At 39.4% G+C, this 140,594-nt stretch overlaps 14 protein-coding genes and 1 pseudogene across 20 annotated transcripts; 9 read left to right on the top strand and 6 right to left on the bottom strand.

Moving 5' to 3' along the window:
* Positions 1 to 14,136: 14,136 nt before the first annotated feature.
* Positions 14,137 to 19,012, bottom strand: LOC104440337 (annotated as a pseudogene).
* A 5,839-nt stretch (positions 19,013 to 24,851) lies between these two features.
* On the top strand, positions 24,852 to 33,792 carry LOC104438257 (nodulin homeobox). Its single transcript, XM_039310070.1, has 18 exons — positions 24,852 to 25,039; positions 25,932 to 25,984; positions 26,104 to 26,229; positions 26,310 to 26,462; positions 26,971 to 27,057; positions 27,196 to 27,324; positions 27,513 to 27,731; positions 28,112 to 28,243; positions 28,381 to 28,476; positions 29,005 to 29,166; positions 29,563 to 29,854; positions 29,935 to 30,066; positions 30,138 to 30,207; positions 31,331 to 31,394; positions 31,510 to 31,578; positions 31,973 to 32,518; positions 32,625 to 32,659; positions 33,114 to 33,792. Exons 2-18 carry the CDS (start codon positions 25,943 to 25,945, stop codon positions 33,634 to 33,636), a joined length of 2,877 nt encoding a protein of 958 aa, XP_039166004.1. The 5' UTR covers positions 24,852 to 25,039; positions 25,932 to 25,942; the 3' UTR covers positions 33,637 to 33,792.
* Positions 33,793 to 34,763: 971 nt separating this feature from the next.
* Positions 34,764 to 39,948, top strand: LOC104438256 (NADPH:adrenodoxin oxidoreductase, mitochondrial). The gene is made up of 13 exons (XM_010051357.3): positions 34,764 to 35,043; positions 35,382 to 35,486; positions 35,910 to 36,023; positions 36,109 to 36,162; positions 36,342 to 36,458; positions 36,655 to 36,764; positions 36,852 to 36,925; positions 37,078 to 37,139; positions 37,364 to 37,556; positions 37,952 to 38,012; positions 38,319 to 38,386; positions 38,732 to 38,874; positions 39,188 to 39,948. Exons 1-13 carry the CDS (start codon positions 34,930 to 34,932, stop codon positions 39,410 to 39,412), a joined length of 1,440 nt encoding a protein of 479 aa, XP_010049659.2. The 5' UTR covers positions 34,764 to 34,929; the 3' UTR covers positions 39,413 to 39,948.
* Positions 39,949 to 41,446: 1,498 nt separating this feature from the next.
* Positions 41,447 to 43,278, top strand: LOC104440336 (DNA-directed RNA polymerases II and IV subunit 5A-like). The gene is given in 3 exon segments (XM_039308200.1): positions 41,447 to 41,619; positions 42,528 to 42,641; positions 42,854 to 43,278. Coding segments are annotated over 3 exon segments (411 nt in total). The 5' UTR covers positions 41,447 to 41,481; the 3' UTR covers positions 43,013 to 43,278.
* Positions 43,279 to 45,379: 2,101 nt separating this feature from the next.
* On the top strand, positions 45,380 to 49,934 carry LOC104438255 (rRNA N6-adenosine-methyltransferase METTL5). Of its 2 annotated transcripts, XM_010051355.3 has the most exons (9): positions 45,384 to 45,610; positions 45,745 to 45,801; positions 45,915 to 46,012; positions 46,129 to 46,198; positions 46,488 to 46,536; positions 47,591 to 47,679; positions 47,755 to 47,802; positions 49,315 to 49,374; positions 49,550 to 49,902. In XM_010051355.3, exons 1-9 carry the CDS (start codon positions 45,551 to 45,553, stop codon positions 49,643 to 49,645), a joined length of 627 nt encoding a protein of 208 aa, XP_010049657.2. In that variant the 5' UTR covers positions 45,384 to 45,550; the 3' UTR covers positions 49,646 to 49,902. The 2 variants fall into 2 exon arrangements, with proteins under 2 accessions (XP_010049658.2, XP_010049657.2); XM_010051356.3 differs by lacking the exon at positions 47,755 to 47,802 and having other exon boundaries at positions 45,380 to 45,610; positions 49,550 to 49,934.
* Positions 49,935 to 52,858: 2,924 nt separating this feature from the next.
* LOC104440335 (aldehyde oxidase GLOX1) lies at positions 52,859 to 56,062 on the top strand. The gene is made up of 4 exons (XM_010053281.3): positions 52,859 to 53,383; positions 54,229 to 54,389; positions 54,644 to 55,221; positions 55,323 to 56,062. The coding sequence occupies exons 1-4, from the start codon at positions 52,859 to 52,861 to the stop codon at positions 55,922 to 55,924; spliced, it is 1,866 nt and encodes a 621-aa protein (XP_010051583.2). The 3' UTR covers positions 55,925 to 56,062.
* Positions 56,063 to 59,415: 3,353 nt separating this feature from the next.
* On the top strand, positions 59,416 to 61,028 carry LOC104438254 (probable xyloglucan endotransglucosylase/hydrolase protein 26). The gene is given in 5 exon segments (XM_010051354.3): positions 59,416 to 59,650; positions 59,923 to 60,003; positions 60,006 to 60,022; positions 60,120 to 60,313; positions 60,452 to 61,028. Coding segments are annotated over 5 exon segments (876 nt in total). The 5' UTR covers positions 59,416 to 59,475; the 3' UTR covers positions 60,861 to 61,028.
* Positions 61,029 to 62,072: 1,044 nt separating this feature from the next.
* On the top strand, positions 62,073 to 67,721 carry LOC104438253 (casein kinase 1-like protein 3). 4 transcript variants are annotated; one of them, XR_005549845.1, is made up of 16 exons: positions 62,076 to 62,355; positions 62,533 to 62,573; positions 62,842 to 62,911; positions 63,003 to 63,151; positions 63,282 to 63,377; positions 63,474 to 63,544; positions 63,763 to 63,824; positions 63,913 to 63,976; positions 64,148 to 64,232; positions 64,313 to 64,439; positions 65,033 to 65,115; positions 65,326 to 65,383; positions 65,900 to 66,036; positions 66,306 to 66,493; positions 66,738 to 66,967; positions 67,358 to 67,721. XR_005549845.1 is itself a non-coding variant. In XM_010051353.3 (15 exons), exons 1-14 carry the CDS (start codon positions 62,280 to 62,282, stop codon positions 66,483 to 66,485), a joined length of 1,299 nt encoding a protein of 432 aa, XP_010049655.2. In that variant the 5' UTR covers positions 62,073 to 62,279; the 3' UTR covers positions 66,486 to 66,493; positions 67,358 to 67,721. The 4 variants fall into 4 exon arrangements, 3 of the variants coding, with proteins under 3 accessions (XP_010049655.2, XP_010049653.2, XP_010049652.2); XM_010051353.3 differs by lacking the exon at positions 66,738 to 66,967 and having other exon boundaries at positions 62,073 to 62,355; XM_010051351.3 differs by lacking the exon at positions 67,358 to 67,721 and having other exon boundaries at positions 62,073 to 62,355; positions 66,721 to 67,203.
* A 2,622-nt stretch (positions 67,722 to 70,343) lies between these two features.
* LOC104438248 (probable RNA methyltransferase At5g51130) lies at positions 70,344 to 75,760 on the bottom strand. 2 transcript variants are annotated; one of them, XM_010051347.3, is made up of 8 exons: positions 75,497 to 75,760; positions 75,256 to 75,370; positions 74,449 to 74,496; positions 72,925 to 73,198; positions 72,174 to 72,261; positions 71,255 to 71,320; positions 71,004 to 71,072; positions 70,344 to 70,892 (listed from the first exon to the last, which is right to left on the bottom strand). In XM_010051347.3, the coding sequence occupies exons 1-8, from the start codon at positions 75,608 to 75,610 to the stop codon at positions 70,878 to 70,880; spliced, it is 789 nt and encodes a 262-aa protein (XP_010049649.1). In that variant the 5' UTR covers positions 75,611 to 75,760; the 3' UTR covers positions 70,344 to 70,877. The 2 variants fall into 2 exon arrangements, with proteins under 2 accessions (XP_010049649.1, XP_010049648.1); XM_010051346.3 differs by having other exon boundaries at positions 70,344 to 70,896; positions 75,497 to 75,759.
* Positions 75,761 to 77,475: 1,715 nt separating this feature from the next.
* LOC104440332 (zinc finger A20 and AN1 domain-containing stress-associated protein 9) lies at positions 77,476 to 77,949 on the top strand. The gene has a single exon (XM_010053278.2). The coding sequence runs from the start codon at positions 77,476 to 77,478 to the stop codon at positions 77,947 to 77,949; it is 474 nt and encodes a 157-aa protein (XP_010051580.2).
* A 6,184-nt stretch (positions 77,950 to 84,133) lies between these two features.
* Positions 84,134 to 88,696, bottom strand: LOC104438247 (probable lactoylglutathione lyase, chloroplastic). The gene is made up of 9 exons (XM_010051345.3): positions 88,358 to 88,696; positions 87,350 to 87,554; positions 87,116 to 87,240; positions 86,887 to 86,951; positions 85,945 to 86,157; positions 85,751 to 85,798; positions 85,330 to 85,437; positions 84,994 to 85,134; positions 84,134 to 84,512 (listed from the first exon to the last, which is right to left on the bottom strand). The coding sequence occupies exons 1-9, from the start codon at positions 88,497 to 88,499 to the stop codon at positions 84,471 to 84,473; spliced, it is 1,089 nt and encodes a 362-aa protein (XP_010049647.1). The 5' UTR covers positions 88,500 to 88,696; the 3' UTR covers positions 84,134 to 84,470.
* A 3,536-nt stretch (positions 88,697 to 92,232) lies between these two features.
* On the bottom strand, positions 92,233 to 93,817 carry LOC120286164 (E3 ubiquitin-protein ligase ATL42-like). Its single transcript, XM_039310408.1, has one exon. The coding sequence runs from the start codon at positions 93,690 to 93,692 to the stop codon at positions 92,400 to 92,402; it is 1,293 nt and encodes a 430-aa protein (XP_039166342.1). The 5' UTR covers positions 93,693 to 93,817; the 3' UTR covers positions 92,233 to 92,399.
* Positions 93,818 to 103,917: 10,100 nt separating this feature from the next.
* LOC120292063 lies at positions 103,918 to 104,535 on the top strand. Its single transcript, XM_039309927.1, has one exon. The coding sequence runs from the start codon at positions 103,918 to 103,920 to the stop codon at positions 104,533 to 104,535; it is 618 nt and encodes a 205-aa protein (XP_039165861.1).
* Positions 104,536 to 107,201: 2,666 nt separating this feature from the next.
* Positions 107,202 to 109,113, bottom strand: LOC104438245 (E3 ubiquitin-protein ligase ATL42). Its single transcript, XM_010051343.3, has one exon. The coding sequence runs from the start codon at positions 108,743 to 108,745 to the stop codon at positions 107,489 to 107,491; it is 1,257 nt and encodes a 418-aa protein (XP_010049645.2). The 5' UTR covers positions 108,746 to 109,113; the 3' UTR covers positions 107,202 to 107,488.
* A 2,864-nt stretch (positions 109,114 to 111,977) lies between these two features.
* Positions 111,978 to 115,641, bottom strand: LOC104438244 (ninja-family protein mc410). Of its 2 annotated transcripts, XM_010051342.3 has the most exons (4): positions 115,467 to 115,641; positions 113,316 to 114,377; positions 112,464 to 112,745; positions 111,978 to 112,370 (listed from the first exon to the last, which is right to left on the bottom strand). In XM_010051342.3, the coding sequence occupies exons 2-4, from the start codon at positions 114,268 to 114,270 to the stop codon at positions 112,288 to 112,290; spliced, it is 1,320 nt and encodes a 439-aa protein (XP_010049644.1). In that variant the 5' UTR covers positions 114,271 to 114,377; positions 115,467 to 115,641; the 3' UTR covers positions 111,978 to 112,287. The 2 variants fall into 2 exon arrangements, with proteins under 2 accessions (XP_010049644.1, XP_010049641.1); XM_010051339.3 differs by having other exon boundaries at positions 111,978 to 112,745; positions 115,467 to 115,640.
* Positions 115,642 to 140,594: the final 24,953 nt, after the last annotated feature.

Below are 140,594 nucleotides of genomic sequence, written 5' to 3'. Positions count from 1 at the left end.
TGCGTATTATAGAGTTGACATAAACTTGACCCTTAGTCGTGGTATTGATATTCATTGATGAGGAGAGTCTCAAAAGAACTCTAATAGCAATTATTCTAAACAGCATAGTGTCTGAGGAAAAATTGTCAAAAATTTTGTAACTTATTATACTTTTATCGATTCGGTTATAAATTTTTCAATTTTACCAATTAAGTCATATACATTTTCACATTTTGCTAATTTAAATCAAAAATTGATAATGTAGATACTGGTAATACCACGTAAAACGGTCGACACTGATGTAGACATTTTTTTATAATATTTTTAATAATTTTCTATTTTCTTTTCTTTTCTTTTTTTTTCTTTTGATCCTTTTTTTTTTCTATCAAGTCTAGCAAGATCTGGTGAGAGCCACCAACCCTCGTCGACCACATGAGGGTTGACAACCTTGGTCGACCATAGGGTGAGGGCTAGACACTTACCCATGATTGGCAAGGGCTTCATGACCAATGAGGATAACTAGCGACCCTCAACGGACTTGGTATAAAAAATATATAAAAATTAAATAATTATTTACAAATCATAAATTCAAAAAAATTATATAAATTGTTTACATTAGAGCCGTCCATACAACATAAGATAGCTCATGTCCAAGCCAGTAATTTCCAACCAATATTGACTGAATGTACTCATTGGCAAAACATGAAATTGCTAAAAACTTAATTGAAAAAATTGAAAGGTATTTAGCACTCTTTGGATCATTTTCCTGATTTCTTATGCATGATTTATGTCAATCCAATCTGCTCCCATTTAAGAAGAATCTTTCGGTTCTAACTCAACACCGCCTTCTATGTGAAAGATGCTTTCGACGTTTCCGGAATGTATCGATTAAATTCGGATTTCAAATGTTAATGATAAAAATTTGAGCCAAAAAAGCGAATGTCGCTCCCAACACGCAATTGATAAGTAAGATTTATCAAGTCAAATCACGAAATGCTTTTCATATTTGTAGCACCAAACATGGGAATAAAATAAAAGCCCCCCAACTCCTTTTCCCCCTTTCCTTTCCACTGACAATGCCACTAACCTTCATCTCCCTTTCATTATTCGACAAATCAAACCAAAAGGTCGAGAGAGGCTACGACCATTCTAGCTTTTCCCCAGTTTCCATGCGATAAAAAGTGAATTTGCATCAATGCAGAAAAGTCAAAGGGCATAGGATTATTTAATCGAGCCCCATTTTGCATTGGCCCCTTTTAATGTTTTAAAAGAGGGTATGATATATAAATAAGCATAGATTAGGATCTGTCTATTGCTAAAAGTTCATCACACTTGATTTAGCTTGCTTTTGTAACTAATCTTATTCGATTTGAGGAGATTACCACTTGACTAGATTGGTCCCCCTATACACATAAAAATAAAAAAATAAAAAACAATTTTGTGCACGAAACTTCCACAAATTGTTTATCACCTAACATTTACCACTAAATAGAAAGAAAAAAAAACCTTTCATTTTTTATTTTCTATGAGAAAAGGAGTCCTAGACGGAGCCGACCTGAGTGCAAGAGCCTATGATAGCTAGTTTATCATGTTAAATAATGAAGATAATGACAAACAAAATCATTCCTTTTTGTAATTTTGAATAGTGTCGAGATTGCGATTGTGGTTATTATTTATATTTATTGCGTAGCTGGAGAATTGCGGGTGTTTTGTTTGTGCAACTGTCACGTTCATTGCACCGTCCAGTGGGTGCGTGCACAATCGAATTGTGTATGCTCCATTTGTCTCATTTGACTAAAGTTTACAGAAAAATAAAATGATTATTATTGCTGGCTCTGATGGTGATTTGCAAGACCCTGAACACCTCACGTTTATTTCTTTGAATTTTTTAATTGATCATGGCACTGTGAGATAGCAGCCCGTGCCTGAACAAAAAATTATTTCTAGAAAATTAGATACTTGAGGTTTCCTTTTTCCACATGCTGTTAGCCTATTAAATTCCAACTATCATCTTTTGGTAATACCCAAGAAAATGCAAATAATTTGCAATTTTCACTAGACATTAGTGAATAAAAATTAAACTAATAAAGAATAAAATATGATGTATTGGTTTTGATTTGTGTTTTCAATACAATTTCTCAATTGTCGTAGAAGGAAAGATGAGATATTTGTAAAATACTTGATGATAATTTAAATTTTAAATTTTGAAGGTAAAAGAATTCATTGTTCCTTAGAATTCATTGTTACTTGTTAATTTTTTTTTTCTTATAATTTATGATATTGTCCATCTAAAGTTATTCGAAGTCATATGATATTTTGAAAATGCGAATGAGTTTATAATTTATTTATTTTTGTAAAAGTTTGTGATCGAAGTGATTATTGATTTTACTTAAGTAATAGTATAGATTATAAATGGCATGATTGTCGACAATTTCTATTTGTCAAGGCTTCTTCCCGTACCTATGAATTCCATTGGAGTAAAATTAATACACGTTTAGCTTTTCTAGAATGAATCTGAACATAACTAAATCGGTCCTAGTTACTCTTCAGGATAGAGTGGAGGAAAATAGTCATAAGCCCGTTAAATATTTACCAATTCAATCATAATTTTTTTTTAAATTTTGCTAATTGAGTCAATCCAATCAATTTTGGATGGAAAGCACTAACATGGCAATCCAACTAGCTGTCCTACATGATGCGGTTGATATTGATGTGAACAAATTTTCATAATTTTCAAATATTTTTTCTATTATTTAATTTTTCTATTTTTTCCCTTTATTGGTTTAAAGCGCCGGTAGGGTTGCCAACCAATGGTCGAGGATTAGTGACCCCCATCGGCCCTTGGGCGAAGGCCTTGAAACCCTTATCGTCCGAGGGCAAGGGTTGTGGCCCTTGTCGGATCTAGCCAGGTAAGGGTGTGGTAGTCCTTACCTAGGCCCTCACCAGCCACAACAAGGGTGGGCTAAGGCCGCGATGCCCAAGGGCTCGAAACGCCATTGCCCAAGGGATGACACAGTCGTCAGCCTTTGGTTGGTGGTGAATGGAGGTTGCTAGCCCTCAACTAGTGGCTAACGGCCTCATTAGTTATTTGAACTAAAAATAGAAAAGAAAAGAAAATATTTTAAAAATTTTGAATTTTTAAAAATATATATTAAAAATTATCAACATTAGTACCAATCATGCTATATAGGTTGACCAATGTCCATGTTAGCAATTTCTAACAAAATTGACCAAATGAATTGAATTGGCAATTTGTGAAAATGTTTATAACTCAATTGGCATAATTAAAATATTTAAAACTAAATTAGTAAAAATGCAATAGGTTTAGGATTTTTTGAATAACTTTCCCGCATGAATTTCAAAACCGTATCCAGAAGAAAGAACATATTCGAAAAAATTTATACTAAAAAAGTAGTGGATATTGAGCTGTATTTTCTAAAAAATAACCTCAGGACACTACAGTTAAGATCATTAAAAACAATAACATATTTTGGACTTTGAAGAAGAAAAATATTTGAAGAAACTTATCTCTTCTTAAAGTGATACTATTTTATTTAATAAAGTGTCTAAGTGGATCTTATAAAGTATATTAAGAGCTCTTTTTAACATTCTAAGTGAGTCTTATAAAGTATATTAAGAACTCTTTTTAACATTTTTATTTCTAACGAGACATAGAAATCCTCATTTCTCCCCGTGATTATCATCATTCGGACATATCCTCTTTTCCCCCGTGCCAGGCAATTTTTAAGAGTGAATGATGAATTTTCTTGCGATTTATTATTTTATAATTTACATCAGTCCTTTTGAAATTTCATCATCTGTCATGGAGAACTTGGGACACTCATTTGTCAGCTCGTCGGCAGAAAATTTTACATGTGAATTATTTTGATGACAGCTTTCGGTCCTAGTTAATTAACAAGTTTTGACAGGGGAATAATATGTACGTCAACTGCTCAGAAAAGGAATAGTAGGTGAACGATGTTGTACTTGCAACGGCACATGTCCCTTCACATGTCTTAACCACCAAATGGCAGACTTTTGATTTAGTTCGCAAGGAAAATTACTAAAAAAGAATAAAAAATTGTACTAGTATTAAGTTACTACTAAATCTTTCATTTTGATTAATTTAGTTTTGAACTTTTTGATAATTTGTCACTTCAGTTTTAAACATTTTAATTATACTAATTTAGTTTTAAAAATTTTAATGATTTATCAATTTATTCTTAAATTTTTAATAATTTACTAATTTAATCATTTTAACTAATTTTGGTCGAAAATCACTAACGTTGCGATATATTCAACACCAACCATTCTACACGATATATTCAACACCAACCATTCTACGTGATATAGCTAATGTTGACTTGAACAATTTTTCAGATTTTTCTGATTTTTTTTCTAATTCTTTTCTTTTTCTCTCTTTTTATCATAACCCTAAACCTTGCCGGCCAATTCTCACTAGCCACAAGCAAAGGTTGGTGACCCTCACCTGGTTGCGCCAGGGGCCTAACCGCCCTAGATGACCACAACTGAGGGAGTTGGCCCTTGCCCATATCTAGGCAAGGGCACCATTGACCTTGCCAACCAAGCTGCTTAGTTAGGCAAGGGCTGTGATGCCCTTACCTTGACTAGGTCAAGGTTACATGGCTCTTGCCTGTGGCTAGCAATCTCGCCGACCTAGGATTAAGGGAAAAAAAAGGAAGAAAAGAAGAAAAAAGAAAATAAATAAATTTATGACAAAAATTAAAATGTCCAGTAGTGTCAGCTATGTCATGTAGGATGATCGACATTGACTAGGTAGTCACGTAGACAATTTTTAGCCAAAATCAACGAAAATTACTATATTAGTAAACTGTTAAAAGATTTGGGATTAAATTGGCTAAATTGAAAATTTTGGGATTGAATTGGCATAAGTACAATAGGTTTGAGACTTTTTTTGTGATTTTTCGATAGTTCGCATCCACATGCAATTTGCAATCCGATGGTGAACCAAGTCTAATAATTTGAAGAAGAATTCATCTTGTATTGAATTTAAAGTCCGATAGTATAGAGCTTTTCAAATGAACTGAGTTAAGATCCAAACAATAAAGAGCAATAAGCTGCTAGTAGAGCCTAGCAGTTGTTCTTTCTATTAGTTATGGTGTGAACAAGTATTTACTTACAGGATTAGTTGAGTAGGTTTGCGTTATTTGTTTGCTAGTTGATGGCTACATGTGTAGAGAATTGACTACTTAGATGTCCAAGTCTATCATCAAGGCATGCGGCCCTATTTTGGTATAGTTTTCATGCAAATGATGAAATATCAAAAAATATCATTTTTTGAATTGAAAATCTCCGAACACCTTAATTAACTATGCCACAGAGTGTTAAAGTCACTACTTTCGGCAAAGTAAAACGTTATGCTATTCCAACCAATGATTTCAACTTGATGAAGTATGTTATCAAGGTCTCAATCAAAGCATTTGATCTCGCTTTGGATACTAATGTCGTTGCTACAAAGCGTTATGATTGATTCGAAGCTATTTGGAGGAGTTGTACCGGAGCAATGAGAATGTCAATTCCACGTTTGGGACACCATAAAAAGTGGAAGGTTGGAAAATGGGGCGGGAATTTTCTAAGTTTTCCTCCCTTTTATTCCCATCAAAGCATAAGCGGTGTTACTTGCAAATTTTGCAAAGTGATGTAGGGAACACTCGTCCACCCCAAGCATAGTCCATGGCTAGCATGTTGCTCCACTTAAAAGGCAAGCGTGAGGACAAAAGTTCTTATCGCTGCAAGTCTACAATCCACATTACAACTTACAAGCATGAGTGAAGTTAAAAAAAAAAAGCAAAGATTTCACGTGCAATATCCCAACACACACACACACACACACACGGGAATTTAAAAGGCAACTTTTTTTTTCTTTTTATCGTTTTGCTTTTTGAGGTTTAATCATATACATTGACTGGCTGAGAGATCATGTCAACTAGATGTCGTGCGGGTTCGATCAAGATTTTCATTGACTTGTCACTTGGTTGAGGAATTTAGTCAATCGCACTTTGGATTGCTCATGATTGCTCCAAAGATTCCATTCTTGTCTACAATTTATAAACTTAAAAAACAAAAAAAAAGTTGCACCGTCCGTCTTTCGATTAATTTAATCTCCTGATTATTTAGACCGATTGGGATTAAAATGGACCTTCACGAAGCTGAATTTGCAACCGGAAAAGCTGACGGGATTAAATGAGTAGGAATAAAACTTAAGTAATCGAAACTAATGTAAAAATGCATAAAATAATAGGCAAAAAGGGAAATTTCAGAAATTAAGAAAGCCACCAATGGCACATTCGCCACCATCCCGTGAGGCTGCCTCGAGCTCAAGCTAAAATTTTGCGGTCATTACGGCTGTGAGAACTCAAATCGAGAACCCATTACCACAATATTCCTAACCTAGCAACCATGGCCATGAGCTCAGGCGGCCCTGGCAGCCATGAACTCGAGCTCCATAGTCACGGTTGTCGTGAGACTTTGAATCGAGCGTCCATTGCCAACACACTCCAAATCTACCACCAATGGCCGATACCATGGCTGCTAGAATCGAAGTGCTGTGGCGAGCTCCTTAGCCAGGGCAGTTGTGCGGCTCCAGATCGAGCGACCATAACCACGAACCTCCGCATCCAGCAGCCATGGCCACGAGCTCGAAACTCAGGTGATCATGGTCGCGAGCCTGAGGCTAGAAGTAGAGGTGTCAAAATTGACCCATTTTTTAACCCATTTCTAGTTAAATGAGTCGTTAATTGGTCAAATCTCATTTCTCAAGGCACCCATAATGGGTTTTAAAAATAAAGAGGCTGAGATATATAGATCTTAAATGGGTCTCAAAGCAAACCCATTTAAGACTTCAAACCCACTTAAAACCCATTTATCATCCCATTAAAAATGAACACATTTATGAAGAGACTCTTTTTTTCTATTTAACTTTACAAAATATTTTTTTTATAAAAACCGAAATTATAATTATTATTATTATTTTTTATTATTTTTTTTTCTTTCTTCTTCCTCTAGTTGCTAGCACGGTGACCGGCCATGCGAGCCTTGAGCTCGCCGGCGTCGGGCGAGCTCGAGCTCGTCGGATCGCGAGGCGAAGGCCTCGCCGATGCTCGGCAAGGCTCAAGCCTCGCCGATCGACGAGGGCGAGCTCAAGCTCGCCTGACGTTGATGAGCCAAAGAAGAAGAAGAACAAAAAAAGAAAAAAAAAAAAAAAGAAAATGATATTTAAAAAATAAAAAAATAATTAAAATTCTTTTTTTAAAGTAGTTATTTTAAAAATTATTGTGTTGTATAAAACTATTTAGCAATACCATTTTTTTTAAACATATATATATATAAGAAATAAGCTTTTTAAGTTTAGTTAAATTGGTCGAGTATGAGTTGGGTCGGGTATAGGTCGAAAAATTTACATTATGCATAAATGTGTCATAAATGGGTTAATGTGTTAATTTGAATCGGATCATTAATGACCCGACCAAATCCGACTCGATCCACCCATTTAACACCTCTAGTTAGAAGTGAGAAGAGGCCGAGCTTGTGCAAGGATCGGCTAAGGGTTTTGAAATTTAAGATGTCTTTTTTGAAGAGATAAGGATAAACAACTCCATGGTTGTAGCCAAAAGGGGTGGAGTTTCTACGGACGTTGATGGAACATTAGAGACAGAGAGAGATAGACCATTTTGAAAAATGCCAAAAGAAAAGGTCCACATGTGCACTCCACGTAACCTATTTTTCTTGAAAAAAAAGTCCACATTAGCAAATATTTAATGTCGTCAAGTTCATGTCTATAAAATCCGTCATCGAAACGGCAGAAGGACGAATAATGACACATTATAATAATTGCAATGGCAACGTTAAACTAAATCAGTATGGGGACAGCTTTGAATTTCAAGTAAAAGTAGAGAGATTTACTAATGACATCATCCCTTTTGTTTTATCATATCGCAATCGTCTATAATCAGTTCTCTCTTCTACTTTTGTGTTTTGGCTTCGTCTTCCTTTTTCTCAAAGAGAGATGAGTATGGTTTTATTAATGAAAAATCTAGTTACTAAAAATAAATATTTCTTGGGTATTCCAAGGTAAATTCTGATGTACTTTATTATGCATTTCTTAATATTTAGCAAGGCGACTTGGAAGGAAAAAAAAAAGAACAAGACGATTAAGCATGTCAACCACATATGTTTATTATTATTAGATATTGTATGTGTAAATGTGTGTGTCTAATAGAGAAATTATCCGCATATTAATTGAGGATCCCAAAATTGTGGATTTTTTTTTCCGATTGGCCATATTGAATATTATTAAGACATTCCTCAATGCATTTCTGAATATTTGGTTGATGGTTTTGTCACGATGATATGAAGGTAGTCATCTTACGTGGCACACTGCTACATCGGTAATTTTTTACAAGAATTAATTGAAATGGATACATTGAAATTTTACAAAAAGGGTTATAACTAAATTAACAAAATTTAAAAATTTAAGATGAATTGGTATCCATACAAAAGGTTTAAGACTGGTCGGATAGATTTCTCTAGCACTCACTATGAAGAAATCATGATATGAGCAGATTATCTTTGATAATTTTCTTTGTTGGGTCAAACCATATGATTTGAGTTTATCATGCCCGACTTCCCTTTCACGTTTTCTCCCCCCTTTCTCGTCGGCTTAGTTTCCTAGAATGGCGATGTTGACGGCTCGGGATTTATCATGATGATGACAAGCTACGCGAACTGAGATTTGAAACGTAAAGGAGAAGAGAGTGTTTGACGGGTAACTAAGAGATGGAGACAACACCTTCCCCAAGAAAATGAAAGTTTTTTGAAATTGATGTTTGGTTTGCGTCAAAAACCAGGATACTAATCCAACAACCTTATTCCTCGATTGGAGTTTCATGATAAGGTTTTGTCAGGGTAAAAAAAAAAATCATTTCCACAAGCACCGTTAACCGAGCGGCACGGAGTACTTTCGATTGTAATCATCTCTGCTCTTGGATTGTACTTAGGAAAAAATTTCTACCATTGGTCTATGTACTTTCGCTGTCTTTCTAATCAAGTCCCCATACTTTCATTTTTCTAATCCGATCTTTCTATTCATGCAAAATACTTAATCGAGTCTCTTCGATGCAAAGTCTAATTGAATATAGTCGATATGAAAGTTTGATAACGTCATAATACGATGTGGATTGAATGCTGATTACTTGGCCACTGACAATGGAACGTGCATAGTGAATGGATTGATGTTTTTCTTGATCTTTTTATTCTCCCACCTAGTCACTAGCCATGGCGGGTGTCCACAGAGGTAATGTTTAATCCATATCACGCTGTGGCATCTTATGAGGGCCACGTCGGCTGGATTTGGCAAGATTTTGTGTCAAGGGTACTTGATTAGATAGGTTTGTAAGTAGGACTTGATTGAGAGAAAGCGCATGGGCTTGATTAGAAAATATAGTTAGAGTACCATGATGAAATATAGAACTTTCACATAATGTAATTTTCCAATGTCATAAGTAGTTGATGTTACTCGAATGACCAATATGAAGTTTTAATAATTAATAATTGCTTGAGCATTGGATGAAAGTTGTATTACTATTGTCATTCGTATTTCGTACTCTTTAGAAAATATGTCCCTTGTCTAGTATATGTAGTAGTGACATCATAACTTCTTTTCTATTTCCATCAGGGTGGTTTGTCTTGTGGTGAAGGGATTAATAGTCTACCGTGAGGTCACGAATTTATTCAATTCACATTGTGAACAAACCTTACAATTATTAATGCCATGTTGCCTTATTGTAGCGTATCTCTTGGAGGGAGAATCTTCTAACCATCAACATCTTGATAAAGTTGCCACAACAAGCTCAAGAACCTTGGACTTTCAAATCGAGAGTAGTGTGCGGTAGATATTATTCGGATTGTGCATTCCATAACAAGTATAAGATCCCTTCGGTAAACCCAAAGAGCTCGCTAGTGGTAGCCGCTTTCTCGCCCTTCAATTAAGGAAAAAAAAAAGGAAAAGCAAATCTACCCCGTAAAATGACCTTTGAAGTGTCTCCAAACACTTTTCCTCCACAAAAAAACCAACCCGGTCTATATGCAGTCTCCTATGACTTTCTCCCTCGTTCGATGTCCGATAGTGTTAGAAATTAGAATAGTCAACTCATGCTCATCGATGTCACAAGTCTCGGCTCAAAATTCTCGCCGGGTGTGGGGAGGAGGGGCCGACGTCACGAGTGTCGTCACGATGACGTCAAAATAGCAAACCCGAAACAAAACATTAAAGAGAAAAAAAAGAAGAAAAAAAAAGAGCCCGAACAAATTTGGCCCAATGAGAATCGCAGGATCTGGGAATGATTACAAGGCGGGGCCAGGCGTTGATCTTAGGCCTGACACAGCAATAACAGGAAAAAAATAAAAAGCAAAAAATAAAAATAATTTCGAGAAAGAAGAAAAAACGAAGAGCGAGGTACCCCCACCTCCAACTTTTGCAAGAGAGGGGAGACAGAGGAATTACGAACTGGACCACGGGGAGGGGCCCGGGCGGTCCCGGTCGCCATCATTCTCTCGCCCGGTCGGTCGGTCCAAAGGCCCGAGAAAAGAGAAGACGACGACGTTCGGCCCTCCACGGCTCTGCGTTCCGACAAGGGCGGTGGGGACCGCCCCCGTCAAACCCCCCTCCCCCTCCCTAATCTTCACCTTTGACCTGCCTCCCCTTTTCTTGAGAAAAAAAAAAAAAAAAAAAAAGTTCGGAAAACATGAGGTGGTCTCGAGGATGTCGTACGTCACGGACGATGGACATGGACGGCGACCGGCTGCCCGCTCCCCCCGCCCCACCGCGGCCTGTTTTCGTCCGTGGGATGAATCTCGCGGTGGAGGAGGAGGAGGAGGAGGAGCGCGACGCCGGTCGTGGCTCGGGTCTTTGTCCGTGGGCCACGGCACGAGGGGGATGCCCCCTTGTGTATTCTTTGACCTCTTCATTGCTTCCCCCAAAAAAGCCACCTCTCTCTCTCTCTCTCTGCGCAAATTTTTCTTATTGTGAACACTTGATACTTCTTTATTTTATTGATATCATTATATGTATTGTGTGTGAGCTGGCAATCAACTGATCGATTCACACTATGTCGATGCAGAAAAAAATGATCAGCCTCTAGTTATTATTGACAAGACTTACTGGATGAGAACAGAGTTTGGTCAATTCGGAATAATTGACGACACCATGAAAATTACGGACGATAGACTTTATTAAGACTTGAGAAATTGACAACGCAAAAATGTAATTATTGAGTGATTATGTTTGTTGCGGCTGTCTTAGTATTTTTTTTTTAAACTTCTCAATGGATAATTGTTGCCAAATAATAAGAGATCGTGTTACTTTGTATAATTACCGATAAGATTATGAAGCTATTCTTTATTCAAATTCAATAACTGTTCTATATAAAGGTCGGTAGAAGGTTACAAACACTCAAAGTATATTCATTGTAAACCCACTTATATCAATCACAAAACACAATGTCATCGTAAATTTGTCATTTACTTTTACTTTTAAGAAATTTACGTGATTAGACATGACAATCTCTAGTCTCCATACCTTTAAACTTTATTATCACTTACTTTTCCATCTAAAATCAATAAGGGGCTCTTTGCAATTTCAATCAATCCATATTGATCTATTTATTTTATATTCTTAAAAGACATTCATCATTTTCGACAAAACACATTGATTGCTACCGTTCTCGCCCTGAGCTCAGTGAATGATCATAGAGTGATGGAGCCTATGACTTTTAAGATAGCCTTAAGGAATTGGGGATGGTGGGGGTCAAATTTGTGACTTCTTATGTCCAAAGCCCAAACAAGTTCAACATCCTACCAACCTTCAAGGGTCGTTGCTACTTCTTTCATCGTTTCCTCTTTCGTTCGGTGGAGGTTTAGGTATTTCCATTTTGCTATTTTTATTTCTAGCTAACAACCCAAGTTATATGGCCCAATCTTCACGTTCTAAGACTATGAGATCGATTGGTACAGTTTTCCTGCAACCACTTTAGATGTTGCAGCCTTTAAGGTACTTGGCAAATGCCCCACCAGTTGCAATACTTCGCAGCACAATTAGAGTTCGAGCATAATCAGACTTGACGGACTCTAAAGCCATCAAAAATTGTCAAAGATTAATATCGATATGGTTTAATGCTCACATCCTGTTTTTCGATCTTGAATTTGCGATGGTCTTACTCAAAAAGCAAAGTTGGAAATATTGCTCAATCAATTTCGGATTGCAAGTTTTGTTGCCAAAAGGCCCATTTAGCACCTTTTACAACCGCTCCCCCCCCCCCAAAAAAGTTAGAGATTATGGACAAATTTAGAGTGACTTCAAATTAAATGTCTGCCCTTATATATTTATTTATAGTGGGTCTATTAGATATGAAACAAATTCAATTTGAAAAGCAAATATCTTCACCGGCCAAAAATCCCACTATATTAAAAAGAACATTCAAAGAAGATAAGATGTGATTAAAGATTGAAATGATAACACAACAGTCAGATCAAGCCACCGACTACCTCTCCGCCGTACAACAGTCAGATGATGATGCTCTCCTGATGAAGTTATAGTAGGCCAAAATCAATTGTAATATCAAAGTGATTTATGCATCACGCTCGAGGGACAAGATAGCTTAACTAAACTGGGCAATGGTACAATTCGGTTTAATGATTTGATTTATACATGTTGGTAACTTACCAAAATTTTTATGAAATTACCAAGATCTTCTATAGTTCACAAATTAATAATTTTTCTGCTAGCTTACCAAATTTTTTTTGCATATCTCACCAACACTTCAAATTTACTAAGACTTTCAAAGGGTTCAAGGGAGATAATACATCAAGCTATTCGCAAGGGCCAACTTGATCATCTTCCCTAGGGATCCCATTTATTTTACGGAAAATGAATAACTTAAAAAATATTTTCCTAAAAATGATTACTTATATCATTTATAAAAATGAAAGCACGAAAAGTATTTTCATCATTTACGCAAATATTTAAGTGTGAATTATTGTTGGTTATAAAAATATTTTTCATTGACTAACTTTTAAAGTGATATTAGTAATTATTTTCGGGAAGATATTCTTTAAATCGTTCATTTTCCGCGAATCAAATGGAGCCTATGTCTTATATGAAGTTACCAACCGAAAGTAGATTGCTTTATCAACTTATATCAGATTATACCGTCAATTAATTTTGGGTTATCAACTCTTCTTTGAGTTACATTGAAATTATTTTAATCTAAATCAACTTTTCTATTGAGTTACCCATTTTTATTTGCCTTGGCTAGTAACTACTCACGTTTACTAACTCTTTAAAGAGTTCACTAATCTTAAATAGTATGTCCCAATAACCGTTTTCCCATTAATTACCGCATAGTATTTTATTAGTAACTCTCATTTAAAACTTATCCACGCATATTTTACTATTTTAATTTACCAACTTTTTTTTAATTATTTACGATTTTTTATGGTCATTTCTTAGTGATACCTTAAATATATGAAATAGTTTTAGAAACGGCCAATCTTGATTAACATGACTTACCAACTTTTCTCCAATTAAGTTACCGATAAATTTTTTATTAGAAACTTTCATTTAAGATATTTAATAAGTTTGTTTTTTATTGAAAAGTTCTCTTATTTGATCTAGCTTTTATTTTCCTTTTTAAAATTATGCCTTAAATATACAAACTGATATATGACATTACTATTTTAATCAAATTAATTTATGAACTTTTCTCCAACTAAGTTATCAACTAATTGGCTTACCAACCCTCGTTTGAGTTAGTTATCAGCTTTTATTATTTTTCAATCTCCTGACTTTCCAGTTTAATTATTCAGTCAGGAATGCAGTTGATAAGTCACAAGACATTCGTAAGAAAGTTGATTAAAAATTGGTCAGTTAAGTTGGTGTATCACCAACTCATTTGGATCCTCGAATAGCTCTTATATGGAATGATGTACGCATCAAAAGTAGATACTTAAATCATTCTATGAATTTCATCACCATTTACAGATTGATAACACAACAATTCTTACATTCAACCGACATGAATATCCTAAGGACACATGAATGTGTGCGTTGGGGGGGGTTCATCATGATAAGAACAACAAAGCAATGAACCTAAGAAGAACATCCACTTCGTTCAGGGCCAACGGGGAGGCGAAGATGTTGACCTCGTCGGTGTAAGAAGACGCACCGGCGAGATCGGCAAGGGATCGGATCGCAATGAATGGTATCTTGTGTTGGCGACAGACCAGAGCAATGGAGGCAGTATCCACTTCCATGGCAGTGGCATTGAACTTTGAGTACAAGAACTCCCTATAAGCACTGTTGTCCAAAAACACGTTGGCGCTCACCCCTCCCTCCACTATCACCATCGTCGGTGCCCTTGGCAAGCATGTCGAGTTCACACATTGCCCCAGCTTCAAAGACCTAGTCGAGTCAGTAAACAAAGTATCAGCATAAAGAGAGAGTTTATATGTTCCTTAAAAACATATACATTCAAGCTCTTTCGGTGCCGATTCCCTTGACGTGCTAACTTTGAAAACTGTGATCGATTAGATGTTTTCGTGAAACGAGATAGGCTTTGAACTTCAAATGGTTGGCTCGGGACTTACCTCGATTTTCTTCGAGACGTCGGAATAGTGCTTGTCGACAGGACACAAAAGGCATGCTGTCGGACTTCAGGGACTCCATCGACCGGGTAGATTTCCTCGGGTTGGTACCAAACATTGTTGAGGAAATTCTGGTCAGCCTCGCCACTGGTGGCGTGATCGTTGAAACTGGCGAAGTTTAGATACCCATATTTCCTTGTATAGTCCCCATACGATTCAAATGCTAGCTCTGCGCCAGGCCCGTCTCCAAACCTCTGCTTTCATTCGGGAATAAGGAAAAAGATTTTAGGAGCATCTCTTTTTAGGGCTTGAAGCGATATGAACAGCTATCTCAATGTTGGGTATTACCAAGCCCATCTGAGAGCAGCCCATACATGGTCAGATCTGCTTTTAACTTTCAAGTTTATAAGACACGTCATGCTTTCTTTAATATAGCAATTGCAAAAGTGCTTGTCAAGGATTTGGACATCCTCTCAAATCAGAGGTAACTTTAGGGAGCCAATAATCTCCTGACATGATGACACATCACCTCAAAAAAAAAAAAAAAAAAAACACATTTAGTGATTGTCGTGACCGATGTTTAGTAGTTTTACGGAATATGTTGACCCTCTTAGTTTACCACCTATCGATTTACTCTTAAATTGTTGTAATTTGAATCTCGGTCCTCGATTTCATGTAAGACTATGTTTGTTTATTGAGAATGAGAAGAGCAAGATGAAAAAAGAGATTTAATTTTTATTCTTTGTAGCGTTTGGCAACTTGAAATAATAAAAAAATCGAAATGAATAATGGGAATGAAAAAGATTCTTCTTCTTTTCATGGGATCTGCTACACCTTCCCCTTCCAATCAGCACCATACTTCTAACAGTCACTCAATTTCATGTAAATAAGGACCCAAATGAAAAGAAGAAAAGTTTGAAATAGATCAATAGTTGGAGATTGACCTGCCAATTCCAAAGGCCTGTATGAGCCCAATTCTGTGGGATTGCCACGTCCCCAATTTGGAGATTTGGATTTGCATTCCCTGCAAGTCCAGAGTGAATCACACCTTTCACATTGAACAGAGTCAAGACTTCGACCCTTATTTCTTTCTTCATACTGTAAAGGGGAGCAAAGCCCCTTTTTTGCTCCTTCTATTGAGAAAACCTAACTAACTGGCATTTCCTTTCCGCTTTCATTGAAAAAAAGACGTCTGACTCTGCGGTTAGGCCTCCATTCGTCTTCATGCAGCAACAACTTCTCATCAGCACTCTCATTTTCCGATATTGAGACGAAAAAACAGGGGACATAAAGGACACATTAAGATCAAAATCTTGCGCGTACTACGCCCATCTCCATCATGGTGATTATCACTTTCTCATTTGCCAGCCGCCCTATCTGAAACCTTCTTTCCACGCCACCAACATTGAAAATATATGTAGAACATATGGCAAACCATGTGTCGCCCAAAGGAGACGACTATGGCAGTGTTCTTGGGATAAAGAAATCGTGAATAAGAGCCAGAGAACTAGCAAAGGAAAGAAATGACCGAATGTATGAATAATGGATGTGATATGAAGTGTTCTTGATGCTACTGAACAACAGCACCATCGTTGTTCGCTATGCACCGTCCGTCACCCCCCTCCACAAAGAAAAAGCTCAAACTACCACCAACCACGCATAGCCATCGTCAGCCCTCGCACAACCATCGTCAATCACCACGCCGCCTCAGCCATTCTCCCGAAGGCATCACTCAACGAAGCACGAGTGGAGACATGGTGGTCACTATTAACCCACACTGGTCGCCAATATCTCTGACCAACCATTGATCATCCCCACCTGCCATTCACCATCCTCAACTTCTCGCGGTGAAGCCGCGGTCAGTTCATGCTATATCTGCCCCATTTTCTAGCAAAAAGGATTGAATAGCTTGGGGTTAGCTCGAAGCTCATTCACTGGCACCAACCACCAGTGATGACTTTCCTCACCAATTTCATGCCGTCGAAGCCATTTAGACCGTTGTCATTCGTCATCCCAGAGCATTGAAGGAGCGACTTTGTTCTACCCTGTTTCTTGGCCAAGAAGCTTGAAGTTCTTCCAGCTCGTTCAATCCTCCTCTGCGCACTCCCAATTGTTAGTGATGATGCCACTAAGACCCTCCTTACCAACCAAACAATCAACAATCACAAACAAGTCGCCATATCTATCGATTCTCATCATAGTTGGCATTACTCTATTTCGACCTGCTTCTTGACCAAGAAAGCTTCAAGCGGCCCACGTTCATTTGAAGAACTATCCACGAGCGTTTCAATAAGAGGGAAGTTCAATAAAATCGGATAACTTATCCTATCCTATATTTGGTCCATTCCCGAAATAGGATAAAGTCGAACACAATATAGATAATAACCCAATCAAACTTATCCTATGGAAAGATATGATAAAAAGTAAGTAGGATTTCTAATATCCATAATATAAAAGTTATTTTTCTCGAATAACAAATATCTTAGATATATTATATATAATATTCTTATATCCATTCTAAAGAGCAAACCCTAACTTAAATAGTGTTAAATGACATTAAATGGCATCCTCCTCCCCTAGTACTCTTGTTCTCCTTTCTTTTTTATCCTTTTCTTCCTCATTTATCCTCTTCAATTTTTACTCGAAAGAAATAACTTTTCGCTCATGAGCAACCTTGCCTTGCTCACCGCGTGACATCATCCTGCTTGCCACTCACCACTTGCTCCACTCGTTACTCAACGCCCGTGCCATTAGCTACTCAACACTTGTGCCGGTCTCCTCTCTTTGCTATCCTTGCTCATTGCTGAGTAAATTAGAAGGAAACAAAGCCCTAATTAGAAACCTTCTTTGCTTGTGAGCAATGCTAGCCGTTCGCCACTCGCCTCTGCCTTTGTTCACTCGCCTCACGACTCACCCTCGTCTCGTGGCTCACCCCTATTGATAGATATGTAATTTAAAATAATAGGTTTGTCTTTTTAGGGAATACAAAAAATAAAACAAAAAATTTATCAGTTGGTCTTGAGTTGACTCTAGAATTGGACCAAGCTCATAGGATCAATTCGATCCTCGTCTTAGGCTCAACTAGATCAGTCCTTAGTCCCAAAATTTGGGACCAATATTGTGCAAGTTGATCCCTAGGTTAGGTGCTAGACCGGACCAACATAGACCATAATTAGTTCTAAAATATAGCGAAATCTCTAAATTTCAAAGTATATCCTATCTAACTAGAATTCCAAACGACCAAACATAGCCCAAGTGAACTCAAGAACTCAATGTTTTCGCAAATTTATCCTTTATAATTTTATTTTTTTTACAATTTACATAGCTGGACATGATTATCTCCAATCTCTATACTTTTAAATTTTCTTACCATTTACTTTCCTGTCCAAAATCAATAAAGGGCCGTTGACAACTTTATTGATTCATATTGATCCATCCATATTTTTCAAGGATATTTCATCATCTTTAGTGAATCACATGATTGCAATCGTTCTCGCATCTCGGCCATAACATCACGGAGCCTATGACTTTTTAGATGGCCCTATGGAATTGGGAATGGTGGGGTCAAACTAGGGACTTCTTAATTATGCCAACCTTCAAGGGTCATCGCTGCTTCTTTCACCTTTTCCTTTTTCGTGTGATGGAGGCTTAGTTTTCACGCAACGACTTTAGGGAATTGATGTTGTGGCTTTTAAGGTACTTGGCAAATACCTCACCAGCAACAGTACTTCGCAGCACAATTACAGTTCAAGCACAGTGGACTCTAAAGTCAGCATGACATGGTCAAAGATTATCGATATGATTTAGCGCTTACGTTCCATTTTTCAATTTTGAATTTGCGATTCTTACGTGATTTTACTCAAAAAGTAACGTTTTGGAAATATTGCCCGCTTAAGTTTTTCAAGAAAAGAATATGCTTAAGATAGGCTTTATTGTATATAGTAAAAGCATAGAAAAAAGGAAAGATGTATAAACCGCCAATTGTTCATTTCAAACTCGGTAGACGGATAATAGAAGTTCAAAATTTTTTGTACAATGCTTTTAGCATCAAAAGATTTTGTTGACTCACCTAGGCATCAAATCAGAAAAAAAAAAAAGATCACTTAAGTGTATTTGACAAGAAATTCTAACTAAAAATATTATGTGGCTTTATAGTTAAAATTTTAATATGAGTAGGCATTTATTTTTTTAAAAACCAGTCCATGTGACATCCATGTGGCTAGATTGTCTAAAAATGACATCACACCACTCCCAGGCTAAAAACGCGGTTGTTCAACGCTCGTCGTCGCCGCACCTCTGGTATACATTGGGTAGCTGTAGCACGCTTGCCGCCGAACACGACTACCATCGCCATTTGCTACGCGCCATTCGTCACCCCCATCCACAGGAAAAACTCAAACCGCCACCAAGCACACACGACCATGTGCGCCATGATCAATCACCTTGCCGCCTCAGCCGTTCTCCTGAAGGCATCACTCAACCAAGCACAAGAGGAGAAATGGGCAGCCACTATTAACCCACGTCGGTTGCCAATATCTCTACCCAACCATAGATCGTCCCTGCTTGCCGTTCATCGTCCTCACTGCTCGCGGCAAAGCTGCGGTCAGTTCGTGTTGTTTCTACTCTATTTTCCAACAAAGAAGGCTTGAAGTGTTTGGGGTTTGACTGAAGCTCATTCACTGGCGTCAACCACTAGTGACGGCTTTCCTCACCGTTTTCAAGCCGCCGGAGCCACTTCAGACCGGTGTCATTCGTCTTCCCAAAGTAACAGAGGAGCGGCTCTGTTCTACCTTGTTTTTCGGCCAAGATGCTAGAAGTTCTTCCAGCTCATTCAACCCTCCTCCGCCAGCTCTGAATCGTTAGCGGTGATGCCACTAAGACCCTCCTTACCAACTGACCAATCGATGATCGCAGAAAACCGCCATCTCCATCGATTCTCACCGTAGTCGTCATTACCCTGTTTTGACCTACTTCTCGACTAGGAAAGCTCGAAGTGGCCCACACTCACTTGAAGACTTGTCCTCGATAGTTTCAATAAGATGGAGGTTCAATGAAATCAGATAAATTATCATATCTTATATTTGGTTCCTTCCCAAAATAAGATAAAATCGGATATAAGACAAATATAACCTTGATAAAATTATCTCAAGGGGAGATAGGATAAAAGTAGGAAGGATTTTTGACATTCATAGTATAAAGTTATTTTACTTGAATAAAAAATTTCTTAAATTATTTAAATTAGACTACTACTTGAACATAAATAATATTTGAATTCTAATATAAAAATTCAAAATGACAAAAATAACAACAATTTCATTTTTATTTAGGGAAAGACCACAAAAAACCCAAAACTTTATCCAAAGTGACAAATTTATCCCAAACTTTTTTTTTGTGACACGAAAATTCCCAAACTTTGCAAATTGTGACACATTTACCCCATTAAGAGCATTTTCGTCTTATTCTTTCTATTTTTTTTTTTTTATTTTTTTCTTCTTCTCTTTGCCGGCCGGCGGAGGGAAGCCGGCGCCAGCAAGGGCTACCCTCGCCGGCGTCCCGCAAGGGTGGCCCTCGCTAAATGCGGGCGAGGCACCCCTCGCTAAATCGGCGAGGCACCCCTCTCCCGCAAGGGCTGCCCTCGCTCGACGTCGGCTTCCCTCCATCGGAGCCGACGGAGGGAAGAAAGAAGAAAAAAAAAAGTTTTTAAAAGTAAAAAGACGAAAATGTCCCTATGATTTAGGGTAAATGTGTCCCACAAATGAAAGTTCGGGGTAAATGTGTTACGATTAGCAAATTTCGGGATTTTTCATGTTACAAAAAAAGTTAGGGATAAATTTGTCACTTTAGGCAAAGTTTGGGGTTTTTGGTGGTTTATCCCTTTTATTTATTCCTAAACTTTAATTTGTATACTCAAATTTCTTTCTATCTTATAATATAAATTCATTATATATATTTAGTGTTTATATTTTTTGCATATATTAGGCATTTCAGTATTTTAGGTACATTAGTATAGTTTATTATTTAACAAAATCTTATCAAGGAATGATGGAAGGGGAAAAAGAAACAAAAATAGTGAGGGGAAAACTAATATAAAATAAGCAAATAAAGATGAAATACGCAAGAGTACCGTGAGATAGGGGTGTGCAACCGGACCAAGTATACCCGATTCTGGGACCGGCCCACCTGGAAAACGGGGTTGGGAATCGGTTCTCGTTGAAACCGGTCCGGGAATCAATTCCTAAAATTTGGAACTAGTTTAAATTGGTCTGGGAACAGGTTCCGAGTGATTACCCACCCAAAACCTGTTCCCGGATCGGTTTTGGAACTGGTTCCTGGACCGGTTCTGTAAGTAGAGGTCCAAAACATTTTTTCCCCCGATTTCTATTTTTACTCTCGGAATCACATAACTTTTTTCCTCTTAGCTCTCTCAAACACGCATGGCACTCCTCCTTTGTCATTCCTCTTCCTCACTTGCTTCTCTCCCTCACCGACTCCCTCTCACACCGTCCGATGGACGGATGGTGTTCGTCACTACCAAATTTTTGTGTATCACATGGATTTGCTCGCCTAATTTCTCTTTTTTAGGAGGAGTTATGCTTACATAAATAAATAGCTTCATGTAGTTGTGGGAATAAGACTAATATTAGACCCATATTTATTGCTAATTATTTATGATTTTATTTATTATAATTAGCCTTATGGATCCTTAATTTTCCGTTTAGTCAAAAAGCTTATATATTTATTTATTACAAGTGCTTAATGTTTCAATACAAATTAAGAGGATTACATTATTTTCTCGCGTATTAATATAAAATTCGAAGTCGTATAGGATATCGAGAGATTGCAAAACAGGTTCCAGTGGAAACAGGGTTGACTCTAGAATTGGATTGGAAAAACATGATGGATCGGATACATGGTCTAATACAAACATGAGGGTATATGATCCAAAAAAGGGGAACCGGTTATAATAGGATCGGGTATAGGGTCCAGGTCTAGACCCTACCCACCCTGGACTCGATAACCCCCTACCGTGAGAGATTCTTTCCATTTTTGTTGTAATTTTTAAGTTCATTTATATTGATATATTATTTATACCAAACAATTGACCTAATACAATTTAAAAAATATAGTTTTATTATTGCGATTTACTTAACAGTGCATAAGATATAGTGAAATATTTATATTTCATGTCCTATCCTATCTAACTAAAAATCCAGATGACTAAACGTGGCTCAAGTGAATTCAAGAACTCAATGTTCTTGCAAATTTATATTTTATCTTTATTTTCTGCAATTTACAAGGCTAGACTTGATTATACTTGGTCTCTATACCTTTAAATTTCCTTACCATTTACTTTCCTGTCTAAAATTAACAAAAGACCATTCACAACTTTTATTGATTCATATTGATCCATTCATATTTTTCAAGGATATTTCATCATTTTTAGTGAATCACATCGATTGCGACCGTTCTCGCATCCCAGCCATAACGTCACGGAGCCTATGACTTTTTAGATGGCCCTATGGAATTGGGAATGGTGGGGTCAAATTCGGGACTTCTTAATTATGCCAACCTTCAGGGGCCATTGCTACTTCTTTCATCTTTTCCTTTTTCGTGTGATGGAGGCTTAGGTATTTCCATTTTGCTATGGTTCGCTCTTCATCTTTCGGGACTAAGAAACTGATTGGTGCAGTTTTCATGCAACGACTTTAGGGAATAGATGTCGTGGCATTTAAGGTACTTGGCAAATACCTCGCCAGCTACAGTAGTTCACGACTCAATTACAGTTTGAGCACAAAAAGCAATGTCGGAAATATTGCCTGCTATATTTGGGATTGCAAGTTTTATGCTAAAAGGCCCGATTGGCACCTTTTCCAAGATTTTTTTTTTTTTAAAGAAAAGAAGAAGAAGAACATTATGGATAAACTCAGAATGACTTCAAATTAAATGTCTACACCTTTAAATTTATTTAAAGTAAGTCTATTTTATATCGACATCTCATAAAAGTCCTAATTCAAACCACAGCTATCAAAGCAAAAGATGAAAATTATAGCAACCACTATCCCAAATATACCGTCCCAATCGATCACCATATGCATAAACATAGTTTCAAGTCTAAAAATTTCACATTCTTTGACGCATATGAAACAAATCCAAACTAAAAACCAAATATTTCCACTGGCCAAAACTCCCATCGCATAAAAAAGAACATTTGAAGGAAATAAAATATGATTAAACATTGAAATGATAACGTGACCATCATAATCATCCATTAAGGGCCTGTTTGTTTATTTTTGTTTCTATTCCTCGAAACAAATTTTTTTATTCTTTTGTTTCGAGAAACAAAAAAAGAACAAAAATGCGTTTGGTAAAACTTTTGTTCTTAGGAATGAATAGATTTGAAACAGAAACAAGAAGTAGAAAAAAGTTGTTTTTTATTCTCGGAACAATTTTTCTTTCTCTTTTTTTTTTTTTTTCTTTCTTCTTCTTCTTTTTCTTCTTCCTTTTGTCGGTCACTGGCCTTGGCCATGGCCGGTGCCGACGATCGGCTAGATGAGGGCCGGTGACCTCACCGGAGTGTCGCCGGCCCCCGGAGACACCGGGCCATGGTGAGGCTCAGCCTCACTAGGCCAAGGCAAGGCCAACCTTGCGCTGCTTGCGTGAGGTCGGCCTCATCGGTTGGCTTGAGGCTCACCTGGCCACTGAGGCCACTGGCAAGGCTTGGCCTCGCCCAGATTTAGCGAGGCTGAGCCTCGAGGTGGCTTGGTGAGGTTTCGGTGAGCTCGCTAGAGCTTGCCTAGCCAATCATCGGCCGTCGCTGTGGCAGGCGATCGGCCACAAAGAGAGAGAAGGAAAAAACAAAAACAAAAAAAAAAAAAAAAGAAAGAAGAAAAAAAGGAAAAATATAATAAAAAATGTTGAAAACTAAAAGAAACAACAAAATTATACAAGTTTACCAAACGCATTTCTATTCTGGATTAGAAATTGCGGTTATCAAGCGCATTCTTATACTCGAAATTGTTCCTGAACGGAAACAAAAAAAAAAAAAATTATTTATATTCAAAAATTGTTTCCCAAAATAGAAACGTTATTAAATGCATCCTAAGTTTCCATTGCTCTCTCGATTAGTTCATGAAATTCAAACGAGTAAAATTGCAGCATAGAGGACTCATCACGCGAATGGGCTCGACAATAAAGCCTATATGGAAGGTTGGGCCCAAGCCCATCATCCATGCTCACTCTCACGAGCGGCTCGAGAGAAGAGGTTTGGGATGAGACGATGATCGGCAGGAAAGAGATTTGATCCCGGTATGATTTCAAGGTGGAATTGGGAATTAGATAAGTTCCCAAAAATTGAAACTGGGGATCTCAAATGGAACCACTCATTTATTCTTTCCCACTACTTGAAAACATTCAACTAATTTTTTTTGAAGAAAAATAAAATAAAAAAGTAAAATTAGTCTGTCCATTCCGGTTCAATCTGGTTCCCCCTTGGTATTGGGAACTAGACCATCGGGACATTGATTCCACTTTTAGGAATCGGGAATCGAACCAACACCCTTAGGCACCGGACTAAATTGGCCGATTTGGTCCGCTCCTGACGGTTTTCAATTCGGACAGTTCATTTTGCACACTCCTATACCATAACATATCGGTTAGGGGTGTCAAAAATCAAAATGAAAACCGAACCGAAAAAAAAATTTGATTTTTTCGATTTGGTTTTCATTCGATTCGATTCTCTTTAAAAATCAAAATTTTTTTTATCGGTCCAGTTTTTATTGGTTAACCAAATTGAATTGAACCGATAAATTGATAAGAGCTTATTTCTTGGAAACGAAAAATATATACAACAGAAAAAAATGAAAAAAAAAAAAAATGCAAAAACCGAAAACTAAAAGCTGAAAATCAAAATCGAAAAATCGAATCGAACCAAACCAAAATTTCGATTCGGTTTGATTCGATTTGGGTCTTATTTGGTTCGGTTCAGTTCGGTTTTTAAAAAAAAATGAAACCGAACCGAACCGTTGACATCCCTAGTATCAGTTGATGAAATTCGAACCGGGTAAATTGAAGCGTGAAGGACTCAGCCTGAGGATGGGCCCAACAGTAAAGCCCATACGGAAGGTTGGGCCCAAGCCCACTGCCCAAGCTCGCTCGGCGAGTGGCGATTTGGTTTGGGACGAGGCGATGATCGACGGGGAAGGGATTTGACCCCCGAGGCTCGCGCTCGTCGGAGTCGTTCGATTCCTTCGGTCGCTCGGGAGAGTCCATGCAGAGTCCGAGAGACGCCGGAATGCGCACTCCCCCTCTCGAGATCTCCGCCGTCGCCGCCGCCGCCCCGCCGCCCGTCGCCGCCGCCGCCGATAACCGCCGGTCACCTCCCGTGAGCTTCGCTTCTTCCTCTCTCTCTCTCTCTCTCTCTCTCTCTCTCTCTCTCTTCCCTACTATCATTTCTGTGATGAAATCGCGCGCGATGTGATGTGACGGCGAGGAGCATAGGCGAGTCGAGATGCGTCGTTTAGGCCGTGGCTCTTGGCGCGGTTGGAGCCGCGGGAATGCCGACCGAGAGAGGTCGAAGAAGCGGCGCGTCACTGTTTCACTGAGTTCGTTGAAGGCCGGCCACGCGATTCGTGGTCCTGGATTTCTCGTTAATCGTCGCCGACGGCGGCCGATGACAGTTGCTAGGTAGCGATTGATGCGTGACGTCGGGCTGTGTGACCGAGCTAAGGTGTGGTGAGATGAGTCGGGAGGATACGGTTCGCAGTTTTGTTTTGATGCGGCGGGCGAGTTCATGAGCGAAATATGGAGAGGGATGATGGGATTTGGTCGGTTCTGCATTGGTGAGAGCATAGCATGAGTTTTTCGACGTGTTATATTGCTTTAGCTCGCCCGTTATGGAGATTCAATGCGCAACTCGTGCTCATACGCCAGTTGAGTAGGGAAGGATAGTGACTTTTCGCAGCAGTGCGTGTTCCGGTCGCCGAATTAGTGTATAGATTGTGATGTGCAGTGATTTTGTTGTCAATTGATTGCTTATGGAGGATCATTTTTTGACCAATGCAATTTCTGGTTGTCTGGCCAAGTACCTTTATAAACTTTGAGTCCAGGTTGGTCTTCACCTGAGAATATGGTGCCCTAATAGCTCCGACGATTGTGCGGGGTTTATGCATGGAAACTTTAGACCAGTTTCCTTTGTTCTGCAGTGTATTGTCCCATATATAGATTTCTTTCATTTCTCTGTCTGCTTTGCTCAATTCGATTCTGTTTTCTGACAGATATCCTCAATATGAGGATGGCTAAGGAAGAAACTTCATGTAGTGCTGTTCAAGTAAGTGTCTTAGCTGCTTCTATGTGTGCATGGCTGCAACCACCTGGATGGGGCTTGGGGGGGTCCTTATTAACCTGGAAGTGCACATAATGGACATTTTGTTCTGTGTCTGTGAACAGGTGATGGATTTGATTTCAGCAGTTAAGGAGCTGCATGTGCTTAACTCGCAGGAGCTCAATAAATTACTGAGAGACTCTGACAATTTTGTAATTGACTATTTATCTGTTGAAGGATCATCAATAAAGGTCAGGAGTCAATCTGTAGGATCTCAGCTGCAGTCCTTTTAATTTTTTAACCTGGTCAGTTCTTGACTCTATTGTTTCAGGTTGATATGGAAAAACTTGCAGGCTGTCTCCCCTTGCACCTTATTGCTGTGCTCATGTCAGCTGAAAGAGATGAAGTTATGTTCAGATACCTATTATCTGGTCTGCGACTCTTGCATTCCTTGTGTGAAGCCCGCCATGCTAAACTGGAACAGGTAGTTTCTCAGCAATATTGTTTAACTAATTGATTTCTCCAATAATCTTGCTTTTGGCTCCTTCCTTTTGTCTGTTCCTATCATATGGTTTTGGCTGTTCCACTTACCATCTTAATAGGATTTGGCATATATTAAACAAATTATTTGGTCTTCCAGATCAGCATTTTGAATGACATATGTTGTAGTAAAGTTGGATTTTTCTGTATATTTCTTCGGAATTTATGGAAGTGGAGGGTGACTGAAATTTTCAATTTTATGACTCCATGTAAGTACAAATGTCACCATTCAGCAGTTCTAGAATGGAACAAGGAGGTGGTGCCTAGGTTGACTTGTGCCAGACTCTTATTTCCATGTCTCTGGCAAAGCAGTATTATATTTTTTTGTTTCAAATATTAGTGAAGAGCCTACTGGTGGATTCGTTGGATTTTTCTTTCTCATATCATTCGTTGGGTTGTTCTTCCATTGTGTCATGGTTTAGGAAATTTATTCTTTCTATTATGTTTGGCAGATTTTGCTGGATGATGTTAAAGTATCAGAACAGATGCTTGATCTGGTCATTTATTTGCTTATCGTCCTCAGTGGATATAAGCAGCAGGTTTCCATCTAATCCTGTTTTTGATGTCTTCCCTGCTGAACGTCATCATTATGCAACCTTATCAAAAAAAAAAAAAAAAAAAAAAAAAAAAAAAAAAAAAACGTCTTCATTATGCAAAAGCTTCTCTTATTGGTGTAGGGAAACAATGATCCAAGTCCTCTGCCCCTCCTGCATTCAGCATTAGTAGCATGCGGTCTGCATCTCTTAACAGGATTTATATCTTCACAGTGGCAAGATCTTGCTCACGTATTGCTTGCACACCCTAAGGTATAATTTTTGCTCAATATTTTCTTTCGAGAGTGATCCATGGAATTAGGTTAGCGACAACCAATTGCTTATGAAAGTTATTCTTTTCTCTTTTTGTTCGTCCAGTTTTATATTAGATCAATAATTCATGTACCTTATGGTTCTGCCCCAACGGCAACTGTGCTGATTATAGAAGTTTGTTTTGACAGATTGACGTTTTTATGGATGTAGCCTTTCGAGCAGTTTGTATGATGACTAGATCTCTGAGGACCAAGCTGTCACCTCATAGTAATGATTTCTGTGCAAATTTGAATCTGACAGCAGAGCAGATGGTTAACTACCTTTGCCAGCAGTGTGAGGCATCTCTGCAGTTTCTTCATTCATTATGCCAGCAGAAAACATTTCGGGAGCGTGTGCTGCGGAATAAGGTCTCTGAAATGGCAGATTCATGTGTTCAAATTTAGATTTCCTGCAGGATATAATTCATCCTTCAGAAACAAGAGCTTTAAATAGTATTTCCCGCCAGATGGAAGATAAAGGTTCACATGGGCACAAAAGGTTTCATATTTAGCACCTTTAATTAGGTTTCATTAAGGAAGAAGAGGCAGCAAAAATCCTTATGGATAAAGCGTTATCTTGCAAAACACTTGTAGGCTAATTTCACAAAATCACATAAAGTCTGAGGTTGTACATATAATAAGTTGGTTTTGACTTCTTATCTTCAAAAACAGAGTACCCAGGACATTGGGGTTTTATCAAGGAATCTTCATTGTGGTTTACTTTAATCAGATATTCAATCTTCTGGCAGGAACTGTGTGGAAGAGGCGGTGTTCTTATTCTGGCTCAATCAATTTTCAATCTAGAGATCACTCCATCTCTGAAACAGTCGGCCGCTGTTGTAGCTGCAATATCCAGGCTTAAAGCTAAAATGTTATCAATTGTGAGTTGATTGGAAAAGATATTTGTCTTATATTTAATAATAACTTATTAGATAATAATTTATAAGTTGCTCAGTCTATGCCTGGAATTCTTTTGGGCAAATGAGCTGAGATTTACCTGATCGGTGTTGATCTGCAGCTGTTACATCTTTGTGAAGCTGAAAGTATTTCTTACCTGGACGAAGTTGCCAGTTGTCCACAGAGCTTGGATCTTGCAAAATTCGTTGTACTAGAGGTTGGTTTGCATATGCTGGCAGATGTGGTTTTCATAGGACGGATGTTTTTCTGAAGAATGAACTCTTTTAAATTTCTTTTCAGAGGATGCACAATTGTCTTCTTTTTCTTAATCAGTGGTGAAGGATACAGAGAAAATCTAGCACACCATGAATGTACAACGGAAACAGGAAGAAAAACCTAAAGTAAAGCATGAGAAGATTTTGTGGAATCAAAACAAGATCACAAATGTCCTTACAGTCTGTATTTATGTGTAAATATGTTTATCTATCTCTGTAGCTATGTTAGTCATGATCTTTTACTTGTTGATGTCGTAACTTTTTGAGAAGTCTTCCTAGTGACCTGTGTAAGTAAAGCTATTCCCATGACATCTCATATCATTTGCGATGTCATTTAATAGAGGTTCATCTTGCAGATATTCTTGTTAAAAGATTCCCTATTCTAGATTTTATTTTGACACTTCAGTTCTTGAGCTAGGGATCCTTACACTAATAAGCTTCTTTGTGATGAAATGGTGGTTTCTGTGTAGGTTCTCAACTTATTGAAGACTGCACTTGGCAGAAATACTGAATATTCTGCCGCTCATTCTGACAGAAAATATCCATCAGGCCTGTTGCAACTCAATGCAATGCGCTTAGCTGATATCTTTTCCGATGACTCAAACTTTCGAACTTATATCACAACATTCTTTGTAAGATACCTTTTTTAGATCTCTACTGAATATTCAGTTTCTTTTCTTTCATCTTGGTTTCTTCACATCATTGAGAAAAGTGTCAGTTTTCTTTGCTGGTGCCAAAGTGTCATTTTTTTCTGGTTTTAATGAGTTAAAACACCAAACTGAAAATATGTGAATGCAAAAGTGTCGTTTGGGGTTTTAAAGTGATGCAAAAGCTCCACTCACAGTAGGTTATCCTGTTTTCTTATGATTATGCATGCTGTCCAGAGATGCAAGAAATGACTAATTGGAGTATAATTTTAGGGTTTTGGAAGGATATATTTCTACAATGTGTGGTTATTGTTTGTCCATCACACCACTTAAGTATTATGTTGGTAAGATATTGAATGTGTCTCTCACATTTTTTTGCAGACTGAAGTTCTCTCTGCAATATTTTCCCTCTCTCATGGTGACTTTTTATCCTCTTGGTGTTGTTCTGATCTCCAAGTAAGGGAAGAGGATGCATCCCTGGATTATGATTTACATGCAGCCACAGGATGGGTTTTGGATGCCTTTTCACCATCAAGCACTTCGAACAAGTTGAACATAGAATATGCATTCATCCCTAATAATATCCGTCAACCTTCATACGCCCATCAGAGGACATCACTTTTTGTCAAAATAATTGCGAACCTCCATTGCTTTATTCCCAACATCTGTGAAGGTTAATTCATAGCCATGATTGCATAAAGTGCTTCTAACTCAATTTATGTCATACTCCGCTAAAAGCACATTATATTACAGAGCAAGAGAGGAATCTCTTCCTTCACAAGTTTCTGGAGTGCTTGAAGGTGGACACAGACTCGAGTAAACCATCGCCTGAAAGTTCTTATACTTCTGATGCTCCAAGAGCTGACACTGTCTTCAGAAATCTGCGTAAGTGGACTCTGAGGTTATTTGCTTCCATACTTACTTTTTGTTTCTTATGATTGATTTTTATTATTCAGGTTCATTGTTAAGTCACGCAGAGTCCTTAATTCCAACCTTCTTGAACGAGGAGGATGTACAATTATTGAGGTGATTTTAATGTCATCACTATCATCATTTCCTTTATTCTTTTTTTTTCCTGAAGCTTCAGATTTGTTAGCATGTTATTCTGAGTCTCTGACCAAGTATAGTGAGGTGTGATTTTAAATGATCTGCTGTTATGTGGAGTCTGCATGTATCTGTTCATTGTCTCTTTAAAATTCCTATCTGAAGCCTATGATCTCTGGCACGATGCCCCATTATCTGTACCTTCCAGGTGTGACATGTTTAATGCTTAAATCCTAGTTAGAAAATTTTTGTCATCTTAACAGAGGCACCAAGTGGATGATGAAAAATAAAAACTGTAAACAAAGAGGCTCTGCATATATAGAGTCTGCTTGGTGGGCAGAGTCAACCAGAGAAAAATAATGCCTCAAAATGAGGCAGCCGCCTGAATGGGGCACAACCTTATTTTAGTTTAGTTATCACTCCTTGATTTGGCCGGTATCGATATACCCTTTATATTTTGAAAACAGGGGCTGTTGGTTTTCTTGAATATCCAGAGAAGCTGGATTACTTTACGAATTGTTGGGAGGGATATTGTGTGGGTGGAACCGTGGAAGTTTGCTCCATATGGCTAGCTTTGCAGAAGATCTTAAGCTGACAGTGAATTTTATATCTTCTATCCATGAGCATTCCCAGCTGTGTACTTCCCTATTAATATTCCAACTTAATAGTGCTTCAGTTGCTTACACTCAGCCAAGCAATTTGGTGAGAAGCAATCACATTTTTTAGTTCTTAAATTTCAAATACATACTATGTTCATTCCTAATATCACAGTATAAAGAGTTCAAGTAAATATAATCAAATGGCAGAATAATATATAAGAAAAGAAATTAAACTGGAAGGGGACAGTCAGATAACATGATGCCACAGATCATCCTTCACTGGTACTTCTCAACTCATTTCTTATAATATGTAACATGTATGTATACACATTGTGATAGAGTGCTGATATGTGTGACGTATGTGTATAACTATATGTATGGATGTACTGTATCTTCTTCTCTCCTATGGTATTATGGTGATAAATCAATTTCAGAAATTTTGTAGTCTATTCTGTTACTTTTTCTCGATGTCCTTTGACCTTCCATCTTTGCATATTTTCGTGCAGAGTATTCTTTAGCCAGTTACAGCCATTGATCACCCCGAATATGGTTGAAGAGAATGGAGTTCAAGTGAGAATTGGTTTTTCTATACTATTTCTTGTTGTTCTAAACCATACATCGTTTAGAAAGTGTAATAAATTCCTGTTATTTGGAAGTTCTGAACTATGCTGTCGGATTAATCCAGGAAAGCAAAGTGGATGGGTCCAGATCTTGGGATAAGTTTGCTCAAGTCAATATGAGTGACAAATATCAGGTAAATTTTAAGAGTTCATTTAATTTTTGTTCATGTTCTGATTGTCACTTTGGTGAAATAGTTTAGAAATGGGTGATACAAATATCCTTCAATAGCATTGTATTGTACTACAGTTAGATAGGGCTTGCAATTTAGTAGCTGAATCTTGAGGTCCAAACTCAGAATTGCAAGTAAACCTTGTGAACCTAACTTATGAAACATGAAGTCAATACTTCTTTTCAGCGGTATTGACTGAATGCCATCCTGCTATTAAGGAATGAGAGACGATTTACTTGAATGAAATGTAACGGATCCTATGATATCTATAAATACTATGACTAAGCTAATCCAAGATAAGTAATCATGCCTAGACTTTCCTTTTGAACCTGAACCAGAGACGAAGTAATTTTTGTAGGAAGCTCCGAGTGTGGGGAGACGCTTATATCCTATGCCCAGAAAAGATTCACCTAATCTTAATGGTAGAAGTGGTAACCTGAGAGAGGGCATGTCTGAGAACTCCACTTTCAACGACTTGGAACGTCTTCATGTCAGAAGCAAGCATGATGAGCGTAGCAATTTTTTGAGGCGAGGCAGGGGGGAACATGCTAAATTTGGCGGGACTGCCTCTAGAGTTTCAAGAGAAGCTGATGGGGATGTCCAGAATGTGGAAACAAGTGGTTCGGATACAAGCTCCATGAAAGGAAGAAACTCCGCAGATCCCACAGAGAATGGTGATCTTGCACAGCTGGGCAAGCAGGTGACTGTAAGTGGGTCTGGAGCAGGTCAAGAGGATGAGAAGGTTGAAACCCATCATAGTGAAGAAAAGCAGCGAAGAAAACGCAAACGCACTATCATGAATGAGAAACAGATGAAACTCATGGAGGGCGCGCTCTTGCATGAACCAGAAATGCAGCGAAATGCCGTTTTGATTCAAACATGGGCGGATAAATTGAGTTCTTATGTATGTTATCTATTCCTTATGACTTAAATTGATGAAGCATAATTTAGATATGAACATCATAGACTATTTAAGATTGACAATTTTTCCATCTTTTCACCTTTTCCAGGGTTCTGAAGTTACATCTTCACAGCTAAAGAATTGGTGAGAAGAACTTCTCTAACCTTTTTCAATCTGCCGCTCTGATGATTGAGAAATTTTAATCTTGTGTTCCTGCTGAGAACTTGATCTGATAACCTGGATACTCTAATTATAGGAAATGCACTTGGTGACTCTGTGGAGGCAAATGATTTGGTGGTGCTAGATTTATACTCTGTTCTATCTTTGGAAACTAAGCATTGTGACATGAAATTTCATGTTGGAAGAAAATGAAAACAATGATAAGGAGTTCCTTGAATGGATATAACGTCTCATATCAGATTAATGGTGAAGAGCTAGCATGCTTGTGCAGATTTATATGCAAAGAGAAACTAAGAATGCTCCGCCGGTGGACAAGGCATAATTGTTGCTCTGAAGTAGCATTTGGGCAACTTGTGGTGCTTTTTAATTGGATTATCTTGAGGAAAACTGATTGTGCTGTTGCCCTGTGTATCAACAGGCTGAACAATCGGAAAGCTAGGCTAGCACGCGCTGCTAAAGATGTCCGAGCCCAGCCAGAAGTTGACGAAGCTATGCCCGATAAGCAGGCTGAACAAGGCCAAGCATTGCAGCCTGAATCACCAGAGAGCCCAAGTAACGAAGTTCCATCAACTTCGAAAGGTAATACTTGGAGCGCATCAAGGAACAGTGCGGAGAAATCTGGGGCTGCCCAATCAGAAGCTGTCAATCCTAGTCCAGCTGAATTAGCTCTTGAGCCTGGCCAACACGTAGCCGTTGTGGATGCGCAAGGAGATGAAATCGGTGAAGGGACGGTGCATCAGGTTTATGGGAAGTGGAATGGGAGAATCTTGGAAGAATCGAAAACGTGCGTCGTGAACATTACCGAGCTCAAGGTTCAGAAATGGTCCCAACTTCCATACCCATCTGAAACCACAGGCAGCTCATTCGAGGAAGCTGAAGCGAAGATTGGTGTGATGAGAGTGTTATGGGATTTGAATAAAATTTCCCCAGTTCGACCTTAGTGAGTTTTGTGACGGTCGAAAAGAAATTTCGGTCGTGAATTGTATTAAATATAGTTTTCTTGCACATCAAGTGCGCGCCTTACTGTCTTAGTGTAGATATCTTTTTCTTTACCAACAACTTGAATTTCACTTAAGTAAAAAGTAAGTTTCCTAGAACGAGTAGAGTCAGCAGGCTTCGGCTAGCTCACTTGACTCGAGCTCCTTCTTTGGCTTATGGATACTCTAGGAGTAGTGAGCTTGATCGAATTCCAAAAGCAGCTTGCTCTGGAATTACGCGCTCCACAGGCGTAACCATCGAAATTACACACTTACGGTCGGAATGTTCGGTTTGAACTTCTTTGCGCAATACTCGGAGTTCCATCGAATCCCCGACAAAGAAAGAGATTGGGAGATTCGAACCAGTGACCGGGAATTCCAAAGTGTAAGGAGTAAGTCTTGTCAAACTTGGCTAACTATTGCATTGACGCATTACTTAGTCCGATAGGTCATAGCTTCCGAAAATGTCAATCTTATTCGATATGATTTTCCTAATCAAAAGGATCCCAATGTTAAATTCAAACCCCTTAATTTTTTTGGACCGTACATAAAAAAACAGAGCCAACCATATCTGACTCTCTTAGTTTGTATCTTTAAAATGTATACATCGCATTTCCCCCATTCATAAGTTTGCACTTTTGCATCTTGGAGTTTGAGAAATTACATAGAATAGACATTGTAAAAGCGTAGATTTTTCTGAAACACTATTCAAAGCATAAGATTTCAAAACTAGAGGCTGCAAAGCACTATGAAGTCACTATCTACTCAATCATTATCTAGTGGTTTGAATAGAATGCACAACTAATAGGCAACCTTAGTCAAGAAGTTTCGAACATCTCACTGGGCTAACCAATCTCATCGAGACCTCAATCAACGAGTTGGGCCACCAGCAACCGTTTCGAAGCCCCCCTCTAGCTCAACTGGCTCCACCAATCAATTTATAACTGGGGAAAAAGGTTGGAAGATGGTTATTGTAATTTCCCTAATCTCTTAAAAAGTAGGAGCAAAAAAAATAAAATAAATAATAATAATAATAGTACAAAGTTTAAAGGCAGGCCCAACTCCATCTGTGTCTCAAAGGCCCAGTGGAACCCAAAATTCCCATTTCATCATTCCCGCGGTCGAGCGTTTTACCTTCGGACGCCGTTGTCGGATCTTCCGCCGCCGCTCCCGGAAGCCATAAAGCCCCAAATCTCCACCGTCGGACGTCGCCGGCCTCGGCGCCGGCCCTGCGTCACGTGCCTCGGTCGCCGGGAAATGGCGGCGCGTGGGATGACGATGCTGCTGAGGAGGTTCTCGAGCGTTTCTTCGAACCCGCTCCGGGTCTGCGTCGTCGGAAGCGGACCGGCGGGGTTTTACACCGCCGAGAAGGTAAACGCCCTCCCGTTGCGCGCCCGTTGAGACGTTTCGAGTTCGGTTTTCCTGCTCGGTGTTGTCGATTTTGCGATCGAGAGGTTCGAGACGAGCTACTGGAATTGTTTATGGACGGAGAACTAGAAAATGATTGTAGTGAAATTAGTGATAGCTGCAATTGTAAGTGGACGTTCCCGAACAAAGCTGAGAAAGAAGGAACGTAGAGAATGATTCGCGTGAATATATCTGTGTGCGGTATTTAGGGAGTTTTTAGGCCTTAAAGTTTTCATCTTTTGAAGCTCGGCGAGTGTGATTGACCCGTATGTAAACATGAACGATTTGGTCTGTGCTATCAGATGCTGAAGAGACACAAAGCCGCACAGGTCGATATAATCGATCGCCTGCCTACGCCTTTCGGGTTAGTCCGCTCTGGCGTGGCGCCTGATCATCCCGAAACAAAGGTGAAGTTTTCTTTCTATGTCATCTCGATTGATTGTTGTTCTTTTCTTCATAATGCTGGTTTGTGTCGTTTGATATATTTTGAGCAGTGACTGCTAAAGGGATGGTGGGAACTTTCTGTTTTCTGCTTTAATTTTTCATTTTTTGCTAAATAGGAACTGTGTGAAGATAAATGTTGTGATCTTTAAATGCATCAGTTGATATTTTTAGATATGGTTTACAATGAAATGTCACCTTGCGAATGAAGCTTTTCAATTGCTTATGTAACGTTAGTTTTTTTTTTTTTTCCTCACATTACTTGCCGAGATCCATTTAGTCATGGTTCGGTTATCCATGAATTGCTTTTTATGTAGTCTTTCAATAAATTGTTTGTTTGAGATGTGAATTTCTCTAAATTGAGCTTATTCACCAGAGACTTGCAACAGATCGTGGTTAATCAATTTTCTCGTGTTTGCCATCACGAGCGTTGCTCTTTCTTTGGCAATGTCACTCTCGGTTCCTCTATCTCTCTGCGAGAGCTCCGTGATCTGTACCACGTGGTAATGTTCACTCTAGACCATGATGTGATTGGTGAACAGCTGGACTTCGTGTTTTATAACTGACTTGTTTGATTGCTTTGAGCAGGTTGTGCTTGCTTATGGTGCTGAAAGTGACAGAAGCCTTGGCATTCCGGGTGAAGTAAGTAATGACAAATGATATTATGTAACATTTTCTTTATTCTGTTCTTGATATTGCAATAGATCTGCCTTGTCTGTGTTAGCATGTGAAGAATTGTAAAAGTTTTTTGCCATCGATTATTTATAGGCTAAACAGGCAAGTGATGATTTTACTTTTTTCTCTATTTGGATCTTTTCTAGGAGTTATCTGGCATACATTCAGCTCGAAAAGTTGTCTGGTGGTATAATGGTCACCCAGACTGCAGACAATTGGAGTTGGATTTGAAAAATTCTCAGACAGTTGTGATTCTTGGCCAGGTATTTTCATGATCAGTGGATACCTGATGAAGTTGCTGATTAGACTGATAGTTTAACTGTATGCTAAGTGCCCCCTCCCCATTCTCTCTCTCTCTCTCTCTCTGACTTGAGCTTGTCATCATCATTAGCTAGTGACATTAGCTAGCGACATTAGTTGGATGCTGTAGATAACAGATATTCCTTTTCTCCGTTTCAGGGCAATGTAGCTCTTGATGTTGCACGTATTCTTCTGCGGCCTACAGTTGAATTATCAACAACAGACATTGCTAATCATGCATTAGCTACTTTGCAAGAAAGCTCTATAAGGTTTCTTGTTCATCTCAAGTCTTAGTCTGTTTTACAGACCTGACCTTTTCAATCTTGGATGCCCTTGATGATATAAAATTATTTCAGGAAAGTGTATTTGGTTGGAAGGCGTGGACCAGCCCAAGCAGCTTGTACTGCGAAGGAGCTACGTGAAGTTCTTGGTGACTACTGGCATCTTTTCAAATGACACATCAAATCTCCTGCATTTTTCCTTTCAAATCTGGGCTTGTGTTTTTCATATAATTAGTTAAAGATGAATTTATTTTTGCTGTTGGTCCTGGGTCTAAAGGACAAGTTGTGCATCAATTGCCAGGTATCAAAGATCTGTATGTTGGCATTTCGGAATCTGATTTACTCAAAACCCCAGCGGATGAGGTACTTCTACACATATGCTCACTTTCCTTTTGCTTGAGAAAATATTAATTACTTACATTTATTAAAAAAAATATTTATTTGTATCCAAGACTGCAAGATCATGGAGTTAAAGAGATTTTTCTCATAATAAGAAAAAAAAAAAACTTGGAGATTTTTAATTGATATTGGTAATTCTTGATGGTGTTCCCCACTGATCAACACCTTGACATTATTATTTGGCAAAGGAAGAGCTGAAGAACGACCGGATAAGGAGGAGGGTTCATGAGTTGTTGTCAAAGGCAGCCACCTCGAATCAGTCAAGTCCAAGATCAGATCAACATGAACTCCATTTTGTTTTCTTCCGCAAACCAGATAGGTTTCTGGATGATGGACATGGGCATGTGACAGCTGCTCATTTGGAGAAGACGGCTCTCAGAGGTAACCTTTTGCTGTTGCGTTTTTGTTATCTCAGTCGGTTCTTGCTCTTCTAGGCTCCATTCCACTGTTAAATGTTGATTGCCTTGCTGTCATTGTGATGGTAACAGTGTGCATCTTTTGATTTAGCATGGCAGCATGGCCTTCTTATATTTTGATCCGAGAATTGAAGACCTGTTCATGCAACCTCTTTCTGATGTTAGAGCCTCAAAAGATAAATGTGTTTTTTTATCTCTTCCTTTGTATCGCTTGGATTTCTGGTAATTGGCTGGACGATGAACCCTTTCAACACAGGAGCCAACAATAAAATGTTCTAATATTATTGACTCGATTTTGGCTTGAAACATGCTGGAGTATTTACTGAGCCTCACTTAGCCTCCTCTGACTTTGTTTTATAGGTAATGACTCTGGAAAGCAAATTGCAGTTGGGACTGGAGAATTTCAAGATATTGAATGCGAGTATGTTTTCCTCTTATTTGTGCTTTCAGTGTTTTTCTGGTAGACTAGTAACATGTGAAAGTTGTAAGGCCAGCTTTGCAACATGGGTGCTTGCGTCATGGGAGAAAAATATGCAGAGGCTTCTAATGATGTACACCTCACATGATTGATCAAACAAACAACATTTTAGAGCCTACACCGTGGAAATGATTTCTTTTACAGCTTAATCAATATGTCCTTATATGCATTTATTCAAAGGAAAACATTTGCATAAACTAGGACAGTATACTTGACTTTAATTAACATGGTCTTTCTGTCTCTGTTTAGGATGGTAATAAAGAGCATTGGATACAAATCAGTACCAGTTGAAGGCTTACCATTTGATCATCGAGCAGGTAATAGATGAATGAATCCACTGTTACAGAGTGGCTCGGTACCTGACTCCTGCATTTTTTTCTCTGGTGTTTAAATATGAATCAATCTGAATTCCTTCAGCCTTCTTATTGAATTCACTTTGCTGAACACAACCTTTAGAGTTTCAAGAATTTTCTGCTAAATGATTTTCTCCAATTTACAGAAGAAAATGGATAATTTATACAACATATTGCAGAGTGGTTTCATCTTTTTCGTCGATTTACTTTTCATCTGACCCATTTGTGATTAGGAGGATAAGGGATGTTAAACAGAGGAAAATAGGAATCAAATAATTTTCTGATCATGAAATAATGCTTCATCTCCAGGTGTTGTTCCGAATGTTGGGGGCAGAGTTCTGTGTGATACATCTGGTGAGTCAGCAATTGAGGAAGGTCTATATGTCTGTGGATGGTTAAAGAGAGGGCCAACTGGAATTATTGCTACAAACCTTTATTGTGCAGAAGAAACTGTAAGTGTTCTGAGGAAGTTTTAAGTTTTAACCCATTCTCAAGTATCAGTTGTCACTAGCATTGACGATGCTTGAGGCATTCTTTATCCAACTGGAAACTTCTGAAACACATCTCTGGCATCTCTCAGTAATGTTTCCTACGACGAATGTCTTTCAGTAGTAAAATTTCAAATATCCATTGTTATAATGAACTGCATCTAATTCTCATACTGAGTGCTATATTCAACATGTAATGTTTAGAGTGTTCTTGTTCAGTGAGTGGAAGCCTGTTCATGTCAATGTGTCTTTAAAATTTCACTAATTGATGTGGCAGGTTGCGAGTATATCTGAGGACATAGATCGTGGGGTATTGGTGCCATCATTGTCTAAACCAGGGAGAGATGGTCTTCTCCAGTTATTAGATGATCGGAATGTCAGAGTTGTGCCATTCAGTACTTGGGAAAAGATAGATTCTGAAGAAAGGAGGGTTGGGAGTTTGAGAAACAAACCCAGGGAGAAGTTGGCCGCATGGGATGAACTATTGGGCTTCTGTAACTAATCAGCTGTGCTAGGAGATTCTGTCCATTTGACGCAGTTCGGCCAGAAAACAGCACTGAAAGATAATGCTCATCGTGGCTTACTGCTCTTGAAGTGCCATCATTGACAATGCTTTGACAAATCAATTTTGCTGCATCACTTTGGGTGTATTCTGCAATTGGTTTCCAAGAAAAAGCAAATGGTTGTTGCATGCTGAGCGCTGTTTTGCCTTCATCACAGTAACAGGAGACGAGAAGCAGTTTGTTTATTTGATGGTACTGGATTAAATTGTTCAATGCTGCATCATTGTCATAAACTTCAATAATGCGCTCTTTCATGCGCTTCCTGCTCATACGTTATATCAGTTGTAACTCAGCATTGGCGACAAACGGTGAAATTTTGTTTTATCAGGATTATATGTCGAGGGCCTGCTCAGCATAGTTTCCTCTTTCGCAGCTTTTTCCGCTCTGGTTAGGGCCTTTTAATTTGCGGGAGACTTTTGTTGCATTCGTGTTTTTTATTACTTGCCATGAAATATACTTCCAACTGTTGAATTTATTTCCATTATGACTTCACTCAAAAATGATAGATGTATGGATGAAGTTATATGATGTTAAGATGATTTGCACTGGGGAGAGTGGGATTGATTTCTTTTTCCTTGAATTGAGTTAGACTAGAAAGTGAAAAAGAAGCCAAGATGGATTATTGTTTGGTCGAGGGAGGAGTTGGTACGGCCCCCAACTTCACTAGCGAGGACCAGGAACCCTCACCAGCCTAGTAGGTGTAGCACCACAACCCTTCATCCTTAACACCATGATTTCTCTCCCTTTTTGTTTTGAAATCTCTATCCATTTTTCTTTCAATTTCTTCCCTTTTTTTTTTGAAAAGATTCACCCTTTTTTCTTTTCAAAATTTTTACTTTTTTCAAATGTGGGGCTGAGCATTGCCTCTTGTCTTGAAAATGTAATAATGAAGAATTACATGATCTTTTTATGTTAATTAAATCAAATGGAATTAACAAAGAGATTCAATTGCACTAATATGACAAATTTAAAGCATGATTGCACTATATAAAAATTTTAAAATTCAATTGCATTTGATTTTGAATTTCAAAGGAAAAATAAAAAGAGCATATTAGTAAGAAAAGCAGAGTAAAAAAAAAAAATGACAGGAGCATTTTGGCGGGAATTGGGGGCAAATGTTGATTACCCTGATGACCGTTTGAGCTGGTGCATAAAAGACAGAACTCATGAAACGGCTGATATTCCACGGGCTCGAACCGACGTCCGGATCCGCTGTCCGAAACGCTTCCCGGTCAGTAGTCAGTACGCAGTTCACCGAAGTGCCAGCTGAAATGCGGCAGAGTCAACTCGACAGGCAATAATCTGTGACTGCACGGCAGGAGCATGCCTCTCTTGGAGGACTAGATCACCAGGCTCCCATGGGATTCGGAGGGTGGCGATGCAGATGCTGCCGGACCGGGGTACCTCATCGCCGACTACAAGATCGGCATGCCTGGGCACGAGTTCGGCGAGGGCATGAAGTGGGAGGACCTTGTCATCAGCAAGGCAAAAAGGAGCGACAGTTCGGATCAGGTAAATGGCTTGTTTGGAATGTTTGGCCTGCTTTGTAGGTTTCTTATCCTTTACGTGTTTGATGAATGCGTGCACTGCTCCGGCTCGAAAATGGCGAAAAGAGGCGAGCATATCCGTTTGCCTGCGTCTCAGGGTTTGTGGGTGATGAGCAAATAAGGAAACTTCGCATTACATCGCCATTTCTAGGTGACAGGAAACAGAAGAAGCTGCAAAATGAGCCAACAACAGATGATCATGACCGCGTTTCCACATTGGGATTGTCATTTAGAAATCACAAATTTATCTGCATAATTTCCACGTGATTCACTTAATGTTAATGCAAATAAACTGAGGTATATATGCCTGTGTAATGCGTGTGATGTCGCTGCAATCAAATCGACGTTTTGTTATTCTTTATGAAGTGAAGTGAGCAGTTTGATTGAGATGATCTTCATGTTTTTGTTTCCTTCTACAGATTTATGTTTTCTTTCCTGATGAGGAAAAGGTCGGGATCAAGATGATGAAGACCTACACCAATCGAATGAAATCAGAGAATGTTTTCGGGGCTCTGTTAGTTGTTCAACAGAATTTGACGCCCTTTGCACGGACATGTATAAGCGAGATATCTGCGAAATTCCACCTGGAGGTTTTCCTGGTAAGGTCGGTTTCTGTATTTGAGGTTATAGCTGATATGAGAGGTTCACTTTTGCCAAAGATACCAGTGTCTACTTCTCATTTGTCATGTCCTCCTTCTCCCTATTCTTTCCTAGAAACCCTGATGCTAGATCTTTCAGTATTATACGTAATCTCAATTGCAATTGTTCGGTGAAATGTGTTTACTCCTGTAGCTTGTTGCATAGCTTACATTATACGAAAGTGGATAAATATCTGCGAAATTACACACTGCTGCTGGATAAAGGTCTTCTTAAATTATACAAAAGTGGAAAAAGTAAAAGACAAAGGTAAAAGAAAAGGCAAATTGGTGTTGAGAGAATGCATTGCACTTGCTTACGATCATCATATAATTTGATCATTGAATCACCAAGTTAAATACAGTAGGACGTTTTAATGGGATTTATAAATTAATCCCTTTTTGGTAGATTTAAGTCTTGGGCTTTTACAAAATTAGAAGGAAAAGAAAGAAAGCTTTGGATGTGGTTGCTGACACCATCTTCAGTTTAACTAGCTTGGTTGCGTAACCTTTATTGGTATTGATTCGTAACAGTGATCCACTGTGGCTGAATTTGTTTCCAATAATTGTGAAGTCGTGTAAGAACAGTTCTCGATCCTTTTCCTAATTTTAGGCCATGAACAGTTTTTTTATGCATAGACCACCAAATATGATAGTTTCTCGTGAGTACTTAAAATGTCACTCTTGCATTTATCACAACAAGATCAGGCATTCGATGTGGCAATGGAGGTCAGGCATCTGAATCTGTTTAAGAAATATGTTAGGAAATGAATTCGGTGCATTACATAGCATTTGTAGGGGACATAATACCCCGAACTAGAAATATTGTTGATGAAAGGTCTCATTGATTTTGTTTAACTGCAATATTGCAGGAGTCCGAGCTGTTGGTCAACATTAAAGAACATGTTCTTGCTCCTGAACATCAGGTGCTTACGACAGAGGAAAAGTAAACCCTGCTGCAAAGATAAACTGGGAAAGAAACTCAGGTGAGGGAGCAAATTTCTTTCTTTCTATCTCTGCAATTGAATGGCTCTTAAGGTGACATTTGGTAGAGCATATTCCTGAGTCAAGCTGAGCCATCAAGTTGGTATATTGACTAAACGGTCCTGTTAGTCAGCAAGCGTTGTCATGAATATCACTGTCAAAAGCCTGTCCGATTAATCTTGCTGCCTGTATGTCTCATGTTGGTGGTGTTCAGTTGCGCCGTATTCAGGTGACAGATCCAGTAGCAAAGGTATCAGGGGTAGTGAGAAAGCGGGTCGATATGTTGCCTACAGATACGTCGTGTGACTTGGCTCCAAGCATGTTCTTGTTCCTGAGCAGCAGGCGCTCACGACCCAGGAAATCAAGACACTAGCTTATGCAAAGGCCTTTGTGCTACTCATCCACGAATTGCGCCTTTGCCTCTCTTGTTTCTCGCCGGTTTTAGATCCATAGGTTGTATATAACACAACTAGGAAACTGCTCAACTAGTGCCTGAAATGTGACCTTCTGTAGAACGGAGCAGATGTAGTTTTCCGTAGTCATTAGAGGATTTTAACTCTGTAGCCTTGTGGAGAATGTTGCTCAACTAGTTCCCAGGATGTCTACCTTCAGTCTGTGACGTCGTCTCATTTGCGACTCCTCGCCTTTATGAAAACGATGTGGCCTGGCAAATTTTAATTTTTTCTTTTTCCAAATTTTGCAGCTTGTGCTTTTCGACTTTTTCTTGATTTAAATGCTTGGAACCTTTGATATTTTGCTTATATCGATGGGTATATTCACATACATTTATTCAAAATCTTTTATGATGGGGAATCAGGAATGGAAGAAAAAGTTACTTTTGAAACCTTTTCAGAAGTTCTTGGTGAAGATGCTGTTTTATCTCATTCATTTCGTCAACATTAGAAACCCTCGCATAAGTGGTGCACGTGTTAAGCCAAATAAAGCAAAAGATCCTAATAAGCCTGTCGATGTCTCAAAAGATAAGATTTGAACGTATATTTGCCGGTTAAAGGCCAGCAAATGCAATCTTTGAATCTTAAGGAAATTGCTTTTACTTTTTACACCATGTGAGACCTTTTCCTTCCTTGTGCGAACCATTTGTAGGATTAGACTCAATTTTCTAAAACCAGTGAAGATATTTACAATTCTCTTCTCAATGTCGTGCCAGCTAAGGGAATAGTTTACGGGCAAGTTCCATTTGCTGTGGCGGCCCCTATTCCTTCCTTATTCATTATAAGAGAATCAACGGCTTGCTTGTCGGCTAGTAGATAGAATTCCTTATGCCACTCCATTCCCAATTGATAGAAGAACAGCCGTCCATCTTATTTTTTTTATCAAAAACTTATTTGAGACAGAGTAGTTCCAATCGAAGTATATAGATCTGTAAATTGATTTGTATGTATAGCCACTTCAGGCGTGCTCATCATTATACTTAGTATTGTCAAAAATTGAATGTACCATATGTGCTGCCATTCTCGGTGCTCTATGTACACGAGCCTTATACTTAAGAATGTATATATGCATATGAAAGAAATTCTACGGTCCTATCATTCTAAAATATAAGTAACTTAATCACATGATGCTGCCTTTATGTGCATAACACCCCTTTGTTTTGGATCAAGCAATAGCATAAAGTACTTTTGCACTTTCCCAATAAAATTAAAGTATCATCAAAATTTCAAAATATAAAATATATAACAAGCCTGCCAATGTCTTAAAAAATAAGATTTAAACGTATATTAGCCAGTTAAAGGCCAACAAATGCAATCTCTGAGTCTAAGGAAATTGCTTTTACTTTACATCGGTGTGAGACCTTTTCCTTCCTTGTGCGAACCATTTGTAGGACTAGACTCAATTTTCTAAACCACTGACCAAAAAAAAAAAAAAAAAAAAATCAAAAACCAATGAAGATATTTACAATTCTCTTCTCAATGTCGTGCCTGCTAAGGGAATAGTTTGTAGGCAAGTTCCATTTGCTGTGGCGGCCCCTGTTCCTTCCTTATTCATTATAAGAGAATCAATGGCTTGCCTTTGGCTAGTAGATAGAATCCTCTAGGGGCCACTCCATTCTCAACTGATAAAAGAATAGCCATCCAATTTTTTTTATCAAAAACTTATGGAGCAAGGAAGAAGACGAACGAGAGACAGAGCAGTTCCAATTGAAGCATATAGATCCATAAAATTAATTTGTATGTATAGCCACTTTAGTCGTGCTCATCGTTATACCTAGTATTGTCAGAAATGGAATGTACCATATGCACTGCCATTCTCGGTGCTTTATGTACACAAGCCTTATACAAGAGTGTATAGGTGCTTATGAAAGAAGTTCTACAATCCTATCATTCTAAAATATAAGTAACTTAATAACATGATGCTGCATTTATGTGGATAACACCCCTTTATTTTGGATCAAGCAATAGCATAAGCACTTTCCTAATAAAATAAAAGTATCATCAAAATTTCAAAATATCATTAAAAATATATTAATGCGAGTTTAATCCTCATCAAATGTAGCCGTCATACTAAGTAATTACTAAAGACACACAATCTGACATTTGTACGTTGTGAGAGTTTTCGGGTTTTCTTGATTAATAAAAAGCCAAAATGCACGTATCCTAAAATTTAAAATTAATCCAAAAACGAAAAGGATAAAGCAAAAATTCCAATTTAGACCATATCAAACGTCTCTTCACAAAAGCAGAATGGCCATATGGCAAAAAGCCCTCTTATCAGCTTAGAATATATGTATCTCTTGATCCTGCATCACCAGATAAAGCCCCTTTTGACTCGAAGGAATCCAGAATTCCAATTAGGGTTTTTATAAAGGCACAAAAGGCGGAGCCTTTTTGGGGATTTCCCTCTTCATTTCCTCTCTCTCTCTCTCTCCTTCTGTCAGTGCGGAGATTCTGCAATGAAGCTGAAGCAATTGGAAGGCCTCCTAGGCAATCTCCAACAGTTCTCCAACCCAAAGGTCACTCTCTCTCTCTCTAGCCCTCTCTCTTTCTCTCTCTAGGGTACTGTCAGAGGCTATTGCATATGCATGTTGGTGCTGTAAGGAGCGAGCGGTTGCTGAGCATCTTTGTTGGGTTCTCGTTGTCGTCGCAGGTGGAGCTGGAACAGTACCCGACCGGACCTCACATTGCTTCTCGCGTGCTTTACACCGTATTTGTCCCGCCCCCACTTGTCCATCTCTCTTGTTCTAGTCGTTCATCGCTGGTGTTGGGTTCTTGATTGTGAGCTGCGTGTTTTTCTTGCTTTTCTTTATCGCGCGGTAGGCGGAGAATTCGTTCGGAGATGTGGGCGACAGGGTCGTAGCTGATTTCGGGTGCGGCTGCGGGACGTTGGGTATTGCGGCGGCTCTCTTGGGTGCAGAGTGAGTGTTGTTGTGTTCTTGAAGCTGGGCGACCGGTTTAAAGAGGACCCCTTTTTGGAGTGATGATCTCATGAGCCGGGTGTCGTCCTCTTATTTTTCTTGATTGATGTGGACAGGCACGTTGTTGGGGTTGATGTCGATTCCCAGTCTCTCGAAATCGCGTCTGCCAATGCTGAGGAGCTTGAGGTACTGGTTCTGATCGGTAATGATAGCTTTGGTCGATTAGCATGGTTCATGCGTGGAGTGTGAGTTCTTTTACCTTGGCTGCGAAGGACTCTGAATTTTGCTCTGCTTGTCAGTGGAGCAATTCTCTTAACTCTTCACTGATGTCGCTAAGAGCAAATGCGAATGTTTCTTTATAACAGTTTGCATTTCATTCTTTTGTTTTGGCCTGAGCAGAATGAATTTGTGATTAACTAGCTAACTGGTTGGTAAGTGATGTAATTTTGCATTTACTATATAAATGCCTGTGCAGGTGGAATTGAACTTGGTTCAATGTGACCTTGGGAACTTGGATTTTAGGGGTAAGTTACCTTGCTTCATGGAATTTTTTTGTGTCCTGGCATTCCTTGCTTCTTCTCTTTCATCCTACACAATGTACTATTGTTCCGTGTCAAGGCATTGCCTTCTTGATTCTCATCATTATCACTCTTTATACTGTGATATCTACAAGTCAATTCTGGGACAGAGTGGAAGTGGAATATGAAAGCATTTATCTTTGAAGTAAATCGTGCAAATTCTTAACTATTAGCATCGTGCAGATACAGAATAGGAAGAAACTTTACCTCTAGCTCAAATGAGATAAATCAATCAATCAATCATTCTCTCTTCCACAATGATCTTTACTGAATATGTAACCCATTAAGAGTAAGGGTATGTGAGAAGTAGCATTTTGGTTTGCTGGATTTTTTTTTTTTGGCTGTCTTTCTTGTCAGACAGCCATATTTTCAAAAGATAGCGAGGTCCTCCATGTGGATACATATGTGTCAGTTCACGAAATGGTGATGAGGCAGAGAAAGGCAAGGCCCTCACATGCCATTTGCTTAGTTCTTGCTTTGTCAGTTGACAGGAATTGTTGCCATACTGGATTAATGATTAATGAGATTAAATTTCAGGTGATGTGTACTGAAGATGTATCTAATGTTACCACCATCATTTACCACCATAAGGATTGTGGACATTAGGATTGTATTAGCTCAATTTAGCAAAGGCATTTTTGTGAAATGTTAGATGTGTGGAAAATTGTTGGATTTAGCCGGCACATGGAGATGCTACAACTTCATGAAATAAACCATCCATGAATAGATGCATTTCATATATGGGCTTGTTGGTTGAAGGTGTTCACAATTTCTTGTGTAGTAAATGTTTGTTAAGGAACTTAAGATGCAACGAGGGGCAAAAAGTAACTACTTTACCCGGTTGCTATATTTTATCTTCTGTGCTGCTTTCACTGATCATGTTCACAGAATAGATTCTAAATCATTGGTATCTAGTTCATGAACTGGAAAGATTGTTTCCCAAACTTGCATAGTGGCCAATCCACATGACTTTAAGCAGTATATAATGACCATATTGTAGGCCAGATTGTTGATACTGTCGTAATGAATCCTCCTTTTGGTACCCGGAAAAAGGGGGTGGACATGGAGTTTCTCCGAGTAGCTCTTGCGGTAAGCAAGCAGGATTGTTTCTTGATTATTGCCATTGTGTACAAATATGGATTGATGTGTTACGTTTGACACCAGGTTGCCTCTCAAGCTGTTTATTCCTTGCATAAAACATCAACAAGAGAAGTGAGTATTGCTGTTAAAGTTTTCTTTGGAACTTTCCACTTTGCATTCATGTGTTTTGTCATTTACACTCCAGCTTTCGACACACCTTTTTGTTTTCCTTTCCCTCTCGGTATTATCTGGTGTGGATTTATTTTGGAGATGCACTGGTTGGAACAGGCTTGTAATTAAAGCTCCCTTTGCTGTTTATTTAAGCCTGCCAGTTTTAGATGAAACCATGTATTGGCAGGAATAGCAGCAAAGGCCCAATTCAGGCATTAATTTTTAATCTGGCCCATTCAACTGGATTTTTATACTAGGTCTGTCTTGGTAGGCCTGGGTCATTCTAATGAGCTGAGTAGAATGGCCCTGGAAAGTATGGCATGATCATAGCCATATTGCTGGAGAATTTGGTTCCAAAGAATATTTTTCAGCTTTCCTTTTACTGATAATCTTAAAAAAATTGTTTTCGGTTTCTGTCGTTCATTTTAATAAATCAGTTACATTGTACTTCAACATCAATAAACTGTGACAAATATTCGGTACTCATTCTAGCTTGGAAACTAAAGAGAAAACGACATATGTTTTCTGGTTTGATGAGAGACTGTTTTCATTTTTTTTTTTTTTAAAAATTTTGGAGACAAGCCAGGCCTATCAAGTGCAACTCTTGACCATTTTCTGTTTTCTTTGATAGAAAACTAGAAAATTTCAGTGAACAGACAAAACTCGAAATGCATTGTTTCTGATGCTTCTTAAATGTGTGAAGGGTAGCACCTGAGTATATACAAAATGTCAGTATCCTCAAAGCTAGGAAGCACATGTGGGTATTTTTTTCTTTTTTGGTTGACGGGGTGGGGTGGGTGGGAGGATGGGCATCATCTTGTACTGAAACAAACTTCTAAGAAATTTCCTCATTGTAAATGTAATGAATGTCCGACCTTGACTTATAACTATCATGACACGTCAAGTGGGTCAGTACTTTTGTCCTGGTTTATTTATATTTCGTTGGGTCCAGTTGTTTAATGGTACTAGATGCCTGTTGAGGTCCCCGTCATGTTTAAAGATTATCACTTTCCCAACTTGTGTTGGAGAGCTTGTTAGTTTTTCAATTTCGTCACTTGGGATCTGACGTACTAGATGCCTGTTGAGGTCCCTGTCATGTTTAAAGATTATCACTTTCCCAACTTGTGTTGGAGAGCTTGTTAGTTTTTCAATTTCGTCACTTGGGATCTGACGTACTAGATGCCTGTTGAGGTCCCTGTCATGTTTAAAGATTATCACTTTCCCAACTTGTGTCACTGGGATCTGACGTACTAGATGCCTGTTGAGTTTGAAGATTATTTTCCCAACTTGTGTTGGAGAGCTTGTTAGTTTTTCAATTTCGTCACTTGGGATCTGACTTGTAGGCACATGAAAACCTGCCATATATTGTCTATTTTCTGTTAACGGAGAGCCTAAGATTTCGCCTCTTTTATTTGTCTAATATTACATCCGTCTCCCATAATGATTCTTATTATCTTTTTTCTTTAATGGCAGCATGTTAAGAGGGCAGCCCTGCGGGACTTCAATGCTAGCAGTGCCGAAGTTTTGTGTGAGGTATGAATTTGCTTTTGCATTAACTCTCTTCCAGAATCCAATGCCACTCTGTTTTGTGTTGTTTTTTGCTTGTATTCTTGTCTAAGAGTGCATCTAGGTTGGAAATTGCATTCATCGCATAACTTTGTTTGAAGCGGTATTTTATTTCTGGTATTCTTCAAATTATGTTCAACAGCTTCGGTATGATGTGCCTCACTTGTACAAGTTTCACAAGAAAAAGGAGGTGGACATTGCTGTGGACCTCTGGCGCTTTGTACCACGAGGAGCTTAGGTGAAACTGGAAAAGCGGTTGCACATTTAATTGAAACCCAGTATAATTAGAAACCGAGAAGTAGGATCATTTTTTTTTTCTTGGTAGTCGGAGGACATTTGGATTACACTGAAGATTGTTTCTGTATCATGATCTGTTCATAGCAATGGTAGGCTGTTCACTTCAGCCGCCAAAAATTAAGGACCTTCTCTTGACATTTGTAATTAATTAAAGTAAGAGCTTGTTTCAACCTGTTGCCTGTGCCACATTGATTCATATTAGTCAAATGTGCGACTCCTGATCACTCTCACATGGATTGTCTCGAATCCTGTAATACCATACGTGAATAGTTCCTTCCCATGGATTTTTCTGATGACAACCCTATGGGCTAAAGGATTGAGATTCTTCCGATGTCAGTGAGGTAAATTGATGGTTTTATTAGTCTCTCGAGTATCACAACACCAAGTACTCGGAAAGGGCGGTGTTTAAATACGCTTTGCAGCTTATGTGCATGATCTGGAGTGGTTGATTTAGCCCATGTACTGAAGAGGGTTTGGACCATTTCAGAGGGCACCCACCAAGCAAAAAGGTTTGATCACGTTTAACATACGTGAGAGGTTTTGTCGTTCACCATGGGCACCGCATGTGGTGCTTTGTTGTTCGAGTAAAACAGTGAGCTTCTAGCTGCCAAGCAATGTTGATGGGCTAACTTAAGGGCATTTGTACAATCTGACAGGCCTTTTTCTTGTCGGGTTTCTTCTTTTCTTTTCTCTCTTTTTCAATTAGAGAGTTTCAGTTGTGTCGGTGGTCTCCCTTTAACGAGTTGATTCAAACCAAAATGACTTAAGAGCACCCTTTCTCTAAAAAGAACAATGGAAAACTAGGATTTTTGTTGTCGGGACAAGTATAATTCTGATCTAATCTTAGTGTCCTAGCTGGGAAGTTGATGGTCTGCTCATGTGGTTGCATTTCATGATCCGACCAGAAGACACCACTGTCCTTGGCCCCATCAAAGTTCATTCTAACCTTCACTTTCACTTTGTGTTTGATTCTTATTTTATTTTCATATATGTATGTTTCGGTTGATTTTTCAAAAGTGTTATGCCCTTGCAAATTATTGAAATAAACACAATTCGATGTAAAGATTAAATTGCAGACGGAAATATCTAATTAGTTTTAGTATTAAATGGGAAAGGTAAAGAATCAATTGTATCGTGTCGCATGATTGCTTCAAGAAAGTTCTGTGTTGTGAAATAATTTTCTAACAAGGATCAAGTTTGACGAATACACATTAGATATTTCATTTTGCTAAATCACATAAATAATTAATCTATAGAAGAATGGATATACAACAAAAAACATTGAGGAAAATTCCTATTAGTCGTATTATTACTCGCAAGCATAGAGAAAAATTACCAAAAAAAACTATTATAATTATGCTAATTCAGTCATAAATATTTTTTTTTTATCAATTTAACCTTAAATCTTTTGCATTTGTTGATGTGGTAGTATCGATGCTGATGCAACATTTTTAAAATAATATTTTAATAATGTTTTGAATTTTATTATAATTTTTACTTTTTGCTCTTTAATTGTTTTGGGCGAGGCTGTCCCTATCCTCGCTAGCTCTAGGCCAAGGCATGCTTACCCTTGTTGACTTTAGGCTAGTGTCGCGACGCTTTTGTTAGATTTGGCTAGGCGAGGGCCACAATGGCCTAACTAGATCTAAGCATGAGGTAGTCGTGGCCCTCACCCAATGGCTAGTAAGCTTTTTGAAGCCTAGTTGGCCACCACAAGGAAAAGAAGCCAAAGGAGGAAGAAGAAAAAAAAATGAAAAAAAATAAAAAGGAAAAAGAAATTATAAAAAATTTAAAAAATAAAATATTATTAAATAATTATCTATGTCAATGGTCTTGATAAGATCCACGTTAGTGCTGACTAGCCAAAGTTGGCTGGATTAATTGAATTCATATAATTGCAAAATGTTTAAGACTGAATTAATAAAAAAGAAGAAGTTTAAGACTTAATTAGAATGAATGTAATAGATTTATGACTTTTTTTTTGGTAATTCTCTTGACCTCCCACGACCTTTTCTTGGCACCATCCTTGCATTCAAGTCATGCCCTTGCTTTATCAACCTTATCTCATTTCGATAATTAGGATGAAATTGACAAATGAAAGATCGACTTTATTATCGAGTGTTGCCTTCACACAACATAGCAACTATTTTCAATTCAAATCTAACGACGACCTCGCCAAATTGTGGAATATGTAAACATGCGTCTTTCTTTCAGCGACGGAAATCTCCAACTCTTTCTCTCTCTCTCTCTCTCTCTCTCTCTCTATCTCAAATAGCAAAATCTAGGGCAAGATCTTCCTTTTTTATTTTCTTTTTCATGTTCAAAATAGATTATTCTATCCAAAGAAAGAGATCAAGGACATGACTTCCCTCAGAGGAACTTATTATACAAAACAGTGATAATCAGCTCAAACACTCGTAAACATTAATGGTTACTGCGATGAATTACAGCTCATTATGGCTTTAAAGACAACCCCTTTGAGGTCCGACAAAAGGGTATCATTTTTCTAATCTGGGATTAACTGGTTCCGTCGAAATAGACTTGTCCATGAATCAATAATCGCTGGAGAGGGCGTTCCCTTTGTTATGCAACGCATGTCACTGTCGGTGGAGGATGAGAAATGACATGTTGTTCGACAGTCAACGAGCTGACCTCCATGTTTTTTGGGGTCTCGCAAGAAAGAGGTCAAAAAACCCTAGAAATACCAACCCGTCAACGGATATCATCCGCAAGATCGCATCCTAGCCCGACGCGAAGAACAGAAACCCCAGAATCGCATCGAAAAACACGTGGCGTCGCGCTTTGGGAAGCGCCCTGTCTGTGCCCCTCGAACGAGAATCGACCAGAAAAACAGAAGGGAACCAGAATTCGGTTGATCGCATGCGCGACGACCGGTCGAAAAACCTTGGGGGGGCGTTCTCGCGGGTGAAAGAGCGAGAGAATAACCTAGTCCACAAGATTTACTTTGCCCCCCCACCAAAAGGGGAAACGACCGGCGTCGTACCAACCCATCTCCCCCTCCCCCCCCCCAAGAACGTCATTAAAAGCCACGACCGAGGAGTTACATCCTCGTACTGTTCAGGCCAATCCAAGAGGCAGGCACAGCTCCTCCTCCCCCTCCTCCTCCTCCTCCTCCTCCTCCTCCTCCTCGGCCATGGCGATCGCGCTCCTCCCCGTCAGGGCCCTCTGCCTCCTCCCCCTCCTGTTCCTCTCCGCCCACTCGCAGGCCCTCCCCTTCCGGGGTGGGTTCTTGGGCCGGCTCTACGCCGCCGAGAACCCCGACGGCGTCGGGCTGAGGAACGCCATCGAGGGCAACGACGGCGGGGTCGCGGGCGACGAGGGGGACCAGACGGAGGTGATCGACACGGACCCGGCATTCGGGCCCTTGATCTTCGGCAGCGAGTTCGGCAATGGCGGTGGCGGCCTGAAGGCTGCGGAGGAGAGTGAGTTCGAGGGGAAATGGGAGCTCGTGTTGGAGGACTCCGGCGTCTCGGCCATGCACATGCAGCTGCTGCCGAACAACAAAGTCTTGATCTTCGACTCGACGGTGCTCGGGCCGTCCAAGATGCTATTGCCCAAGGGCACACCCTGCCCCGTCCGGCCTAATGCCAAGGAACCCGACTGCTGGGCTCACGCCAACATCTACGACATCGAGACCGGGGCGCTCCGGCCACTCACCGTACTCTCTCTCTCTCTCTCAAAAGATTATGTGTGAGATTATGAAATGAGCGTCTAATTATAGTTGCATGAATAATTAACCTTCTTGCCCTCATAAGTGAAAATTTGCATGCATGCACCGCAAAGATAATGGACTTCATATAACGTCATATAATGCTTATAGTCCATGGCATATTACCGCCACATTAGCATATAAAGTATATTAATGGTCAATTATCTGTACAGTCGCTTGGTGCTTGATGTAATTTTTTCAAAAAGAAATCTATGTATATATATATGTATGAAATGTACATATCTTGCCCTATACCTGTGGTCCTACAAAAAAAATTTCAACCCATTTCCTATTCTAAGTGAACATTCGCGGAAATTTACGAAATCATCTAAATATGCCAAAATATATAATGGGTGAGTACTATTTTGAGAAAGGCTACCGACAACTTTTTCATGCAAACGCACGGCATTTCTTGTCATTTCAGCTCTATTCGTCAATCATAACTAGGTCAATCATTACCCTTAAAGTACAAACAATAAGCATTGCTTGACGCATCGATTTTGGTTCGGATACAATATTAGGGCACGATTTACAATTAAACATATGGAGGTTGTAATCATAATTAATCTGTCCATGCTTTGTTTCAATTATGGGATCTGACTTGAACTTGTTCCAGAACAATTGCATCCCAAGAGACACTTCTGTCAAATGGCTTGATTAAATCGCTTCTCCATCTCTCATTGAGAGATTACATATAGAGATAATTTTTTTAAAAGAATGTATAAGACTGTAATTTTTGTTCTTTCTCATTTGTGGTTTTCCTAATAAATGTTTTTCCGTCGATTTATGAATAGATAATAACGGACCCATGGTGCTCTTCCGGCGGGCTTGGAGCCGACGGGAACTTCGTAAGCACCGGAGGTTTCGACGCCGGTAGCAAATCGGTTCGGTTTCTCGGCCTCTGCGATAATTGCGATTGGCAGGACACCCCCAATGTGCTTGGCGACGGAAGATGGTAAGATAATCTCTAAATTCTGATTCCCAATTATGTCAATGATAAATCTTCTATGTGTATATTAAATTTGTTGACCATAGAGAATAATAGGGTCTTCTTTGATTAATTCTACCTTGCAAACGAGATTAGAATTGAAACTATTTCTTAGCCTTAAACTAAACTTGAATCTCACATGGATTCATCGACAGACCAGTTGACAATATTTTGGAAGTTGTGATTATTGATTACACTAATTTATGATCACCACTAAACAGGTACTCAACTCAGACCAAGCTCGAAGACGGGGCCTTCGTCGTCATGGGCGGCCGCCGCTCCTACAGCTATGAGTTTGTCACCGTCGGCAACCAGATTTCTTCCAAGACGACCTACTCCCGCTTCCTCGACGAGACAACCGACCTCGACGAGAACAACCTCTACCCCTTCGTCAACCTCCTCCCCGACGGCACCCTCTTCGTCTTCGCCAACAGCCGCTCCATCATCCTCGATGCCCGCAATAACAAGGTCGTCCGGGAGCTCCCCCGCCTCATCGGCGGGTCCCGCAGCTACCCGGCCTCGGGGATGTCGGCGCTCCTCCCCATGAAGCTCAAGAACCACGTGGACTCGAGGCGGGTCAAGGCGGAGGTCATCGTGTGCGGCGGTGCGAAGCCGAAGGCGTACCGGGCGGTAGAGAAGAACCAAACGTTCATGCCAGCGCTCCGGGACTGCGCCCGGCTCGTGGTGACCGACCCGAACGCACAGTGGAAGAAGGAGGCCATGCCGTCGCGGAGGGTCATGGGTGATATGCTCATCTTGCCTACCGGAGATCTCCTCATACTAAATGGAGCTGCCAAAGGTACTTCTTCCTTTTAGAACATATAGTTCGTCTTGACTTGGCTGTGAATCTCTTTGTTTTCCTATCATTTCTAACAATCTCCATCATTTTCTATCGAACAGGCACCTCTGCATGGAACTTCGCGGAGGACCCGAACCTTGTCCCGGTCCTCTACTCGCCCGAGAAGCCTGCCGGCAAGCGTTTCCGGGAGCTGAAGGCCGCCACCATCCCCCGCATGTACCACGCCGTCTCCATGGTCCTCCCCGACGGCAGGATCCTCGTCGGAGGCAGCAACACCAACCCGACCTACACCTTCACCGGCGTCAAGTTCCCGACCGAGATGCGCCTGGAGAAGTTCTCCCCCCACTACCTCGACCCGGCCCTCCAGCACCTCCGCCCCGAGATCGTCGCCGAGCTCACCGACAAGAAGATGAGGTACAACAGGAGCTTCTACGTCAAGTTCAGGGTCAACTCCAACGGCCGGAAGGTGAGCAAGAAGGACGTGATGGTGACCATGTACGCCCCGCCCTTCACGACGCACGGGTACTCCATGAACCAGAGGCTTCTGCAGCTCTCCAACACCGTGCTGAGGAAGGAGGGCGACGTCTACCACCTCGACACCAAGGCGCCGCCGTCCGGAACGATCGCGCCGCCCGGTGATTACTTGGTGTTCGTGGTGCACAGGGGCGTTCCAAGCGTGGGAATGTGGGCTCGTATCCAGTAAAAAAGAGACGTAGGCCTTGGCTGGCTTGGAGATCAACCTTGTATTTGATTTATTCTTAATGTGTTCCCCTGCCTAAATTGGGTATAAAGTTCACATATGGATTGTGCTGTAGGAATAACCTGGGGAAATCCCAGTTGAATGATCACCGTGGAAAGACAATGTTCATTTCTAAATTTCGAAATTGATGTCCTTCTGTTATAGTATTTAGTGCCCAAACATACAGATTTTTTTTTTTTCCCATGCCGGATAAATTTCAATAAATATTAATGAGTGTTGAAACCGTTGATAATTAAAATGACCGACGACCTCTTTTTCTCGGTGATTTATCGGTAATTTGACCGATACTTACGTGAAATTACCAATTCTTTTTGACGTTTTTTGCAAATTCCAAATTTTTGTATCAATATTTACCAACTTGATTGCATGACTAACTAATCTTCGAATTTACTAATTTTTAATATGAATTTACCAGCCTAAACAATAATGAAATATCAACTTTTTTTCGAATTAAATTATGCATTAGTTTTGGTTTATCAACTTTTGCATATGGCTCGAGCACATGAAATATGCTTCACGCCGCTTAAACACTGACGATTTTTTTTTTTTGAGCCATCTACTTGAGTTTTGACTTGTCCATTTGTATATACAGCGTGCGTCAGTTTCAATGATTTGGAAAATATTTTTTTTGAAACTAATAACTTATATTATTTGAAATAATTAGTGAATGAGAGAAATATTTGTATTATCGACAATAATTTATATCTAAATATTTCCACGGATGATGAAAATATTTTTCATTTATTTATTTTTATAAGGGAAAAACCACAAAAAACCCCAACTTTTGCCTAACGTGATAAATTTACTTCAAACTTTTTTGTGATATGAAAAACCCTGAAATTTACTAATCGTGACACATTTATCTCATTTTTTTTTTATGACAAAAAAATCATGAACTTTCATTCGTGTGACACATTTACCCTAAATCATAGGGGTATTTTGGTCTTTTTACTTTTAATTTTTTTTCTTTTCCTTCTTCCTTCGACCATGGCAGCGTTGGCCCGCCCTGGGTGTTAGGTGAGGTCAGCCCTCATCGGCATCGGGCGAGGGCACCTCCCTCGCCCGATGCGGGTGAGGGCACCCCTCGCCGGCCCGATGCTTGGCGAGGGCCGCCCTTGTCGCATTGGGTGAGGGCCTCCTCGCTAGATCTAGCAAGGGAGGCCCTCGCTAGCGCCGGCGAAGAGAAGAAGAAAAAAAAAAAAAAAAAAAACATAAAAAACATAAAAAAAAAAATATGACGAAAATGCTTTAATGGGGTAAATGTGTCATAGTTTGCAAAGTTGAGGTTTTTCATGCCACAAAAAAAAGTTTGGGGTAAATTTGTCACTTTGGGCAAAGTTTGGGATTTTTTATGGTCTTTTCCCTTTTTATAAGTAATACAAATGATCATTTTTTGAAAATTATTTTTAAAATAATTCATTTTTTGCGAAACAAACGGAATCGCATGATCCATGAGATTCGATGGTGGTCGTTAGGTGGATTTGTGTCGACCAGGGTCCTGGAGGTTGGACCTTACATGTTATCCAAGCCCGAGTTACATATAGTTATGAGGGTTGGGCCAAACCTGGGCCAAACATAGGCCAAAATTCAGCTGACTAGGATTCCTTATGTGAGGATATTGCCCAAAGCCCGTTCATTTGCTTTTTCAGGCCTCGGTGGGCTTCCCGTCCATTGATCAGTCGACTAAATAGCATTGACATGCGACATGCAACACAACATGACACGCCGACACGTCGTTTTTCAAAAAAATGGAAAATTTTGATACATTGGGACATATTGGATATTATATGTATATATTATTAATAATAAATTATTATTTTTATGATTATTTCAATCAAACTAATATGATTCAAATTCACAAATAAATATATAATAATAAAATCCTCTAATAAATTTACACTAAAAATATTAATCCACCATTTATTAATACCCTTCATTGTTTCAATTTGACAAATTCAACTCAATTTCAATAAATCTGTAAAACTTAGAAAGAAAAAAAAAAAGTAATTCACATTCTAGACTTGTGTATTAGATGTGTCGAAAGAAAAAGAAAAAACTTTAGGGTAAATTATGTATCACGAAAAGTGAGAGTCAAAAGAGAAGAAAATAAAATATTAGAATTTTCTTTTTTCCTAATTTGTTATTTTCATTATTGATTTTTATTTTTTCATATATATATATATATATATATTATATTTTGACATTTCATTTATTGAATTTTCTTTTTTTAAATTGATCTTGTTTGTCGGAATTATATGTCAAAAACTCGCATGTCGGAATTCTGACTCGAGTGTCGAAAAAATTAACCAGGTATCAGATTTTCTGACACGTGTTGACTGAGTGTCCGAGAGTATCGTACACGTGTCGAAGTGTCTAACACAACACGAAGGCTCTTGGAAAGTATCGGTGCTTCCTAGCCGATCGGTATAACAATCTGTAGATCCAATGATCACAGCTAAGGCGAACTTCGTTGTCATCTAAATAATAAAAAAAGTAGATCAAGGTCCCGGTTTTGATTCAATCTCAACACAAAACGCCGGTGCTTGGTCATTAAAAGAACCATTCATCGAAATTTACCAATTCTCCATATGGAAGATGGTCCGATCGAAACGTAAAGATGAACTTAGTTCGGGACGAATAAACTAGCTCGAAAGAACCAATATAAATTACGAAACGCGTCATAAACTCGTACGTCTAAAATTGAAGTGCGCACGTCTACCCGGATGTTAGCTTTAGGTTGTCAATTCATGACATTACAACTGGCAATTCCTTCCTCTTCTTTCGCACTCTTAGTCTCCGGCACGACGCACTCGTCCCCCCCTCCTCGCCGCCAAGATTTAGTCACCACAAAATTTTTATTTTTCCCACCCTTCAATAGCACCCACTTGGCCTTCAAAAAACAAATAATAATAGTAATTTGATTTTTTGAGATTAGCCGAGAAAAATAGGAAAAATAAACTTTAAACGAAGAACAATCTCCATAAATTTACCAAAAGATGTGATGGATGTCTTCAATTCAACGTCGCGATCTACTTTACTTCATGTGAGGATGGGAGTAATCTCATTGCGATAGGTTTCTTGTTCGAATTGAATTGAATCAGATTCGAAGTAACTTTCATCGTAGTCAAGGTGACAAGGGTGAGGATGGAGCATGATTTCTCAAACATTACTGCTCAAATAAGATTAAGATTTCATCCTTATTTTGTAGCTCAAAATTGTTAATCATTGTGAGGGGAGCTGGACTGGAGGACAGCATGAGTAGTCCTAGAAAGGGTCAGAATCCAGAGCCCTTCTCCTGACAGGACCAACACATTTTCAGGACAGCACGTAAAATATTCATCAGAGGAAGTTCTTCCCTAGAAAAGGCCATATTGCTAGTCCCTAGTTATATAAAGGCCTCAGAACGAAGGGAAAGAAGGCAACCCTCCTCACAACACAAAACACAAACACAGAGAGCTTTGATACATTGGGAGAAAGAACTGCAGAGGAGCAAGATGGCAAGGCTTCCTGTTTTGTTGATAGCTCTCTTCTTCTTCTCCGCCGCCTCCGTGGATCGGTGTCGGGTCGAGGCCTCGTTCTGGGACAGCACGTACTTCACGTGGGGCACTCAGCATGCCTCGGTCTACAACAACGGGAACGACGCTCAGCTTGTGTTGGACAAGATTTCTGGTATTAACAATTTCTCATGTAGACAAAGCATTCCTGTGATAACCTACGTACGATTGAATTAGCATTGCGAGAAGCGCTTCAAGATAGAAATGTACATGGTAGTCATTACAAGCTGAATGGACAGATTTCTTTATAAGTTGCTGGGTTTAAGGTCAGACCAGAATACCAGGATGACACTAATCAAAAGCCGACGGTCTGATTATAAATGAAATTTCATTGTGGAGCTGATTATGACTTGTCCTCTAAGCGGAATATCGGTATTGGATTTGCAGGCTCGGCCTTTCAGACCAAGAGCGCATACCTGTTCGGAACCATCGAAATGCTGATCAAGTTGGTCCCTGGAAATTCTGCCGGACGGTCACTGCATACTACGTAAGATCCATATCAGACCTTTTATCTATGCAGAAAAGCCCCTGAACTTACAAATGTTAAAAGGATTCAATCGTGTTTATGCGCATACTGTATGCAGCTATCGTCCACGGGGCCGGAGCATGACGAGATCGACTTTGAATTCCTAGGCAATGTTTCTGGACAACCTTACATCATCCACACGAACATTTTCACTCAAGGAATCGGTAACAGAGAGCAGCAGTTCTACCCGTGGTTCGACCCCACGGACAATTTCCACAACTACACCATTCACTGGAACCCCACCGAAGTTGTGTAAGTTCAAGTCACCCGAAGCCCTCGCCAATCTCTTAATTTCGAGATAGATTTGATCTTCTAACTAGGACAAAAGAATGGATAATCATAAGAATGACACAATAGTCCTCATGTAATGCGATTTCGTGTCGAGATCAGGTGGTACGTCGATAGCATCCCGATCCGGGTGTTCAGGAACTACGAGAGCCAGGGGGTCGGGTACCCAAACCAGCAAGGCATGAGGGTGTACTCGAGCCTGTGGAACGCGGACGATTGGGCCACGAGGGGCGGGCTCGTGAAGACCGACTGGAGTTGCGCGCCCTTCGTGGCCCAGTTCCGCAACTTCCAGGACAGGGCCTGCAAGTGGTATGGGCCCGGCAGCATCTGGCAGTGCGCGGCCGAGACGGCGGAGAACTGGTACACCTCGCCGGCGTACGGGCAGCTCAGCAACGCCCAGCAGGGACAGATGAAGTGGGTGAGGGACAACTACATGATCTATGACTACTGCAAGGACACCACGAGGTTCAACTGGAACATGCCCCCTGAGTGCTCCAAGCCTCAGTACTGATTCGTTTTAAGCATTTGCCTCGGACTGAAATTGTTTGTTCTTTGCAAGAGTGATCTCTTTGTATGTTCAATTTGTTTTCCAATGGCTCGACAATAAGGAAACCCATTTGATGTCTCACTTGTATCGGATCGTCATCGCTTTGATTAATGTTTATTTTATGAGGGAATAGATCGTATCGCTCGAATCTTCCTCTCTTTTTCTTTCTCATTGTTATTGACCTCTTGATGGCGATCATAACTTTAATGAGGCAATATCAATTCGTGATTAGCAAGTCAATGACGCAAATCTTTCACTAGTCTAACTTTGAAGCTTTTTATTCAATGTCTAGATCTTGATACATGGTTTAAATTTTGGTCTAATATTCAATGCAATTCCTATACTTTTAAACATTTACATATGATAGAGGAATAATATTGAACATTTATTAATAGTTCAGAAATCATATTGAATAAATTAAAAATTCAAGAACGATATTGTATGTCAGATCAAAGTGTATAGACCATGCTGCACAAATTAAAAATTCGAGATGACATGACATATCGAATCAAAGTTTGGGGATCAATTATGCCGTTGAACTTCTTTTTCTTTTGGTTCTTATGTGTACAAGAGGTTGTTTCCATATATCAAATCCATAGCTGTACATTTGCCTTGGACTCAATTGTTTGTTCTTTGCAAGAGGGATCTCTTTTGTATGTTCAATTTGTTTCCAATGATTCGACAAGTGAAAAAAAAAAACATTTGATGTCTACTTGTATTGGATCATTATCACTCAAATTAATGTTTATTTTCTTGAAAAATGGATCGTATCGCTAGAATCTTCCTCACTTTTTCCTCCTCTTTGTTCTCAACCTATCGACTGTTGGAAAAAAAGTGACTAGAGTCGACGACGACGGTAATAACTTTAAGGACGCAATATCAATTCTTGATGAGCGAGTCGATGACGCAAATCTTTCCTGAGTCTAACTTTGAAGCTTTCCATTCACCTTCTAGATGTTGATACATGGTTTGAAGTTTTCACGATTTTTTTTCATACCTCAAAAAGAAAAGAATTTCCAACCGTCCTGATGACGAGTAGACGTGACAAAATTTGTTTTTCCCCTTCAAAAAAAAAAAAAAAAAAAAAAAAAAAAAGTCTGCAAATGACAAAAGTCCAATTCGGACTGCAAGAAAATTATTGTTAATCGAATGAATTGAATGCCACGCCAAGATTTCCTGTCGGCCGTTGCTACGCTTTCTTCCTCGTTCTTTCTGCGTGTGGTCTCAGTTCTTTCTCAGTTAAAGCAAAAAAAGAAAACAAGAACTCCTTCAAGAACTCTCTCTCTCTCTCTCTCTCTCTCTCTCTCTATCTGAACCGAGGCTGAAGCTTGAAACGTGATCAAAAGAGCATCTTGACGAGTACCCAAGAGCTCGACCGGTCCGATGGAGCGTGTTGTGGGCAGCAAGTACAAGCTCGGCCGCAAGATCGGAAGTGGGTCCTTCGGCGAAATCTTCCTCGGTCAGTACCGTGCGCTCGAGCTCGATCGTGGGTCGTGTCCCTTCCGTCGCGCCGCCGCCGCTACTTAGTTAGTCTCTGGTCGGGACGCGGCGGCGCGGCTTGGGTCGCGAGAGCCTCGTCAATTCGATTGACCCTTTGTGAATTTTTCGTGTTTTTTTTTTTTTTTTTTTTTGGCAGCTACCCACGTGGATACGTTCGAGATGGTCGCGATCAAGATCGTAAGTCTCGGGCTTGAATTGGCTTCTGGGTCGGTTTTGTTTTGAGGTTTGGACGGGACGTGATCCGATGGCGAGCTTGGAGAGTTTCGTCGCGTTCGAGTTTTGCCTGAATTTGCCTCTTCCTTTCAGCCTGTGTAGCGTCGGATGAATTCCCTATCGAGAATTCAATCCGTTTCAGCTGAATTTTCACTAGTCCTGAGCTGACTGTGTATTGAGGGCCTCGTATGGGCAGTGATCGAGTGACATTCTTCGTATCCTTATCTTGCAGGAGAATAATCGGACCAAGCATCCTCAGCTACTTTACGAAGCAAAATTGTACAACATTCTTCAAGGCGGGAGTAAGTACCATATTACATGTGCAGCTCATGGATTCGAGGCCTCGTGTAATTAGCTAATTATCTTCTCTCTTTTTTTTTCTCTTCATTTCAGGTGGTATTCCTGGCATTAAATGGTCCGGCGTAGATGGAGAGGATAATGTACTCGTTCTTGAGCTACTTGGACCAAGTCTTGAAGATTTATTCGTATACTGTGGGAGGAAGTTTTCTTTGAAAACAGTCTTGATGCTTGCAGATCAAATGGTATATGGAAATTTTGATTAGCATGGATTGTAATCCTCATTTCTTTTGAATCATCAAGCAGCTGCAGGTTTGCTTTTGAAAGTGACGTGTATGGTTACATTTGTTTATCTGGGCCTCTGTTTTATTGCAGATAACAAGGATAGAGTACGTGCACTCGAAAGGGTTTCTGCACAGAGACATTAAACCCGATAACTTTCTGATGGGTCTGGGTAGAAAAGCAAATCAGGTGATGAATGTGTTGCTTTACATGATGTCTGCCACCAACTGCTAGTTGTCATGTGTAGAACCTTTGATCATTCTGGTCCTATATCCTTCTTACCAGGTTTATATTATTGACTTTGGGCTTGCAAAGAGATATCGGGACTCCACAACTAATCGCCATATCCCATACAGGTTTTCCATTATTTCAGTGAATTTTACTTTAGATTGAGTACATCACAACTAAGATCTCACGTGATGCTATGTAACCTTTTTTTATTATAGCAGAGGTTCACAAAAGTCTGTCTGGGTACTTCGTTATAGATATATTGAAGGAGAATTAATCCCTGGAGAATTATTTATTTTTTATGAGACCATAGTTCTTGTTGCAAATGAATTTATTCTATGTTCAGGGAAAACAAAAATTTAACTGGCACAGCACGTTACGCAAGTTGCAATACTCATCTTGGGATTGGTAAGCTGGATCATGTCATTTTGCTTTTCCTTTTGCAAGCGCATGTTCAGTGACATGAGCAGCCAATGTTAACTAGTTTTATTTTCAGAACAAAGCCGAAGAGATGATTTGGAGTCACTTGGCTATGTACTTCTGTATTTCCTCAGAGGAAGGTATATGTTATTTAGGAAGCACTATGAGGCATCTTTTGGCATGAAGTTACTATCCCAAAAGTACAGGTCATGGACATTACAACTAGAGGACATGACTTAAAATCTTTCTTTTTTGCCAGAACTTTTGTTGCATTTCACTTGTTCTAAACTAATATATATCTCAATTCACAGCCTTCCTTGGCAGGGACTGAAAGCAGCTACAAAGAAACAAAAGTATGATAAGATTTGTGAGAAGAAGTTATCTACTCCTATTGAGGTGTGTCAAATGATGTGTATGCCTGTGTCTTTGCTTGCTACAGGTTGGTTTGTTCTAACTTGAGTTGGCTTTCTTTGAAGGTTCTTTGCAAATCTCATCCCGTAGAGTTTGCTTCATTTTTCCATTACTGCCATTCCTTGACGTTTGATCAACGACCAGATTATGGATTTTTGAAGCGTCTATTTCGTGAACTATTTACTCGTGAAGGTATTGTATACTCAATCGGGACAGTCAATTTTAAAATGCAAATCTTTGATTATCTGTATGCCAAAGCACTTGCTCTACTTTTCTTTTAATGTCGTTATCAATAAGGTATGGCTATTTCTCTATCAGGTGCCTTATGGTTGCTCCATAATTATACAATTTGGCTCAACTTTTGCTGTTCTGATCTCTCCCAGATTTCCCCTGTTTTATTTGTCTGAAATTAGATGTGGTCTGACAACAATGGAATGATCCTTTCTCTTAAGCATTTAAAGAGATTTAGAACACAGTATGTAGGATTCATTTTTGTCAAGGACAAACCAAAAGAAAAGCGTGAATATTATATGCTTTCTTGAAACTGTCTGATGTAAAAGTAATTCATGTAACAGAATGTCAACCAGATGGTATCAAATGAAAATGAAATCTCTAGAAATTATAGATTAGGGATTTCCTCTTATTCCTCACTTAGATAACTAAATTTATCACTTTGGCGTCACTATTGATATGGGAGGCAGGATAAGTTCTTTCTATATATTTAATCTCAACATATGATAAATTTGTTGAAATGCGCATGTAACTTTTAACAATATGTGTTACAGGATATCAATTTGATTATGTGTTTGACTGGACGATCCTGAAATACCAACAAGCACAAAAGAGCAAAACTCAGCCTCAATTTTCGGTGGGTAATCTGGACTTTTAATTACTTTATGAGAAGTTTCTGTGACATAAATGCTTCCCAGTATGATCATTTGGCATCGCTTCATTTGCTTCAATCACGTCATCGTTTTCATTATTACATTAGCTATTTAATACACTGCTAGCTGTAGTCTGATAATCCCTTCCTTTCCTCTATTATGCTGATAAGTAGATGGAATGTTGTTTATTACAGCCAGCTCTTGAAGAGAGCAGTAGACGTGCAATGCCAATGAATGTCGACTACCTTCGAGGTCAGTTACTGCTTATGTACTTGGTCTGTTACTGATGTTTAGTAGTGATAGTTGATTGGATCCATAGTGCCATTAATTCATTATGTTTATTTGGAGTCACTATCCTATGAGACCTTCATCAAAGAGCATCGGGTGGACATTGAAAGGGATATTGTTTCCCACCTTCATACTTTAATTATTAAGGGTCATTTTGCATGTTTTGCTTTTAATTAAGTTTTGAAAAACTCTCTTTGTTCAGGATAAGCTTTAGTGATCTCTGTAAACCTTCCTGCTGCTAGTAAACACTCAAGAGACAATTCATTAGACTGTAAGAATGGTCAGCTCTTGAAATTCCTTCTGGAGTTAGAGGACCCTTAAACACTTTAATGTTATTGTACTGGTTTTCTGGGACACAAGATGTGATGAAGAGGATGAATGAGAAGCTTGGAAAGAAAGAGAAAATATTTATTCATTGAGAGATGTTAATTGACTCTCTTGCTCATAAATTGAATAAAATCTCCATATGTACGATGACAGATGGCACAAATGCTGCTCATGCAAGTGAGATGGCAGAGCCCGGTGGATCGAGCAATACTGCCGGTACTGTCACTTACCCACAACATCCATCTGCAATGGACAAGAATCTGAGTTCTGACCGTGCTGTCAACAAGAATGTGAGTATTAGCCCAGTTTCTGACCAGCATTTACTCAGGAAAAAGAAGGATAGAGAATGTATATCAGTCTATCCAATTGGTTGGATAAAGGGCGTATGAGAACATCAGATGCGGGTTTTAATTAACTGCACAGTTGAATAATTCTAATAATCTACGTAACATTTTCATGCCAATTTGCCAAGGCTCCTGTTTGTTATTTCATCATTTATAAGTCTGTTCCAAGTATGCCACCCACCAATGATAAAAGCAATTATATGCAATTCTTGTAGATTGTGAGCAATGTGAACATGCCATCTACTTCATTTTCTCTAACTGGAGTCGCAAAAAAGAATATTCCAAAGTCCCAACTGCCGACAGACAATGCGAACCCCACTCATGGCCATGGCAACAAAAATAGACCTTCTAGTAGCTGGATCCCATCATTCCAGAGACTTTCGTCTGCAAAATAGATGATGCGGTAAGATTTGTATATTTTGCTTTAGGATCAGATTATCTTGTCTCTCATCTTAATGATTCATGTATTTCCTTTTAAGTTAATGGAGTATTTTCCACCACATTTTCCTATCCTTATAAAGAAATTGCAGATCTTTTGCTTTGTTTTGTTAACACTACATGACGTTATTTAGTTGTTATCTGATATGGGAATTTGGTTTTACCAACTATGACTTACTGACAAGTACTCAGACTGATTTTTTGAGCAGAGCGTTTGACTAAGGGATTGCTTTAGCAATGTATGTGTGCACAAATATTGAACTTGGTTTGGCCGACGCTCTTGATGCGCATCTGTGGAAGCTGCTCCTTATGCAAGCGCTGCTCTGGATAACCGTGTTATGATGAACGACTTGAAGTCCAAATGCTGTACATTTGCTGTTGAGTTGGCCGATAGCGTTGTTTTCTCTATAAAATCCTGGTGGCATTGTTGGTGTTCAAGGTGACTAGCTGATCGTTGGTCAAGAGTAATAGTGTATAGAGCCTATGTTTCGTTCTTTGTACATAGTTATCGCATGTTTCTCAGTTCTATACACATTTTCCTTGTAACTTGATTGCAATTCGACTTTTCTCCAACTTATTTCAAAATCTGGTTTGTTAATAAGAGAGATATACTTCTTTGCCCTTTTCTGCTTCTCCTTGTGCAATCTGACAATGTTGATTGTGGCTTTGCTTTAATATTTCTGATGTGTGATGTGAAATTTTATGCCCCATTTATATATTCATTTTCGGCAGATTGCTTGACAAAAAATGGAGGCATGCTGATATCATGTGTGATGGAATAGGGTGTATCCATTGGTCAATCATCAAATCCGTGGTTTTGTCATTGCAGGGATTGAGTTCATCTTCCATTGAGAGGAAATATATGAAGCCTGAAGGCACATGGCCTCCGCAATTTGCCTCCAGAGTTGCGATCATCTGCTATGATTTTTACAAATCGGCAACTGCGGCATGGCCCGGCACTTACTTATGGTGGAAAAGGACCGTTCTTTGCCTAAGATATGTAATTGGCCTGATTGGAAGATAATCCTTCAAGAGCTGTTATCTGACTGCCATTCTAAAAGGAATGGGTAAAGTGCCAAAAAAGCAACGCTTCCAAGTAAAGAGCAAGCAAGGTATGATAGCAGCGGGAAAATTGTCTAAAAAGTCTTAAATTTATTGTACTTTTGCTAATTCAATTTTAAACATTTCAATTTTGCTAACTGAGTCATAAACATTTTCACATTTTGCAAATTTAGTCCATTCAATCAAAATTGACCTACAATTGCTAACTTGAATAGCAAGCGTTGGTGTAGGCATTTTTTAATGATTTTTTGAATTTTAATGATTTTTTTTTTTTTAGGTTTTCGAGAGAGGATGATGAGAGTTGCCAACCAACAAGGGCTTATCAGCCCTCGCCTACCCAAATCTAGTAAGGGCATCGCAGCCTTCACCAATTTTGCGCAAGAAAGGCGATGCCCTTGCCCGAGGCCAGTGAGAGTCAATTGGTAACCCTCGCCAGCACTTTCTCCAAAGACCTTTAAAAAAAACATAGAAAATGGAAAAAAAATCATAAAATATTATTAAGCATGCCGTGCTACGTAAAACACCAGCGTCCACGTCAACGAATTCCAATCAATGAATTCCAATCAATTTTGGGTGAATGGACTCAATTGGTTATGGGAAGAAAAGGAGGAAAAGAAAAAGAAAGAAAAGAAAAGAGAAAAAGGGCTTGTTTCTTATGTCAAGGAATTCAAATCAATTTTGGGTAAATGGACTCAATAATTGGCTAAGGAAGAAAAGGAGGAAGACAAAAAGAAAAGAAAGAAAAGAAAAAAGGGAAAAGATTATCAAAAATCTCAAACTTTGCCCAAAATGATAAATTTATCTCAAATTTTTTTTTTTTGGTGATACAAAATACCCTAAACTTTGAAAATTGTGACACATTTACTCCATTAAGGGTATTTTCGTTTTATTCTTTTTTTTTTTTTTTATTCTTCTCTTCGTCGGCTTTGGTAGAGGCGTCTGGCGAGGGTGGCCCTCGCCTGGGCCGACGCCGACAAGGGGAGGGTGGCCCTCGTCAGCATCGGGCAAGGGTCTGGCAAGGACACCCCTCTCCGGCATCTCGCGAGAGTCGCCCTCGCCGGAAGAGGTGGCAAAACGGGTCATGGACCCATTTTGCATCCATATCTTTCACAAATGGGTCGAATGTGGGTTATGAAGTTGTAATGGACCATAACCCACATTCAACCAATTTTAAGTTCAATTTTATATGGGTCGAAAATGAGTCACATATTATGACCCATTTTTAAAACCTAAAAAACCCACATTCACTAAGTCAGTGACAACCCTTTGACCTTGGTCCTCTGCTGCCTGCCGCCTTTGTCACTCACTTGCCGCCGCGGTCGCTCCGTCCGCTCGCCTCGCCGCCGCCGCCACGGCTCCCCTCCGTCGCCCGTCACCGCGGCTTGTCTCCCACTCACCGCTCCTCGAAGGTCGCTAGCGAGCTCGAGTGAGGCCTCGCCTTGCCGACGACCGGCAAAGCTCAAGTTTGCCGACGTCGAGCAAGACCTCGGCCTCACTAAATCTAGCGAGATCGAGCCTCGCCCGACACCGGCGAGCTCAGGCGAGGCTCGACCTTGCCAACGACTAGCGAGGCTTGAGCTCGCTAGCGTTGGCCAGGGCCTCGGACTCGCCAGATTGGCTAGATTGAGCCTCGCCCAACACGGTGAGCTCGAGTCTCACCAGATCCAGCGTGGCTCAGCCTCGCTGACAACCGGCGAGGCTCGAGACTCACTGGATCTGGCGAGGCTCGAGCTCGCCAGCGTCAAGCGAGGCCTTTGCCTCATCGGATCGGCAAGATCGAGCCCGCCCGACGCCGGCGAGCTCGATCTTGCCTATAGGCCGGTTGCTAGTCATTGTGACATCATGATGATCGGCGAAGAAGAAAGAAAGAAAAAAAAGAAATTAATTAATTATTAAAAATAAAAAATGATATTTTTAAAAAATAAAAATAATAAAAATATTTATTTAAAAAAATTAAAAATACATTTAAAAAATTAAAATTCGATTTTTTAAAAAATATTTTAAAAAGTTATAAAATTTTCCATTAAATTTGTATTGCATAAAAATTGTTAAAAATTTGTATTGCATAAAAATATTTTAACAATAAGTAGATTTTAGCAATACGGCCGGGTCGGGTTGTGAGTCGGGTATGGGTCATTAGATTTATACTACAAAAATATGAATCAAAACGGGTTAAATGGGTCAAATATGGGTCGACCCATTTTCGACCCAACCTATACCCGACCTAACCCACCCATTTGCCATCTCTACTCGTCGGACGCTGGCTTCCCTTTGCCGGAGTTGGCAGAGGGAAGAAAGAAGAAAAAGAAAAAAGTTTTTAAAAGTAAAAAAAACCAAAATGCCTCTATGATTTAGAGTAAATGTGTTACACAAATGAAAGTTTAGGGTTTTTTGTGTCACAAATGAAAGTTCAAGGTAAATGTGTCACGATTAGCGAACTTCGAGACTTTTCATGTCAAGGAGAAAAAAGTTTGAGGTAAATTTGTTACTTTAGGCAAAGTTTAGGATTTTTGGTGGTTTTTTCCCAAGAAAAAAAGGGCTTGTTTCTTGAATTGTTCTTAGAAATAAAGGAACAATTAAAGTATTTCTAAAAACACATTTAGTCCACGAATAAAAAAATTGAGAGACAGGAACGCTCCCAAATCTCTTATGGAGTTGGGGAGAGGAAGAGAGAAAGTTCTGACCCGGACATTAGAAAAGGTAATATTTAATCTGCCATGGAGGCGTGGAGAGGGAGGGAGAGAGAAAGTTCAGACTTAACGGATATCACTAGCCTGAGCATATGTAGAGCCAAGAAATTTCAAAGTTGAGACAACGTGAATGGGAAGAACGTTTGAATAATTGCTGCACAAGTTAAAAATTTGTACGTCTTTCTTTTCCATTCGGCTAAGTGCATGTTCTCACAAATAGGATCGGGGCCATCCCCAGTGAGGCCTAACGCAAACCACTAACAGATTCGAAACCACAATTTGCATGGGAACTTGGAGATCCCCTCGCAACTTTCGTCTGGAGGCACTTGCTTACAGTGTCGATAATCCCGAACAGAGGTTGTATCAAGGTGGTGCTGTATGCCGGAACAATATCATGCCAGCATGCTTTGTGAGTCCGCTTTGCACACGACTAGTCTCTGTCCCTTTCAAAAACATCTCCCCCCATGAGATGGACTTCACCGCAAGTACCAAACTTCAGTCCAAAATTGCAGCTTTTCCCGTTTAATTATTTCCGGAATGCCAATATGGGTCTATTGAATCCGGCATTGGTCCCTGACAAACCGGAGGTAAGGTCCTCTACCGTCCTAAAGCCTATCTGCAAAAGCACCAATAGTCAGCCACACATCATAAATATATTTGATAAGAAACAACAAAAGTGATGCTGTTTTGGTTATAAATACGGAAACAAGGACTCAACCTAACCTTATCAAGAAGTATGTCCTGAAAATCCTCTGGTGGATACTCGATCTCTTCATAATTCTCCGCTGTTGCCTGCAGAAACAGTAAAAAGAAAAAAACGAGCCTAAGCATATCTACAAACACCGAGACGAACGATACCAATAGAAATAGGTTGAAAGGTCACAGCATAGATATCAGTCTCCACTGATTAAAAAGCAAACTGGAATCAACTACTTTGAAAGCGGTTTCCAGATCAACCAAATTCTTTATCATACCTTGGACACCAAGCGATTTTTTTCATATGAACGCCAAGGTTGAGGCTCCAAGATAAAAATGCCACCCTGCTCAAAGGGAGATGCAGTAGCACAAGTTTCAGCAGTTATCCCAAATAATGCGTGAGATAGACAAAGGTTACGGAAAAATCATTGTAGGGCTAGTCATATGCTTGTAATCTATAGTTTCAGATGGGATGGACTCCTCTAGTGTCATCTATGCTTAACCATCATTTTCTCTTAACCCCATGGCTTACATTTAGTAAAGCAACAAAAAGAGGCTAGTATGAAAAGTTAACATTCCATATTAAGCAATACAGAAACTATTGCCCGAGAAAACATTAGAAAATGAAGTTTCCTCCATGAAATCCACAATTTCTTATTATTACCAATTCAAGATTTCTCTATGCATTAATCCATGAAGCACATAAGACAGTACACTAGGATGATTTACTGCTATGATGGGCAAGCAATGCAAAATGATCAAATTCTTAAAACTGAACTGCATTTGGGTGTTCCATGACTTCAAGCGACAAACATAATCCCCGTAAGGAGTACTAGTAAACCTAGAGAGATTCTGGCCACATCCAATGGCACTTCTGAAGCCTAGAAGGAAAGGCTAGTTATGACACAGCAGGAAAGAGATAAGAAATCATCTCACAGAAGGTGAGCAACAAACGAAACAGGAAAGGATACAAGAAAAGACACAGAAAGACTCATCAGGAGACATTTTTCAGTGCAGTTTCACCAATTTAGTTTTTTAAGTGTTCGTGGAAAATTCACTTAAATTGGAATGATTGATTCCAAGTATAGATCCACTTAATAGATCCTCTAAATTTTCAATATGAAGACTGAACAGACCATGCTATATGCATCTTTTGTAGAAAAGATGCATCAGCTAAACAAGATGTGCAGGCTTTACCTGTCTAAGAAGTTGCCAGATCTTTGAAAACAAAGTAATTATCCCCTCGTCACCCCAATTCAGATGAATCCACTTCGTCACGCTCAAACTGCAGCAAGGAAAAAAGATGTCTTCTAGTTAATAACATAAAAGCAAATGAAGCCAAAAATGATACGTCATGGGCATAAAACATGTGATAAATCACTTTGATCCACTAAAGTAAGGTAATCTGAGTTAGTTAGATACATATAAAAACCTAACTTATTTGAAATATTTCAAGTAACTAGATGCAGAAAAAGAAATTAAGTTTCATAGGAGGAAGAGTGAGCTATAACTTCACATCAACCATCTACTATTCTAAGATAAACAATCAACTTTTAATACTGACGAGTCACATACAGTATTCAAAAATATGTCCAGCTTTAATTCGGATTTAACTTACACATATTTCCTCTAAGATAATTATTTTCTATGGGTTTCACTTATCAAAAAGTTTGGCCCTGATATAAGAGCTAATTGTTTATTGAAACAAGAATGGAATGGAAAATCAAGCTGTAAACATTAAATTGCAACATCGAGAATGATGAACAAGTACACCTTCTTACATGTGATTTAAAATGCATTGCAGACATGATTTCTAGTACTGTTAAATATCCATAATTGTCCTTTCTTTAAAACCATGACTTTAAGACTCTGCTACCCTAATTTTTCTAAATGTGCTCAAACTACAATTCCTTGTCATACAAAAGCTACCAAAACAAGTGTCACTTACCAAAGAATGGTATCATAGCTTTCATGAGCATCAGCCCGAGCTAGAACAAAATTTTCCCGCTGGAAAGACACGACCTCAAAGAGATCTCTCTTCTCTGAAAAAGAATGGTTCTTTGTACATTTCCTTGTTTCCCCATCTTTTGACAGGTTAAGGTCCTGTGCATAATCATCTGGTCTCTCTTCAGCCCTTGATTCCAAAGTCTTTGAATCACTCTTACCAGCAGATTGCATTCTTGCAGCTTTCCTGAGGATCCAATGTGCATCCTCAATTCGGTCTAAAAACAAAGAAATATTAATCCAGCACGAATAGAAAATCTCCCATCACAATAAATGAATGTTATCATTCGAAGAGCACCACCAGGATACCAATTCATTACATGCCAAGCAAGGAGAGCAGATATATTTGACATGATTCAGCATATGTCTGGAATGTGTTCTTACAGTTCTCTTCTCGAATTGTAATGGTATTTAGGCCAATTTAATATGGTTAATCCTACAATCTCAACAGTCAACTTACCAAGGGGAGGGTAGGGTTGGCCACCACCCCCCCCCCAAAAAAAAAACACCACCAAAAAGGGAAAAAGGAAAAAGGTTGGTGTATTGTTTGTTGATATCTACTATATTGATTAAGATTTTCATGTAAAATTCTGTATCTTGCCATCTGCAACTTATATTTTGCCAAATTTCTTAGCTCGCCCCACTAAAGGTAAGACTATGTCCAACAATCAAATATGGGCTTCGCTATATGATAAGCAAATTTATGATCTAGTAAACATACTGGGACCTGGCACTTGCTTAGGGGTAAGCACAGGTTTGATATACTTTTTTCTTTACAATCGGCTGAGATCCTTCACATATTAAGGTTTCTATCATCCATCATCAAGAGGCATCATCACCAGACCTTATTATCGTGACCAAGGCACTCACATTTCTGGCCTCCGTCTTCTTAATATAGAATCTGTTAACTGTAGGGCATATGAATTGGAGAACATATGTTCTCCCTACAAAAGAAGAATCTTGTCACCTATATGATCATGATCTTACACAAAAGGCATGTAGCAAAACCAAAAATGACAATCGACCAATAGTTCAACTAGCCAGACCTACTTCTATCATCAAAAGGGGGAGGGGAAAACTGTCAATAAAGCCAGATATTAGGATCATTTTGCAAGCATTGAAAAGTCAGATTGCTTCCCAAGACACTTCTTAAGACGGACAAAAGGCAATCATATATGTAGAGTGAGGAAATGCTACAATTGAATTTCAACTATTTAACAAATCTTTACAATATGCTGGTAACTTGATATGAGAAGTGACTATTTCCAGCATCGCCGAATGAGTGCAAGAAAAACTTTTTGCTGTCTTTGCACATATGACATTGTTATGTTAATTGCTCTAAGCAAAATAACCTAGACTTTTAAGAACCGTCACTGTAACTTAATAAAAAGAGAGAACAAAAGTGAACTCCATATTCAAATTCGTGTAAGACTCTTCAAGGAGGGACTTGAAATTCGGAGAATCTTACTTGAGTCAATGTCAATTCCCAAAATGCTCCGGCAGCAAAACTTTTGTGCTGTAGAAGATTGAAAAAGATTATGTTATATAAGCGCTAGATTAGATCGAAAACTAAGAGATCATACAATGTAGACAGATATGATAACTTGTTAACAGCATTAAGCAGAAAACCACCGGTAGAAGCAACAATGCATGCAAAATACTGAATTCTGCGCCGCCTAGCTATGTAGGACCAGTTAAAAGAAATAAACAAAGAAAGGGAGGAGAAAACATCATAACCTAAACTGCAGAAGAAGTCTCATGATATTAATGAGGTAAACGATCGACGCATAAAATGCAGATTTGCTCATTCGTAGTCATATCCACCGTTCTTTTGTTAAAGTCGCTTTTTGTTCTTCGTCTTCTTTCAATTTTAGATGAAATATCTTCCTCTCACAACCGAAACAAGTAATAAATCTCACAGCTCCGATATGTCATCATCGATACATCAGAAAGCTTTCCAAGAAAGTAACGTGTAATTTGTAAGACGAACCGCGGTCTTCATAAAACAAGTATCGGAAGGATTGCAGGGGGATATCGAATACTAAATGGAGTAATCTTCCTTAAAAAATTACGCGAGATATTCTCGAGGGACTGGAGACCGAGTATCTGCTAACAAGAACAGGTCCAGACAGCATATATGTAGCTTCCAAGCATAGAACGCAGACAGTCATCGAAAAAGCTAACGATCTCCATACTCACATCAAAGACAAGAATCATCAGAACCAAAGCATAGACGAATACAGCACGAGGACTCAAGCGCTAACAATCCACTCACCGATGCGGATAGTGAGGAGCCCGTTGTTGCAGCCGACGTCGAGACAATCCTTGCCTTGGAACCACTCCCGCTTCAAGACCTTCAACCGCGGATCTTCATCCAATCCCTGACTTATCTGCCGAACAAAAATGAAAAAAAAAAAAAAAAAGGAACGAAAGAGACGGAAATCGCCGTCGAAACGAGTGAGAACCACGCCGGGACAGACGAAGGGAAGGGAGGGGGCGTCGTGTAGAGAAATTACGCGATAGCCGTAGTAGTATCTGTAGTTGCCGAAGGGAGAGAACTCCTCGCGGTTCCGCTTCCTCGGCTTCTTCTTCCCCTGCTCCCGCTCCGCCGCCGCCATTCCTCCTCCCATCTCGCTCGCCTCAATCGCTTCCTCCGCCACAGAGAGAGAGAGAGAGACAGAGAGAGAGACAGAGAGAGAGATTGGCGATGGAGGAGGATCGGTCTAGGGTTTCTGGTGCGGAAACGGTCCCGCCGGAGAGAGACTTCTGTAGCGTAAGGAGGAGGCCGAAAAGACGAAGAAGAAGAAGCAACGCGCCGCCGCGGAGCTGACCGGTCGGAAGCTATCGGGGGCTCGATTCGTCGGCCTACACCGGTTCGACCCGGTTCGACCGCTAAGTCGGTCGTGCTCCTCCGGTTCCAACATGAAGATTTTCTTTTTTTGGTACTAACATAATGGGAAATTATCAATCGTTGATAGATTGTTTCTTGCGATATAGATTTACCAGTAAAGGTAATAAAATCCGCTCCTTATGTTATTCTCTTGAAGTGTTTATATTCTTTTGTATTCGTTTTCAATTAATCTGAAATAAAACCATCGAAAGAAGTCAATTGAAAATAAATATTGCTAATAAGTAAATCAAGCAATCGCAAGCATTATGCTATTAAACAAAATAAATATACCCTTATCTTTTATTCTCATAAAGTGCGTATCTTGTGTTGTATTCATTTTCAGTCCATATGAAGTATACTGTTAAAGGAAATCAATCAAAAATAAAAATATTCTCCACAAGTAAATCGAGCAACGATAGTCTTCATTGATATGATCATGGGCTCGGCGGTCCGAAAGGCCCGCCCAAACTAACAAGTCTCGAATCATAAATCAAATAAGACTTAGGGAAGTGATTCCTTTCTTGGGCCGAAACCTACGTACATAAGTTCACCCTGCCCGCCCAAGCTCATCTTTTTTCTGAATAAATATTCTATAATTCTTGAGTTAGTATCATAAAAACCCCAAATCAATACCCTAGATTATGAAAAATTTAAACCGATACACTCAAAAATTCACCTAAAACTAATTTTTTTATCATAAAAATTTATCATTTAAATAATTTTTTCAAAAAAAATTAGATTAACATCAAAACATCACAAATTAGTATATATGTGACAAATAGATAGAAACTCTAAATGGATATTCCCGTTAACTAGCAAATTTCATCTAACTCAATAATTTAGCGATAAAATTTAACTTGAAATTAACATAAAGTAAATTTAGCACGTATAATTTAAAATAAATTTATCACAATCAGAATTGAAGTTTTTCGTGATATTAATTCATAATTGTTTAAACAATAGGTGGGCTTGCATGAGCAATTGTTTTACTAGGCCAGGTCATGCACCGGTCCACTAAGGCCCGCCCAAGCCCGGTCTTTTATTTTTGGTTGGAAGCCTAGTTTTTTTTTTTTTTTTTTTTTTTTGCTATTAGTCATATTCAATTTCTACTCTAACTCTTACTTCCAGACTTTTATCTTGCCTCCTTATAAGGCGTGGGAGTCAAAATCCACACTTGAAATTAAATCGTCCACACTCCAATCCTCCTGAGAATGTGGAGATTCGAACCCCCCACCTCCCCATTTCATATTAAAAGCATGGTCACTGGGGCAAACCTCAGTAGTTGAAGCCCAGTCATTTTAAGAGTACAAACTTGGTATTTTATTCAAGTAATACCCGGGCTTGTTAAGGGGCATTTAGGGCCGATCAAATATGACTTCTCTAATGCATTCTAGACTTATTAAAAGCCCAATCAAGTTTCAAGGAAGTGGCGAAAGTGCCGTCGCCCAAGTCGGCGCCTCGAAAAAGACACAGTTTCGGACTTGCGAATGCAAATCCCGGTTGAATTAGAGAAACCATAGTCTTTATAAATAGCCTGCTTTTCTATATATCCCACAAGAACCACATTCTGAGACACATCACGAAACACTCTCGCACACACCCAACATGAAAACCAACGCAGACTTCACCGGAGAACCGCCGTTGTGCGCGGCGGGCTGTGGCTTCTATGGAGCCCGAGAGCACCACGACCTCTGCTCCAAGTGCTACGCCGCTTTCCTCAAAGACCAAGTTGCGAAATCCGCTGCTGCCGCCGCCGCCGCCAAGGCAGCCATGGGACGACAACCGTCGAACTCGGCTTCCAGGGTCGCGGCTTCTTTAGATGATATGGCTGCTTTGTTTAGCGATCTGACTGTCGACACTTCAACCCCGATGACGAGCAAGAAGAAGAATAGGTGCGCAGCATGCAACAAGCGCGTCGGTTTACTAGGATTCGAGTGCCGCTGCGGCAACGTGTTCTGCGGGGCACATCGGTACCCGGAAGAACACGGTTGCGATGTTGATTTCAAGACGGCGGCGAGGCGGAGATTGTCCAAGGAGAATCCTGTCTGCAAGGCCGACAAGATGGATTTTAGAATTTGATATTCATGAGTTGTTCTTCTTCTTTTTTGGTCTTTTCCCTTAATTTCTGGAACCCTTTTGGTGTACCAGAGAGTCGCGTGATGAGAATTCTTGTTCTTTAACAGGTTTTCTATCAATCTTCACGAGAATATCATATTAGCATTTTTCATGGTCAGATATCTTTTACTCATCAAAATTAGATATTATTGCGTCAATCCAAGAACTCATAATATGATTTTAAGTCTGAATTCTGATTTGTTTGATTCATGATAAACGGAAATAGTTAAGAACATATCTGAGTGAGATTCCTACGTCACCCACCAATTTTTTTAACTCTTATCAAATTTCCGGCGTTGCGTTATTGCCAACGTGGCGGGAAATCGACGGATGAAGTATGAGTCGAAGGTAGCTAATGACGACGTGTTGAATTTTGTGTGAATCTGATTTAACATGTCATAGTTTTTTTCCAAAATTTAAGTAACCATTATTTTATCTTATTTTATTTTTTTATATGTTTTGGTAATGCACAGTCGAGATGCAATTTTTTTTTCTTTAAACGTAAATCTTTCATAAGATTTAAATTACTTTGTACCGTAGACACTTGAATGGACATAATATAAATCTCATATTAAATTAATATAAAGCCTCGATTGAAAGTTTAACGCATTACTTTATTCTTAAATATTGACAATATACCTTCTTATAATGAGTGGATGGCACATGCAAATACAACAAGTTCATCATTTATTCCCATAATAAAGAGCAATACAAAACTGGCTACCGATAATTTTCTTTCTTGATGAAGAACCAATAAGAAGAAACTCTCATCACTCAACTCCTTGATCCAACCAAAAAAAAGCCAAGAACAAGAAAGTAGAAAAAAGTATTAAAAAAAAAATTCTAAACTTATCGCATTGATGTCAATTTAATCATAAAATTTTTACATTTATGTTAATTTTGGTTGCATAATCACTGATATAGGCGAAATGGATGATGGCTTGTCCATGTCAATGATTTTCTGGTCAAAATTGACACTTCAATCACGAAGATGATCAACAAGAAGAACCAGTGCGCAGTGTGCGACAAGCGCATCGATTTACTAGGGTTCGAGTGCCGTTGCGGCAATGTGTTCTGCAGGGCATATCGCTATCCAAATGAGCATGCTTGCAACGGTGATTTCAAGACGGCGGCAAGGTGAAGATTGTCCGGGGAGAATCCTCTTTGCAAGCCAATAAGACGGATTTTAGGATTTGATATGCATAAGTTGTTCTCTTCTTTAATTTCTACGAACTATTTTGTCGAATCAAAGAGTTCTTGTTCTTTAACAAGTTTTCTATCCATCTTTATGAGAATATATGATGAAATCAGGCATTGTTGTATCAATATAATAACTTAAATCAAAGTTTGCGACAGAGTAATTGATACCTCAATAAAAAAATAAAAAAGGCGTTACAAAGATTACGTTTAACGGAGCCTAAGGCAAGTATTAATTATTCACAATAACTTTTTTTTGTGCAAATTAACAAATGATTTGTTGTCCCTTGCTTATCTTAGTTTGCAAATTTTTTTTTATTTCCTACCAAAACAGTGTCTAATTGGGGGAAGCTATTGGGGCTCGCTTCGGCCTCAAAATCCACTGTTAGGACTACGGGTGTCAACAATAGCCAACCTACCCAAACTACTTGACCCTTACAAACCCAACTCAAAATTTTTGGGACTTTTAGGGTCAGGTCTCAGGCTGCGTTTGGATTCGACTTTTCAAAGCTACTTTGGGCTTCCAAAGCCCTTTGGGCTAAAAACAGGCGTTTGGGAAAAAAAATTTCTAAAGATCCTTAGCTGAAAGTTTGCATTTTGAAGGTGAAAGCCCAAGCGGGGGAGACTGCCTTGGGCTTTCATTTTCGGCATGCCACGCCCGCACTGTTCACACTTTTTTTTTTTTCCAAAATTATCCTCACGAATTTTTGATTTTCCGGATGCGTGCCCTTGTCGACCTGTTCATCTTCTCCGGGCGTAAAGAGACGCCGCGACCTACGTGATCTTCGTCGGAGCTTCGGGCGACCTCCGCAAGTCGCAGGCTACGGTGGCCAAAGGCACGCGGTCACCGCGACCGTCGTCTGCCGCACCGCGACCTCCGCACGAAGCTCACGGGGCCGCGCGACCCACCTAGTTGCGGTGTCCGGTCGCGACCAGATCTGGTGCCGAGGCTCGAGCGGCGACCGATCTGGGTCCCTCGCCGCCCACGGATCCGGGTCGCGGTGGCGCCGTGCGACCTCTGCGACCTCGCCGCCCCTGATCCGGGGCGGCGAGGTCGCGCGACCCCGCCGCGACCCGGATCCGGGGCGGCGAGGTCCTCCCGCGACTTCGACGCCCGGATCGAGGTCGCTTGGAGGTCAAGGCGGCGTCGCGCGACCTCGCCGCCCCGGATCCGGGGTCGCCGAGGTCGAGGCGGCGTCGCGCGACCTCGCCGCCCTGATCCGGGTCGCGGAGGTCGCGACGGCGTCGCGCGACCTCACCGCCTCATATTCGAGGTCGCCGGAGGTAGTCGAAAGTCGCCCGGAGGTCGCGGGAGGTCGCCGGCGGTCGCGCCCTTGCCGGTCAATTTTTTTAATTTTTCTTTTGCCAATTTTTTTTTTTTTTTATCACAAAGATCTTTGTAAATGCAATTCCCCAAACATTATTTTGTTCAAAGTACTTTACAAAGGGGCTTTCAAAGTACAATTTACCAAACACGGTTGCATTTTAAAAAACACCTTTAACTCTAAGGTTTTTGCATTTTCCCAAGGACTTTCCTCAAAAGTAGTTCTCAAACTCACCCTCATTTAGGTTCGAATAGTGAATGAAAAAACAAGTATCTTGATAGTTGGGGTCGGTTCAGGTTATACACTCGAATGACCCAAGACACATTATATAAATAGAAAAGAAACCCTAAACATAGGACCGCTATTACTATAAAGTTACTAACCAAGCGAGAAATTGAGTTACTTCTAATGATATAAGTTACTAATTACATGGAAAAATTTACAAATACTTACCTCGCTAAACGAAATAATTGCACGCTTATTTTTTATCGTAGAGTGTGCATTTTATGCTGTATTCATTTTCAATCCATACGGGAGATACTGCTGAAGGAAATCAACAGAAAATAAAATATTATCGGTAAATAAATCGAATAATGCGCATCTCTTAATTGATATAATCATGGGCATGGGCGGGCTAGGCAAGCGATTCCCAGTAGAATTAGAAAAACTTTAGTCTTTTAAAAACCTGCTTACCTATACATCCCACAAAAATCACATTCTTAGACACATCAAGAAACGCACTCATTCGCATCCAACATGAAAACCAACAGAGACTTCATCGGAGAACCGCCGTTTTGCGCAGCGGGTTGCGGCTTCTAAGGAGCCCGAGAGCACGACGGCCTCTGCTCCAAGTGCTACGCCGCTTTCCTCAGAGACCAAGTCGCGAAATCCGCCGCCGCCCGCCACGGGACAACAACCGTCGAACTCGGCTTCTGGGGTTGCCGTTTCTCTAGATGATTTGGCTACTTTGGTGGGCAATGACTGTCAACACTTCAACACCAACAATGAGCAAGAAGAAGAATAGGTGCACATTGTGCAACAAGCACGTCGGTTTACTAGGGTTCGAGTGCCGCTGCGGCGACCTGTTCTGCAGGGCGCATCAGTATCTAGAAGAACACGGCTGCGATGTCGATTTCAAGACGGCGGCAAGGCAGAGATTGTCCGAGGAGAATCCTCTTTGCAGGGCCGACAAGATGGATTTTAGGATTTCATATTCATGAGTTGTTCTTCTAGGAACTCCTTTGGTGGATCTGAGAATTGAGTCATGAGGATTCTTGATCTTTAATAAGTTTTCTATTGATCTTTATGAGAATATCATATGAACTTTTTTCATGGTCAGGTGTCTTTTATTCATTAAAATCAGGTATTATTGTATCAATATAAGAACTTATAATATGATCTAATTCTAAATTCTCATTGATTTGATGCAAGATAGATGGAAATAATCAAGAACAGATCAGAGTGACATTCCATCCTCCACGTTCCTTCCAATGTCCACTACCGTCCGTTAACTCTATCAAATTACCGACATGACGTCACTGCCAACGTGGGACGACATCGACACGTGGTGCTCAAACATAAATTTTTCGTTTTTTTTCTTGAAAATTAGGTATCCATGTTAAATCATTGAATGGGAAAAGCATAAGTCAAAGGTAGTAACATGTTTTTTTTTTTTCCAAGACGTTGAATTTAGTGTGAATCTGAATTTGTATCTGAATCTTGAAATGTTTAACAAAGGCCCAGATAAAAGTGGATTAGGATAAAGGTTTATATTAATTCGACGTGTTTGAAGATATTGTGGAATAATAAGTAATTTTACCGTATTTTTGGCTTGGTAATCTCCATTATTTTCTTTTTTATTTTTGTTTTGGCAATACACAGTTGAATCAAGAGTGCGCACCATTGGTGCATTCTTTTTTCTCCTTTAAACGTCCATCTTTCATAAAAAAAAAATTAAATGGATATAATATAGTTCTCTTAGTCAGTAGATATAAAGCCTCGGTTGAAATTATTTCACATTACTTATAGTCTTTAATATTGACAATATATATACCATCTTATCATGAGTGAACGACACATGCAAATACAACATGTTCATCATTAATTCCCATGATAAAGAGCAATACAAAACTAGCTACCAAAGATTTTCTTGATGAAAAGCCAAGAATAAGAAACTCTCATCACTCGACTCTCTTGATCCAACAAAAAAAGCCAAGAACAAGACACGATGAAAAGGGACAAAAAAAGTTCCAAGGCTATGTTTAATCATTCAGATTTCTAAATAGAATAGGATTAGATGAATTATGATATGAAATTCAAATTTTTTATATATTACAGTATTAAAGTCGAATATTTTCATATCATATCATATATATTTTTTATATAAACAACATATCGGTGTAAACGAACATAAAAGTTCAAAAACAAAGATGGTAAAAATTTTGCAACACTATTACCTAATTTATTTTTATTTACCTCTTTATTTTTATTTTTTTTATTTCTTTTATTTCTTTTTCCCTTCCATCATTCTTTAATAAAATTTTATTAAATAGTAAACTATACTAATATACCTAAAATAAAAAATACACAAAATATGTAATAAATATAAATATAAATTTATATTTATTTTTGTTATTTTGGATTCAAATAATATTTATATTGATATATTATTTCAATATGTTAATTTAATAAGTTCATTATTCAAGAAAATTACTTTTTTTTTTTTTATCTTGAATATTAGTAATTCTATCCATTTTTATCCCACTTCCCTCATGAGATAATTTTATCCGACTTATATCCATTTTATAATTGACTTTATCCAATCACAAGATAGAATAAATTTTATCTTATCTCAAATTTTATCTTAACTCTTAAAAGCAAACTAAATCTATTGCATCGGTGCTAATGTAGTTCTAAATATTTTAGTTTGATTAATTTAATCTTAAACCTTTTGCATTATCACTAACATTGGTGCTAATTCAGCAATTTTCTGACCAAAATTTGCCACAAGCACAAAGGGTTAATGACTAAATAGTCCAATCGAAAGATTTAAGAGTAAATTGACATCAATGCAATAGGTTTAAAAAAATTTAGTACTTCCACCTGAGAAACAATGATATATACATCTGTCAAATCCTAAACTCCATCATATCTGCCATGCTAAGGGGGAATTCTGGCCATGCATGCTTGCTCCTCCGAGTATCAATGTGTCCTACAGAACACATCGCCACATCCGCACTCGAACCCTATCAATCTACTTTTGTCCTTCTTGAACGTCTCTGTGGCCGAAGCATTGATGGTCGGTCCAAGCTTCTGAATCTTCCAATAAAATAGCGATGGTTTGGCCCGCGCCCACGCTGGCGGCAGCGGACTTCACGACTTGGTCTTTAAAAAAAACAGCGCAGCAACCTGGAGCCGAGATTTTGAAGCTCTCTTGGCTCCACAAAAGCCGCAGCCTCTCGTGCAAATTGGTTGTCCTAAGTTCAAAGATAGTGTTCCATTCCATGTTCTAACATGCCCTTTGGACAAAGATCTCTGAATTCTGGTAGATTCGTCTTTAGAAGTCCTAAGAAGTGAATCTTTTTCGGAATCACGGTTTGAAAATTGGCAAACGCTTGCTCGTGCAATTCCTATAACCACAAAGAAGTTGCTATTATACATGCTGTAGATATCACTGTTGATGCTTACAATTAGCTACTGTGGAGGGTCATATAGATATCTGCAAAATCATACCCCTCCATGAAACAGCCTAGAAAGAAAAGAATGATCGACAGGGTTTCCAGCTGACTATTTCTACGCATGTGGGAAGGAAGAAAAAAAAAGATTTCGCGATCACACACTAACTACAAAAAGGGAATCTTTTTCTTTTTTATATAAATCCCACCGGGAACTGTGTTATAAGGATTCATCTGGCTCGAGTATCTTATTGGATTGCTACAAGCTTTGAGTGGTCTATCCCATGTCTCATTCTAATTCCTTGAGAAAGTCGATATTATCAACAAAGACCTGCAAATTAACAGAAAGAAACCCACATCAGTTATCCGGATGAGAAGAACCAGAAGATGCTTCAAGCCAGACAGAGAGAGAGTGCAGAATACTAGTGGATGCGTCTCAAATAAAATCAACAATATGCATGTGCCAGGGAAATTACTGCAAGATACAAAGATCTGAAGAGGAAAAAGAAAATGGACAGTATGATTGTTGCGGTCACCCATCGTCAGGTAAGGTATGGCTTTTCTAATCTAACACCAACCCTTCAAAGGAAGGTCGTGTATGCGCCCCTAAACCAATATACCAAAAAATATGTTTTCCTTGGTGACAGCTTTGCCAGTGTCAAAACTCACAGATGAGGGACTAAGCCTGTCACATCTTGCAGCAGCAAATAACCAGTAAAAGTCATTTGAGTCTGTAGAGTAGATATCTCCTCCTATATGACAGTTCAACCAATCAAGTGCATAAGTTAGACACGTTATGAAGTATCACACACCGATTTCCAGCCATCAGGATCCAGGCATGCTGTAATCTTTGTACTGATGCCAGGCAATGGTCCAGGTTCCCGGGTAACCTTGCCACCACAGAGCTTAATTGCCTCGGCTGTTTTGTAAACATCATCAGTGCCTATCGCAATCTGCCAGAGATGAATACATTAGTCTCAGCTTATAAACTTGATTATGCAAGTAAAGAAGAAATTATTCAATTTCTGTAGTCCTAAGCATACTTCAACAAAAAAGTGAACACAGAAACCGTAAATACAATTTTTAAATTTATTCTAAGGGAACTAAGACCATATACTAAACCAATCGAAAGAAGGGAGACTCTGTACCTGAGCATAGGCATTGCCTTTGTCATATTCGGTGACGCCATAATTATATGTCAACTCCAACACAGCATTCTTATCTTCAGGGCCATAGCCCAACATTGCTATGGTATACTAGAATAGAAGAATTTAATGTCAGAAAGGCAGAGAAGGAGACACATACAAAAAATAGAAACAAACACATTTCCAACAGTTTAAGGATGCATAATAATTTTGCACTCGAGAAGAACTTGACAGTACAGAGAAATCATGTAATATAAGTATCTCGCTACAAAAAGTTTCAACTCATAAAAAACTTCAAACAACTTACAGCTCTTGGTAAAATAAGGATACATGACTATACAGGTCAGACATCATCAATCTTCAAATTTGATATATGGCAAACATATTATAAGATGATACTGCAAATAAAAGGATATTGAGCTACCTTGTACTCGGGATTATCTCTGGTGCGAAGAAGCTCCATACCAAAAGCCTGGTAGACATGACAAAATTTATATAAAAAGTACATACCGAGAACTGGAAGTGAAATAAAAACAACTTAAAGAAAGACATGCATAAAAACAATGAGACCCTGCATTTTGGATGTAGCATCCAAAATATAGTGCGTACTTATCTCACCTTCTCGTAGAAACTTATTGATCGATCAAGATCGCCTACTCGAAGCATTACTTGACAAAGTGGCTCCGGAGTGGGACCTCTCTCCAAAAGTTCAAACTTATAACCATCAGGATCTTCAATAAATGCAATGACTGTGCTGCCCCCTTTGACTGGACCTGGTTCTCGAGTTACCTTGCCACCTTTGGCTTTTATGAGTTCCACAGTCTTGGCAATCTAATCAACATATCACAATGTAAGCAACTATCCAACCCATAGCTGCACCAGGCATCTGACAAGCATTATTGAGCTATCCACATGACTTTTAGAAGGCGTGATGCAACCATAATCTCTATTGGTATGAAATTTGAGAGGCAAGCAAAAATTCAAGCCAGTCAGAAGCATCTCAAGTCCTACATATTGCTATCATGTTTAAGTCGAGTTTGTCAAGCAACAATTGAAGTAATTTCCAGATCATAAGTACTTGGCCTCAATGCCTCATGATTCATTAGCCCAATCGAGTACTTACTTTTCAGTTGTTTTGAACATTTTATGTAAGACATAAGTGAAGGAACCTGACAACTCTTTCATCAAATTACATATTGCTTTTGCTGATATAAATTAGAATCAAAACTTCATTTGGATAATCACGACAAGTGGAACCATTTGCAAAAAAATTATGTATCTCATTTGGTAGATCTTAAGAATGAAAGGGGTTGGATCACACTGCAACTGAAGAGGAGACAAATCGTAGTCGGCAGCTACGATGACTTGAGTCAGACTAATTACATTAACATGGCTCTACATGACGGAATACATCATCAAAAATTGCAGAGAAGGGGCTGGTGTCATGATGCACCTGTCATTTTGGTGTCTAGCACAGAGCCTACCTCTGAAGTTTGTTAAAGATTGTCCAACCACACCATCAAAAAAACTTACAAGGAAGAGTTCTTTGCTAGAACTTACATCATCAACTGCGATGCCAAAATGGCCAAAAGCAGTCCCAATGTCATACTTGTCAACTCCATAATCTGGCCATACCATAAATTAGATAACATCAAAGACCAACAAAATGATCAGTGAATTACGATGCAAAGCTCACCAAAGATGAGTAATCAGCAATTTACATGCCATAATTCAGTGTGTGTGTGTGTGTGTGAATGGAGCAAACTATTCATGTGGTGGGTTATCTTACTATAAGTGAGTTCAATCACAAAGTGGGAATCTTCTGGTCCATAGCCAAGGAATGCATTTGTATATTTTTCTTCTGGTATGTCACGTTTACGCAACAGCTTCATTCCAAGGCATTCTGTGTAAAATCTGCACAAAACAGACATCTTTATGGATCCAAGTTCTGTTGTGAACTTAGACAGGAAGGGAAAATAGAGGAAAAGTGACATGTATCTCAATCAGGAATGAGAATACACACTTTATGGTTCTGTCCAAATCTCCCACGCGGTAGACAACATGAAGCAGTCTTCTTTTGTCTTGTTTAACCCAATCCAGAATATTCTCTTGGGTGGCAGTTGTGCTTGCTTGTGAGATATTTCCAGGGGTACTGGCAGCCGTGACACTGCTCTGTCCTCCTAACAACCTAGAGGCTCTCGTACCAAACGATTGAGACTGGGATACCACTGAACAAGAATTCAGAATTCAGCAAAGAACTTCAGGTTGGTATAACAGTTATAAACTCATGGAAACAGATAATTTCTCTTTTCACTGATCTATGATATGGGAGAACGTAAAATAACCATTTCCTTATCTCAGCAAATTCTACAAGCGAAAGGAATTCATGGCATTGCAGACTGCAGTGTGGTTTCAACTGGTGATAATGAACAAACAAACTTATCCGTAAACACAAAAGTACTCAGCCATACATAATGGAAGCTAAAATGTCAAAAGCAAGAATAAAATTCGGGCTTTGATAGTCATCAACATTCCTGCTCTTCAAACTTACAAATTCAGATGAAGAAGACGACGATAAATCTACCACACACCCCGAATTCAAAATGCTAGTAGCTAGTTGAATGCATACTCAACGAGCAACTGCTACCTTTTCTTACTTATCCATTCATCCCTCGACGAGTCATTGCTTCCAAAGAAGCAAGTTACCCTTTTTAACACATTCATTCAAGCGAACACATCTCCCGAATCACCTTTCAATCAACCCACTTGCACGAACACTCATTCGGACCGCAGAGTCAAAACCCAAGTTTTTTTAACCAGCAAAACCGAGTCTTTACCAAACACACACCCACCGAGAGGATTACACAAGGAATCTAACCCATACCCACAATCACATAAGCCTAGGCGGACCCCCAATCGCGCCGGAAAGCTACAAAAACCAATCCGGCACGCGAGCAAACAGACCGAACCCGAATAGGAATAGGGCTTTAAAAAAAAGAAAAAAAAGAGCAAAGCCGGAGAGAGAACGTACCGCTGCCGAGGTGAGAGAAAGCGAGCCTCCGGGAAGGGACGTGGCGAAGGGAGGGGGAAGGGCCCAACCGGGAAGTGGCGGAGAAGCGGAAGGAGGAGAGGGAAGGCCGAATCGAGGAGGCCATGGGGATTATCCTCACCATTCAATCCCTCCCTCCGTTGCCTCCAGCAATCCCGTTCGCCTCTCTGTCTCTCTCTGTCTCTCTCTCTCTCTCTCTGTGGAAAATCAGTAGGAATTGGAGCTCTGGAACGTTCAGTATGTGAAGCAGGAGAGGAAGAAGAAGAAGAAGAAGAAGAAGAAGAGAGAGAGAGTGTGAAGGTGGTAGATAAGTTTTTGGGAGAGAGAGAGGGTTTTTGGTTCTTGTCTTTTGTTTTTTGTTTTTTGTTTTGTTTAATTTTGATTGATTGGCTTTTGTTTGTCAGTCCGATTTTATAATAGTCCCGTGTCAAAAATAAAATATATGTGAGCAGTAATCCAGGTGAGCCTCCACCTGTCTCGTGAAAAAACAAGCGAGTTAAAAGAAACACATTTTCTGAAAATTACATATCAACAAACATATTTTCTAAAAATTACATATCAACCCACCTGTAGATAGTCGTGATGGTTGGGCTTCACTATTTCATTACTGAGGGAACAAGTTCGAATCTCCAAATACTCGCGACTTAAGTAAGGATCCTAAAGGTGATTTACTATGCCAGCTCCCGAAGGTTTACGTCTGAAGGGCCGCATAGAGCTTTTCCTATCAATAAAGATTCTTTTATTTTTTTGGTCAAAATCAATAAAGATTCTTGATAAATGAAAAAATATGTATTTTTTTTTGTTCCAAATCATGATTTTTGCAAAAATTAATTTTAAATTATTTAATTTTTACGAAACAAACATTTTAAATTTATTTTTACAATGTCATCTCGATGCAAGTACTTATTAAAAATAATATATACGAAAACTACGTAATTTGTGTACTTTTTTTTGCTAGAAACGTAAGTTGTGTACTTGGTATTTATCTAATCTAGCGTGGATAATTTTTTAAATGATGAATTAGGAACTTTTTTTTTCTGGACAGAATGAGTGATTGACACAAGTAATGGAATTTTTTTCCGTAAGGTGTAAAAATGAGAGAATAAATGTGATAAACAAGGGAATAAAGGGGGAATAAATAAAAGGGAGAAAAAGTAAATAAGAAAAGACAAAAGGATGTGGAGTGAGGGGAGGGGGTGGATTTTGATTCGTTTGTGCTCTGCGTCTGCATGACGAGGTTCCCGATGAGGGCCAAGGCCGAGGGAATATGCGGCAATTCTTAACGGAATTTTCCTCATTTTCTCGCTCGTTTGTCTTATTATTTTCGAGTAGGCCTCTTTACTTTTGATTTTCACATAATTCATACCCTTAAATTTACAAAAGCATTCCTAATTCCACCCCTATGAAACTTTCATGATATCCCATCGAATGTCATGTTAAGGATAATTGATTTTAGAATGAATAGATTTAGACTTGGAACTTGGAATTTCTTATTGACAATTGGCTTAAAATTTTTGGAACTTGAAACCCACTCTCTTTGCCTTGGAACCTACCGTGTTTTCCTAGTTCGGTTACAAAGGCACCATATGGCAATGTTCCTATTTATTTTTTTCTTTTGTTCTCCGAAATAAATAAATAAATAAATATCCATTTAGTAATGTCGATTAATTTTTCTATACCCCAAAATAATTTTTTTTTTTTTTTAAAAGTGACTATGGAATAGATTTGAAATAAAAACAAGAAGTAGAAAAAATAATTTTTTATTTCCAAAAGCAATTTTTAGAAATAAGTCATTTTTCTTTTTTTTTTCTTCTTCTTCCTCATTGCCTACCGCCCGTTGCTTTGTCCATCGCCCCTCGCATGTTGCCAATCGTTGCCCCCCCGCCATTGTAGGTTGCCGCCCCTTGCCTGCCCACCATCGACCGACCACTCGCTCGTTGCCCCCTACAACTAGCTAGAGGAGAAAGAAGAAGAGAGAAGAAAAAAAAATCTCTAAAAATTTTTAAAAATTAAAATAAATTTTATATCGCAAAAAACTTGTGGGGCATACCAAACACGTTCCTTTTCTTTTTATATTTAAGGAATAGAAATTTTGTACAGATTACCAAATGTGTTGTTTTACTTAGAAACTTTTTCAAATAGTAGAAATAGAAAAAAAAAAACTATTTCTGAAAATAAATTATTCCTAAGAACATAAATATTATCAAACACTCCTAAAGTCTATCCACAGACTTGTTTTTCTTTTTGTTTCAATTTTTGCGACAAAATGATAACAGCAACAAAACATTTTAGAGGAAAAGAGGAACGAGGGCAAGTGAGTAAAGGCAAGTCAAGAATGAGCAAGGGTTGTGAGACTTAAACAAGCGAGGGTGAGCAAGCAAAGGCAAGTCAAGAACGAGCGAGGGTTGTGGAAGCTTGAACGAGCAAGGGTGAGTCTCGAGCAAGCTAGGAGGAGAGTGAGCCGCGAGCAAGAGAGAGACGTGAAGGCTCTGCATGAGAACGTTTTACATTTCTCATGGTTTTCGTTCTTTTGTTCCGGAACAAAAAAAAAACAGAAACTCCGTTGTAACGCCACATTGTTTTTTGTTCCGGAACAAAAACTTAGCCCGGAATGGTTTGGGAACAAACAAGAAGCAAAAAAGTTCTTCTTGTTCCTGGAATAATTTCTAGAAATAAGCTGATTTTCTTTTTAATTTTCTTTTATTTCATTTTCTTGCCGCGACCACCGCCAACCGCTCGGAGCCACCGCCCACCGCCGCCACCGCCGCCGATCGCGGTCTCAGTCCACCACCCGTCGCCGCCGGCCGCCGCCGGTGTCAGCCGCCACCGCCGCCGCCGCCTTGCCGTCGCCGCCGGTCGCCCATTGCCGGCCCGCCAACCGCCGGGCGGCTGCTGCCGCCCAGGTGCCGCCGCTCGCCGGTCGCCGCCGCCACCTCCCGCCGCCGGTCGCCGCTGCCGACCCGCCAATCGACATCGCCGCACGACCGCCGGCTGCCGACCGTCACCGCCGGGCGCGCGGGAAGCCCTTCGCCGCCCCCTCCCGCCCGCCCCCGCCGATGATCGGCTAGGGAAGAAAAGAGGAAAAAAAAAGAAAGAAAAAAGAAAAAACAAATAGTTTGGGTTTGATTTTGCCCAGGAGCAAAGAAGCAATTTTTCTTTTACTTATTAATTCTATTTCAAATATATTTTTGAGAACAAATATGTTCTCGAAACAAAATGTTATCAAATAGATTTTTTTTTTTTTTTCTAGAAAAAAATGCACTATTTAACGTGTTATCAAATAGACCTTTATACATCTTTAAGTGTTAAATCTTTTGATACTTGAAATTTAGACTCATTTTGTGGGAAATAAATAATTCAAAAATAATTTTTTTGAAAATGATCATTTGTGTCACTTACGAAAAATAAATAAATACAAAATACTTTTATATTTCATGAAAATATTTTGATATAATTATTTTAAACAATACAAGTGATTGTTTTTAGGAAAATATTTTTCAAATAACTTATTCTTAGCAAAACAAACGGATCATACTGATTTTTTTAAATATAAAAGATTACAATTTTGGTGTTTTACTTTCTGTGTATAACAGCAAAAGAGGAACAACAAGGGATATTTTAAGAGAACTCCAAAAGTAGGGATTGACAAGAGTACTCTCTTATCAGACCAAATCTATAAAAATGTTTTCAAATCATTTATTTTTCACAAAATAAATAGAATATTACCAAAAAAAATCAATTTCTTTTTAAAATATGTACTTAGAATTTTGGTTTTTCTTACTTTCTGTGTATAACCGCAAAAGAGGAACAACAAAGGATATTTTAAGAGAAGCCCAAAAGTAGGGATTGACAGCGTGCTCTTTATCATGCCAATTCTATGTTCCTACTCCGTTCTCTGAGATATTCATGAATTGTGTCCCAAAAAAGGAAAAAAAAAAGGGTAAGAAAAAGAAACAGAAGATCAACAATAATGCAGAAGTCAAATCTACAATTTCCCAAAAAAAAAAAAAGACAGCAAAAGAGCCTATACATCTTCTGGTTTTAGTCTTAGGTTCTGATTCTCAGAGTCTTGAGATCTTCTGTCTCTGTTAGCAAACCATTGAGCTGTTCTTCTGGCAATTGGCAGCCACAGCCTTCTCATCCTCTCCTCCCTTGATGACCCCCAACCATTTTCTTGTGAGGAAGCCTCTTGGGTGTACCTGCTCTTCCTGTTCAATTCTCCAAGCCTCGACACCCCTGTGATCTCGGACATCGACCTCTTCTCATCCAGCACCAGATACTTCGACCTGCCCATCGCCGTCGGAGGAGGAAGGCCCGCAGTCGGGGCCGGGCTAGTCAAGCTCTTCGGGCCAGGCTTGCTCTCGAACAGTCTCTTCAGCTCCATCTCTTCCCTGATCTTCCCAATTTGGCCCTCGTCGTTGGCTCTGCTGGTTTTGGACTGGCCAGGATTTGCCTCCAGGGAAGAGAACCTGTTGCTTGACGCGGAGCTCAGCATTTCTGAATTCAGGAACATCAGGTCCGAAGAGCTCACATTGCTCCACCTGTTCTTGAAGAACCCGTCAGGCACCAGGATCCTGTGATTGAACTTGTGCAGGTCACCTCTCGGGTCCTGATCGGCATTTCTGGCCGCATCCCGGATTGAGACCTCATCTTCCCTGTCGGCCTTGAACATCCTCCTTAAGCTTCTCCCGATGCCGAACCTGGAGGACCCGCGATTACCCTCCTCCCTTTGGACGAAGAGAAGCTCCGGATTCGAGTCATCGTGTCGGCTGGATTGGTTCCATAGCCTCATGCTGCTTGAGTAGGTGAAGATCGCCGGGTCCTCCACGCTCAGCCTAAGCCGGCAGATGGGGCAGCTGGAGTGGTTCTCGAGCCAGCGGTCGATGCACTCGATGTGGAAGGCGTGCTTGCACTGAGGCAGCAGCCGGAGGATCTCGACGTCCTCGAACTTGGAGAGGCACACCGCACACTCGAGCCCTTCTTTCGATCCCCTGAGCGAGGAAAACCTGAAGAAAGGGAGCGACTCAATCACCGTCTTGTCGATGCCTGATAACTGCGATCTCGACCTCGCGAGCCCAAGACGAGCTTCCGGGTTGCCATGGATGGCCGATCTGCTGGAGAGACAGTACTTGGCATAGACAATGAGGACGCAAGCAAGCAAGAACATCAGGGAGAGTATTGCCATGACAACCACGAGGCTCGGCTGGAAATTCGAGTCATCCTGCGAGATAATCGGTCCCTGGGGCGGGATTTGCGCCTCGACATGCAAGAAGAAGACCCAACAGAAGATCAAGACGTAGACGTGGGCTCGATTCATGTGTGGATCGGGAGCTGACACTTCGGCCTCGAATGTCGAAAACTCGAAACTCTATACGTGCAGAAACCTCCCTAGAGGTTCTAAATAGAGAATCCTTCACTGGTTCAGCGAGATCTCTTCATTTGTTCTCACGCTGTTTTATGTCTGTCCAAACTCATCGAACTAATCTATTCTCCAGAGGAAGCTTTTTTAAAGTTGGAAATTCATGTAGTGATGTAGAGATGGAAGGACTTATTTTATAAAAACAAATTATTCAATGACAATGCAAAGACAGTTTCAAAATTCAGAGTCAACTGATGCTGCATAAAAAGAATAGATTTATCCCCATGTGAAAGGAGCTAATTGAACTGCAACTTGATATGTTCATTCACCTGAGTGGCAACTGTTCCAAAGTCCTAAATGCAGTTTTGCCCTTCTTTTATCCTTGATTTGCTCTACATCCAATAAATTAAGCTCCCAGCATCAACCACCCCTTTTGACACACCATGGAATGACGATTGGAAAGCGACTTCATCCTCTAGGTTAAGATATTGGCTTGGTCGAAGCGTTTTCAAAACCAATAATTTTTTTTTTAACTTATAATTATTCGACATGCCTCGAGAAAAAAACATTTAAAGCCCTATTAAAAAAATGCATTTTCGTCTTATTCTTTATGTTTTTTTTTTTTAATTTTTTTTCTTCTTCTCTCTTCCCTCCGCGGTCCGGCGAGGGCTGCCCTCACCGGCGTTGGGCGAGGGTCGCCCTCACCTGGGCTGGCTGGGGCCGCCCTCTCCGACGTCGGGCGAGGGTCACCCTCGCCTGGGCTGGCTAAGGCCGCCCTCGCCGGCGTCGGGCGAGGGCCCAATGCTGGCAAGGGGTGCCCTCACTTGACGCCGGCGAGGGCAGCCCTCGCCGGCATTGGGCGAGGGTGCCCTCGCCAAATTTGGGGAGGGAGGCCCTTGCTCAACACCGGTGAGGGCTTGGCAAGGGGTACCCTCGCTTGATGCCAACAAGGGCCGCCATCACCCGACGCCGGCTTTCCTTCATCGACTCCTCCATGGCCAGCGGAGGGAAGAAAGAAGAAGAAGAAGAAAAAAAGTTTTTAAAAGTAAAAAAAAAACCCAAAATGCCCTTATGATTTAAGGTAAATGTGTCACACAAATGAAAATTCAGGGTTTTTTGTGTCACAAAAAAAGTTTGGGGTAAATGTGTCACGAATAGCAAATTTCGAGGTTTTTCATGTAAAAAAAAAAGTTTGGGGTAAATTTATCACTTTGAACAAAGTTTGAGGTTTTTTGTGGTTTTTTCTTTTAAATATAAGTTATAATTAGTAAATTGTAATCATTTATATAATAATATAAATGGAACCTGGATAGACTTTGGAACCTATAACAAGATAATTTTCAAGTTCTAAAGTATGCAAGGTAGGTTTCAAGTTCTAAAAAAATGAGGAACCTGTTTCAACGGGCAGGTTCAAATTCCAGGTGGAATTTATACAAAACTTAGATTCGCTCATCTTTACTTCTATCGAGTTGAATTCCTTACCAAGGATTAATTTTCTTCTATTGATAGTTTTGTTCATTTTGTTTGTTCATTTTGTATTCTCTTTGATGAATAACAAGCTTGTTTTATTATTATTGCATTCCTTTTTGTTTTATTTAACTAAACATGAAAAAGAAAAAAAAAAAAAACTTCTTGGACCCTAGAACCAACACCTTGTGACGGGGTAGGTTCTAAGTTCTAGGTTCTGGCAGATAAGTTCAAGGTTTCAAAAAATGAGGAACTTATACCCGATGGTAGGTTTTAGGTTTTAGGCGGAACTTGTAAGTAGGGGTGAGCGGTTCCTTGCTTCCCAAGTTCCGCTTGGAACCCGGAACCTACCTGGCACAAGTTTCCTCATTTTTGGAACCGGAACCTACCCGTCAAACCAAGAACCTGGAACCTACCCGTCACACAGTTCCGGTCGGTTCCGGTTCCAACAGTTCCAATAGGTTCTTTTTTTTTTTTTTTTTTTCATTTTTAGTTTAAAAAATGGAAATGAATGCAACAATAATAAACAAACTTGTCATTCATTGAAGAGAATATACACAAACAGCATTATCATCCTCTTAGACACACACAGATTATCAATGAGATAGTTTCCTACTTTATTATTCTCGTCCATAGCATGATCCAACCATGAACGAGGAGATCACCGCCACTATGATCGAGAACTTTGCCGTTCTTGGATGAGCTGCTTCGAGTTCATTTGAAACCTCAGCCTGGGCATGCCGAGTCGCCGACTGTGCTTGCCGCATCAAGAAAAGTGCATCTAGAGGCTAGAGCAGCTTCTTGAGTTGCCTCGTAACCCGTCTTTAGGGAGGTAAACTGCACTGGATGAGGAATACTAAGTGTTGCAGGCTTGGTGGCTTGTAAACGTGGAAAATTGCCAAAGAATGCATTCGAGCCTTTAGATACTCTTCATTGACAGCCCAGCTGCCCATAGATCCTTCTCAATGGCAGCTGCAAGGTGAGAGGATAATCATTAAAGAGGTGAAAGATTACGTAGGAATAGAAGCAAGGCCATAAATAGCAACACGTACGAAGAAATTACTAGCACAAAGCAACTGTTTTTCCAACCTCCGAAGCGCATGGACTTGGTCGAATAATGCAGCACTAAATCAATGTAGTAAATGACCGTGCCTCCCCGTCTGGTTGAAGTTGCTTCTGAAAATTTACCTTGCAAAGTGAAAATTCCTATTAGTAAAACAGAAGAGCACTGAAAGATATTTACTTGAATCAAAAACCAATTTGCATTCGGATGCATGTTAATAGCACATACAGTCTTACGTCCACAAATAACTTCAAGAATCGAGCTTAGTCTCAATTGCTTTTCCTCTTGGCCTGAGTACCAAATCATAAACTTCTCATCCCGAAACAAAACACGCATGGTTAGTTTTCCTCAACAAATTGCAAAAGAGGGGAAATTTTTATCCACTTAATTGAAGTGTAAGCGAAGAGTGCTCCTCTAGAAAGCCAACCTACGTAACAATGCTTGGAATATATTACTTCTATGGAGAAGAAATATCTAGCACTAATTAGAAGTAAAAGGGAAAGTTGGCCTCCAAGGCAACATTCTAACATAAAAGTAGTTGTCAAACACAAAGCAATTGTTGATCCCATAGAACATGAATACTTCGATAAAGCCCCATATGAAGAATTAGTAAATAGGACTCGTAGTGAAGAACTATCGATATATTAGGAAAAAAATGAGAGAATGCAAGAAATAGAGAATCTCATGATTTCGCAAACCGTCTCATCATACATGATGATATGTATCACAAATATGAAGAAAACAAGAATATCCTCACTACACTTAAATTTTTACCGAGAAGTTAACATTTGATATTTTGCTCCACCCTTTGCACAGTGCATGAAGATGTATGTCAAATATGCGCCCGTTCACATGTGTGATGCCATGCTATATGCAGATGGTGTTATCATAACTCTTTTCTCCAATCAAAGCCTATTTTCATCAAGGTTCTGGTAGAAAAGAAATTCTTAAAGGTGCCGACACACAACTTTTCAAGACCCGAAAGGTACTCACATTTGCAAACATCATTACCACACTCGCACCAACACACATCAAGCTTAAAGAGTCATGAAGAAACACTTCCAGATAACAAACAAAGGCTATTACCATGTACAAAAGAGAAAAGTAACCATGCAACTCACCGCAGCATCTTCACATTCAACAAAATATCAAAACCGTGGTTTTTCATGAGATGGAACTGAATTAGTTGGAATTGGTTGGTTGTCAAGGACTGCACCTTTCTGCCTGAAATGAGTCATATCAACAACACTGTGTCATGGAGAAGGAGAGCTTTAGTAATCCTGGAAATTTGGAAAATAAACATGGTGCCTTGGGATGGGAAGTTGCCATTGGCAAAAGGGCTCATGAGTGGTAAACTAACTGATAAAATACACTTTACATGCTCTCCTAAAGCACTGAAAACTTGTCTTCTTTGTTACATTTAACCAGATAACAGCAAATCGACCCGGCCCCGCAAGATGTGGACTATTAGGATAGTGATACGACGGTATACAGCAGAAAAACCAAGAAGCCTATCTTGAAAATTGCCTTGCTGGTCACTTGTCTTCTGAATAAGAAGATAGATCTCCCAACATGAATCAGTTACATCAATAGGATACCCACCTAATATATTGGAAAAAAACTTGTGCAGGATTGAAAATTTCTACCCTTGACATATAATGCAACACATGCACACATAAAAAACCTATGAGAAGTCAATGAACTACCATCTACAAGAAGAAGAACAAGAGGAGCCAATCAACTATACAGGTGGCATACAAATCATATCTCTCATAAGAATGCGCACAACCCGACATGCAGAAGAGTCAACTTTAGATCTTGAACCTCATTAAATAGCCTCCTATTTTCTACAAGAACTTGGTGATAGTTCTCTCGCTGCGTCGCCTAATGCTTCAACCCGTAAACCTGCGTAAAAAAGATTTGAGTGGATTTTTTAAATCGTTCCATAAATTAAAAGATTTGCATTGATGGACAGAAAATTCTAAGTCATGGCTTTCCTTCTCTTTAGTCAATCTAGCTAAGTCTTCCTCTTCAAGCTTCCTCTTCTTCAATCTTCTCAGCCCGCATGATGAGAGCACCACTAAATTAAGAGATGAATGGAACAGCTTTTCAGTTCACGTACTCCAAAATTACAGATATCGAGACTAACGTGTTAGGATATCTTCCGAATGTCTTTAATAACTATAATGGCTTCTTGAACCACAAAATTGACTTTAATCTTAATCAGCTCCAGCAAAACACCGATGCATCACTCGCTCTCTCCAACTTGATTGCACAAGGACCAATAGCACGGACTGCCTTTCCAACAAAATTGACATCTACTTATATAGCATACTCCTTGAATTCCAGCAGAACCTGCAGCATTTAGTTAATAAGACAACATAAAATTAACCATTTTGAGTAAACAAGCAAATTCAACAGGTTAAATGCTCTTCGCTTTCATGCCTGCTCAATATTTCAGGAACTCACCAAGCTTTATCATGATTTCTAACTTCTCCATCAGCACCTTCACTTGGCCCGCATCCTCCCAAAGGATAAACTCTAGTTACCGCGATAGTCTCCCCATTAAGACCATCCATATCTATAAAAAGAAGAAGAAAAAGAGATTAAAAATATCCACTTATAGATATACAAAAAGAATTACAATATATAAAGATATAAACAATGTCACTTACCCAACTCAAATTTTTCTGCATTCTCGATGCACTCCTCAACATCAATCGGTACACGAACGGCTCTCAACCAATCTTGAGTGCAAATCAAAGCTTCCACTACTTTCGGAGTTAAAGAACTTCAAACCATCAAGAACACGACCCGATGCACTAAAAGTTGACTCGGAAGCAACGGTAGTTACGGGAATGGACAAAATATCTCGAGCCATCAAAGAAAGAATCTTATATTTTGAGCCATTGGTCTTCCACCACATCAAAATGTCAATATCAAGATTCTTTTCATTTTTCTCTTGAAGATATTGATCAAGCTCGGATTTGTTGTCATCACACCCTTGTTCATTCGAGTATAAAAACATTTTCTTCCAAACTTGTCCATCATACTTCTTTATTCCTTCACTATCACTCGAATCGACATTAGAACCACCACTACTTACACCCAAACTATGGCCACCAAAATTATGATCACTTGAAATAAGAGATGATTGCTCATAAAATTCATACAAACGCTCCAATGCATCCTTCACCTTGTAATGCATCTCTTTAACTTTCAATTCATCATCATAAATTTGTCCATACAAGAAAGTCACATAATTCAACTTAGCTCTAGGATCTAACACAACCGCAATCAAGACCATCATATTCACTTTATCCAAGCTTCCATAATATTTATCAAATTTTTCTTTCATTTTCACACCCATATCATGAAGCCTAGGATCCGAAGCATTGATTGCATCTTTCAAATATCTATACAAAACAGCTATTCCTTCAAAATAATCATTTGAAGTTACATATGAACTCCCCGACATTCGATTGGTGGCATCATAGAATACTTTTAGAAAATCTGAAATAACAATAGCATTTTCCCAATCATCATCAGTAGGAATTTCATGATTCAGCTCACTTGCAAATGATAAATTGTCATCTTCCAGTCTTTGGAAAGCTTTTCTAACTTGATGGCGGTATCTAACATGAGATAAGTGGAATTCCATCTAGTAGCAACGTCAAGAACTACCGAACCTTTATAAGTGATATTTTCACTCTTAATGCAAGACTGAAATGCATTGGCTCTTGCAGGAGAACTCTTTACATACCTAACCACATTCGGACACGTGCAATGGAGTCACGTACCGTAGTCAAGCCATCTCTCACAATCAAATTCAATATATGAGCTGTGCACCTCATATGCAAAACACTACCATCCAATATCAACGACTTTTCTTTGAAAAATTTATCCCTCAAATAGTTAATTGCAACATCATTCGAGCTAGCATTATCCACAGTGATTGTTGACACCTTTTTTTCAATTCCCCACTCTTGAATGCATTTCTCCACCATTTTCCCAATCTCCCTACCCCTGTGACTATGCATCACTACAAAATTGATGATTCTTTTATGCAACTTCCAATTTTCATCAATAAAATGTGCAGTGAGACACATATAATTCAGATTTTGAATGGAGCTCCATGTATCGGTCGTGAGTGCAATCCTAGAATTAATCTGTCGAAAATAATTCTTCAAAGAAGTTCTTTCATCTATATATAACTTCATGCAATCTTTTGCCACTGTGAAACGTGATATATGTTTGAAAAGAGGCTGTAACTCACTAACAAACTCACGAAATCCAACACGCTCAACCAAGGAAAAGGTTGCTCATCACTAATGATAAACCGAGCAAGCATTCGCCTACAACGTTCTTGATTAAACGACCATGTTGATAAGATACTACTAGTATTAGAATCACCTCCTGACTTGCTAGCCATGTCTACATTACGTGGCATAAAGAATTTCTGTCTCTTATCTACATTACGGGGAAACCTCCTACATGTGGTCAAGTGCTTCCTCATCGCAGAAGTACCGTTAGCAACACGATACGTAAGTATTGTCCCACAATGTATGCACTTCACTTGAATTGGTTTTCCATCCTTATCATTGATTCTTCTATAATGATTCCAACATTTTGATGTATATTTCTTATCCTGAGGAAGATGAGAACCAGGTACCTTACTCATGGCACTCGTACTAGGGGGTGCCTCTTCTTCATTTTCATGGTCAGAAAATTCCAATTCCGGAGTCATATCATCATGTCCCTCCACCTCCATTGCTTTGCACTACATAACAATTACAGAATATAATTAATTTAGTTGATAACAACGTTAATACAGTATAATACAGCATACCAATGCTGTATAGAAACATAATACGGCACTTTTATACATAAGCTAAGTCTATTATGTTGAAATACAGCATACTAATGCTATATAGAAACATAATACACTACTTTTACACATAAGTTAAGTCTATTATGTTGAAATACAGCATACCGATGTTATATAAAAACATAATACAGCACAAACCATGGGAAAGTAGATCAATTTCAGTCTGTTCATTTCATCGCCTACCTTAACCAGCAAGGTGAAACCGTGGAAAAGAAGGATCAAGAGAGAACTCAGGCTTCTTAAAGAGGTAAGATCTCTTCCTCCTCTTCAGACTGGTTGGTGGATCAACGATTTGTGTCGCACTATCCTTTAAAAACTGCCAAAAGAGAATAAACCTGTAATATATGATAATCATCAAGAGAAACAAGTGAACTTGAATATTAAACTACAAGGGCTTTTTAGAGGCATATCATCCTCGCCAATTCCAACAAATATGGCCATGGAAGATCTCTCTCGCCGGGTTTACACCAGCTTTACAAATTCAAAAAAGACACTGCTTTAACACTTGTTAACCTTTTTTGGAATTAAAAAAGATTTACATTGAAACATTTTGATAGCGATAAAAAACGTACTAATAATAAGGACGTATAAAATGACACAAAATGAAGAGACAACACTATAAAAAAGAGATGCCCATCGAAATCAAAACAGTGAGGATGTTAGAAGAGAATTAAGATAATCCTTAATTCCATGAAAATTGTAATGAATCCGTTCACAACATCATCTCTTTTACATTTAGAAAGAGATTTCCTCCTAATTATTGAGGAGGATTGCATGGAAAACAAACATTAAATTTATTGGTCGCTTCATTAAGCCTAAAAGGACCATTGGCCAAGATCTTCCAATACACTTGTCGAAAAAATATTGGTCCCTAGTTCGCACACATATATTGAACCTGTAATATATGATATTTGCAATTCGGGTGCATGTGCATCATATGCTTGACAACATAATCAAGGCATTAATGATTTGTCATTTACCCTGATCTTATGATTTCCCAAAAGCTAGCCTTGAGCGGAAGAAATTTAATCCTTCGACTTGCTGCAAAAAGAATTTCAGATATCAATCAAATGCCAACTAAGAGACTAATAGAAAAAAAAGGGGTCATGATTTAAAGGGAGAAGCTGAGACAACAATGGAAAGATCAGCACAAGAGAACTGGACCTTTAGCTATTAGAAAACGCAACTAAAGTTTTCCAGTTTCTCCTTTCTTATCCATGTGGTTCAGATGTTCAAACAAGGAGTATTACGGTGATGATCCATCAGACAAAGTGTATCTTAAAGACTGAGTGAAATGCAAATACTTCAGCCTGGAACTCAAAATGCAAGCACAATTGCCAAACTATAAATAATATTTTGACATAGCCAACATGAGAAAGTTATCTGCAAATTCGAATAGATTTTTCTACCAGATGAAGAAACATAGTAAAAGAGTCAGTGCATCTGTCCAGGATAAGATACAGGTTTTATGAATGCAAGCATAGGATGGTTTCATCTTATAAACATTCCAAGAAGTGCTTTTGCCTGTTAGTGGCTCTAAGACTTGAACGAAGCATGCTAGAAGCTTCGATTTTTTAGACATGCCAGCTACAAAAGATCAAAGACATTGATCGAAGCAATGCCAATTTCAGTGGCCTGAGATTCCAATTTCAACTGTTCTGATGCTTTTTTATTCATAAAGAAGGAAGGGACTCTCACTTCCTCTAGCTAATTAACTTCTTGTAGACCGAAGAAATCACAGCCCACAAATTATGCAGTTTGAAGCATAATCAAACGAACTTTCATCTTGATCATTTGCTGAGAATTTTGACGAGCAACACAAGGCAGACAATATTCTAAGCATACGTATGACTTTCCGAATGATCATGGGAGATCTGGGACAAACCACTCGGTGAACCATAATTACAAGTTACATCTAACATCTTTTTCATTAACAGAATGATCATCCGGCATAGCTTTTATATGATACACGAATAATATTAGACATATATAGCTATAAGCAAGCAAATAAAACAGAACAAGGTCGAACAAGCCAACGGATAGAAGAAAGAAACGGGACAAAAGCAGCCAAACAAAGTATGAAGTCCCCTACCATAAGCAACATACCGGAAGGAGAGACGAGCGTTCAAGACAAAAACGCAGAGATGAGTCTAGGAAGCAGTCAAGAAAGTACCCACATTTTACTTTGACTGAGATTAAGTTCCCGATGGCCCAATAAGAAAACAAGCCAAGCCGAGAAACGGTGCTTTCCTCCGAAGACAGCGAATGACTAAACCGGACACGTCCGCCACACAATTAACTCAAAGTCCGGCAAAATTATGAACCAACAACGACCAAAACAAAACGCAGAAAAGAAACTCACTTTATGCTTCCGTTGATGACCTCTTTTCTTAAATACCTCAAGGCTCAAAGCAATGCCACCAAACACACTATTCACGCGCAGCTCCCGCAAGGGTTTTTCATCAATCAAATTAGTGACATTTAATAAATAGTTATCTCACAAGACTTCACAAGGTATTAAGCATCATCGTTAAATCATAAGTAATTGTGCAAATAGCATCTTACCGTCGAGGAGAGCGGAGGTGGCCTCGAGCAGGGGCCGCCGAGTGGTGGTGTCGAGGGTGAGCGGCGGTGGCATCGAGGGCGAGCGACGGTGGCGTCGAGGGCGAGCGGCGAGCTAGAGGTCAGGGGCGGTGCCGTCAAGGGAGAGCAGAGGTGGCCTCGAGCGAGGGGTCGGCCGAGTGGTGGCGTCGAGGTGAGCGACGATGGCGTCGAGGGCAAGCGGTCGCCCGAGGTTAGCGGCCGTGTCGTCGAGGGCGAGAGGAGGTGGCCTCGAGCAGGGATCAGCGAGCGGTGGTGTCGAGGGCGAGCGACGGTGCCGTCGAGGGCAAACGGTGAGCCGAGGTCGCCGCGGTGCCGCGAGGGCGAGCGAAGGTGGCCTCGACCTCGAGCGAGATCAACGGCAAGTGGCGTCGAGGAGACCGGCGGTGGCGCGAGACTCGAGGGCGACCGGCGGTGGCGTCGAGCGAGACGGAGAACGGACGGGCAAAGAGGTCGCCGCGGTGCTTTGTCGAGGGCGAGCGAAGGTGGCCTCGAGTCCTCGACCTCGAGCGAGATCGCCGGCAATGGCTTCGAGGAGACCGGCGGTGGCGTCGAGACTCGAGGCGACCGGCGGTGGCGCGAGCAGAGATGGAGAACGGACGGGCGAAGAGGTCAGCCCACTGTCTGTCAAGGCGAGCGAAGGTGGCCTCGAGCAGAGATCGCGGGCCAGCGCGCGTGGCGTCAAGGGAGACCCACGATGGCGTCAAGACTCGAGGGCGACCGGCGGTGGCGTCGAGCGAGATGGAGAACGGACGGGCAAAGAGAGAACTCAAGAAAACTAAAAGTGTCGTGTGTGTGGACTCGTGGAAGAAGCGAGAGAATATTTGATTTGGGGGTTTTTTGAGCCCTAACGAGGCGGTTCGGTTCCGGTTCCGGTTCCTATGGTTCCTAGTGCCGTTCCGGTTCCGGTTCCGGTTCCTGGCCCGGAACCGGGAACCGAACCGGTCCCTTTAGAACCGAACCGAACCGGAACCTCCGGTTCGGTTCCCCGGTTCCCGGTTCTACCCGGGAGAACCGCTCACCCCTACTTGTAAGGAAACTGAAACCGCTTATCCCTTCCCACCATCGACCAATCGCTCGCCCATTGCCCCCTGTGACTGGCTAGAGGACAAAGAAGAAGAGAGAAAAAAAGAAAAAGAAAAATCTCAAAAAATTGTTAAAAAATTAAAAGAAATTTTATATCACAAAAAAACTTGTGGGGCGTATCAAATTCATTCATTTTCTTTTTATATTCAAGGAATATAAATTTTGTATAGTTACCAAACGTGTTGTTTTATTCAAAAACTTTTTCAAAGATTAGAAATAGAAAATAATTATTTCTAAAAAGAAATTATTCCCAAGAACGTAAATATTATCAAACACTCCTAAAGTCTGTCTAGGAACTTGTTTTTCTTTTTGTTTCTTTCTTTTGTTTCAATTTTTTTTACGACAAAATGATAAGAGCAACAAAACATTTTAGAGTAAAAGAAGAATGAGGACAAGTGAGTAAAGGCGAGTCAAGAACGAGCAAGGGTTGTGAGACTTAAACGAGTGAGGGTGAGCAAGCAAAGGCAAGTCAAGAACCGGCGAAGGTTGTGGAAGCTCGAACGAGCAAGGGTGAGTGTTGTGGAAGCTCGAACAAGCAAGGGTGAGTTGCAAGCAAGCTAGGAGGAGAGTGAGCCGTGAGCTAGAGAGACATGAAGTGTCTAAGCAAGGTTGGAAGGAACAAAAAAAAAAAAAAACAGAGGGAGAGAGAGAGAGAGAGAGAAATATGGAAAAAGATATGAAGAGTTTGGTTCCCGAGCGAGTCTTCACTCAAAATTGAAAATCAGATTGGTTCCAATCGGAACTTAAAATTGGCTCGGTTTTTAGGACGATTTGTTTCATTTTCCTGTGAAAAACTGATCCAATCATACAACCTTAGTTGACGTATTGTACTTGGCCAGTGCCATTCAATCTCATCCGATTGATCAATTGTTTATTAAGTAAACCTCAATCTACCGTAATTGTGTTGTCAAACAATGTAACTTATACATTTGGTGACAACTTAGTGTAAATTATAGCATCTCAAAGTTGGGTCATGTAATTTCTTGAAAAGTTAATCGTGAGATAGCTATAATGTTTTTCGAGCGTGTTATATAAAAGTTATTAAAGCCTCTTGTCGGAGTTGTGAACGTTGCGAAAAAGTAGTACCCGAGGTGGGCCACATATGTGGTGCACGGCCCATATGTTTGGATGAATTATGGGTCTACGATATGCTCTAAAGATAATTCAGGAGGTGTGTCGCACGAAGAAAAAAGAGAAGGAAAGAAAAACACAGAAAATCACTAGTACCGCCAAAAGTCAAATGTATAAATTGCCAAAAGATAATTAGGGAAAAAAAAAAGAATATGAAGGTTTAGGATGAATTTGGTAACCATTCTATTTCTAAAAGTAACCTCTCGCTTAGAAATAATTTTTTTATGATTCAGGTTTCCTAAACGAGTTTCTAAACATTCGAATGCGTTTGGTAACTGTCTAAAAATTTTTATTTTTAGAATAGAAATGCTTTTAATACGACCCTCAATTTTTTTTTTTTTTTTTTTGTGATTTAGAATTTAATTTAGTTTTTAATAATTTTATTATATTTTCTTTTTTTTTGTTCTCTCTCTCTACTTCTCTTTCCTTCTTCCTCTAGCCAGTCCTCGCCATGGCAATGGCCAGTGACTGGCCACACGAGAGCTAGTGCGATGATATGCTAGGGGAAGAAAAAGAGAAAGAGAAAAAAGAAAAAAAAAACACAAATGGTTTGGGTTTGATTTTGCCTAGGAATAGAGAAGCAATTTTTCTTTTACTTCTTAATTCCGTTTCAAATTTATTTCGAGAACAAATATGTTCTTGTGAACAAAAAAATTATCAAACAGATTTTGTTTTTTTTTTTTTTTTTTTGGTTCTAGAAAACCAAAAAAATCATGCATTATTTAGCAGGTTACCATATAGACATCCTTAAGTGTCAAATCTACCTATACTTGAAATTTAGACTCATTTTGTGGGAAATAAATAATTCAAAAAATATTTTTTTGAAAATGATCATTTGTGCCGCTTATGAAAAATGAATAAACATAAACTATTTTTATCTTTCACGAAAATATTTCAATATAATTATTTTAAGCAATACAAGTGATTATTTTTAGAAAATATTTTTCAAATCATTTATTCTTCGCAAAACAAACGGATCGTTATTTTTTATTTTTTTAAATACAAAACATTACAATTTTGGTGTTTTACTTTCTGTGTATAACAGCAAAAGAGGAACAAGGGATATTTTAAGAGAATTCCAAAAGTAGGGATTGACTGAGTGGCCTCTTATCAAACCAAATCTATAAAAATATTTTTCAAATCATTTATTTTTCACAAAATAAATAAAGTATTACCAAAAAAAAAAAATCAATTTCTTTTTAAAATATGTAACATTAGAATTTTGGTTTTTCTTACTTTCTGTGTATAACTGCAAAAGAGGAACAACAAAGGATATTTTAAGAGAAGCCCAGAGCCAAAAGTAGGGATTGACAGCGTGCTCTTTATCATGCCAATTCTATGTTCCTACTCCGTTCTCTGAGATATTCATGAATTGTGTCCCAAAAAAGGAAAAAAAAAAGGGTAAGAAAAAGAAACAGAAAATCAACAATAATGCAGAAGTCATATCTACAATTTCCCAAAAAAAAAGACAGCAAAAGAGCCTATACATCTTCTGGTTTTAGCCTTAGGTTCTGATTCTCAAGAGTCTTGAGATCTTCTCTCTCTGTTAGCAAACCATTGAGCTGTTCTTCTGGCAATTGGCAGCCACAGCCTTCTCATCCTCTCCTCCCTTGACGACCCCCCACCATTTTCTTGTGAGGAAGCCTCTTGGGTATACCTGCTCTTCCTGTTCAATTCTCCGAGCCTCGACACCCCCGTGATCTCGGACATCGACCTCTTCTCGTCTGGCAGCAGATACTTCGACCTGCCCGTCGCCATCGGAGGAGGGAGGCCCGCCATCAGGACCGGGCTAGTCAAGCTCTTCGGGCCGGGCTTGCTCTCAAACAGTCTCTTCAGCTCCATCTCTTCCCTGATCTTCCCAATTTGGCCCTCGTCGTTGGCTCTGCTGGTTTTGGACTGGCCAGGATTTGCCTCCAGGGAAGAGAACCTGTTGCTTGACGCGGAGCTCAGCATTTCTGAATTCAGGAACATCAGGTCCGAAGAGCTCACATTGCTCCACCTGTTCTTGAAGAACCCGTCAGGCACCAGGATCCTGTGATTGAACTTGTGCAGGTCGCCTCTCGGGTCCTGATCGGCGTTTCTGGCCGCATCCCGGATTGAGACCTCGTCTTCCCTGTCGGCCTTGAACATCCTCCTTAAGCTTCTCCCGATGCCGAACCTGGAGGACCCGCGATTACCCTCCTCCCTTTGGACGAAGAGAAGCTCCGGATTCGAGTCATCGTGTCGGCTGGATTGGTTCCGAAGCCTCATGCTGCTTGAGTAGGTGAAGATCGCCGGGTCCTCCACGCTCAGCCTAAGCCGGCAGATGGGGCAGCTGGAGTGGTTCTCGAGCCAGCGGTCGATGCACTCGATGTGGAAGGCGTGCTTGCACTGAGGCAGCAGCCGGAGGATCTCGACGTCCTCGAACTTGGAGAGGCACACCGCGCACTCGAGCCCTTCTTTCGATCCCCTGAGCGAGGAAAACCTGAAGAAAGGGAGCGACTCAATCGCCGTCTTGTCGATGCCTGATAACTGCGATCTCGACCTCGTGAGCCAAAGAAGAGCTTCCGGGTCGCTATGGATGGCCGATCTGCTGGAGAGACAGTACTTGGCATAGACAAGGAGGATGCAAGCAATCAAGAACATCAGGGAGAGTATTGCCATGACAACCCCGAGGCTCGACTGGACATTCGAGTCATCCTGCGAGATAACCGCTCCCTGGGGTGGGATTTGCGCCTCGACGTGCAAGAAGAAGACCCAACAGAAGATCAAGACGTAGACGTGGGCTCGATTCATGTGTGGATCGGGAGCTGACACTTCGGCCTCGAATGTCGAAAACTCGAAACTCTATACGTGCAGAAACCTTCCTAGAGGTTCTAAATAGAGAATCCTTCTCTGGTTCAGCGAGATCTCCTCATTTGTTCTCACGCTGTTTTATGTCTGTCCAAACTCGTTGAAATCTATTCTCCAGAGGAAGCTTTATTAAAGTCGGAAATTCATGTAGTGACGTAGAGATGGAAGGACTTAGTTTATAAAAACAGATTGGTCAATGACAATGCAAAGACAGTTTCAAAATTCAGAATCAACTGATGCAGCATAAAAAGAATAGATTTATCCCCATGTGAAAGGAGCTAATTGAACTGCAACTCGATATGTTCATTCACCTGAGTGGCAACTGTTCCGAAGTCCTAAATGCAGTTTTGCCCTTCTTTTATCCTTGATTTGCTCTAAATCCAATACATTAAGCTCCCAACATCAACCACCCCTTTTGACACACCATGGAATGACGATTGGAAAGCGGCTTCATCCTCTAGGTTAAGATATTTCCTTGGTCAACACATTTTCGAAACAAATAAATTTTTTTTATTTATAATTATTCGACGTGCCTTGAGAAAAATCATTTAAAGCCCTAATATAAAAAGGCTTGGACGGCTTATCGAATGACTTTGTGATTGACCAAGTGGTTTAAAGGGCGTTGCAAATTTCTCCTTTTCAGTCTCATAAAACGAAAAAAGAAAGAAGAAATTGTCTTCCCTTTCTATATGCCCACCCCAGAAAACAAGAAATGTAAAGGATGCAAATAAGAATAGTCAATGTTTGGGGCGTGCGAAGAGGTAAGCAATTTGAAGAAGTCCTCCAGCCTTTGGGCTCAAGAAGCAGGGTGAGATCACTGCATAGGCCATCGTCCTCATCCAGGCAAAAGACAACCGAGACCGTAAGCAAACGCCAATCTCGATCTACCTTAGTTGTCGTCGATGCTAACATTATCAAAATCGAACAAGCAACAAACAAATTCAAACCGTTGACTTAGGCAGTCTACGAAAATAAGCAATACAAGTGGAGGACGCTAAATTGAGCTAATGACGCCGCATGTTGTTTGCTCGATGGGGAGGGATTATTTAAACCCATGTTAATGTATCTTCACGACAGAAGACAAAACAATAAAATTAGCAACTTGGAAGTTATGTTAAGACGTTTGAGATTCAAGATTCTTCGTGCAACGTGTCGTTATTTAGTTTTTTTTTTTTTTTTTGGGTGCAACAACGTATGTGGACAGAAATCATCCCTAACATGCTCTGCCCAGCTTTGTTCAGAATTGCTTTTTTATGTATTGAGGGAAACTGAAGCAAGTATCAAACAGGTCATGTCAGATTGGTGTATCTTGGTTGACTGACATGCTGGCCTTGAAGAACAAGAGACAGACATGGGGGGTATGATATCCATGTGAATTCGATGATTGGAACCAACTGTTCAAATCTTATAAAATTCACGTGGTACCTACCAAATTGATTTGTTCAAAGTAAACGCATTGAGTACACATACATCTCATCTCATATTCATATTAGAAATATTCTGGCAACATGGTATTCTCGTCCAATTGCTCGGTTTTGCTCTTTGTTCCTATTAAGAAAAATTACGATTTGCATTCGATATTTGAAAAAGATAAACACTTTACTCCCGGCAACCCTTATTTTTTCTGTCTATTACTTTTGGCCGTGTTTCTATGCCCATTTATGAAATCAATCTTTAGCCCTTTTATCTTCTAATTTTGTTGACACATATGACATCCTTAGTTAATAAAATTAGAGAAACTCATGCCGAGAATTACAAGGATAATGTTTGCACGTTAACGTAGTTTATAACGTTATTTATACCAATAATCATAATCATTATTAGAAAGTAGATGCCATTTAACTGATGATATGAGGGTTGACTAACATATAAATTACACGGCGATTGGCGTGGTTATTAGAAAATAATAGATAAAACGAGCGCTTATGCCCATCTTACAAGATGTAATCCGTAACTTATCAAATTATTTCGTTCTTATACCATTCTAGGTCGTGCGTACTATACATGACCAATTATAGAAGAGACAAAACAAAAACTACTTGTCTTAATTATCAGTCTGATCATGTGCAACACTTTTTTACTAAGAAGAACGATCAGCGAGGAATAAACACGAACACAAACATGCGGCGACACTTTCTCCGGACGCACATGAGCAAGACGAACGAGCGGGGAAATAACAGAGGAGGTCGCCAAGGCATTATGACGCAAGGATGACAGATAATTCATGCGTGATGAATACGAATATCTTTTGTCCATGCTGAGAAATAACGGGTAGGATTTGTTTTTGTATTATGTTATCGAGACAGATAAAATTGGAATTATCTCGGATACTCCATTTGTCCGGGTACAGTATTGCAATAACAAAAAAGGAACGAGTAAGATCACAATCGAGACCGGCAATCTGTTACCGCATCTGCTTGATTTACCAATTTTATGAACCAATCTTAATAAGGTTGCATCGGGTAAATGTAATCTCATCCCTGATATAATATTCTAGTTTCTACATTTAGTATCCGTCCGTCTATATCGCAACAAAAGAGTCGAATTATAAGGAGAAACTGCCGGTAACAGAAATCTCCAATTGCCGTCAGCTAATGTTTTGCCATTTAACTATAGTGTTGTCACTTGCCTTAGCACCTTTACCAGTAGGTAGTAAGTGAGATTGAGTTTTCGAATCCTTTTCTACTTAGGTGACAGTAGAAAGATTGCAATCGATCTAACAATTGCATCTCAATCAGTTGGTCCCAAAGATTCCCTATTATTAACTGTTAGAAAATCAATTCCGACAAGAACTATAATAATCCCTGCACATATGGAATTCTCACTACAAGAACCATATTCATCAGCCGTTAGAAAATCAATTCCAACGACTAACAATGCCTTCAGACTCCGGGTATCCAAAGCTTGCTCAATAGGAGAAACACTAACTAACAAGAGCTATCATCATCCCTACATATGCTTTTGGGACACAATGCTTGATAAAAGTGAATGGAGGAGCAGCTCCAAACCTCTGCATATTTTAAGAAGCCAAGCGAACTTGGCTTTGCTCAAGCCTCAAGCATATGAACCAGTTCTTGTATGTGAATACAGAAAGCGGCCAATTGCAGCGCCTGCATTGAGATTCAACTCCGTGGCCCTGAAAAAAGAGTCCTTCAACCCCATTCTAGCAATTAGGTTATCAAGTCAGAGTTAACTGATCTTCAGATAGATGGAATCAATTCGAAATACATAATGCAGAATCCAAACTATTAAATATCACTACTTGACAAGAACAAGATACTAGATTCTAGAACATTATTACATACAGAAACTAGGGGAGTGGGTTACTGCAGAAATTAATTAAACATAAGCAGGCTAAAAAGTACATCGCCAATGAGGTAAATTAGCGAGGAAGTGAGGGAATCTCACTAATATACAAAGCAACACCCTGTTTTCTTGATCAGAGGCCAGAGATAGTGGCCAACAGGGGGCTATCTGGTAAAGCATCAGCTCTGAGCAGAGGCAGCAGGATTGTTGTTCGGGAACGTTGACAAACCAGCACCGCCATCTGGATTAGCTGGCTCCTCTGCTGCATGACGGACAAACTCTTCAGGGGACATGTGGGAACCATGACAAGCGCAAACAATCTTGATTTGGTTCAAACTGAATCTGTAAGTAACACCTGAAATGGTCCTTCCATTTGGGCCAGGTCCAGTAGTAGAAACCCAAGGGAGATTTGGATAGGAACCACATCCACCAAATTTCACTTCTGCAGCAATACCCTGCTTGATAGTAGTATAGTCTATGGAAAAGCCTTCGGCTGTTCCCTTCACATCTTCTTCTGTCCGAGTAGAGGAAGCTTCTTCAGACCTGTGCTGTTTCTCCTCACCTTTGACCAGTTCGGGCATTCTCCCACCATATTGGGTGACCTCAGGTGAAGTACGAGAAACCACTTGATTGGAGGCTGCAACAATTATAGAGATGCATTATCATATGCTAACCTATTAATACAGGCAGACATGAAACACAAGAAGCAGAGAAAGGGAAAACCTTTCATGTTACATATTATGCATAATGAAAACAGATAGTCACAACACCCATCACCCCATCACCAATATCATATGCTATCCCTTTAATATAGCACGAGTATACAGTCTACGAAAGGTCAAAGCCTGAGATGTTAAGGTCTCATTTGTGAATTATGGTCAGATGCTCATAACAACTATGAGTAGTTCAAATATTTGAGGTAGCAATAGCTCATCAGGGCCTTTCATAATAGTGCTTGAGCAGCAACAAAATACAGCCCAAAGATTACTAAACCTTAAGTGAAAAGAATAACTAAACCTACCACAAAGGCTATACAGGTCATGAAACATTCTAGACTAGCGATCCTAATCACAAGAATGCCTGTCATGATTATGAGGTACAAAGACACAATTTTGGAATGGGGACATGTATTCTCATAGCAATATTCCATAAAGAAAACACCGCAATATTGTAACCTTGAAATACTCTGACCTAGCATTAAATTTACCTAAGTTAGGTGGAACTTTGCCTACGTATGAAGAATGCGGCTGTTGAGCATGAGGAATCAAACCCCATGGGTGATCCTTATCCATTGTAGGAAGTTGAACTGATGGGTACCCAAACATCATTGGCAAATTAGCTGAAGTCACTGGCTGTATAACTCCGGCAGGTGGATAACCAGTTGGGCCTGGTGTAGCTGTAGAGTTAGAGTCCCTTGGAGGGACTGATTGGGACCCATTTACCATGTTCATCGGTTGGATAGAGAATGGAATGCCATAACCTGGGTTCCCGAGTTTGAACTCATTTTCTGATGGAGTATGAAATCTCTTCTGGTTTTGCAACTCTGCAGGCCTACGATCAGAGAACCCATGAGCTTCTTTTGCAAGCTCTGGATTGAACCGTTTAGAGCCGTCATCATGGTGTTGGGCCAATCTTGAGGTTGAGCCCTCAACTTCTGAATCTGCCACATCTTCATTATCAGCAGCTGAACCATCTTCTGTTGTTATGGAGATGTACGAACTTTTAGGCTTGTCATGCACATCACCATAATTAACTTCTCTTCCATGCTTATTTTGATAATTTATCTCATCAAAAGGCATTCTCCTTTTATTGCTCGTCTCTGTTTGGGTTTCTCCATTGCTTTCAGAAGGCCTGTAGATCCCAGCAACCCATTGTCCTTTTCCACTCAAATTCACAGAAGCATCTGCATCACTGGATGCCTTTGAAAGATCGCTGAAGAAGTTTTCCGGAGGTTTTGCTGAATCACTTTGAGATCCAGCTCCAGAGTCCTGCTTTTGTGAACCACTTTGTAGAAAATCTTTAAAATCACCAACTATTCTACTCCCCCTATCTTCTTCTGCCGTTGAGTCTGAGGTACCAGTACCACTTTTGCCCTTTAGTTTCCCAGCAGATCCACCACAAGAGAGACCCAAACCAAGGTCAAGGCCATTCTCGTCCTCCATCTTATCAGGGAAGAAGTGCTTTTCTAGAGCGATGGGGATCAGAATCCTTCAGTTATTCAGATTCTTTGTTATCCCAACATCATGATGCAGCATTCCATAATTTTGGCCTGAACAACATCATCCATCCACAATCAAGACATGAGAGACAAGAAGGGTGACAAGAAAAGGACACTGGGTCCAAAGAAGTACATGCACAAATCAATGGGTAGAAGCTAGAAGCAAGAATTCGTTTGATGCATAAAAGATCAAGAACTCATGCACCTGCATGAGGATATACACACAAAAGCATGTACAGCAGGCCTGTACATGCATACATGCGCTCGCAAGATGCATTTCTATTATTGAATATATCAATGGCAAGAAATGTAGCAAGACTGACATGCTTTAGCCATGGATATCAGCTTGTTTATGATCTAGTCATGGTTTTCCTGCCGACACGGGTATGACAAGAAGCGGACTCACTGACAGCAACCTGTTTCTTATCCTAATAGACAGAACCAAACCCGCGTTCCATTAAGCCAAAATAGGGGGTTCTACAAACAAACCACGCTCCAAACCCATATAAACCGGGTACAAAATCAGCTCGACCTTCCCCAATCCCAACCCCCAAGGCTATTTTTCACAGCTTAAGCAATCCGAGATGAATGCAAAGCTCCTCATTTGCCAGGAAAGGAAATATCGAACACAAGAACACAATTACTCAGAACATAATAATAGAAATGGTCGCACTTGAACCAAACCGTCCCCATCAAAACCAATTCACTAACCACGCCGCCACATGCCGAACCCCCCCAGGCAACACGACCACAACGCAATCCAATCCAAGCCAAGCCATTGGGCTTTCGCAATCCGAGGATCCCTCCGCGATCGCCTCGAACCGGGGCGCAAGAACGGCCAAGAACAGCGAAACCCCAACCACAAAAAAAGAGAGAACAAACAATGCGTAACCCGGAAACACCATCCAGCAGCACAGCACGCATCGATCGAGCTCAAAATACCGTAAAAAAAAAAAGGAAATAAAAAAACAACGAGCCGATCAGCGGAAACCGGAAAAAGCTCGTCAACATGCAAGGCCCAATCTTTTTTCTTCCCCATTTTTTTCCTCCTTCTCCCTCCCTCCCTTCCATTGATCTACAAGCAAATCGCGCAGAGAGAGAGAGATATAGAGAGAGAGAGAGAGAGAGAGAGGGGAAGACCTCGAATCGGAGAGGAAGGAAGGCGCAATCCAAATCCGAACCCTAGCGCCAACCGGTGCGATTCAGATAGAGAGAGAGAGAGAGGGAGAGAGGGAGAGAGAGAAGGGAGTGGATTGTGCAACTGCAGTGGAAAAAGAATGGCTAGGAACCAGGGCCCCCCGCTTTTCTTCTGCAATTTCTCTCTCTCTCTCTACTATTTTGGGCATGTGTTTTCCGTGAAAGATTATCCTTCTTCTTCTTCTTCCTTTTTTTAATTTAACTCAAATCAATCATTCAACTCCGACCTTTAAGTTAAGGGAAAAAAAAAATACAAACCAACGTAGCCGCCAAAACTTTTCGAAATAATGCAAAGACCGAAGGGAAAAAAAAAAAAAAAAGACCCAATCGTCCTGAATTTTGGCCTGACGTGAGATTTCGTTCGTTCCCTAAACATTCGATGTAGTCCTTTTTAATCAAACGGAGGAGAAGATTGCCATATGTACCTCAGCGACTGTGGAATGTGACCATACGGTGCCTTGACTTTTTATGATAAAAGCAAATCAGTCATTCGATTCTATTTACAAGTTATTGTAATTAAACTATTTAGGATTGTTTAAAATATTAAAGCTAATATCACCAAAAATCTTAAATTTGTATATTTTAGTCATATTTACCTCAAACTAATTTACATGCTACAAAACTGCCAAACTTGTATATTGATGTCAAGTCTATATGATGCTAGATCCGGATGGCGATGATAGGCCTTCCGGAAGAAAATGGAAATCCAAAGATCCATTCTTCCAAAAATGGCAGGAGAGGGACCCTTCTCATGGGCCACTAGGAGAGGATGAAGAATGATACCAATTTTTTGTGTCTTCTCAAAATTCAAAATCATTGTTTTCAAAAAAAACCATTTGAATAGAAGATCACAACCTCTTTCTCCTATCAAACCATGCTACAAATCCATCCTCAAATGGGCCAAGAAAAATTTGACTTATGATCCAGACATTTTTCAATTATGCAAATCAACATAAAAAAAAATTCCCCTTAAGCCATTTATCCTCTCCCACATTTGCATGTTTAATGAGTTTAATTTTTCACCTTTGGAAAAATTCACAAGTCCAACTAGGTACAGTCACCAACCCAACATTCCCAATCCCATTAAAATTAATTCTAGTGAAACTACTAGAGAGCTTGATCCCCAGAATCCGTCCTAAATTGGCAAACAAAAAATACCTTAGTCAAAACAAGGGCCTTACCACATTGAGGTAGAAAAACAAGTAGGCTTCAATGCTCTCAAAACTCAAGTGGCTGAAGTCTATACCAAAGTGGGAGAAGTCAAAACTCGAGTAGATCGTGTCCATCAACAGGTAGATCAAATCTCAGGGATCTAAAACAAGCTTCTTCAACTTTATTAAACAAAACTACAAAAAAATAAAAGCCGGGTTAGTAAGACCTAAATATTACCTTGATGATCAATCAGTTGAAGTAGAAAGACTTTAGAAACAGATCAAAGAACTCCAAACTAGCCAAGAGAGGAAGCACAACTCTCTTCTTCTACCTCTATCTTTGATTAATTATTTTCCTCTTCATGGGAAAAAATTTCATTCCTCCTTTTGAGTTCTATCACTACTCCATCCCTTCTGTCTCTTTCTAGCTTAAACCAAACCGCAGGCATGACGTGAGGGCCATCAAAGAAAGGTTCTTGGCATAACAAAAATTGAAATCTACAGCCAAATATCAGCAGAAAAATCAACAAAATCAAAACAGTTTGAGGCTCCACCATTTGACCCTCCATCTTCATACATGATTTCCAACCCCTCAGTGTTACCATGGTAGGCTGTGATAGAATCCAATCTATACAAGATTCATACTCTGAAGCCTCTGGGTCTAAGGGGGTGTTTGGTTGGGCATTCCCAATGGGCTTTGGGCCCCCAAAGCCCCTTGGGGGGAAATTTTGGGTGTTTGGCAAAGGCTTTTGAATGCCCATTTGCAAAATGTGGGCATTTTAAATGCTGAAAGCTGAATGCCGAGGGGGGACCAGCTTTGAGCATTGGGCATTCCGGAGATGCGATTTTACTGTTCATCGGTCACTGTTCATCGTCTCCTCCGCTGTTTGCCTTCTTCTTCGCCGTTTGTCTTCTTCTTTGCCAAAGGCGGCGGCGCTCAGCTACGATCTGGCCGCCGAGAAGCCTCACCTGAGGTCGCACAACCTCAGGCGAGGTGGCCTGAGGTCGCGCGGACCTCAACCGGCGTCGCCTGGTCTCGCGAGAGCCAGGCGACCACGCGAGGCCAAATCTAGCGGTCTTGAGGCCAGATCTAGCCGTCGGATGGCCAAATCTAGCATCCGCGACCTTCGGCGACCAGATCTGGCCGTCCGGCGATGGCCGGCGATTGGCAGGCAGTGGCCGGCCGCTGGAATTTGATTTCAGACTTTAAAAAAAAAAAATAAATAACAAAAGCTAATTACAAATGTAAATTTTGCCAAACGGTGTTTATGCTAAGTTGCATTTCAATACTAAAATTTACCAAACGGTCTAACATTTCCGAAAGCTCATTTCCCTCAAAGATATTTGCATTCTCCCAATGACATTTCCCCACAGCCGAACCAAACGGGCCCTAAGTCAAACACTACATCATCTACTTCCATGGACAATGAGCAAGCTCAACCTATTCTTGAACAAGTTCGCATTAACTTCATGATGTAACCTGAAGAAGGAGATGAAGAAAACATGACAATTTTCCCTTGTAGAATACCAATTGTGGAAATAAAACCTCCAATCTCACCTTCACACTTGATGATATCTCAAATCACAAGTGGCATGCTAGGCTACAAGAGTTCTATGCTTGGATGAACACCAAAGTTACTGATCCAGAAAATGACCAGTTTCATATTCTATACAGTTCATTGCCAAATTTATAGGCAGCTTGCTAGATCAGTCGTTGGCTCTTGCTCTAGCAAATTAGAATATGTTCTTGGCACGAGATTTTGACCAGATAATTTGACACATTTACTTCATTGGGAGGCTAGAGGACCTCGTAGAGCTAAAAAGAAAAGAATTCTCTAAGAGAAAATGCTATTCTTATGAGCAAAAAGATCTTATATACATTGCCAAGAAATAATGAAGCTTTACTATGCCCTTAGTGAAGATCTAGCTCTCAAACCAGTTTTCTTATCATTTGTGTCAAAGCAAATTAACAATATGGTTGACAAGTATTTTCAATCAAAGAATCAGAGAACTCTAGATGCTTCCCTCGGAGAAATCCAACGAGAGATTTATGAAGCCCTTGCAAATTATGTCTCAGGAAAAAGGCATTCAAGGAATTCTTAAAAAATAATAAGATGCTTGGCAAAGCCTGCAGAAGACTGTCTCCAAATCAAATGTGGCCATAGAGATTCTTCATGTGATTGTCCAAACAAAAAACAAAAGCAATTCTGAAAGCATTCTTCCAAAAGATAGAAAGGAAAATGGAAGTTTCTTAAAAAGAATTGTCGATACCAATAGAGAGATATATTTGACAAAAAGAAGAAGAAAGATCACTGCTTTATCTATGGTCATAAATGACATTTTGCAAAAAATTATCCACAAGCCTACAAAAGAAGTATAAATCTTGTGGATGCCATCTATAAGAAAACCGGTCTCTCTCTGGCAGAAGATGATCTTTAGTCAGTCTTCTCTCTTGAAGATGAACTTTCCAACAAAACTATTTACGTCATAGAAATTTTTTTTTTTTTAAAATAGTGAAGATGAAGGAGATGATTTTGCCCACAATGGCATGTTCTTTTTTTATGAAGCATCATCCCCTCTAGTAAGCCAAAACCAATTCTCATCCATCCAGGTTACAAAAGAAAAACCTCTTTCTTTCAAGCCATATGTTCCTATCTAGCTCATTTCATCCTAGTCCTCTAAACCCATTCCTCTCATTGTACTTATAGACATTAATGCAAACTCATTTATCCTTGATCCAAAGATTTTTCTTAAAGAATATTGGAAACATCATACTTGATATTCTACTTCTACTACTTTTCCTACCCAAATAAGGTTTAAACCCATCAAAATCCAATTCTTTCCTCAATGTCCAATTACTACTCGGATTATCAGATCCCCATTGCCAAATCGAGACATCATCACTAGCTAGGATATCTTAACTCAGATCCCACATCTTGGGATTATGCCCAATGGGCTTAAGTTTCAAACGTAGTTCCAAGATTTTGTAGAGATTAAGAGACTCTATTTGATCTAGCCTGAAACCCTTAATTCGATCCTCTAAACCCTTTTGGAGTCATGTGCCGAAAACCACTTAGAGTTTCTTGCCAAATGTTCCAATCATTTGTGGAAAAAACCCAGAGTTTTTCATCAAATTGCCCTCAAGAAGAATGAGGACGTGAACCCAACCAGAGCAAGCCACACAGGATTGAATCCATTAGACATTCAATTGGGTACATTCATATCACATTTACTCTAAATTGATATACTGATGCACCATGCCACATTTACCCAAAACTGATGTATTTGTGATGTATTTATCCTCACTTATAATAAATTTGGGACTTTTTTAGGCAATTGCAGTAGAGTTTTTGTGATATAAAAATTAATTAAAGGTAAATGTGGTGTCAATATACTAGTTTGGAGTGAATGTGGCGCGAATGTACTAATTCGAGAGTTTTTGTAATACAAAAATTTATTTTGGATAAATATGGTATGAGTGTACCGATCTAATCATACATATCAAGACATATCTCTTATGTATATTTTAGCTTATGATCTTTATAATAATAAAAGTTACATTTGACCATGTGAGCTTTTTTTTTGTGAGATGTGATAAGGTTAGATAGGAAAATGATGGAATATGTGATAGAGTGATTTGACAATGAAATTATTAAGACCACAAGAATATTTATTTATAACCCAACAACCTTTTTGGGTCGAGCTTCATATGTAGGCTCAAATAGAGCAAAGGAGAAACTGTATGCAAATTGGGCAATACAACTTAATTCCACTGTTAAATAAGTTTCTCACACTCAAACTTTAATTAATTATTTTCTATTGGATGAAACTTTTTTTTTACTTTTTTCTCCAAAAAAAAAAGCAAGCAATTTTGTTCGGATTAATATTCTCACAATTAATTGACTTTAAATTACGTGAGATCTTGATGCATCATCAGCCATTTATTATTCAATTTCATCCGTGCCTACAAAAAAGTTGTAGACATAAAAAAAGAGACCAACTTTTTTATTATTATTAATAAGTGATGGGAAAATTACTAAAAATTTTCTAAACTTACTGTATTATTATCAATCCAATTCTAGACATTTTAAATTTATTCATCTAATTTTGACTGAAAATTATTAACGTACGTGCCGCCTGTCTTAAGTAAAGAGATGCTGGAGGATCATGTTAGATGGCGTCTCAAGTTCCCAAACTTGTTCTTAGAGCAACCAAAAGGAATTGCAGGGGGTTTAGCTATCATGTAACGTGAAGATTTTGTCTTAAAAGCAATTTCCAACTCCAAAGAACTCATTGACTTGGAATGCAAGGATCCTACCAATGGAAGACAAATGAGGATTACTCCCCTTCACGCTCCAATGAGTTTTCGAGAGAGACTTATCCTATGGCAACAAATATGGAGTATCCAAGCAAACAACTAACTCCCGTGAATGTGCATGGGAGATTCTAATGAAATCTTGTACAATTGGGAGAATGTAGGAAAAAAAGAGGCAGATCACTATAGAATTGTCACTTTTTAAGATTTTTTGAATGATTGCTCTTGTGCATATGCATGAACTAACAACAAAGAAGGCTGGTCAAAAAGAGGTTGGATATGATTTTATGCATAATGAAACAAAAGATTGTTTTTCCTAATATAGAGGTTCTGGCTTTATTTATTGTGGGATCGGATCATACCCACTTCTACTTACCTCGCATCTAGCTTACAATAGACGAAAGAAAGAGTTCAATTGTAAATCCGATTAGATAGAAGATTAAAAATGTGGGGATATCATAAAAAGAACTTGGAAGAAACTCCTATTGCATCATAGAAACTTCTTGAAGAAAATACAAGAGATTTCTAAGAAACTCACACTATGGAGCAAAAAAAGCTTTCTAATACATCGCATCAAATGGAGCACTTGGATCTTTTTGTAAGAAGAAATCCCAAGAAATTGTGGAACATATGGAGAAATTGTGAAAACAAGAGATGTATTAAGATTTGAGATCTCGAATTAATTGGCATCAATAGGGTAACAGAAACACCATCCATGCCACGACGGTGCAAAGGAGACTACAGACCACTATTACCACTAAAAAATGATGAAAATAGGCAAAATGTCACTTTAGGTGCCATAAGTTGGCATAAAGGGATACTTAAGTGCCAAAACTTACGAAAGTAACATTTAATTGCCAAATTTTAAGAAAAGTGGGACACTTGAGTGCCACATTCGGCGAAACCGGCTGGAAATCATACACGGCAATTAAATATTAATATTTCTCATTGAGGTGACTTGCTGAAGAGCTGACTCAGCTCTAATTCACCCAAAACGATGTCGTCTCTATAGTTAGCCAAAATAGAGTCCTTAAATCAGTCAAAACGACGTCATCTCCCAAATTACCCTAAATTTAAAACCCTAAATTGGGCAAAATGTCATTGAAGCGCTAGAGCCCTAATCCCGAATCCTAATCGATTTGTCCAAAATTCTACAGTCAAATATTGGAAATGAAGAGCAAGACTTTCAGCAGTGGCTCAAATTTCTCTTGCCAAAGCGAAGGAGAAGGCGAGCGTTTCTGTTTTTGTGAATTACCAAGTCCAAGAAAAATATCATGGACTCGAATGAATCGTGGAAAAAGATTCTATGGATGTACCCGATACAGAGAATGGTCGAAGTGCAAATATTTCAAATGGGTCGATGCGAAATTCTCTCACCAAGCCACATAGATGATATTAAACCTACTTGATGGATGTCATCAACCTCCATCTATGCTTGTAGACAACTTGGATGATGTTGACTCAATACAAGCTCAAGCATCTTCTGCTAACCATTTGAAGAATGAAGTTTCAAGGATGAAAATTGAACGAAAGTATTACCAAGCGTTTATCGTGTTATTGTTTTTTTGTTTATCCTATTTTATGATGAAATGTAAAGTACTAGAAGATGAGAAGAAGTTTCTCCAACTGCCATAGTTGTAAATGAGTAGAGAAATGTACTTATTTTTTTGGAAAATAAGAAGAAGTTTTGTGTTGTCTACAAGATCGTTGTGGCAATTTTTTTTTTTTTTTTTTTTTTGCTGTCATATGTATTATGTGTTACTTCTTATGCTTGTGAGGAGGTCAAGGAATGAGAATAAATGAAAGAATGAATGAATGAGATACTGTTTGTACTATGTTTTTGTTTATTCTCAAATATAAATCAGTGATGTTGGAATGTATATTGGGTCGATGTGTTGTGATGACTTATTTACTTGAACTGAATGTAAACTAGCAGCAAACATTGAATTGAATGAAGTAGGGATCATAATACTCTCAAACAGCATATAAGGGATTTCTATTGCTCTCTTTACAAATCAATGAAATCGAGGGATTTTTAACCCATTCTAAAATAATGCCCCAACCTATTGATGATGAAATTAATGACTACTTGTTGGCCACTATAATGCTAGAGGAAGTAAAAGATGTTTTTCAATTAGGTGCTCTAAAAGCCTAAGGCTTAATGGACTTAATGGACAATTCTATCAGCATTACTAAGAGGAAATCAAGATGAATTTGTTTCAATTATTTTAGATTTCTTTAAGTTAGATTCCCTCAACTCTTTCATAAACAAGAAACATATTTCTCTCATCCCTAAAGTTAAAAATCTAGAAAGCATAAGTTAGTTTAGACGTATTAGCTTTTGTAATTTCAGCTATAAAATCATATCGAATGTATTGGGTAATAGGCTGAAACCTTGGCTTCCCGAGTTAATAGCCACAAAACAAAGTGCCTTTGTCAAAGGACGGCAGATTCAAGATAATATTGTAATTGTTTATGAAGTGTTACATAACTTGAGGATCAAAATAAGAAAGAAGAAAAAGAAAAGAAGAGAAAGAAGAGGTTTCAGAGTATTTTGAAATCGGATATGTAGAAGGCCTATGATAGGGTAAAATTGGTTTTATTGAGCAATGAGTCGCCTTCATCATGCAATGTGTGTCAATTGCATTTTTTAGTGTAAAAGTTAATTGGGAATCATTGTAATAATTCCCACCAACCTGCGAGATTAGATAAGAAGATCCACTTTCCTCTCATCTATTCATTCTTATGGCTAATGTTTTATCATAGATGCATAAAGCTGTTGAAAATGGGAGCCTTAAAGGAATTACACTCAACAGTATTGTCCTACCTTGTCACATTTATTATTTGTTGATGATGCCATATTTTTTCTAGATGGGACAATCAAAGAATGCCAAAATTTGGTAGCTATTTTAAAGGTAAAAGAATGCTTCAAGTGCCATAACTTTGCCCAAAAAGACACTTAAATGCCATAACTTACGAAAGGTACACTTAAATGCCACATTTGAAGAAAAATGGATCACTTGAGTGCCACTCCGGCCAAAGTCTGGCCAAAACGCCGACATGGCATTTTTCCAGCGAAATGCGCACAAAACGACGCCGTTTTGCACGCCGACGTGGTAAAAATAATAATAATAAAATTAATTTAATTTAATTTAATTAAAATATTAAAAAATAATAATTTTAAAATTAAATTTAGTTAAAATATTAAAATAATAATAATTAAAAACAATTTTAAAAAAAGGGAACGGGGGAGGGTCGGCGACGAGGACCGCGAGCCCCCGATCCAGCGGTGAGGGCTTCCGGCCCTCGCCCGGATCCAGCGGGTCGGTGTCCCTCGCCCGCCCGAGCCAAGGGCCGCTGCCCGCCGGGCCCTTGCCCTAGATCGGGCGAGGGCTCGCGAGCCCTTGCCGCCGCCGGCCGGGGTCACCAACCCCGGCCGGGGCCCGGAGACCCCGGTCGACCCTCCCCCCGTCGTCGGCCCTTCCCAGCGGCGGTAGCGGCGGCTGAGGGCTGATCCCTCAACCACCTCCCCCCGTTCCTTTTTTTTAAAATTATTTTTTAATATTTTAACTAAATTTAATTTATTTTTTTTATCATGTCGCCCAAAACGACGTTGTTTTTGCATTATTTGGCCACGTTAGCGTGCAAAACGGCGTCGTTTTGGGCTCGGTTCACCGGAAAAATGCCACGTCAACGTTTTGGCTAGATTGGCACTCAAGTGATCCATTTTACTCCGATTTTGGCACTTAAGTGTACCTTTCGTAAGTTATGGCACTTAAGTGTCCCTTTAGACAAAGTTAGGGCACTCCAGGGGTCTGCACATTTTTAAACTAATATTGCTTTGCAATGGAACCTGAATAAATCAGAAGTATCATTCAATAGTTGCTACCCTCCGACCTTAAAAAGGAATATGGCATAAGAGTTACAAATTCCAATTATAGACAAGGCAAGGAAATTGCAAATATCGAGAGTGCCAAAACTTGGCACGATGGGACACTTAGGGCACGTTTGGTGACATTTTTGTTTTGAGAAGCATAACGTGTTTGATAATTACAATTTCTAAATAATCTTTTTCTATTTTTATTTTCTAGAAAAATTTCTAAATAAAAGAACACGTCTGGTAATTATACAAAATTTCTATTCTCGAAATATAAAAAAAAAAAATAGGAGTACATTTGGTACAATTCACAATTTTTATTTTTTTTATAATGTAGAATTTCTTTTAATTTTCTAATAATTTTTTTAGATTTTCCTTTATTCCACTCTTCACCAACCCTCGCCAACTGCTGCCACCGCCCCCCGTCAATGGAGGCAAGCAGAGCATGCGTGGGGGCGGCAAATAGTAAGGAAGAAGAAGAAAAGAAACTTATTTTTAAAAATTGTTCTCAAGAATAAGAAGTTACTTTTTTTTTATTTCTTATTTTTGTTCCAAATATATTCTCCAACTACTTTTTTATTTTGTAAAATAGAAAAATTAGTTAATATTACCAAATGGATTTATGTTCTTTTTTTGTGTAGGGGAACAAAAGGCTAAAAGAATAAAAAAAAATTAGCAAGTTGTTATGCGCACTCTTAATTGTCCTAAGTTCCAAAAGGTAATACTTAAGTGTCAAAATTGAAGAAAAATGAAACACTTAAATACGAATGTCGAGAAATTTCGATCAAATTGCTGATGTGACATTTTTTTGATAAGATAGGTGTAAAATGACACCGTTTTGGCGCTAACGTTGCCCAAGAATTGAATCTTAATATGAATATTAATTAAAATAATTCATCTAAAAAAAAAAAAAAAAAGATCTATAGCAACATTCAGCAAGGACTTGCACAGCCTTCGTTGCCCGCTGCCCCATTATCATTAAGAAGGGCTAGCAACAATGGGGTGAAGGTCGGCCAGGGTCATCGGCCCCTAGGCAATGGCCAACAACCTTGGTCGACCACTAGTGAGGCTGAAGGTTGCAACCCTTACCCCAAATCCGGGTGAGGGCTTGTGGCCAAAAGGCTACCACTAGCTAGGTGAGCCCTCACCCCATCGTCATTGGCCCTTTTCGATGATGGTGGGGCAGCCGCGGCGAGGCTAAAGCCCTCACCAAACCTGTCCGCCTTTTTTTAAATAATTTAGTTTTTAATTTATTTTTAATTAATATTAAATTAATAAATTTAGGGGAAAAATGACGTCGTTTTGCTCTTTTATTGCTAAGTTGGCTTCCGGCGAGTCATGTAAACCACATATGTTATTAAAAAATGTCACGTCAGATTTCCGACTACTCTCATCAGATTTGGCATTGAAGTATCCCACCTTTTTAAAGAAAAAGTTGCACTAAATGGTACATTTTGAAACTTTCGGCATTATAACGTCTATCTATGCTATGTTTTGATACTCTCGATGTACTTTGTCCCAAAGAAATATCTTTGCATTCCATCAAAATGGGATTAATCAAAGAAAGAAATGTTTGCATGAATATTAGCTAGAGTGAATATAAAGCTTGAGGGCTGGAAAGAAAAGATCCTCTCAAAAGTAGATAAAGAAACATTGATTAAAAGTGTGGTGCAAGCTCTGTCTCATCAATGTCAATACTCAAGATCCCCAACTTTGTATGTAATGCCATGGAACAACGGATTCCTTCTTTTGAGTCGAGTGGAAAAAAAATGACTCAAAAAGAGGGATACACTAAGAGAAATTGGATGTGTTGAAATCTAGAAAAGATGAAGGAGGCGTTGATTTCAAAGATCTACAAATTTTTAACAAAGCCATGCTAAGCAAGTAGCCTAGAGACTAACTGAAACCCATCAGCTTTACAGAACAAAATCCTTAAAAGGAGTATACTTCCCAAATGGAGAATTGCGGAAAGCAAGTAAATGGATGATAGGTGACAGAAAACCTATAAACATCCAGGAGGATAAATAGCTCAAAATGAAAAGGATTGGAGGACCTGCAAACAAGAATAATCCTGTGGTGGCAAAATTAATCAATGATGAAATGAGGGGATGGAATGAACCTATGATCCAAAATCTCTTCAAAGATGGAATTGTTAATGAAATCCTCTCAATCCATATTTGTCCTAGACCTAAGGAAGATAGGCTATGCTGGACAAGGAACAAAGTAGTCTCCTACATAGTGAAAAGTGGCTACAACAAGTCGAGCTCCAAGAATACAAAACCAGATCTCAACAAAGCATCTACATTATATCAGCCCCCTGAAACATTATGAACTCAAATACGGAACCAAGCGACTCCCCCCAAACTAAAAACCTTCTTGTCAAGTATATGCCAAAATGCACTACCGACAAGAGAAAATTTCTTCAAGAGAAAAGTGTTACTCGACCCTCTTTGGCCCTTTTGTTTTAGCTAGCTAGAGACCGTAAATCACCTATTCTTGCTCTGTGAATTGATGGAAATAATCTGGGCAGATCCAAGAATTAACCTTGATAAGAGCTTCCTCAACACCACCATAATGGATAAATGGCTTATGGACTTCTTCAAAGCAAGAGTCAACTCACGTGAAGAAGAATTGCTCACAACCGTGCTTTGGCTGATTTGGAAATCTCGCAATAAAAGCATCTTCAGAGTACTTCCTCAGACTCTAGCTACATAATCGATACAACTCAAGCACAAATCAAGGGCTTTAGAAGATGGAATGCAAAGAAGGGAAAACAAAAACTTGAAAATTGGAATGAACTTGTCAAGTGGAACCTGCCAATCAGAAGATCCTTGAAGCTCAACATGGACTGTTCTTGGGCAAACAACGAGAAGTCAAGTTCAATTGTTGGTTTGGTGTGCAATTCTTGTGGGATGGTTGTCGATGGCTTTGCAAAGGAAGTTCAAGCCTCTTCTCCATTGCAAGCCAAAGCCCCAGCTATTCTACATGAAGTATATTATTTAAAACAAAGAAAAGAGGTGCATGTGGGGGAAGTACAAGAAGTGGAAACAAGATGGGAGTGTGAGAACGACTATTTGACTTTAGTGGAAATGTTGATGGGCCAAGGAGAGTCCCCGTGGGTTGTGCGGGATCTCCTAAATGAGTGTAAGTAGATTTAAGCCTAGTTCTCTTTAGCGAACATAACCCATTGTCCTAAGGAGGCTAACCAAGTTGTAAACTAAGTAGCAAAAGCCCATAGAAACAAAACTCTTCAAATTGGGTGACTTCACCTCCCCAACCCCCTTGGGATATTTTGTGTTTAGAAACTTATTTATCATTTTCCAGTAGCACTTGTTATTATGAATGAATGAATCCATCTTTTATGACAAAAAAAAATTTGTAACAAAATATCACACAACAACCAAACATTTTCAAGGGCATGGGAATGTGTCACGTAAGAATTGAAGTTCTATATCCTCCTCTAAAAAAGGTGACAAGAAATTGATTAATCATAAATTATTTAAAAAGTGTTAATTAATTTAATGCATTCTTTTTTCTTTCTTTTTTTGTTGATTAATTTAGGTTCGTGCTTTTTCCATCTTTTTTTTTTTTTTTTTTTTTTTTTGGCTTCTAACACCTCCTTGTCATTTTATATTGACCACATTATCACTTGTGGGTATTTTTTATATAAGAATATTACTTATAATTTTTTCTTCTTCTTACCAATAGCTAATTATCCCATGTAATCAAGGCAAAGATAATAATTCATATAATAATGTATTAGGGAATATTTTCTTTTGAATATGTACAATATTAACAAATGTTTAGAATTTTTAATGTAAGCAACTTCATCTTCTTCTTTTTAATTATGATTTTTTTTTTTAGAAAATCACGCAATAATGGCATGAAAATTAAATTAAAAAATGAACTATTAGATTCATCAAATAAAATGAAAGTTGAATAGTTAAAATACAAAGATTATAATAGAATGACCAATATAAATTTATAATTGAACCAAATGCATTCGGTAGAACATGTAGATGATTATTTTCTCTCTTATTTGTGCATAGGTTATTTCATAATAATGGTTTGCTAGTACAAAATAAAGAAGAAAGAAAGGTACAACTTATTAATACAATAATTAATTGGTTATATATCAAATAAATTATTTTTTGGGAAATGGGACGCCAATTTCGTCCCAAATGGGAGGCATTTATACTTTTGTCTTTTAATAAAATTGAAACCAAGCAAAACGAAGAAAAAAAATAGGATATGATCTTTAAAAAAGAATATGACCCATGAGGAATAATGTCATCAATTTAAGGTAGTAGGGACGTCAAAAGCTAATAATTGAATGGAAAAAGTGAAAATCAATTTAATGCATTCTTTTTTTATGAAGTTTGAACTAAGGATCCGAAGTGATGGCATTTTCTTTGGCCAAAGTAAAACTTATTTCAAATAAAGCTTTGAAGTTGCCGATTTAGTTACAAATAAAGTCTGGAATTCATTGGCCAATCAAATATTTGCTGACCAATGAGCCCGTGCATTTCATGCACATATCAATGCATCTTTCATGCATCTATGCACACGAGATACATGAGCTCGCTACTCAGTAAAGGTTTAACCAGCCAGCAAACAAGCAAGAGGAGATTAAGTTTTCAAGCTATGCACCTCATGCCTTCACCAAGTAATATTAAACCCAAATATTTATCATTTTTATCATTGTTTTCTATGGTCTAGATTCGAAATACCATTTTAGGAAGTGATAAGCCCTATTTGCAAAATAGGAAGTAAAGTGAGACCAGATCCCCAATCTAATTCTCATACTTTCTTCCAGATTTAATCTAATCAAGATTAGGTCATTGGCCATTATCCATTTTATCGGCTTTTTCCTTTTCTTGATTGAGTATATTCTTACCTTAGAAAATAAAGATAATAAGAGTGTGGACCAATTGGATAAGAAGCGAGTTAAACCAACCAGTGAGTCATCTTTGACTCCAATGCAAGTTGAGTTAGATGAAAATTAGAAAATTAGCGAGAAAAAAAAATGTTATTTTTGTCGAGAAAGCATCGAGTATACAAAGAAAGAAACGGTTGGTGAAATCGACCTTGAAGTTCAAATAGGTCCAACCATATTCAAAAGCTTGTTCTAGGTAATGAATATCCCTACCACATTCAACTTCATTTTAGGTTGCTAGAGGTTGCATCATACCTATATTTTTGTCTCTGCATAAGTAATGGGTGCTATTTTGTTTAGGACTATGTGCCTTATGCAAAATTTACCATTATACATTTTAAGGCGGATAAGAACATATTCGTATTGGGAATGAGTAATTTGAGGTACAACCTCGAATCTTTTGGCAAGTATAAGGGGGGTCACATATTCAATGATGAAGGGAACCTTGTCTTTTTAAATTGTATAGTCATCCAATGAGTGCCCCATCTCCCTCGAATGATAGTCAGAAGATTTTATGGATCATAGTCGAGGAAATATTTGAAGGTAAGACGTCTCAGCTCCCTAGTAATCATCCCTTACTCTAGGAGGACGGGGAAGATCATGGCCATTGATTTAAGAAGTGGTGAACATGGTCGTGCATTGCCTAAGGACTGGGGTAGTCAAGCTCCCTGCCTCGTCATGTCAGTAGGGTCTTCTTCATTCATCTCAATCGTTGACTCCCAATTGTCATAAGAGAGGAATGCATGTGCTACCTAAGCAAAATTCTCCATCATGTACTGTTCCGTATCGTGCAATTCATCGACTTAACGCTAAAGTTGCCCAAACAAAAAATCATCACCCCTTCCTTTTCATTGTTCTTCGTTGATGGGATCTATGAAAAGGTCTCCAAACATGATGGTTCTATCTTCTAGCGCGTCATTCAACCCTCCCTTCTTTGTTAGTTGAGTTATATTCTCTTGGTTGACGTCGAAGTAAATAAAAAACCTTGAGCACTCGTGGTTGAGTTGCTTTGGTGTGTTAACTACTCTTTCCTCCTAATGCAGTATCCTTGCGAAATTGGGGAAATTTTCCTTAATGCTAATTCTTCTTTTGGTGCTTCATTCTTGGTGCTATTTCTTTTCTTTGCAATATCCTAGACCAACAGTGCAAGGTCTCCTCAAGGCTTTGATAGGCTTCTAGATGCCTTGGCCTCCCTCACCAAGCCCTTGGTCAGGGGTAAACCCATATTTGACCATATTATTTCCTACCATGATCGTGGCGTTTAATACTTCAAGGTCAAGGGATGGAGCTCCTCAGCACTCATGTATAGTTGACACAAGTTCGAATGATTGATAGTTGGATTCCCTCTTGCAATTGGGTTCAACATAAGAAATGATTATCTTGTGGTAGATACGGGTGTCCTCATTTCCATGAATTGTGACCAGTTTTTCTCGACCACAAATTTTACATTTTGATAGAGGTTTGAAAGCATTGCTTAAGGATCCATGGGCGACCTCAAAGGAAGTTGAACCCGGTAGGGATGTCCATTACGTGGTATAGGATTTTGAATTTAATCGGACATATTTGGACATCAAGGTCGATTTCACCAACCGTTTCTTTATTTCATCGAATGCCCAAATGGAAGTCTTGGCAACTCATATATTGGATGTTTCTATTTTAAGACAATGCAGCATCGTCAAGGGACATATGTTTAGGGTGAATATGTTGTCAATCAATTCTCGGGCAATGTAGGAAGCTTTGAACTTGACTGGTATGTAAAGGCCTTTAATGTGTCCCCTACTCTTTTTAGGAAGCTTTTCATCAAAGAGTGTCATTTAGCCTTTTAGAAGGATAGTCCCAACAAACTCCTCGAGTTTATCATGCTTAATTATCTTGAGAACACGTACTTCCCTCAATATATTTATTAGAGATTTTTTTTTTTTTATGTCTAATGGACGTCTAAGTAACTCTAGTGGAGAGATTTGAGCTAGTAACTTTGGCAATTGACTACCATGTTGTATTTACTTGCTTTGATTATAGTTAGGAACTCCTTAGCTTCTTCATCAATGATGGCTTTGTAGGTTACGCATTGACATAGGCATAGGTTCACCTAGACCTTATGACTCGGCCAACATCTAGCTCATAGGACCAAATAATTGCCTTATTGTTGTCATATTCATAAGGTTGGGATACCTCAATGACTATCTATTCATTTGCTACCGTCACCTTCGCTGCTAACCTTTCTTTGACAAATATGCTCTCGAGCGAAGGTGTATCTTTAAAGGTGGAGCGTATCCCATTTCTTCCCATGCTTGGTGTAGAAAATTTGTCATCCTAGTCAATAATGACTTGAGAGATGGTAGAGATTATGTCGGAGTAGTCGATGTAAACAATGATCCTAACTTTCGCCATCTTTTGCACCCTTTCTTTCATTGTTACTAAGGATAATACTTCATTACTTGAGTAATGTCCAGCCTTTACTAGCCCCTTGTAGACATCGACGGTGTACTCTTACATTCTTGATCCGGCCCTGACGTATCTGAAGGTTCCTCAAATGGAGTACACCATGGTTTATTAGGAGAAGACACTGTAGTAGATGAGGTTAAAGTGGCAAAGTAAAATTGATTCTCATCAAACATTACATGACGGGAAATAACCATTTTTCCTATCTTAGGAGAAAAAAAGCATCGGTACCCATTAGTGGAATTCATAAGCCACCAACAATCTCCTTTTTAATGCGAACTTAAGGCTTTCCACACCCCTTCGGCTTGACCAATCCATGGCAACCCCCTACCAACAGAAGGGAGTGTTTTCTCCACGTGAAGGAAGAGACAAGGTAGCATCCTTAGTATGATCGTATGCTTGTCCAAGTAAGCCGATCTTCACCTCATCTTGGGCGGGGCATCAATAGTCTCTAAGGCTTTGTCTTCTTCTTTCCCAATCTCCTATCATCATTGATCCAACCATTTCATGCATGTGGGTTGCCCAGTCCGAAGAGGATCTAATGAAAGGTGGGGCATAGACCAATCAGTTAGAGTGAGGTTCTCAAGGGAGGCGTAAGAGGGTGCTGATTCCGATGTCTTTTCTTTATGAGTCTACCTTCTCTTTTTTATTGTACATTAACTATTTACATTCTTTTTTCAGTCATTCAAAAAGAAGCAAGGATATAAGACTGACTTTCATCTTTCTTTTGATCCTGGCGAGTCAATTCAAGACTCTTTTATTCATATGAACATAAGATATACACTCAAAGGCTCTTAAGATGAAATAGTCAGGTAACTGACCTATAACAGACATACTATTCGAGTTTGAAACATTAAAAAATTCATGTTTTTAGTAGTAGTCGTGACCAACAGCCATCAGCTATTGGCTCATTGGTAAGACAAGAGTTTCAAGGCCGATTTTTGGTGGCACACCCCCCACACAAGCACCACTCGATGAAGGGGAAATGGGAAAAGCTACAGGCCCAAAACCTTCTACACTTCTTTCTAAATGGGAGTGCCTGGAGCACCTCATTTTGTCATTTTGTCATTACTCATTTCCCTTAGGTTGAAGTCTTTGGCATTTCCTTCTTGGTTATTGAGATCCTCGAACCTTTATGTTGAAAGGGTGGTAAAATACATATGTAATGGCTAACCAATAAAATGGGGAATTGGGAATGAAAGGATAGTCCAATGGAATCCAAGACCCACCGTTTGTTGGGGATGGAATGTTCCAATAACCACGGCCATGCCTTACTCACATCAATCCCCCCTCAACCGCCAGCAAGAAGTTCGAAGGGATTTGTGGCCATTGGTGGATAGCACATTCCTAATGTCCCATGCTACTGATGTTCCAATCCACTCGAATAAAAAAGTTGATCGCATCTCACTACGGGGGGTTGGCAAGCAGGTTTTAATCCTAACCACAACTCCTATTTACCTACTTCTACCAAAGTTCCGTTAGGTTCTTAGCTGCAAGAGCGATTAGTCAAGTTACCCCTCTTCCTTCTTGCTTTTTCATACTTGACCTGTTGCTGCCAGATAAGATTAAAGAGGATTCGAACCCCAATACAGCTCAATCGAACTGTAAATACCAACCTAATATCCACTCCTCCCTCCCTCTTAAACAATTTCTAATCCTACAGTTACATGAACCATGAATTATAAAAGTTCTGTTAGGTTCTTAGTAGCAATCGACGACCTAATTGCTTCTCCTTTCAGAGAAGCCATCCTCCAGCCGTGTTAAGGGAATTCCAAAAATTCAAAACAAAGGCTTGAAAGCCAAGCCCATGGAGCAACTTCACCTTCTCTCCTCCGCAGGTGTCTGTCCATTCATCCAAAACATGAACAAGCGGATTAGTACATATAAAATCATTCTTTACCTTTGGTAAAGTAATGTGTGCCTAAAACGACTTTCACTTGGTCCATGTGGTCAACGAGAGTTGTTCTGGATGTTTGGTTTGGCAACTTAGAATGAGAAGGCCTTAATATCTAGCAGCTTTTGAATATGATGCTTAAGGATGAAGCACTCATTAGTCGTGTGCCCTACTTCCCCCATGTGGTCATCACAATTCTTGGATGTGTTACAGTTAGAGAAGTTTTCCGCATTAGGTTGTCACTACATGGTTGAGAGCAAGTTCTTTCTCCAGTGGATCGTTAGTACTCGTGATGGAGATTCGAGAAGTGAGGAGAACTATCTTTTGTTGTAACGTTGGAGAGGCTAGTGATTGGCAACTTGTTGTTGTCACCCACCCAATTGAATTGTTGGGGAACGACTAACATTCGTGGTGTAAGTCGCATTGACATCCACTAGAGACTCTTTATCTTTTTTTCATGCCAAGTCTTTTGCTAGCAAGAGTGGGTTGAGTGAACCACTTGTCTCTCAGCCTAATTGCGACCCATCCTCCCACGAGGATGAGTTAGTTGAATGTGTTAGCAGTATTTTCAGCCATCAACATCTGGAACTTGTGTGGGAGAGTCTTGATGAAGAGCTTCATTAGCTCATTGTTAGTGGGTTTCGGTGTGATTTGCCCAGCTAGATTTCTCCATCTTGTGACATACTTTTAATGACTTTGTTTTCTACTTCTTGATGGTTTCAAGATCCTCATAAGAGAGGGTGGTGTTGAGGTCGAACTTATACTGTTTGGTGAATGCAATGGCCACTTACCCCTCTGAGTCTCGATGAGGTTCACATTCTTTTTTTGTATCAACTTAGGATGGGCCCAATCAAGCTCATTGGGAAAAATTGGATCATGAAAGGCTTGTTGCTGATGTATCATGTCATCTACACATGGTACTTGTGACATCTCGATTTTCCAATTTTATTTTCAGTATATTGAAACAGGCATTTCGTTGGCACGCATATAGTTCTTTTCCTTGAGTCAACCACTAATGAGAAAACTAGTTTATTAGGTGAAGTCGTTAAGAGATTCTAATGCATCAGACTCAAGAATTTGACTAAGAAGCGACCTTTCAACCGAGCTAATCCGCAAGGGTCATTACGGCACAAATAAAAATCAATCAGAGAACGGAGATAGGTCGACTCGACAGAGGCATGTGATCAAGTGTGGGTGATTCCACCAGATCGCACAATTCTTGTCGATCAGCACTGAACCGACTTTTCTGTCGATTAGGTGCCCCGTGTCCATATTTGAAACCATGAGATTACCCCCGACAACCGAAAGTTGCAAATGTATCAAAAATGTACATTGTGGCTTAAATTAATCAACCACAGGTCAAATGCATGAAAATTTCTAAAAGTTGCCCAGTAAATCAGAATGCGCTAGTATCGTGCCAAAGTGAAATTAACCATGAAATTGAGATCGAATCCTGAAATTGAAAGTCCTAGTGTGTCACAAATCTTATTAGGAACATTTGATTAATTTATGGGCTTTAATTGGACTCAATCGGAAGAGAATTGATTAGAATTAAAGAAATTAAGGTACAAGATTTTATGCCTCGGCAGAAAATGAAATTGGACCTATTGAATATTGTTGTGGAGGATTGAGATAGTGGAAGGTGATGTCATCCTAGATAATGGTAGTTGGGGTAAAGGAAGGAGGAGATGACACATGGAGGGTGGGAATTGAATCCCAAAAAAGTGGGATGTCACTTCCCTCGTCTTCATCATCTTCTTCATTTGAACTTGGAGGAGAGAGAAGGAGCTGCACCGTGCGACAGCCAGCCCGACGCTCCCTTCCGCCCATTCGTCACAGCCGTCGTCGTTCGCCGGAGCCGTTGTGGTCAACGCCTGTCCGCGCGAGGAGGCCCACGCACCACTCCGCGATCTTCTCGCCCGTTTGTCGCCTTCATCTGCGCGTTCCAGCTCATCGTCCGCCGTCCCGCAGCTGCTGCTCGATGCCGCAGCACCTCACCAGAGTCTCCATCACCGTCGCACGTCCTCGCCAGTCACCGCTTGAGTTTCCGTTGCTTCCTTCCGCCCATTTTGTGCACCACGGACCACTGTGCCACCTTCTTCCGAGCTTGGTCAGTGGCTGGAAATTCCAGCAAGATCCGGTTCTTCAAGGCTTGATTTGGTCGCCTTTCAATTCTCATTTGATGTTGCTCCGTGTAGGTTTGTCGTCGGCATCGTCGTGCTCTTTGTCGGAGACTCGTCGGAAAGCGATTCCGGTGAGTTTAGCTCACTAAGCCTTGATTAGAGGGTTAATGATGCCTTAAGTGTGTTTAGCTTAAGTTGATTGAGATTAGGTGGTTAGATTAGTTTATTTAGTTGTGGATTAGATTAAGGTGATTAATTAAGATAAAGTATGTTTAGTTTAAAGTTAAGTGGGTTTATTTTAACATAAGCCTTGATGTGGCTTAGAGGGATTTGTTTCTAATTTAAATAAATGTTTCGAAATTATTCGATTATTTAATAATATATTATATTCCGAAAATTATTAAAATATTATTATTTATAATAAAAAAAATTCGAAAAATTATTTTTGATCCCAATTACTCAAAATTTCGTGCTGATCGCTACTGTATATTTAGAATTTGAATTTGATGAGTGGTTAATGTAAATTGAGTGTTTATTGTGGAAAATATGGATTTTATTTAGAAAATCCCAAATGTCGAGTTTGACATCGAAATTGAATTTTTAAGAATTAATATTGCAATTGAAGTATGTGAGTGATGTGCAAAGTGGCTTGGGTTGATTATGAATTGTCGTATGATAATTAAGAGGAATTGTCTTGAGCTATTGAGCTGGAATTACCCCTATATGGGATGCTCCATACAACGGATGCAGGTCGCACTTGAGTTTGGGCCCATACTCCTTCGGGAACGCCGTCAATATACTGACGAAGCCGCGCTCCAAAGTGGGGAGGCGATGCCTGGCTATATGTCAGTAGATAGCCGAACTACGAGTAAGCTATGCCCTTGTATAGCAGTGAATAATAATTAGAACATTTGCTGTGATTATGAATTATGTGAAATTGATTGTGTTCCAATGGTTTAAGTTCCTATTACTACCTATGACTGAGTGATATGAATTGTACTAACATGCAGAAAGGAAATAAGACGAGGTAAGTCTTCTGTGCTGTGTGGCTAAACCACTCTTGGGCGTATTTTCTTTCTAATAGGGGTTTAGGAGGGGTGAACTTGCTGAGACAATATCTTACCCCGTTGTGGGAAAATATTACAAGACCGTAGATGGCAAGACCTCCGGAGAAAAATGGCATCCCAGTGCAGATCATCGAGCAGGTGCACAGCTTTCCTGATCCTGGGAGCCATTGGGTCTACGAGCTGATCAGGACCATCGTATGGATTCATGAGATTGAGGATGTTAGGGTACCACATAGGTTTAGGGCATGGTTCCGTTTTGAGGCTAATGGCTTTAGAATTGATCCACTCGATAGTTTTAATATTCCATTGGCTGTGGTGGACGCTATTTTGGGCGAAGGTGTAGCTGACCTTCCTAATGGTAGGGTGGACAACCCATCGTCTCCAGACCCAGTGTAGTCAGATGTGGAAGATGTGGGATCGACGAACGAGTCCGACTAGTAGTCATAGGATTGTTCCTCTTTTTGGTGGATCGATCCATGTTGTGTAGACTGACCCTTTTTTATGCACATAAACTCTGACCCATTTTTGGTGCATATAGTCTTTGGATCCTAATGGTGTATGTGAACCCTGAAATGATGATATATGAAAGTATGTTGGTTTGATTTTGAATTGATTTTTTCTTGTTGTCCCATCCCGTAAGTTTTGTCAAGAGTTTCTTAGGGCGCGCATGACAAAATTTCTATTTCTCGATTTCTCTGTTTCTCTATTCCCCGAAACAGGTTTGGAATAGAAATTCGTTTGGTAACGCAATTTGATTTCTCTATTTCTGAAACAGATTTTTATTCCAGAAATAGAGAAATTGAAGAAATCAGAAGCTAAAATTTTTAACTTCTCAGTTTTTGAAGTAGAAATCAGAAGCTGAAATCAAAGCATATAAAAGAACATTGCACTTTCTTGCTAACTTAATTCACTCATAACCACAACTTCACAAATTATTGCTAATTTTCTTATTATTATTTTGCTCGTGTTTTTTTTTTTCATTTTTTGATAACTTCCTCTTTATGATGAAAGGCAATCGAATGGGTCCCCAACTTTTAAAAACGACCAAAGTTCTTAAATGCTTACTTAAAAACAATGGGGCTTTTTCCTCCTAGAAAGGGCGCACGCATGGCCAATTGAAGAAAAATTACGTAATAGATGAATAAAAAGCATGCCTAGAAACTTAATCTTGTTTCTTTACGGATTCAAAATTCTTGCAAAATCAAAATAATTATATTGTTACACAATCTTGAATTTTAATTCGAAGGCAAGAGATTCAAGAGAATCTCTCTCTTTGCTATGCAATAGCCATTAAAGGTTCATTGAGCAACAATAAAGAAATTAGGGATGAGCAACTGGATTGATTTAATTCGAGAATCAAAATAAATCGACCTTCCCCCGATTAGTTCCTAACCATAAACATTACTTCAAGGTAGAATTCTCATATATTCCTTTACACCATCAATTTTATTTTGTTGATAATCTTGTATAATACTAGTTTTTGATAAAATGGCAGGGCTGTATAGGCGCCATTGATGGCACCCATATTCATGCTTCCGCAATACTTGTCTGAACCTACACAAAATAAACTTACAAACGATACATTGATTGAAGAGGGAAACCAAGTAAATATGCTTAGGAAAACCATTGCCAATAAAATGGCAAGTAATAATATGTCGGAAATTCCATGAAATTGTATTTTCGACTTTTGTAATGTATTAGTATTATTTTGACTATTATTTTGTATTTTCCTATGTTGTTTTAGTATTATTCCGACTATTATTTTATATTAAAGGATTTTTTATGTTGATATCTAATCAATTTCTATTTCTAGAAATAGAAATTTTATTCTGTTATCAAATGGATTTCTGTTTCAGAAATAGAAATTTTGAGTCGTTATCAAACGGGTTTCTTTGCTCAGAAATTTGTCCGGAGAATAGAAATTGAAAAATTGATTTCTGGCCAGAAATCAATTTCTGTTTCAAAAATTTTGTCATGCGCAACCTTAGTACGTTCCGCATGCACATATTAAAGGAATGGGGTCGGCGACACTACCTAGGAATGTTGTATTTATATGACCATGGCGGGTTGTTCACGTGTCTCGGGATTTGAGGCGTGATAGTACTTGTGCGGATGAGCCTTTTGGGTAGAAGGCGCTATCACATTTCTTGAACTCCGACATTTTGAACTTCTTTTGCACCTTAACCTTTGCGTAGATGGATAGATTCAACAGAGGCGAACTTTGTGACACTCACAACAACCTTAGTCATTCTTCTAGCTATGCGAAGCATTTATTATGCTCGGTTGTTGGCGCACTCGTGGGCTTGGCTTTTTCTATTGTGACTTGAGACAGGTCATTCTCCAATATGGGCACATCATCATCAGGCTGGATGGCCGTGGTAACAATACTTCAATCGAGGTTGGAGCGGGAGTAAGCTTGTTGTAATTACCCTCATTGCAAATAGATGAAAAAATATGAGCAGGGAAGATAAACAGAACATTGGTTCCATGGTAAGGGTCCAACCATTTTTTATGTATAAAAAAAGGACTCCCTAAATATTGATATTAGGACATTCCTAAACATCCAAATCTAGAATTGAAATGATAAAACAAAATACTAAACATTGAATGAAAGTCCCTAGACATCAAGACAAGGAAATAGATGTAACACTCTAAACAGACGAAACTTCCTAAACATTGATGCTAAGGAACAAGATCACTCATTGAACCACCCGGCACCCCATAGGTATGCCTCAAGAGTGGGGTACTTTCACAAATTTATCCACCAAGAGAATTCCCTATCAAAGGATTATTTTTCTAAGACCTCAAATCTTTGCAGGGGTGCCTAAAATCATTTATTTCAAATAATTGCATGAGGTGCTCAAATCCTTTTATATGAGAAAAGAACCACACTCGAAAAATTTCTAAGGAGGCTCACATGATTTTCTACCCATTTGCTTTAAAACAATCGAGGGATGGGATTGTTTTCACCTAAACCATGTTTACATAACCTAGCTCAATACAAATTTGATCAATTACTCATGCAATTGAAGGATGGATGGCATTTTTTTGATGAGGAAAAACGATTGACCCATCCGTTGATTTTCAAAACATTCAATTAAAAAAGATAGTGGACAGGCATTATAGTTGGCTTTGACAATCCTCTTTACTAGTTGAGTTCAAACATAGGGTCAATACCAATTAGTGGCCTAACGAGTTCATCCTTCAGAGGCATCTCGATGGCGATGCTATACTTCTTTAGAGTTGGAGTTATTTCAATCTTCCCA

The sequence above is a fragment of the Eucalyptus grandis genome, chromosome 3 (assembly GCF_016545825.1).
Source record: "Eucalyptus grandis isolate ANBG69807.140 chromosome 3, ASM1654582v1, whole genome shotgun sequence".
In the NCBI taxonomy this organism is placed as follows: domain Eukaryota; kingdom Viridiplantae; phylum Streptophyta; class Magnoliopsida; order Myrtales; family Myrtaceae; genus Eucalyptus; species Eucalyptus grandis.
This window is presented reverse-complemented; position numbering and strand designations above follow the sequence as displayed.

Bases quoted from the DNA above. Each gene is read 5' to 3' on its own strand.
- LOC104438257 (XM_039310070.1), top strand. From the start codon at position 25,943: ATGAGGATGGCTAAGGAAGAAACTTCATGTAGTGCTGTTCAA. The intron at 28,477-29,004 runs GTTGGTTTGCAT...GTTTCTGTGTAG, and splicing joins CAAAATTCGTTGTACTAGAG to GTTCTCAACTTATTGAAGAC. The intron at 30,208-31,330 runs GTGATTTTAATG...ATTTTCGTGCAG, and splicing joins GAGGATGTACAATTATTGAG to AGTATTCTTTAGCCAGTTAC.
- LOC104438256 (XM_010051357.3), top strand. From the start codon at position 34,930: ATGGCGGCGCGTGGGATGACGATGCTGCTGAGGAGGTTCTCGAGCGTT. The intron at 36,459-36,654 runs GTATTTTCATGA...TCTCCGTTTCAG, and splicing joins CAGTTGTGATTCTTGGCCAG to GGCAATGTAGCTCTTGATGT. The intron at 37,557-37,951 runs GTAACCTTTTGC...TTTGTTTTATAG, and splicing joins GGAGAAGACGGCTCTCAGAG to GTAATGACTCTGGAAAGCAA.
- LOC104438255 (XM_010051355.3), top strand. From the start codon at position 45,551: ATGAAGCTGAAGCAATTGGAAGGCCTCCTAGGCAATCTCCAACAGTTC. The intron at 46,199-46,487 runs GTACTGGTTCTG...ATGCCTGTGCAG, and splicing joins CCAATGCTGAGGAGCTTGAG to GTGGAATTGAACTTGGTTCA. The intron at 46,537-47,590 runs GTAAGTTACCTT...ACCATATTGTAG, and splicing joins TGGGAACTTGGATTTTAGGG to GCCAGATTGTTGATACTGTC.
- LOC104440335 (XM_010053281.3), top strand. From the start codon at position 52,859: ATGGCGATCGCGCTCCTCCCCGTCAGGGCCCTCTGCCTCCTCCCCCTC. The intron at 53,384-54,228 runs GTACTCTCTCTC...ATTTATGAATAG, and splicing joins GGGCGCTCCGGCCACTCACC to ATAATAACGGACCCATGGTG. The intron at 54,390-54,643 runs GTAAGATAATCT...ACCACTAAACAG, and splicing joins GTGCTTGGCGACGGAAGATG to GTACTCAACTCAGACCAAGC.
- LOC104438253 (XM_010051353.3), top strand. From the start codon at position 62,280: ATGGAGCGTGTTGTGGGCAGCAAGTACAAGCTCGGCCGCAAGATCGGA. The intron at 64,233-64,312 runs GTGTGTCAAATG...CTTTCTTTGAAG, and splicing joins AGTTATCTACTCCTATTGAG to GTTCTTTGCAAATCTCATCC. The intron at 65,384-65,899 runs GTCAGTTACTGC...GTACGATGACAG, and splicing joins GAATGTCGACTACCTTCGAG to ATGGCACAAATGCTGCTCAT.
- LOC104438248 (XM_010051346.3), bottom strand. From the start codon at position 75,610: ATGGGAGGAGGAATGGCGGCGGCGGAGCGGGAGCAGGGGAAGAAGAAG. The intron at 75,371-75,496 runs GTAATTTCTCTA...TTTGTTCGGCAG, and splicing joins GATACTACTACGGCTATCGC to ATAAGTCAGGGATTGGATGA. The intron at 71,321-72,173 runs GTAAAGCCTGCA...CCCTTTGAGCAG, and splicing joins TCTGGCAACTTCTTAGACAG to GGTGGCATTTTTATCTTGGA.
- LOC104440332 (XM_010053278.2), top strand. From the start codon at position 77,476: ATGAAAACCAACGCAGACTTCACCGGAGAACCGCCGTTGTGCGCGGCG.
- LOC104438247 (XM_010051345.3), bottom strand. From the start codon at position 88,499: ATGGTGAGGATAATCCCCATGGCCTCCTCGATTCGGCCTTCCCTCTCC. The intron at 86,158-86,886 runs GTAAGTTCTAGC...TATGTTGATTAG, and splicing joins TTGGCATCGCAGTTGATGAT to ATTGCCAAGACTGTGGAACT. The intron at 84,513-84,993 runs GTGTGTGATACT...GTTAATTTGCAG, and splicing joins ATCCTGATGGCTGGAAATCG to GTCTTTGTTGATAATATCGA.
- LOC120286164 (XM_039310408.1), bottom strand. From the start codon at position 93,692: ATGAATCGAGCCCACGTCTACGTCTTGATCTTCTGTTGGGTCTTCTTC.
- LOC120292063 (XM_039309927.1), top strand. From the start codon at position 103,918: ATGGCGTCGAGGGCAAGCGGTCGCCCGAGGTTAGCGGCCGTGTCGTCG.
- LOC104438245 (XM_010051343.3), bottom strand. From the start codon at position 108,745: ATGAATCGAGCCCACGTCTACGTCTTGATCTTCTGTTGGGTCTTCTTC.
- LOC104438244 (XM_010051339.3), bottom strand. From the start codon at position 114,270: ATGGAGGACGAGAATGGCCTTGACCTTGGTTTGGGTCTCTCTTGTGGT. The intron at 112,746-113,315 runs GTAAATTTAATG...TAATTGTTGCAG, and splicing joins CAAAGTTCCACCTAACTTAG to CCTCCAATCAAGTGGTTTCT.